Below are 144179 nucleotides of genomic sequence, written 5' to 3' on the forward strand. Positions count from 1 at the left end.
GTCTTTTCTCCAACATATGTTTTTGACATCTTTGTCAAAAATCAGCTGGATGTAGCTGTGTGGTTTAATTTTTCTTCTGTTCCATTAGTTTTCCTATCTGTCTATGGGCCATTACCATGCTGGCACTGTGGCTTCTTAGTATAATTTGAACACAGGATTCCTGATGTCTCCAGCACTGATCTTTTTGCTTAGAATTACTTTGGTTATTTGGAGTCTTTTGTGCTTTCACATAAATTCCTGGTTTGATTTTCCTATTTTTGAGAAGAGACACATTGGTATTTTTATGGAGATTGTATGATCTATTGACAGATTTTGGTAGTTTGGCTCTTTCCCCAATATTAATTCTGCAAACCCATGAACATTGGAGCTCTTTCTACTAATGTCTTCTTCAATTTCCTTCTTTGATGGATCATTAGTTTACATTATAGAGGTCTTTCACATCTTTAATTTATTCCTAGGTGTATTATTTTTTGAGGCTATTGTGAATGGGATAGTTTTCCTGCTTTCTTCTTTGCCAGTTTGTTTTTGGTATGTAGAAAACTACTTATTTATGTGTGTTGATTTTGAACCTAGCTACTTTTCCAAATGTTTTTATCAGAGATAAGAGTTTTTATGGTCTTTTAAGTAATCATGTCGTATGAAAACATGAGTAGTTTGACTTCTTCCTTTCCTATTTGTGTCTCTTTTATTTCTATCTCTAGTCTTATTGCTTTGGTTACGAATTCTAGCAATGTATTGAATAAGAGTGGACAGCTTTGTTTTGTTTCTGATTTAGAGAAAATGGTTTCAGATTTTCTCTATTTAGTATAATGTTGGTTATAGATTTATGATATATGGCTTTCATATTTTGTGCTATGTTCCTTCTACTCTTAGTTACTTCATGGATTTTATCATGAAGGAATATCAAACTCTGTCCAAGACTTTTTCTGTACCTATTGAGATGGTCAGGTGGTTTTTGTCTTTGCTTCTGTATATATGCTGCATTACACTTATTGATTTATATATATTGAACCATAGTTGTGTCCCTGGAATGAAAAAACTTGATCATGGTATGTGATCTTTAAAATGTCTAACTGTTGAATTTGGTTTGCTAATACTTTGATGAGAATTTCTGTAACTATATCCATCAAGGAATTTCTTTCATTATTTTCATTTTTTATGTTCTTATCTGGTTTTGGTATCACAATAATACTGACTTTATAGAATGAGTTTGATAGAGCTCCTTCTTTTTCTATTTTATGAGTAATTTGAGAAATCTTGGTATTGGTTCTTCATGAAAGGTAGGGAAGAATTTTAACAGTGAATCCATCTGATTCTGTGCTCCTCTTTATTAGAAGACTCTTCATTACTGTTTAAGTCTCATTGCTCATTAGAGATCTGTTTCTGTGGTTGATATCTGCTTGGGGTCTATTAAGTATGTAATATGAGTCTGAAAACTTAGACATTTCTTCTACATTTTCTTGTTCATTAGAATAAAAGTTTTCAAAGTATTCTTAATGATTCTCTGAATTTCATTGGTGATTGTTGTGATATACTCCTTTTTATTCCTTATATTATAAATTTGAATCTTGGTTTTTTTGACTAGTATGTCTAAGGATTTTTCAATCTTGTGTATTATTTCAAATAACAAAATTTTGTTTATTATTTCTTTGAATTATATTTTAATATCCATTTCATTAATTCCTGTCCTTAGTTTTATTATTTCTTTCTGCCCAGTAAGCCAGGAATTGGATTGTTCTTGTTTTTCTAAGTGTTTGAGGTACATTACTAGGTGATATATTTGAGGGTTTTCTGTTTTCTTAATGTATCTGCTCATTGCTATAAAGTTTCCTCCTTTCACTGTCTTTACTGAATTTCATAGATTCTGGTATCTCAGTTTTCTTTTAGTGTCAGAATAGTACATTTTCTCTATCCTTTTATTTTGAGTCTATTTATATTTGTATTTTTCTAATATGGTTGCATCTTCTTTTTCTTTTTTAATCCACTCTGACAATTACTTTTAATTTGTGTATTTAAATGATTCACATTTAAATGATTATTGATATAGTTGGATTGATATCTATCACATTTGTAATTCTTGTTACTTGTTGGCCTTATGTGTTTGTTGAATTTTTAATTTCTATATTTATTTTGGTCTTCTGCTCTTTTTTGTACACTCTCTGGCTGTAATTTAAAAGTTAATTTGCTTTCTCTATTTACATATTACTCATATTCCCCCTTTTTAAAGAAATTTTAGCTTAGTTGTTACTTTAGTCTGAAACATCCATTTGTAATTATCTATAACCAGTTACAAACAACAATGTACCACATCACAGATCATGCATATCATTCACTGCATGTATGTCAAATTCTTCCCTACCATTCTTTATAACCACATTATCATTTGTTTCACCTACCCATAAGCTACAGTCATCCCATACATTATCATTATCTTGTACAATGTGTTGTTTAACACTCTTTCCACATATCTTAGTTTCAGAATTTCTCTTCAAAGAATTTCTTTTAACACTTTTTGCAATGAAAATTCTATTAGTGACCAACTCTCTCAAGTTTCAAATGCCTAAGAAAGTCTTTGTTCACAACTTCTGAATAATACTTCTAAAAGATACAGAATAATATTTTGGTTTTGCTTTTATTTAAAACTTTAAATATTTCACTCTACCCTCTTACTTGCATGGTTTTGAAAAGGTGCAGTATAGTTGCTACCTTTGTTCCCTACACATAAGCCATTTATTTCTTATCTCTCCCCCTCTCCTGGCCTTTATCAAAAATTTCCTCTTTGACTTTGGTTTCTAATTTGAGTATAACATGCAGATTTGTTGGTATTCATTATGCTTGATATTCTCTGATCTTTCCAGATTGTGGTTTTATGTTTGTAATTAATTTTGGTAACATTCTCAGATATTACTATTTCAAATATTTCCCTTTTCCTTACTTCTCATATTCTGATTACATGTTATAGCTTTTGTGATTTTCCCACAGTTCTTAGATATTATGATCTGGTTTTTAAAATTCTTTCCTGTCTTTGATTTTCAGTTTGTAATTAAAGTTTCTAATGACTTATCTTCAAGCTCACTGACTCTTTCTTTGGGCTAAAAACTGGGTTTTTTTGTGGTGCTGGGGCTTGTTCTCAACCACTGGGTTTTAATAAAAAATATCTCCATAGTCAAGGGTTCAATGGTAAGAAAAAAGCAAGTTAAGTGTTACAACATTCATATTAGATTATCTCAAGTTGTCTTCAAATTTGAAGTCTTTCTTGTCTAATTGGAAGCTTGTTCTTTTCATTTCCTTTCTCCTCAAAAAGAATCCATTCTTCAACTTGCCCCCTTTTTGTTGCTTAAACATCTCTTTATAGATATCATTCTGCTTGACAGAGAACTAGGTAATCTGCAGTAGAACATTTCCAAAATTCTGCAGAACAAGACAGTGAAGATTACAACCGTAATCATGCTGGAGGAGGAGAGGGAGTCACTGTTACTCAGAAACAGGGACAAACCACTTCCCTGGGAGGTAAATCTCAGTGGAAAGCACTTCAAATCTGTACTTTGAGCAGATTAAAAATAATCAAAACACTTATGTCTGTGCTAAACATATATATGATTATTCTTACCACTCCCTAAATAATATGGTATATCGACTATTTGAATGGAATTTATATTGTATTAAGCACCATAAGTAATCTGAAATTGAAGTACATGGGAGGACGCACATGGGCTATATGAAATACTACAGCTCTTTATGTAAGTGAATGAACACTCACAGATTTTAGTAGTAAAGGTGGTCCAGGAGCCAATTCCACATGGATCCTGAGGAATGACTGTATACACTACTGTTCTAAGTCACATTATTAATTTTTCATCACAAAACAGTTTATATACATATTAAAAGAAAAAATTCCCTGGATTTATAATCTGTGACCTACTTACTGCAACTAGGACCCATGTCCTAAAATTTTTATCACTATCACCTTGGGGAACAAGCCTTAAACACATAAGTTTTGGGGATATTCAAAATCAAAAGCATAACAACGAATAAAGAAATTGTGGTACATATACACAATGGAATACTATTTAGACATAAAAAATAAAATCCTGTAATTTTCGACAATATGTTAAGTGGAAGAATTCAGACACAAAAAGATAAGTGCCACACGATCTTGCTTATACATGGAATCTGTAAAAAAGCTTATTTAATAGAAGAAAGAATAAGTAGTGGTTACCAGAGCTTGGGAGGGGTAGAAAAATGTTGATCAACATTAGGGTTACAACTAATATGGGTAAGAAGTTGTGGTTTGCCACTGCACAGTAGGGTGACTGTAGAGAACACTCAATAGAGCCTCAGAAAAATGTGAGACATAAGCACACATGCCAACACATGATATATATAAAGACCTGGAGTGCTACACACTAGATAAAGTAGGGGAATAGACATTGGTGTAGTGAGGTAAAAGGAACCAAAAGTAGTTCAGGAAAAGGGAACTTGTGGTTATATGTATAGCATGCTACATTATTAAATTAGTAGCTAATTTTTTTCTTAAATAAAAATCCAAGTCCTGAGTGTTATATTTGTCAATATTGCCAAATATGTAAACAATTTAAGTCTAATCTTTCATAAATATTTCCAAAATATACACAAGAAATAACTCCCTACTTATTCTGTGATACTAGATTTATCCTGATATTAAATCCAAAGATATCACAAGAAACAGAAATAGAGTTCAATATCTAGTAGATGCTCAATATCTAATAAACATACACATTTGTATACCTCTAAAGCATGCATACAAATAGTGAGCATGCACATGAAAAATCTTCCACATCATTAGTCATTATGGAAATGACTTCACATCTGTAAGGACAAATGATGAAAATATTTTTGAAAGACAATTATGAGTGTTGATTAGGACTTAGAAAATTGAAACCTTCATTCATTGCTGTTATAAAATTGTGTAGCCACATAGCAAAATAGTCTACTTATTCCCCAAATGTTACACATTACCGAGTAATTCTAATCCTGCATATATATAAAAGAAAGAGAATTGAAATCATGTTCATTCCACCATTATTCATAATAGGAAAATGAAGGAATATCCTAAATGTACATCAGGTGATGTCTGGGTTAACAAAAGTGACACTTCTATGCAGTGAAATATTAACCAGCAATGAAAAGGAAGGAATTAATGGAAAATGCTCAAGATGAATGACCCTTGAAAACACTATGCCATGTGAAAGAATCTTGTCACCAAAAACCAGATGTATTTATGGTACCATTTGTATGAAAAGTTCAAAATTGACAAACTTATAGAGACACAAAGTAAGCTGTCTCCCAGGTGTTTGTAGAGGTGGTTTTACTATTGGGGAGAGTTGATTTTATTGCTTTATAACTGTGCAGTTGAGTTGGTGGAACATCATTAATAACCAAGGTGAAAAGGGCTGGAGGCATGCCATAAGTGGTAAAGTACCTGCCTACTAAGTTGTAGGCCCTGAGTTCAAGTCACAGTACAGCTAAACAAGCAAACAAACAAAAATTAAGAATTCTTGAAGAGTTATACAAACAACTCTCCACTTGTTTTAGCGATCACTTGTACATTTCTTTTGTATTTAACAATTTTATTAGCATACATTGGTTAAACTGTGGGATTACATTGTGATATATCCATATATGCTTGCCAAGTATCTTGATTAGTTCTGCCATCACCATTATTCACTCTCATCCCCTTTCCCCCTACTTAAAACAGTTTTAACAGTTTTCAGTTCTATCTTCATGCAAGTGTATAATGTACATTGAGCATATTCTCCCTCCCCATCCCACTAGTACACTCCCCTCAACGGGATCTATTTTACATTACCATCTTTCACTTTTATGAGTATATTCATTGTTCAAAAGAGCTTTGCAATGGTATTTCACCTGCTAATACATTGTACTGTAATCAGACTATACCCTTTATCATTCATGCTTACCCTTCCTCCATCCCTTATCATTCACCAGCTTTTGGTTCTTTTTGTCATCTGCTACTGAGGTGTAATTTATTTCACTGTAATTCATTCTCTTTTTCTCTTCCTCCTCCTCCTTGTCCCCTCAGACAGATGCATGGTTGAAAACATGATTTTATATATATATATAATATTTATATATAATATAAAATATTATATATAATATCATTATTATATAATATATAATATGTATATATTATACATATATATAGTATCATTATTATATAATATATAATATGTATATATTATACATATATATATGTATATAATCATGTTTGTATTTGTGTTCATTTACTTTTTGGATCTATCTTCCACATATGAGAGAAAGCATGCAATCTTTGTCTTTCTGAGCCTTCACTTAACATAATAACTTCCAGTTCCCTCCATTCTCCTGTAAATGACATAATTTCATGCATTATGGATTGATTAATACTCCATTGTGTATGTATACACCACATTTTCTTAATCCATTACTCAGTTTTCCATAGCTAGGTTATTGTGAACACATCTACAATAAACATGGATGTGGAAGTTTCTCTGTTGTATCCTGACTCACATTCTCTTCCATATAAGCCAGGGATACATATTACTGGGTTGTATGGTAGTTCTACTTTTAGTTTTTAAGGAACATTCATACTCCTGTTCATAGAGGTAGTAATAACTTACAGTCACATCAACAGTGTATAAATGTTCCTATTTTGGTGCATCTTTACTAACATTTGTTGTTGTCTGTGCTCTTAATGGAGCACCATTCTGACTGCAGATAGGTGAAAACTTAATGTAGTTTTGATAGCATTTCCTTTATGGCCAGGCATGATGAGCATTTCTTCATGTGTTTATTGGCTATTTGCATTACTTCCTTTGACAACTGTTTTTTTATTTCCTTTGCCCATTGCTTCATTGGTTTGTTAATTCTATAGGAGTTTAGTTTTTTAAACTCCCTATAAATTCTAGTTATTAATCCCTTGTTAGATGTACAGCTGGCAAACATTTTCTCTCATTGTATAGGCTGTCTCTTCAGACCAGTGATTATTTTCTCTGCTTTCCAGAAGGATTTTAGTTTGATGCAGTCCCATTTGCCAATCTTTTCTTTTAATTTTTGAGCTATTGCTGTTCTCACTGCCTAATACTGTACATTCCAGTGTTTTCCCATTGTTTTTTGTGGTAGTTTCAAATTTTTAGGTTTTGCATTAAAGTCATTGATCCACTTTGAATTGATAGTAGTACATGGTGAGAGACATGTCTTTAGTTTCAGTGTTGTACATGTGGTATCCACTCTTCTCAGCACCATTTGTTGAAGAGACTGTCATTTCTTTAAAAAGAAAATTTTGTCAAAAACTTTAACAAAAATCAAATTACTGCATCTGTGTGGATTTATGTCTGGGTCTTCTATTCTTTTCCATAAGTCTTCAGGTTCATTTTTGTTCTGATATAAACTCTAAATGAAATGAAGGCATGGAAATATATATTTCAGGCCCTAAAAGAAAACAACTGTTAAGCTAGACTAGTCTATCCAGCAATACTATCCTTCCTAATTGAAGAAGTTTTAAAATTTTTCCACAATATACAGAAACTAAGTGAATTCATGACCACTGAACCAGCATGACAGAGAATACTTAAAGGAATACTATCCACAGATGAAGACATTAGATTCAGTGAGGAAGATACAAGAAAGAATAAACCCTATAAATGAGATAGATTCACAAACAAGGAATAGGGAAAAAATAAACATCAGGAAAAACAAAATATATAGCTATTACATATGTTTCAGTATGAACACTGAATGTTCATGGTCTCAATTCCCTAATCCAAACACAAGTTGGACTAAAAAAGCAACATCTCACAACTTGATGCCTACAAGGAACACATCACACCAATAAGGATAAATATTGGCTTGGAGTGAGAGTTTAAAAAGGTCTTCCAAGCAAATGAATCCCCAAAGCAAAAAAGTGTAGGTATAATCATATCTGTTTAAGCAGATTTTAGACTAAGAATAATCAGAATAGACAATGAAGATCACTATATATTAATAAAGGGAACAATCCATCAAGAGTAAATAATGATTCTTAACATACATGTGCCAAATATCATTGCATTCTACTTCATTTAAAAAAAGGCTACTGGCAAGCTGAGAAGGCAAAAAATCACATGTTTTCCCTCATATGTGGATTATAGACTCAAAACAAATGCAGCAAAATTATTGGACATGGATCACACACTAAGGGGAGGACATGTACTGGAGAAATAGGGAAAGGAAAGGAAACCTAAAACTTGAATGTGATTGGTGCTCCCTGTTGAGGAGCAAATAAAATAATCTCAAACTGGCAGAGGCCACATTGGGAAGGGGACTAGGAAGTAGTAAGTAGGTGTGGTAGAAATGAACCAGTGTGGGTTGCAATACACAAGTGCATGGGAAGAAACACTAGGAATCTCTCTGTATAGCTATCTTTATCTCAAGCTAGCAAAAATGCTATGTCTTCCTTCTTGTCTCTTATGTTTTCTCTTCAACATGCTCAGACAAGAAGAGGGCAGAACTGGTTCTGCCCTTTGTGAGGGGGAGGTGGCACAAACAATGTATACACATGTAAGTAAATGTAAAAATGATACAATAGAAGGAGAAAAGAAAAAAATCTAAAAAAATTTAAAAAGTAATACTGATGTTATGTAAAAACTGCATTTCTAAATAAACTTGGATTTATAAAAAAAAAAAAAAAACAGGCTACTGGATTTGAAAGTCTCCAACAGAATAAATAATGGAAGACTCAACTCTCATCAATAAGTCACTCAGACAGAAAACAACAAAGGAACATCAATTAAATGCTACCATTGATGAAACAGACTTAATAGATACCTGCAGAGTATTTCATCTAACAGCAACACATTCTTCCCAGCAGTCTATGGAAGATGTGGCATGATGAATATATTCCTGTTTTTTGTTTGCTCTTCCCCCTTGTGTATGTGTGTGTGTGTGTATGCATGTATGTTTGTTTATGTTGATGTGCACTTTTTTTTTGAGTTCTGAACTCAGGGTTTCATGCTTACTAGGCAGGCAGTCTACAGGTTGAACCATATCTACAGCCCTTTTTGCTCTGGTTATTTTGAAGACAAAGTCTCACATTTTGCCCAGGCTAGCCTCAAACATGAGCCTCTTATTTTAGGGTTTCCAACATTGCTGGGATAAGAGGCATGCATGACCTAGGCTGGTATGAAACCCAAATCCTCCCAAGTAACTAGGATTACACTAGTTAGACATGGGCACCTGGCTTCCTTATTTTTATTTTTTGCAAAATATGTTAGATAACAACCTCTACTTTTATATTAGCAGCTTCTTTAACATCTAGTTTCTAGATATTAAATTAGGAATCATTTAACCATTATATACATAATATGCACAGTGTAATTAAGTTCAATGAAATGCACATAACAGATTATGCCATGATTGGTAAAAGTACAATCCTTCATTTACATAGTGAGCAGTAATTTGCATAATGGACTGTACCATGTTTGGTGCAAACACAATCCTTAATTTGCATAGTGGGCTATACCATGATAAGTACAAATATGAGGATATTGCTGTGATTGGTGCAGATGACTTTGTGCCATCTCCCCTGTGCCCATAAAAGTAGGCTGCTCTACTTACTTTATGAGCAGTTGTGAAACACTCTCCTGTCCTCCTGATGATAAAATAAGATCAACAAAGACTTTTTCTGGAAGGTCTTATACACCTTTGCTAAGCTGGCAACACTAAGAAAAAAAAAATGTACCAGCATGGAGAAGGCTGCCCTGAAAGAAATGTTCCAGTATGGCTGGCAACCTGAGTGGCTGGGAGTAAAACTGACATGCGGTTGGGACAGCAGATGGCAGCAGAGAATCTCCATGGACAACAGAGAAGATGAAACTGACAGTGGCTGGTAGGCAAAACTGGTGGAGGACCTCCTTCCACTGTAGGAGCTATAACAGCTAGATCCTGGAACCCAGCATTGCTGCTTTTACTGTCAGGGGTATTGGCTCAACAAACCATGTCACAGACCTATTTGTCAAAGGGTGACTATCACTGCCTACTATCAACACTGCTGCCTGCCAATACCTGCAAGAGCCTGATATTACTGTATAGCTTCTCCTCACTTACCTATGGACCTCTATCTGGTTAGAGCAAAAGAATCCCAACCAACTGGTTTGTCATAGGATTTGATGTTTCATAGGAGAACTTGACTGTTGTTCACATAGCACTGGTAAATAAAATTACACATGTAGCAATAATTATATCCCAAGTATCTTCTAAATATGACCATTTTGTGCTTAAACTATTTCTTCCTCATTTCCTTCTCTCTGCTTTCAAGTCAGTGGAAAATACGGGCAAGTGTAATGTTTAGAGATAGTTGATTAAATTCAAATTCATATCCAGATGTCATTTATACAGGACAAACTCTTCTGTGAATTTCAACATAAAGTATATAAAACTTGCTAGTTTTACTAAATACTTTATCATATACTGGCAATTTATTGCAGAGATAAGATATTTTTACATTTTGGACTTATTTGTCTCATGTGTGTGTGTGTGTGTGTGTGTGTGTGTAAAACAAAATGCACAAAACACACAGAAAATGGCATCTGAAAATGTCAAAGTATGGAAACAATAGTATACTCTCTTTCTCAATTGGTTCCTTCCTACCTCCTCTAAGCTACTGAGCAAGCATAGACAGCACCATACAGTTCACAAAGTATTTCATATGAATTTTGGCAAAGAGATATTTACAAATGATATTTTACAATTTTAACATACATCAGGCACTTAGCATTGTGTCCTATACATGCAGAAATGAAGAATAACATGCATATACAAAGCAATGGTTACAACTGGAAACATGTCACCATATGAAGTCTGGTACTGGATGTCTTCCTCTTCCTTCTCATGAAATTCTGTTCCAAGTCCTCTAACCAATTGAACACATGTAGGCAAATGTCACTGTTTTTGTTACTTCCAAAGGTAGTATAACAACTCTATGCCAAATCTCTTTCAGAAGACATTTCTATGCTTTTTAAAACAAATGGGAATTCAGAAACATGTGACTTTCTACCTCTACTTGATCACACATTAGCAAGCTCCTTGCATCTACAGTGTCCAGATGTAGCAAAAGTTTTCTTGAAAAAGGTTGGGGTCGGGGTAGTTGAATGCAGCTTTTCATACTGTATATACAGTCTTACAATAGCCAGCAAGACTTCTGTGAGCATTTCCTATTGGCAAATGTGGCCCATTGGGCTAATATTTCTCTCTGGTGGGACCCCTCTATGACTTCCTAAGTTGCTCCAGCACCGTTTTAGGGACTCAGCACACTTTCCAGGGCCCTGAAGGCCTTTGTTGGTTCTTATGAGGTGAGGCCTGTGTCCATTTGGGAGACAGCAACATCCACAGGCCCAAGATCTGGTTTTTCCATGGACTGGAGCTTTCCAGCCAGGGCAGCCTCCTCCCGCCTCCCAGATTTTAAGGTCTCCATGGCATTCTTCTCATCCCACCATGCCTTAGGGAGTCATCTTTAGGAAGTCACCTATGCTAGCAGGACTGGGCCAGGGGATCTGGCAACCCACAAGGTCTTGAATCAGGGAGGATAGGCTGACTCCTGCAAGTCCTCAAGGAAGGTGAGGCTTCACCAGCCACTGTGAGATCTCAGGTCTGCGGGCAATATACATGGCCTGTTCTGCATGGCTGTGGAGCCAAGGTAAGAGGTCCCAGGGGAGCAGGTCATACTTCTCACTGTGCCTTGCGATGCAGGATTTCCCCATTTTCTCAGGTTCAAAATATCGCATGCCTCTGCTTCTCTAGGACAGCTCAATTTCCCCCATAGTAGTCTGATTGCATTTTGCATCATCTCCATTGTGACTTATACCTTAGAGAACAGTGACAGCGCTACTTTCCAGGGGCCATGGTACCAATCATCAAGGCGTTTCTTAATTCTGAGTGAAAATTAGTGACCCCAAAACCCTGGTAGGAAGTTCTGGGTGGAGGATGGCTGAGAAGTTATCAAAATATAGATCCTTCCACCACTGCTGTCATCTAAGGCCTCTAGACTGCTTCTTCTTAGAAAAAAAAATGTTGTCCTCTTCAAACTGTTCCATTGAAGACAGAAACTCCCAGAACTCTGCCATTGGAGACCCCACAGGGAGATGTGCCAGGGGAAACCTTCCCTCCACCCCCACCCCCTGCCCCCACAGAACTCACTGTCTGTTTTTGGTGGTGCTTTCATTGCCTAAACTCAACTAGAATTCAGAAAGCAAAGGAGCCCCAGAAAGATATTTTGTCAAATGCAGAGTGTGGCAGAAAAACACTGAAAATGCCAACAAGGGTGGGTATGGAAAAAACAGCAAAAAAAATCTTTTACCTTATAAGGACTGTGAGAAGAAAAGAAATACATTATTCTCAAAATCATTTGGAAGGAAAATCCTTTCTAATTTCAATTTGCCTTGAAGATGCTTCTTTCTTTCTCCCTTCCTTCCTCCCTTCCTTCCTCCCTTCCTTCCTTCCTTTCTTCCTTCTTCCCTTCTTTCTTCCTCTCTCTCTCTCTCTTTCTCTCTTTCTCTCTCTCTTTCATTTCATACACCCTATTGGATGTTGAGAAAATTAACAAGAGGACTATAACATTATATAAGATCTGAGAGAGGAAAAATAATTTTATTTCAAATAAAATACAATTTAGGCAAATCTCTTTAGACTAAGTGAAAGCATGTTTGGATACTTGCCAGAGAAGAAAAAAAATCTGCTGAGCATCGATTTTTCAAACTCAGGTGCCATTTGAGTGAAATTTAAAAATATGGTGTTAACAGACAATTAGGAATCAACAGCAACAGCATTCATTCAAACAATATTTTAGAGATTTCTTGTCCAAAACTTGTCCTTAAAAAGCAAATGTATTTTTTAGACTAACTAAAAGGTAGCACTTCTTCTACATTGTACTCATGATATTCATTATAAGTCATAAAAGAGAAAACAGTTTCTATGTACCAAATGCATCAGACTTAATGAAGCACCATTTGTTTTATCTTAAATTATACATGATTTTAAGTTGATTTATATAGAAAGGTTCATTGAAGTGTATAATAGGCTCACAATAAACAACACATAGTTATATTGAGAAATTTCATGATTACTTCTGCATATCATTTAAACCATCACTTAAATCAGGTTGATAAATATGAGCACCATGCCCCAAAACTTTCTCTTACCCCTTTTTAATATTCCACCTCCTCAACTCTTGGCCCCTTCCAGTTCCCAGGTAAGTACTGACTTAGTTTCTATCACTATAGATTGATTTGTATATTCTAAGGTTATGAATATGGAATACTACAGCATTGCTTTTTTTTGGGAAGGGGAAATGGGTCTGGATTTTTTTCACTCGCAGTAACTAAAGATTAATCCATGTTGCTGAGTGTAACAACAATTTATTCCTTTTTATTGCTGAGTAGCACTCTGTTGGATGCATAATTCAGTTTGTCCATTTACCTGTTAATGGGTGTTTGCAGTGTGTTAAATGTCCAATTATGGCTCATACAAAGCCACTAAGAACTTCTAGATACAAATCTTTGTGTGGACATATGTTTTTATGATTTTTGGATGAATACCTGGAGTGGAATGGCCAGATCATGTGTGACTGCTTAATGTTTTAAAGAAATTGAAAATTATTTTCAAAAGTACTGCTACATTGTATAGCCCCATAAGCCATTTGTAAAAGATAGTCCTCAATATCTTCACTAAGATATGTTTTGGCAAACAATTAACATTAGCTACTCTAGTGGGTTCACATAGCTGTCTTATTTTGCTTTTCATTTGAATTTTCCTAATGATTAAGGATGATAAGCATATTCACATGTGTTTGATTATCATCACTTTTTCTGCTGTACTGGTATTCATAAATTCATATATTTTGTATATTTTAATGGGATGTCTATTTTTATTGAATTTTTAGAGTCCATATATATTTGCATATTTTTATTCAAATGTTTGCTCAGATATATCAGTTGAAATATTTTCTTTTACTCCATGATTTCCTTTAATTTCTTAGCTGTGTCTTCAAAAGAGTAGAAGTTCTTAAATTTAGTGGTCTATCTTTAATGAAATGATTTATCATTTCATTCTATAGATTATTCTTCAGTGTCATTTCTAAAACAGTCTTTGCCAAACCCAGTTCACATATACTTTCCTCTGAAATTTCTTACATGTCTTATAGTTACCAGTTTTGCAGTTTGCTCTATGATAATTTTCCTGACATTCAGTAATCAAGATGAAGTTATGGAAAAACTATTTTCCTGTCCTCTCCTATGGTTTATTATACTTCTGGACATGAACATAAGTACTTTGTATTTCAGTCTTTGATTTAGAGATGCTTACCTTCATACAGTACAAGATTGAAATTGACTTTTTTTTATATATATAATCAAGCAGAGCATATGCAAACACATGCAGCTCTCTTAGGTTATTGTGAATACACTTGAACTATTCAGGCACAGAACTCACAAAACATATTCAGCTAACCATGTGCTACTGTTCTCTACAAAATAGATGCCTGAAAAAGACATTATGAAAGAAAAATTATCACAAGAAGGGTTCTAATTGCACCAAACTTGGTAATGCCTTAGTTTAGTTGAAAACTTTTAATTTATTTAGTGATTTTGATATTAAATGGATATAAATGGTTGCATTTCAAAAACATATACAATTTAATAACATCCTTCTCTGAAATTTTTATGTAATACAGTAGATAAATATTCTATGGAGAGATAAAATATAAAATAACTACCTATTACACTGAAGTGGCAAACATTAAATATAAAAGTAGGTTTAAAAAAAAAAAACAAAACTGCAGGATATTTAGTGAATTAATGAGAACAAGTCAAAGAAAATCACCTAACAGGAAAAGAAAGAGATGGAATAGAGTAACATAAATGTAAATGCAAACCTAAAACTCTTCTTGAGTACAATTTTCAACTATTTACCAATTCTACCAAATGTTACATGACTTATATAATTCCTCTGGTTATTGAGACTAAAGTTTGTTCTTCAGATTTTTGTTTTGTCTTTCTGTATTTTCTAAAGTGGAATAATTTTATTAAGTCATAAAATTAATGAACTTTTATCATCACATAATTTAAAACTAATTGTTATTCTTTGATCATGGGCTATATTTCAGGAGGTAGGAAAAAATAAATGCCATGTTATGCTTTTATTCCCCTTTCTACTCTCAAACATAACTTTTATTCCTGGATCTCTAGTTGTTTTACCTACTACCATTTTAAAAACCTACAGCATCATGTATCCTAATTACCAGAGAATGCTGCTGGGGTCATTTTCAATCTTAGTGCTCATCAGGACATTAAGACTTAAGAAACTGTGATCAAACTGACACATGATATTGCTAGTTTAGAAAAGAAAGTAGGCCATTGTTCACTTGTTTTTAAGTCTTTGGAGTATTTGGGGGCAAGCCCTGTTTGGAAAACATGTTCATCCAGAAATTTTAGGCACTTTTGTTAAATATATATCCCAATTGTGACTACCTAAAACAGTCAAGTTACAAAGAAAATGGATGAATTTTGGCTCACAGCTTCTAAGGTTTCATTTTGTGGCCTGTTGTGAGGCAGCACATCATGGTGGAGAACATGGTAGAGTAAAACTGCTCACCTCACAACCAGGAAGTGAGCACAGGGAAGAGAAGACCCAGAGCCTCCTTTGAAGCCAGAACTCCAAATGATGTGAGGCCTCCTATTAGTACTCCACACCCAAAATTTCACCACCTCCCAATAGTGCTACCCCGAGGACCAAGTCATTATCAAATATATCTGCTGTGAATATTGGAGACTCAAAGACTTGTAGCACTGTAGTCTCTCACCTGTCTACATAGTGTGTTTTGAAATACATTTCCCACACTGAACTGATGGCTATGGTACCAAAGTCAGAGAACTAGGGTGAAGCAAACTTAGCCATGGTGTTTAGAAAACCTAGTTCCATGACACTCAAAGCATGGTTGTCACCATGGTATCTGTTAACAATGAAGAGTCTCAGACCTCCAACCAGGTGGACTGAGTCAGAGCCTGCACTGCAGCATGTCTTCTATGCATGGTAAGGATGCAGGAGCCCTGCTCCATACTCATTTGGAGAATTCTCATGTGAAAAGTAATGGAAGGAGAATTTTGCTTCAGAGCTTTTCTTAGATTTATTACTTGAGGTAGAACCTATTTTTCTGTGAAACTTTTATAAGTCAGAAGCTCTTCATTACCTTCAAGAACCACTGGGCAATGGTAGGTCACAACCTTGGAACAAAAGCAAGACACCAGGACTCCAGGCCTATTCATGGTCTCTTGAGAGCTGGGTGATTATAGGTATGTACCACTACATCTGGACATTTTGAGTTTTTGATATGAGAGTTTAACTTCCCTGTCACCTTAAACATGCCCAGTCATTTTCTCTAAAACAATTTATTCAATATATCATGAAGATTAGAGGAAATACCTCCCTTACAAGATGAATTTCTAAAATGCCTTGGTCTATTGTCAAGTGTTTGGTGGTGTTACACTGTTTGCAGGCCTTCCCACACTACAGTTGTTGAGTTTACAGGCTAGCATCAAATTCCTTCTGTTCACTCCCCTCACTCTCATTGTTAACAGGATGAACTTCAGATTATTCCATTTTGATTCTCTCTCACACCCTCAAACATTCTACTAGAGTTTTGAGATTGTATTCTATTTTTATAAGTTAATTTGGGAAAAATGTGACTTCTTTACAATAGCATGTATTTGTATTTTAGAATAAGCCATATTTTTCCACTTATGAAAATTTCCTTTATGATTCACTACAGAGTTTTAAGCTTTTCTTCTTTTTTGGAGCTCTACATTTTTGTGGTACTGGAGTTTGAACTAAGAGACTTGCACTTGCTAGACAGGCACTCTACCATGTCAGCCATATATCAATCCTTTTTGCTTGGGTCTTGTATTTATGCCTGGGCCATCCTGGACAACAATCCTCCTATTTACAGTTCTCTTCTAGCTGAGATTACAGCTGTGTGCCACCACACCCAGGCTTATTGATTGAGATGGGGTCTTGCTATCTTTTTCCCAGCCTTGAATCACAATCCTCCCAATCTCTGCCTCCCAAGTAACTAGGATTACAGGCATGTGTCATAGCACAGATCAGGAAATCTACATTTTTTATTAAGTATTTTCAAGATTCTTCTATGTTTTCTTTTTGGCAATATTGGGGTTTGAATTCCAGGTCTTTGGTTTGCTAGAGATGCCACCTATTTAATTTTAGTTTAACTTAATTTATTTTTTGTGGTACAGGGCTTTGAAATCAGGGCCTTTCACTTGCTATGGAGGCCTTCTACTATCCTATCCACTCACCCAGACAAGATTCTCTTTTATATTGCCTTCCATTATCTTTTCTTGTCAGTTACTAATTTTATATAGAAAAACTGCTGTATTCATTCTGTATGTTTCCAACTTACTAAAAATATTCTGTTGTTTCAAACATTTTTGTTGCTATTTCTAATTTGTTGACTAAAATAATAATTTATTGATTAAAAACACTTTTAATTTTATTAAACATTTTCATTCCTATTTGGGTTGAAATCACTAGTAAAAGTTATATCATTTGTTCGCAATTTCAACTTAGTCTAAAAAAGTTCAAGAAAAGTTGCAAAAGTCACAATGGTTAAAACTTGTATGTGTGTGTGTGGTGTGCTGAGGTTAAGTTTTACAATATCTGATTTGGTGCAGAAAGAATAATACACTACAAGTGACTTTAATAGAAAATCTGAGTATAGTCAAAAATTCTCTTGATTTCTGCTTGACAAATGCAATCCATATTCAAAGAGACCTCAGTGCATTTGAGCATCTTAGCACATACAGTGTCCTCTCTCTCTTTCTTTGATATCAACCCATCTGTTATCAATGCATGGCAATAAAGTTCACTTACACCACTATCATCAGAAGAAATGGTTTATGATCCCTCCCTTGAATCTGGGCAGTCCAGGAGGTACAGTAGTGAGACTTTGGCCATGTGTGTCACATAAGTAAGGAGAACTGCAGGTAACTCTGTTCCTTCCTTACAAGTGAGAGCAAACTAAGGAAAATCTAGTGGAGTCAGTCAGCGCCTGGAAACCTGAGACATAAATATAGACTACTGTTTGGAGGTGATATGTTTCCCAGCAATCAGAAGCATTAATGGAAATGGGAAGGTCCTGAGTTTCTGGTCTCTGGTGTGATAGAGCTCAGGCTGCCAGTGGCTCCTGGTGAAAAAGCAGGAGCAGCAATCACAGCCCTTCCAGCTCAAGATAGCAGAGGTCATAGGTCAGAATGGAAAACTAGCTACATTGACAGAGAAATATTAGCAGCAAGGGACCTACATAAGACAAAACACTTGCATAAGTATAAGCTGCACCAAGGAGCTCAATCATACCAGCCTACTTTGCAGGCAAAGTTTTTGGCAAGCACTTTACTAAAGAATATACATGAATGGAGAATAAGCACGTAAAAAAGATGCCAAAATTCTTAGTTATCAGGGAAATGGACATTAACATCATACTGAGATGTTTTTACACACAGTAAAATAGCTAAAATAAAAAATACTGGCAATACTAAGTGGAGTTGAAAGTATGGCACACTTGAAATTCTCACATACTTGTGGTGAATGTAGAAGTGTTTGGTAGTTTCTAAAATGTTAAATATTCTCTTACCACTAACCAAGTCATTCCAATCAGAAGTTTGACCCAAAAGGACATGAAAAGTAAAGTTCACATATAATCCCATGTTCACATTTTCTTAGCTCTTTTATCCAAAAGAATACCAGACTGGAAAGAACTGTCATGAATGAGTAACAGATATAGTAATTTCACAAAGTGTAATACTGCTTAGCAATAAAATGAAGCAAATTACTGATTAATTCAAGAACAAAAATAATATGAAAATAACTAGTAGAAAGTTTCCATATTCATATGTGTATATAATGCACAATTCTAGTTACATAATTCTTAGAGATGGGAAATACCTACAACGGCACTTATCAAACATCACTCCCTTCAGGATGGAGGAGGAAACAATGGTCAAAGGACCACAAGTAAATTTGTGAAGAAGTAAGTGGATGTCTTAATTATGGAGGCTAAATGGTTTCATGTATGTGTAAAAACTCATCAGAGTGTACACTTTACATGACTGATGCTTGCTGCAAAAGAATCACATCCTAACAGAATTAATTATAAAACTAAAAATAGCTGACAATTTGTGCATGGGTGTATATCAGAATTGCTATGGTCTTTATTAGCTGTATGCCTTTCTTGCTCTCTCTTTTACCAGAAGTTTTACTTTGGTTCTCCCACCATTAAATTTGGTTTCTGGGGGAAGATGACTTTTGTAGTTCTCAGATTCAAAGAACTGGAACATGAGAAACTTTATGTAAGGAATCAATTCCAAGGACCCTTTTGTGCATCTTAATTTGATTTTGATGAGAAGATCCTTATCCTAGTTTCAGCTTAAGTTACCTATAGCCACATGAGAGATAGCAAGCAAGATCTTTCTTCAGAACTTGGAAAACATTCATACTGAGTCTTCTTGTTCTAAGCCTTTCCCATTCCCCAGCCATGCTGGCTTCCATCTTTCAAGGAAAATTTCACAGGTGGACATGTTTTTTCTCCCTGTAATGTTCCTTCTTTCCCCTTTGGCCTTCATGACTTCTTCCTATCTCCTTATTCTCAGCAGCCTTACTCAAGAAGACTTTTCTGATCCTGCTGCTTATTTATGTTCACAAAAACTTGTGTTTTTTCCTTTGTGCAACCACAACAGTTATATTATGCTTATCATGATTAAGCATATATTTATAATCTCCAAAAGATGCAATTATGACTTTTTCTTCACCAATAGTGTGCCTGCTTTCTATATCATTGTCCAAAACATTGTAGATAGTAACCAAATATTTATGGGAAATGTTCACTTTTTAGGAAATGTGGAAATGCATATTTTTCATGATTGTCATTTTACACAGTAAGAAATTAAGAAGTAGGAGAAAAAGGGGGTTTTACACTCAATTAAAGGAAACAAATAGCTTATGCTATTAAAAACTAGAATAAACTAAATGGAAGTTTACTTCTACTAGTTGTGTATGTTAGTATATTTAACCAGTACTCATTATATATAATCAATATGCGAATGTGAGAGGGTAACAAAATATGGTATTTTGCTTTGATTATTACCTGCTGATATCTCTGTGAAGTGTTTCAGATTCTCAACAATGCAGAGGATGACCTGCAGTGCATTTATTCTGCACTTCATGCCTGAGGCTGAATATACTGACATGTCTTTATTTCTTAAGCACTATTAGCAAGTTATTAGAGCTTGCAAACACAGCTGTAGACCATAAGGTCGATTGTGTAAAATCAAAATAAAACTTTAAATGTGTACACACAAGACCATTATCAGCTCAGAGAAAGCGGTGTTGCAATAGGAAGTAAGCTCCTGAGCTCATGGATTTTAATCCCTGCTTTTTGCATTTAAGGGTTTTAGTAGTTTCCTCATGGAACATAATGTCTGCAATGGAGATATGGATGAAGGAGGAAAGAGAAGTGATTTGATGTAGAGGATTTCAGTTCAGTTAAATCAGTGTTTAGTATTTCATTTCAATCAAAACTATTAAAAGGAGATTTCAAAGTGTGGTACTAGGGAATTGATAACAGTCTTTCAAGGATTCCATAATTCTGTAGATAAGAACAATACTCTTTGGAATTCACAAAGGATAAAACTTTTCACCTGGTTTTAGATTCAAGGCAAGAGATTTTGATCCCCTAGTTCTGTGTGTGTGTGTGTGTGTTATTGTGGTTACATATGATGATTTAATTAAAATACACTAATTACTGCTAATTTTAGAAGAGTGTTAATTTGTTTCACAATTATAATTGAGATGCACATTTTCAAAATATTTGTAATTAGCCAATATTGACTATACAAGCATGTATCACTTAATAACAAGAAATATGGAATTAGGACATGTCATCATTACACAAACATTTCATAATTGTGCATCCCTAAATAGTACACCCCATTACTCTGCAACACTCCATGGTAAGGCCCAATGCTACTAGATTACAAACTTGTACACATCAACGTTGCTTTACTAGATACTGAAGGTGACTATAACACAGGGTAAGGATTTGTGTTTTATGAAAAACAAGCAAAGTTTCAAAAGGTGTGTTATTCTCCAAAGAGTACTTCCCACTTCACTGGCATAGCAAATCAGGAAGATACCTTGGAATAGGAGCTGTGTCATCCATGCCATATTTTTGCTCAAGCAGCATATTGGCCATGGATGCTTACTAATATTTTGGGAGGCCCTAGGGTTCTCACTGTGCCAGATCACAAAGGATTTCAATTTGTAGCCTGCAGCACTTCTTGTAACAACACTATTCTGTTTTCCTTCAGTCTTGAATCTTGGCCTTCAATGGATTCTTTAATCACTTAAACCCATTCACATCTAGCAGTAAGTTCAGTGTCTTAGACCAGTCTTTAATTTAGGTAATCAGAAGTTTCTCTGCATTTGACATAGGTCTTTCTCCAATTTTTCTAGTCTAATAAGATCCTTAAACAGCTCCTTTCATTATTTTTTCTTCAAGATCAGTGATAGTAGAAAGGGACATGCCTGACTGCTGAGAAATAACCATCACTAATTTTCTACATTATAATCTTTCATCAGTATTAATTTTATTTCCAGGTCAATTAATGTAGCCTCTTACTGCCAATATTAGAACTGAATGTTGTGTGCTTAGGGGTCATGATGGAAAAAATTAAATCATGTGCAATACTCAATGACACAAGAGATGTGATAAACATGAGATGTACAGGGCTTCTGCTAGCATAGCACAGCATACTGCTTTCCTATAATCTTTGTTTTCAATAAGTAGAAGGAGTATTTTGAAAGAGAATGATAAAAATCTATAGTGGCAAATATATAAATTGATAACATTCACTTATTATCACTATCAAGTATTGTGTGATGGACTTGATTGTATGTGCTGCACTTTCATATAACTCACAGCACCACAGTTATAATTATACCAGCATCAACACAAACATGTGAGTAAGTGCATTGTGCTTTGACACTTCTAGCTTACAGCATCACTTGATGACAGCTATTTTTTAGCTCAATTATAGTCTTATGAGACTGCCATCATATACACAGCCTATAATTGACCAAAATCTCATTATGTAGTGCATGAGTATAGAGATAATATTGCAACCTTACACTGAATTATAGAAAGCTTATCCAAATATGTTAGTTGAAAATGAAAGAAAAGAACTGAGGAAAATATAATCATGGAAGAATGCAAACTCATATAGTGTATACCATTCAACATAATCTAAATCATTCTGTGATTAGTAATTGTTAGCTTAGACTATATGCCTGATTAAGGCTGAATTATATACCAGGGGACATGTCTTATTTCATGTCAATCTTCCTTCCCAAACTTCTGACTTCTGCTCCCACTAACAGAGACCTCTTATTCCTTCATCAAGGACTGCAATATTAATGTCCTGCCTCACTTTATAAATGTGACCCTAAGTCATGTTTGACAGGTGAGATCTTGATGACACTTTTGTTTTGAATCTCAGGAACAACTCAGAATATTTTTCACTGAATTTGTTTTGTTCATAAAATGCCTCACCTGGCCACAGAAAGACTTTGGACTTATGAACTGAGAAGTTAAAGATCAGATTGGACAATCCAAGGGTTCCTGGCAGGAAAACACAAAAATATCCAGAGTTTGGTGGCCCTGCCCTATCCTGCCACAGCATCTCCACTGAATGAGGTCAATTTGAAAAACAAAATCTCAGTCCCCACTAACAGAGAACTCAATTTAGAGTTCTCTAACTGCTCAATTGCAAAGAAAAACAAGCAGCAGCTTCAAACTGAAAAATCTGGAAATTTAAAAGATTTAAGCCTGGGGAGTTCCTGGTCTCAGAACCACAGTTTCTATATATGCCACAAAAAGGCTGAAGTAGAGAAGGTGGGGTTTAGACTGGAGTAATCTGAAAAGTAGCAAAGACCTAGAGTTTGGTGGCCTTGCTCTTTCTAGCTAATTGCATCTTGCTCACAGAAAAAGCACCACCACCTGCTCAGATCTCTCAGGATTTGAACAGGAAGTCTCACCTTCCTACCTACAGAGGACAACCTGGCTGGTCCAAACCAACTTGAAGGGCAAAGCTCTTCATGAGAATTGTCCTGAAGAGTGTCAACATCCAGTACCAAATATCCTCTCCACTGAGGTCCCTGGCACACCTCAAGTTAGAGGTACAATTCTGCTCTCCTGATGCTATTCCCACAGCACCCAGGGAGAGAACTAACTTGGACAAATGCACTTGTCTCCAGAAAGAAATATAAGTGTTTTTTGTCTATTTTGGTTTTTCATTGTTTGTTTTCTTCTTTTGTTTTGTTTATTTGTTCTCTTTGTTGTGGTTGTTGTTTCTCTTTTCTTTTATTTCTTTATTTGACTACATCTAACTTGTTCTTATGTTTTCCTTTTTTCCTTTCCATTTCTTTGCTTTCTTCCTTCCCTCTTTACCTCCTACCCTCCTTCCTTCCTTCCCTCCATCCTTCATGTATTTCTTTCCCTCCTTCCCTTCCTTCCTCTCTTCCTTCCCTCCCTTCCTCCTTCCCTTCCTTCCTCTCTTTCTTTTTGTCCTCCTCTTCTCTTCCTTCTCCTCCTCTTCTTCTTTCTTCTTTTTCTTCTAACTTGATTTCTAATTATTGAAATCCTTTTTTTTCTTTTTCTCTTTACTCCACCATCCTCCACACCATTTTCTATTCCTGTTGTAAATATATAGAGCTCCCTCATAGTATTACATCTTACTTCTACTTCCACCTTTTTTCAATTATCCCACCCCCCTTTCTTCCCCACACCCAAACCACAAAATAGTCAGTTTCCAATCATTTTAACTTTCAAACAGTGTGAACTTCCCAGATCCTCTCCTTAGAGACCAGAGTTCTGCTCCCATTCAATATTACTAGGGAAACAGATAACAGTTCCCATTATTCCTTATTCATTCAAATACTTACCTTATTGCTAAATTGCTAACCTAGCTACTGCACTTGGTTCTCTGCTTACCCGGGGAATTAGGAAGAGAGTTATATAAACAGATGCACAAATCACAGTATAGAAATTTAAATATGAAAAATCAAGGCACTGCCGCAATTTCAAAATTCCACCATAACCACTTAACATGTGAATTCATAGATAAAAAATTCAACAAAAAGTGTGAAGCTTACAGAATTTCTAGCAAGAGCAATTAGAGAGAAGAAAAAAATAAAAGAAATTCAAATAGGAAGGAAGAAGTCAAATTATCCTTACTTGCAAATGATATGATCTTAAAAGCAAAACATCCTAAAAACACGACCAAAAAACTTTGTACAGTTTACTGTCGATTAGTTCACTAACACTTCCTGTTTATACTTTTGAAACTTTCTTGTTTGATTCCTTGTTTTGTTTTCTCCTACTTGTCTATTTCCCTTTTCTTTAACTTCTTACTTTCCATCTCCTCTCACCCTTCCATTCTAAATATTACCATTGTTATTATTACAAGGTAGAAAATACTTAATTGTACACAGTATAGGGACAGTAACAACACCAAGGACAATGACGGGAAGACAGAAAAAACAGGGAAACCAGTTTCCCCATAGAAAAAAATTACTACAGGAACCAGAGGGGAATGAAGAAAACAGATATTCAGATCCAGACTCCAACAAAAGGAAGATAAACTATGCCAAAGAACCAAATGAAGCCCACAAAAATAATTTAAAAGAAGACGTACTACAGGTACTCAATGAGAATTTTATAGAGATGATACAGGATATGGTCAACCAAAATGTACAGGAGACACTCAAGAAATTCCAAGACAACAAAAATAAAGAATTTGAAAAAGCAAAAGAAGAAATAAAGGAAACCATGGAAGCACTGTATAAAAATCAAAGTGAAACAGGGAACACGATTAATAAACAGATAAATGAACTCAGGACAAAAATAGACAACATTAAAGGGGAAACAACCCAGAATATGGACAACCTCAGAAAAAAGAATGAAACAGACTGCAAAACAAAACGGATGGCCAATCCAGCAGAATAGAACAAAGAGAAGACAGAATCTCAGAACTTGAAGATGAAATGATAATTAAAGGAAAAACTGAAGAACTATTAATTAAACAACTCAAGACCTGTGAAAAGAAAATGAAAGAACTCAGTGACTCCATCAAATGACCAAACTTGAGAATCACAGGCATCGAAGAAGGAGAAGAGGTACAAGCGAAGGGAATGCGTAATATATTCAACAAAATAATAATGGAAAATTTCCCAAATCTAGAGAAAGATATTCCCATCCAGATGCAAGAGGCCTCCAGGACACCAAACAGACCAGATCAAAATAGAACTACCCCATGACATATCATCATTAAAACAACAAGTTCAGAAACTAGGGAAAGAATATTGAAGACTGTAAGAGAGAAAAAACATGTAACATACAAAGGTAAACCCATCAAAATCACAGCAGACTTCTCAACAGAAACATTAAAAGCAAGAAGAGCTTCTGGGCACTGAATGAAAATAACTTCAACCCCAGGATACTCTACCCAGCAAAACTATCATTCAAAATAGATGGAGCTATAATAGTCTTCCATGATAAGCAGAAACTAAAATAATATGTGACCACAAAGCCACCACTACAAAAGATTCTTCAAGGGATTCTGCACACAGAAAGTGAAACCCAACTTAACCATGAAAAGACAGGCAGCACCAAACCACAGGAAAAGAAAAAGCAAGAAAGTAGAGAGTAATCTCAACTTAGGCACACACAAACAAACCTTCAAACTCTAAGACAAATAAATGACAGGAATCACCACATACCTATCAGTACTAACACTTAATGTTAACAGACTTAATTCACCCATCAAAAGGCACCACTTGATGAAAAAGATTAAAAAGGAAGATCCAACAATTTGTTGCTTACAGGAGACCCATCTCACTGACAGAAATAAGCATAGGCTTAGGATGAAAGGCTGGAAGAAGATTTACCAAGCCAATGGCTCCCGAAAACAGTCAGGAGTAGCAATACTTACCTCAGACAAAGTAGACTTCAAACCTACATTGATCAAACAAGATAAAGAAGGACATTGCATACTAATAAAAGAGGAAATAGACCAAAAGGAAATAATAATCACCAACCTGTATGCACCCAATGTCAACGCACCCAATTTCATCAAACATACCCTGAAAGACATAAAAGCATATATTAACTCCAACACAGTAGTTCTGGGAGACTTTAACACCCATTATCATCAATAGATAAGTCATCCAAACAACAAATCAATAAAGAAATCCTAGATCTAAAATATACAATAGATCAAATGGACATACTTGATGTCTACAGAATATTTCATCCAATGTCTACACAATATACATTCTTCTCAGCAGCCCATGGAACCTTCTCCAAAATAGATCATATCCTAGGGCACAAAGCAAGCCTCAGCAAATATAAGAAAATAGAAATTATACCATGCATACTATCTGATCACAATGCAGTAAAAGCAGAACTCAACAACAAAAGCAAGGACAAAACATGTGCAAACATCTAGAAACTAAATAACTCATTACTTAATGAACAATGGATCGTTGATGAAATAAAAGAGGAAATTAAAAAGTTCCTGGAAGTCAATGAAAATGAAAACATAAACTACCAGAACCTATGGGACAAAACAAAGGCAGTCCAGAAAGGAAAGTTTATAGCCATGAGTGCATATATTAAAAAGAATGAAAGATCCCAAATCAATGACCTAGTGATACATCTCAAACTCCTAGAAAAACAAGAACAAGCAAATCCCAAAACAAATAGAAGGAGAAAAATAATGAAAATAATAGTTGAAATCAATGAAATAGAAACCAAAAAAATCATACAAAGAATTAAGACACCTAAAAAACTAGCTAGCATTTGTTGCCCTTAATGCAGAGAAACTAAAGCAGATACCTTAAAGCAACTGAGGCCAATAGGAAAAGGGGAACAGGTACTAGAGAAAAGGTTAGATCAAAAAGAATTAACCTAGAAGGTAACACCCACACACAGGAAATCAATGTGAGTCAATGCCCTGTATAGCTATCCTTATCTCAACCAGCAAAAACCCTTGTTCCTTCCTATTGTTGCTTATACTCTCTCTACAACAAAATTAGAAATAAGGGCAAAATAGTTTCTGCTGGGTATTGATGGGGGGGAGAGGGAGGGGGCGGAGTGGGTGGTAAGGGAGGGGGTGGGGGCAGGGGGGAGAAATGAACCAAGCCTTGTATGCACATATGAATAATAAAAGAAAAATGAAAAAAAAAAGAATTAATGAAACAAAAACTTGGTTCCTTGAAAAAATAAACACGATTGATAGACCCCTGGCAAACCTGACTAAAATGAAGAGAGAAAATCAGTAGAATCAGGAATACAAAAGGGGAAATAATAACAAACACCATGGAAGTCCAGGTAATCATCAGAGACTACTTCAAGAGCCTATGTTCAAATAAACTTGAAAATCATAAAGAAATGGACAGATTTCTAGATACATATGATCATCAAAAACTGAACCAAGAGGAAATTAATCACCTGAATAGATCTATAACACAAAAAGAAATTGAAGCAGCAATCAAGGATCTCCCCAAAAAGAAAAGTCCAGGACCTGATGGATTCCCTGCTGAATTCTATCAGACCTTTAAAGAAGAACTGATACCAACCCTCCTTAAACTGTTCCTCGAAATAGAAAGGCAAGGAAATCTGCCTTACACATTTTATGAAGCCAGTATTACACTAATCCCAAAACCAGGCAAAGACACCTCCAAAAAGGAGAACTATAGGCCAAACTACTTAATGAACATTGATGCAAAAATCCTCAACAAAATAATGGCAAACCGAATTCAACAACACATCAAAAAGATTATTCACCATGACCAAGTAGGCTTCATCCCAGGAATGCAGGGGTGGCTCAACATATGAAAATCAATAAACATAATAAACCAGATTAACAGAAGCAAAGACAAAAACCACTTGATCATCTCAATAGATGCAGAAAAAGCCTTTAATAAGATCCAACACCATTTCATGAAAAAAGTTTGAAGAAAACTAGGAATAGAAGGAAAGTACCTCAACATTATAAAAACTATATATGACAAACCTACAGCCAGCATTATATTTAATGGAGAAAAACTGAAACCATTCCCTCTAAAATCAGGAACCAGACAAGGATGCGTGCTATCTCCACTCCTATTCAACATAGTACTGGAATTCCTAGCCAGAGCAATTATGCAAGAAGAAGGAATAAAAGGAATACAAATAGGTAAAGAAACTGTCAAAATATCCCTATTTGCAGATGACATGATCCTATACCTTAAAGACCCAAAAAACTCTACTCAGAAGCTTCTAGACATCAACAATAGCTACAGCAAGGTAGCAGGATATAAAATCAACATAGAAAAATCATTAGCATTTCTATATACTAACAAGGAGCAAACTGAAAAAGAATGTATGAAAACAATTCCATTAACAATAGCCTCAAACAAAATCAAATACCTAGGTGTAAACCTAACAAAAGATGTGAATGACCTCTACAAGGAAAACTATAAACTTCTGAAGAAAGAGATTGAGGAAGACTATAGAAAGTGAAGAGATATCCCATGCTCATGGATTGGTAGAATCAACATAGTAAAAATGTCTATACTCCCAAAGGTAATTTACATGTTTAATGCAGTTCCCATCAAAATTCCAATGACATTCATTAAAGAGATTGAAAAATCCATCCTGAAATTTATATGGAAACACAGGAAGCCACAAATAGCCTAGGCAATACTCAGTCAAAAGAACAATGCTGGAGGTATCACGATACCTGACTTCAAACTATATTACAAAGCAATAATGATAAAAACAGCATGGTACTGGCACAACATCAGACACGAAGACTACTGTAACAGAATAGAGGACCCAGATATGAAGCCACACAACTATAACCAACTTGTCTTTTACAAAGGAGCTAAAAATATATGATGGAGAAATAGCAGCCTCTTCAACAAAATCTGCTGGGAAAACTGGTTAGCAGTCTGCAAAAAACTGAAACTAGATTCATGTATATCATGCTATACCAATATTAACTCAAAATGGATCAAGGATCTTAATGTGAGACCACTAACTCTAAAGTTGATACAGGAAAGAGTAGGAAATACTCTGGAATTAGTAGGTATAGGTAAGAACTTTCTCAATGAAACCCCAGCAGCACAGCAATTAGGAGATAGCATAGATAAATGGGACTTCATAAAACTAAAAAGCTTCTGTTCATCAAAAGAAATGGTCTCTAAACTGAAGAAAATACCCACAGGGTGGGAGAAAATATTTGCCAGCTACACATCAGACAAAGGACTGATAACCAGAATATATAGGGAACTCAAAAACTAAATTCTCCCAAAACTAATGAACCTATAAAGAAATGGGCAAGTGAACTAAACAGAACTTTCGCAGAAGAAGAAATTCAAATTGCCAAAAAACCATCTCTAGCAATAAAGGAAAGGCAAATTAAAACCACACTATGATTCCACCTCACCCCTGTTAGAATAGCCATCATTAGCAACGCCACCAACAACAGGTGTTGGCAAGGATGCGGGGAAAAAGGAACACTCTTACACTGTTGGTGGGAATGTAAACTAGTACAACCACTCTGGAAAAAAATTTGGAGGCTACTTAAAAAGCTGGACATCGATCTACCATTTGATCCAGCAATACCACTCTTGGGGATATACCCAAAAGACTGTGATACGGGTTACCTCAGTGGCACCTGCACACCCATGTTTACTGAAGCACTATTCACAATAGCCAAGTTATGGAAACAGCCAAGATGCCCCACCACTGATGAATGGATCAAGAAAATGTGGTATCTATACACAATGGAATTTTATGCAGCCATGAAGAAGAACGAAATGTTATCATTCACTGGTAAATGGATGGAATTGGAGAACATCATTCTGAGTGAGGTTAGCCTGGCCCAAAAGACCAAAAATCATATGTTCTCCCTCATATGTGGACATTAGATCAAGGGCAAACATAACAAGCAAATTGGACTATGAGCACATGATAAAAGCGAGAGCACATAATGGAGAAATGACAATAGGTAAGACACCTAAAAAATTAGCTAGCATTTGTTGCCCTCAATGCAGAGAAACTAAAGCAGATACCTTGAAAGCAACTGAGGCCAATAGGAAAAGGAGACCAGGAACTAGAGAAAAGGTTAGATGAAAAAGAATTAACCTAGAAGATAATACACATGCACAGGAAATTACTGTGAGTCAACTCCCTGTATAGCTATTCTTATCTCAACTAGCAAAACCCCTTGTTCCTTCCTATTATTGCTTATATTCTCTCTTCAACAAAATTAGAGATAAGGGCAAAATAGTTTCTGTTGGGTATTGAGGGGGTGGGGGGTAGAGGGAGGGGGTGGAGTGGGTGGTAAGGGAGGGTGTGGGACAGGGGGGAGAAATGACCCAAGCCTTGTATGCACATATGAATAATAAAACATAAAGAAAATAATGATGATGGGCCACAACATTGTGAATGTACTTGATCCACTGAATTGTACACTGTCAAATGCTTAAAAGGATAAATTTTATGTAATATAATTTCACCTTAATAAATAAGAAAACCTTAGACTGTTAAGAAAAATAATTTAAAAAATCTCTTAAATATGTACAGCAAATAGCAGAATACAAACAATACACAAAAATCAGTAGCATTTATATACAAAATAAACAGTCTGAGAAAGAAATCAGTAAAAGTAGAAAATTAAATTTATTTAATTTTAAATTTAAATTAAATTTTAAAAATACCTTGGAATAAATATAATGAAGGAGGTGAAATAGGTACACAATAAAAATTATAAATCACTAAAAGAAGAAATTAATGAAGACATTAAAAGATGGAGCTATTCCTGCTCATGGATTGACAGAATCAATATTCTAGAAATGGCTATATTGTCGAAAACTGTATGTTCAATGCAATTCTTACAAAAATTACAATGATATTCTTCACAAGATAGGAAATCAATACTAAAATTGATAAGGAAGCATGAAAGACCTTGAGTTTATAAAACAATTTTGAGAAAAAAGAGCAACACTGGAGGTGTCATAATACTTGTCTTTAAACTATACTTCAGAGCCATAGCAATAAAATCAGCATGATGCTGGATGAAAAATAGACATCAAGACCAATGGAATAGAGTAGAAGACCCAGACACAAATCCACATAGCTACAGCCATTTGAGTTTTGACAAAGGAACTCAAAATATACATTGCAGAAAAAATAGCCTCTTTGACAAATGCTGTGGGGAAAACTGGATATCCACCTTCAGAAGACTGAAACTAGATTTCAGTCTCTTACCTTAAACTAGTATCAAAACAAACTGGAACAATGATTTTAATATAAGATCTGAACTACAAAATTACTCCAGGAAAAAATAGGGAATAATCTGGATCATATAAGCCTAGGTAACAACTTTATGAATAGAATTTCAGTAACTCAACAACTAACAGAAAGGACTGACAAATGGGACTGCATGAAACTAAAAAGCTTCTGCAGAGCAAAAGAAATAGTCACTAGACTGAAAAGAAAACCTACAGAATGGAAGAAAATCTTTGCCTACTATACATCTGACAGGCATTAATAACTAGAATACACAGGGAGTTAAAAAACTAACCCTACAAAGAACCACCAACACACTGAGTAAATAGGCAAATAAACTGAACAGTTAATTCTCAAATAAGTTCATTAAGAAATGTTCAACATCCTTGGCTATAAAGGAAATGTCAATCAAAATGGCATTGAGATTTCACCCCTCTAGAATCAGGAGACTATCATCAATAAAACAGACAGCAACAAATGTTGGCAAGGATGCAGGGAAGAAGGAAATCTTATACACCTATGGTGGAAGTGTAAATTAGTGCAACTGCTATCAAAGCAGTATGGAGCTTCCTCAGAACACTAAAAATAGAACCACAATACAATCTAACACTACCATTTCTGGACATATATCTGAAGGAATGTAAGTCAGGATACAATAGAACCATTTTCACACCTATGTTTACTGCAGCACTACTCACAATAACCAAGGTTTAGAAGTAGCCCATATGTCCTACAACTGATGAATGGCTTCTGAAAATATGATTTACATACCTAATGAAGTATTATTCAGCCATAAAGAAGGAAGAAATTGTGTTGTTTGCAGATTAATGGCTGAAACTGGAGAACATCATGTTAAGTGAAGTAAGCCAGACTCACAAGGCCAAAGGTCACAGGTTTTCCCTCACATACATGTATGTATATATGTATATATACATATGTGTGTATATATATGTACACAGATAATCTTATATTCATACATATACATATATATGTAGGCATATATACATATATATGTGGAAAGAAAAATTGATCGTATTAGTTGGTCTGTCTGAGGAGACTAAGAAATGTAAAAGAGGTCTTTATCAGGGGGGAAATCTGTGAGAGCAGTGAGGGCATAAGGAATGGGGAGGAAGCGTGAATATGGTGGATGAATTTTGTATTCATGTATTAAAATAGAATAATGGGACCTGTGGAATTTGTTCTAAGAAGGAGGAGGGAGGATGAGGGAGAACAATGGAAGGGGCGACCCTAAGATATATTGTAAGCACATATGTAAACATTACAATGCATCTCCCTGTTAAACTATCATATACTAAAATTGTTTTTAAAAAGAGCAGCACAGTTCCTGTGCTCTTGTGGTTTTGAGACACATTTCCTTGTACATAACACATATGTTCTTCTATCGAAGAATTTTAAGCACATATATGATTTAATCATGATTGTAATTTAGAAGGATTTTCTAGCAGCATGGGGAAAGGAAATGAAAGGAACCTACCTGGGTTAAGGACCAGTTTCAACATGGCTGTTCAAGTTTCTTGTTGAGAAATGCTGAGGTAATGGCAGCAATGATGCTCCAGCAAAGGGGGTGCATGGGATGCATATCTGTGATTGTAATAACAAGATTTGCTTAAACTAGATCCCTGTTTACTATCCTATAACAGTATTAACTCAAAATGGATCAAGGATCTTAATATCAGACCCAAAACTCTGAAGTTACTACAGGAAGGAGCAGGAAACATTCTGGAACTGATAGGTATAGGGAAGGACTTCAACAGAACCCCAGCAGACCAGCAACTATGAGAAAGTATACACAAATGGGACTTCATAAAACTAAAAAGCTTCTGTTCATCAAAAGAAATGGTCTTTAAACTGAAGAGACCACCCACAGAGTGGGAGAAAATATTTGCCAGCTACACATCAGACAAAGGACTGATAACCAGAATATATAGGGAACTCAAAAAACTAAATTCTCCCAAAATTAATGAATCAATAAAGAAATGGGCAAGCAAACTTAACAGAACTTTCTCAAAAGAAGAAATTCAAATGGTCAAAAAACACATGAAAAAATGCTCACCATCTCTGGCCATGAAAGAATTGCAAATCAAAACCACACTAAGATTCCACCTCAGCCCTGTTAGAATAGCCATCATCAAAAACACCACCAACAGGTGTTGGGGAAGATGTGGGGGAAAAAGGAACCCTTATACACTGCTGGTGGGAATGTAAGAGAGTATAACCACTTTGGAAAACAATATAGATGTTTCTTAAAAATCTAAACATAGATCTGCAATATGATCCAGCAATACCACTCTTGGGGATATATCCAAAGAAATTCAACACAGGTTACTGCAAAGGCACTTGCACACCCATGTTTATTGCAGCACTATTCTCAATAGCCAAGTTATGGAAACAGACAAGATGTCCAACTATTGAGTAATGGATTAAGAAAATGTGGTATTTATACACAATGGAATACAACTCAGCCATGAAGAAGAATGAAATCCTATCATTTACAGGTGAATGGATAGAACTGGAGAACATCATCCTGAATGAGGTTAGCCAGGCTCCGAAGGCCAAAAGTTGTTTGTTCTCCCTGATATGCAGACTTTAGATCAAGGGCAAACACAACAGGGGGATTAGACTTTGATCACATGATGAGGTGAGAGCACACAAGGGAGGTATGGGGATAGGCAAAAAGCTCCCCCAAAAAACAAGATAGCATTTGATGTCCTCAATGCAAAGGAACTAATGCAGACACTTTAAAGTAACAGAGGCCAATAGGAGAAGGAGACCAGGAACTATAGAAAAAGTTTGAGAAGAATTAATTTAGAATGTAACACATATGTACAGGAAAGCAATGTGAGTAAACTCCCTGTAGAGCTATCCTTATCTCAACCAGCAAAAACCCTTGGTCCTTCCTATTATTGCTTATACTATCTCTTCAACAAAATTAGAGATAAGGGCAAAATAGTTTCTGCCTGGTAGCAAGGGGGTATGGGAGGAGAGGGAGTGGGTGGGGGGAAAGGGAGGGGGCAGGGGGAAGTGAAGAGAAATGACCCAAACATTGTATGCACATATGAATAAAAGAAATTAAAAAAAAGATTTAGTTGAAGTGGAATTTTGCAGTTAATGTAAATTTATTATGAACTATCAGCAGCCAATCAGTCAATTTTGGAACTAGTGGTGGAGGGTTGCATCTAGGTAACAAAATATAGTTAATTACTTAATTCAGCAAATATAGAGTTTTAAATATGTGTAAGGCACTAAACAAGTTTCTAGGGATATAGAAAAAAATCCCACTTTTCTTATAGAGGGAGCAAAAGACAAATGAAGGCAATGCCAGTTGGTAAGCATCATAGTGAAAAAGAAGGAGAAGCAAATGCTATAGGAAAGGCTGTGATTTGGAAGAACTTAGATTTTATGTAAGGTACAGAGGAAAAGCCTCTTTGATAAGATTACATTTGACCAACCACTGAAAAAACGAGGAGAATCTATACGGGTATGTGAGGACGATGGAGAAGAGGAGAGTAAGTGTCCCAGTGAGGCCAGACAGATCTAGTTCAGGCTGTATGAGTGCAAAATAAGGACAGTGGGGGCAAGGTAGTTCAGAAAGACAGCAGGACCCAAGTCAATTTTTGGAAAGACTGTGGGTTTTCCTGAATGAGCAACTTAGTTTGGGTGGAACTTTGATCACACTGTGACCTGCCATTTCATAGGTATCACTGTCCACTGGGTATCAAAGTTAAGGCAACACCCAGAGGGAAAAGGTGGTCTCCCTAGGAACCAAAGATGGCAGAGAAGGTTCAGACTGTGAATGTCATCCAGAGGGCCCAGGGAAGAATCACAGGAATCCTTATAGTTTTTGTCTTTTCTTGCAGGCTGAGGAGCATGGAGTTGCAATTCACTGAACTTAGGATGTGATGGGAGACTCAAGGAACACTTAAGTGGGTTTGCTTAGGAAGCAACAGGGAGAGATCTAGCAGGAATTTGCTTATTGGAAGGGATAATCAGTATAGGTGGAAGGATTAGTGTGGCCCAAGTTGGCCATTCTTCCTTTAAAAATAGTAAACTTGAGGAGAAAAACATAGGGTCACAAATAAAATTGTAGTGTGTCTGGATCATAGAGAAAATTAAACCAATGACATTTGTCATCCTATTGGATGTTTTTAAACAAGTCAGATAAGAAAGAAGTACATGAACCCAAAACCTCCATACAGAAACAAACTCTCTGGAAATGGAGCCCATGCCAGCATTTTATCTACTACACATAAAAGTTTAGCCAATACTTACTCAGTATGAAGAAGAGTCAATAGATTCTGACAATCTTTCTTGGGCTGTCTGTAACAGTTGTAGTGCAGTCTATTCTGTTTCTCTCATATGATAATCAGAGTCATTTCAGAAAGTATAGGTTGTCAGGAAGAGATGTAATGAAGAATGAGAGCAGCTTTTTATAATCATCAGAATGACTGGACAAGCAAGCTTTACTCTGTCTTCTTAGAAGACTAAATCTCAGAGAGCTTGGCACACTGTTGAAACATGGAAAAGAGAATATCAGAATTACTAAATGAAAACCCACTGCCCAGTCTCTGATCTCAGAAGCTGTCATAGCTAACAACACTCACAAAACTGTTGGTGACAGAAACTGACACTCTCAATTTGCTACTCAGGAAACTGGAGACAAGGCCACAGGACAACACTATAGTGTAAATTTCTGATCAAGTAAAAATATTGAAAAAAGTTATAATATAATGTTTGTCTTAATTCCCTTTATAAATGTCAAAATAAAGTATAACTTTTATCCAAAATCTCAGCTTCAAGGAAATGTTAGAAAGGTAAATTTTAGTTGTTAGACTACATTTGAAACAGAGGATGTTTAGAAGGGACAAATGCCAGTCAAGCAAAGTCACACATGTAATATATTCAAAAGCTTCTGTCTACCCACCCTGAAATCCTAGGAAGTGGTTGATGTCAGGGAAGATGGTAGAAAACAAAGCAGTAGAGATCCATCGTTCCATCTAGATAATAATTACACTAGCAGAAATATCCCAAAGTACTTATTTTAGACTTCTGGAGTACTTATGACTTCTGAAATAGTGAGATGAAGAGCTGGTTTATAATTTGTGTTAATTTGGGTCGATTTCAGTGACTACACTTTATCTGCACCCCATTTCCATTGCAGACAGTTGTGCCCATGGTTTTGATTCACGTTGCTGGAGCCAGGGTCCTCAGTGTTGGAGCTCTGTACTGTGACTGTTGATTGTGGCCTCTCCTCACTGAGATGCAGCATGTGGGCAGAGGAACTGGTTTTAAGTGTTTCATCTCAGGGGCTAAGGAGCTTTGAGGGGATTTAAGTGAATACTGCTGTTTCTTTCTTTCTTTTTATCCCTTGTTTTCCTCTTTAGGTGTCAGCATATTAAAAAATTAGGACATTCAAAAGAATCAGTAAGTGATAGAATTTTTAAAGACACCTCAGGACCAAGCAAAATATGTAGTCAGACAGGAAGAAAATCTTAAGCTTCTACCAAAAGCTGGCCTTCAGAAGTGAAGAGAGATCTTTCACAATTAAAAGAACCCAAAAAACAAAATAACTTGAGCAAGGGGAAAATCCAGCCCCTAAGTTACCCCACTACAAGTATAAAATGTGTAGCTAAAAAAATAAAGTTTGGAAGACTTAGGGACAAGTAGGGAAAAACAGACTATTTAAGGAACAACATAGATTGACAGGGATTATCCATAATGAAACTCTAATATATGAAGTTTTAAAACAGTTTTCTGAGGGATTTACAAAATGTTCCAGAAAAAAGTAAAATGAGAGCAAAGAATTATAAAGAAATTTAATTTTTAAGGAATCAAAAAGAAATGTGGAGCTGAAAAATACAATTACTGACATAAAAAAATTAACCAGAGTAGTACAAAAGCAGATTTGAACAGGAAATAGAAAAAAAAATTACATGAACTTGAAGAGAGAACAATTAGAATTGAGTTTCTAAAGAAGATCATTAAAAACATTGAACAAAGAATAAGGAAAATGTAGTACACTGTCAATTGGACAAACATAAATACCCTTTGTTTTAGTAAAAGTAACAGTAAAGTTTATTGGAAGAGGAATATGCTTCAAAAGACTAAACCCAGGTTGTCTAGAGTGAGAACAAAGAGGGTCAGGGGGAGAAAACAGAGAGAAGCATTTCTTGTTCCCCACACAGGAAATTAGAGCAAAGACTCCACAAGTTCATACATTCATCGGAAAAAGAGAGAAAAAGGGGCAGAAATAATATTTTTAAAATTGTTTTTTAAAAACTTTCTAAATTTGATGAAAGACATGAATTTAAAAATCTAAGAATCTAAATTATCTTTAATTGTCTAAAAGAGGTCCGTATCAAGATGACGAAACTGTTAAAAATCTGAGAAAAGCATAGAAACTTGAAATTAGAGAAGATACAGCTTGTAACATAGAAATGATCCTCAGTAAGATTTAGCACATTTCACTTCAGAAATTTTGAATTCAGAAGTAACTGGTTAATATTCAAGTGCTAAAAAAACCCTTAACCAAAATTCTATTTATAGCAAATTTGTCCTTCAAATGTGCAGAAGAAATTAGGACATTCCTCTATACAGAAAATGATGGAGTTTGTTACCAATATGCCTTCCTCACAGGAAATATCAAAGTAAGTTTAAGTGAATGGTCACAAGATAGAATCTGAGATGTAGGACAAAATAAAGGTCGTGGTAAGTGTAAATACATGAGCAAATTAAAATCTACTATTATTGTTATTTTGTTTTATGACTCTACTATTTACTTATAAACTGCTTAAAAGACAAACTCATAAAAATAGCTATTAATGTAGATTACACAGCACACGATGAATAACTAGATGTGTCTCAGAGCTGAAGAGCAACACAGATTCCACATGTTAATGAATCAAGTTGGTATAAATTCAAATTAGATTCTTATAAGTTTGGGATGTTAACATAATCCCAATCGTGACCACAAAGAAAGAGCTTATAGAATATATAAAAATGAAATGACAAGGAAATTAATATATTTCAGTAGAAAAGATTTAACTGAACAAAACTGAAGACAGTAATGGTGACATTAAGGGACAAAGCATGTAGAAACAAATAGCAAACCAACATCAGTAAATCCCTTCCTATCAGTAATAACTTCAGACAGAAATGATTTATACTCTCCACTAAAGGAGGAGATTGGTGGGATGGATAAGTAAAATGTGTGACTATATTCTGTCTAAAAGAGCTCATGTTAGAACTAAAGGCATACATAAGCTAAATGTGAAAGGATGGGCAAAGATATCCCAGGCAAGAATTTTTCAAGCAGAACTGAAGTAGCTATTCTAAATACAAAAAAGCTTACAAGAAAAAAATTAAGACAAAGTGTCTTAGTTTAAAAAGCTCAACACAGTAAAAGAGAAGTAATTATGAACATTCAAAGAGCTAATAACAGACCTTGAAAATATATGAAGCAAACATTTACAGAATTGAGGGGAGATATGCAGAGCCCTATAATCAGAGTTGAAAGCTATGGCACCACAGATTGAATGGATGGAACAGCCAGATGCACAAGAAGTAATGAATTGAAGCCAAGTCCACAGCAATAAAATAAATCAGATAGCTAGCACAGCCTTAGCAGAATACACATTCTTCTTAAGTATGTGTAGGACATTCTCCATGATAGGCCACTTGTTAGGGCATGAAACAAGTTTCAATAGAAACATATCATACAAGATATTTTGTTCTCTGGTCACAAAAGGATTAAGATAGGAATCAATAACAAGAGGAAAAGTGGAAAATTTACAGATATGTGGAAATTAAATCACACACTCCAAAACAACCAAGGAGTTAAAGAAGAAATTACAATAAAATTTAGAAAATACTTACAGACAAATGAAAATATACCCATAATATGCACAAACTTGTAGTTTTACTGTTAAGATATATATAGATATAAATGTTTATATGAAAAAAAGAATGATTGCAAATTAATTATTAACTTCTATTAACTTCACACATGAAGGAAATAGAAAATGGAATAAACTAAACACAACTAACAGGAAGAAAGGAAATAACACAGACTAGAGGAAAAATAAGGTAGAAAAGCAGTAGAGAAATAAATACAAGAATGAAAAGTTTTTTTTAAAAGATCAACAAAAAACTATCTAGTTTTACAAAGAACAGACAGAGAAAAGGCATTTCTCTAAAATGAGAAATTAAAATAGTGATTTTCTGTAAACTTCATGGAGATGTAAAAGAGATTTTAAAAGAAATACTGTTAACAGTTATATGCCAAAAAATTAGATAATTTAGAAATTATTAAAAATCTCTAAAATACACAAATTATTTATAATGAATCAAAAAGAAATAGAAAACCCAATGCAATTATAACAGATATATAAATAAATTTAATAATCACAAATTTCATAATAAATAATCCTGAATCATATGGTTTAAGCAATGAATTCTAGTAAATATTTAAAAATCAATGCTAATTCATCTCAAACCTTTCCAAAAAAATTGAAGAAGGGAAATACTTCCTATAAAAACCTCACTTTTACCCTAACTGCATTCTATGAGATCAATATAATGCTGATTCCAAAACTAAATACATCACAAGAAAAGAGAATTAAAGACCAATATTCATTGTAACTAGAGATGTAAAAATTCTTAACACAATAGTAGAAACTGAATTCAACATGAGATTAAAAATATAAATCACATAACTAATTGTGTTTGCAGGATCGTTCTCATAAGATTATCAATCAATAATGATAATGTGATTGTTGTTAAGCTAATGTGATGATAAATTAACATAGCAAAATGTGGAAAATCAAAGGATCATCTCAATTGGTATATAAAAGGCATTTGACAAAACACCCTTTCATGATAAAAGCACTCACCAACGTAGGAATAGAAGAGAATATCCTCCACATGATAAAGGGCATTTATGAAAAACTCACAGCTTATGTCATATTCAGTCATTGAAGGACTGTTAGATTTACCCCTAAGATCAGGAACATGACAAAGATATCTGCTTTCAAAATTCTAACATTCTTGTAGAATTTCTAGCCAAAGCTATTAAATAGAAAAAAGAAATCAAAGTCATCAGAATTCAGGGCTTCAGAGTGACTCATGTGGTAGAGTGCCTGCCCAGCAAACAGGAGGGTCTGAGTTCAGAAAGGTAAAAAAAAAAGCATCAGAATTGGAAAGAATAAGTAATGCCATCTCTTTTGGCAGATGATATGGTTCTATATGAAGAAAATGACAATGAATCCATAAGAAAGCTACTAGAGTTAACACAAAACTTTATCAAAGTTACAGGATATAAAATCCACTCCCTAAACTCCTTTGTATTTCTGTCTACCAGCAATGAATAATACAAAAAGGATATTAAGAGAGCAATTCCTAGTAAAAAAGATACCTAAGTCAGAAACAGGAAGTAACATTATCTCTTTTTGCAGATGACATAGTCCTATACATAAACAAACCCAAAGAGCTCCCAAAAACTGTTAGAATGAATAACTGAATTTATTACTGCTGCAGGATACAAAACTAGCATACAAAAACCAGTATTTTTGTCATTTGTTAACTGACACATATATAGCATTTAATACCCAAATAACAACCTAGCTAAAATGGAAATTGAGATAACAGGGACACTTGCAATAATATCAAAAGGGGAAAAATTATTTAGGAATAAATTCTTCTAGGAATATGAAAGCTGTATGTATTGAAAAATAAAAATATTTTTTATTTATAAGGAATAAAAATGGGAAATATCCCATATTTTGGACCAGAAGAATTAATATTAAAATGTCATATCTTTAACCTTATAGAGATTCAGTGCAATCCAGGAGCATTATTCTCAGGAATAGGAAAAAATAATCCTAAAATGGGAGGTCAATGTAAAGAGAATGAAAGGAAACTTTGTCTTTGCAATTTATAATTTCTGAAGCATTGTCCAAATTCCCTTTGTGTTTAGTTTGCCTCTCTGTAAAGTAAGACAGTGATGGTATACTTCAGAGATTGTTTGTGTGCAATGCACTTCGCACTGTACCTGACTTACAGAAGTCAACACTTAAATGGATGGTGGTGTTGTTACTACGGAAATTGCTATAAATATATGATATTTCTTAGATAGTTCTGGAATTCTAAGATAGTAAAATACATTATTGTCACAAAGAGAAAACTTTAGCGAAGGATTAAGCAAAAACAAGTCACCTAAAAATATCATCAAAAGGACAGAACTGACATTATATATTTTTTTCCTAAATAAAAATTTCATGTACATAAGTACAGGTAAATGTTACAGGTAAGGAGTTTAAAATAATTTTTAGGTCTGTTCCAGGGGCTCATGCCTAATCCTAGCTACTTGGGAGGCTGAGATCAGGAGGCTCGTGGTTCCTGGACAGACCAGGCCAATAATTTCAGGAAAGTCCTTCTCTAAAATAACCAAAGCAAAATGGGCTGGAACTTTGACTCAAGCAGTAGAGTGACTGTGTTGCCACCACAAAGCTCTGAGTTCAAAACCTAGTTCCACAAAAAAATTTAAGAAGATTAGAAATACATGTTTGAAAAACCATTCAGGTATATTTAAAGACAAATCAGCAATTCTGGTAATAGTCAAAAATAGAGTTCTCCTACCAAGTTAAGCACAGAAAAACTTCCAAATAGTCATGATTTCTTTGAACAATCCTGGTAGGTATTGTGAATATAAATTGACTAGCTTTTAGCTAATTCAGTAGCATGAAAATATTAAGAATGTTTATGCCCCTGGAAGTTCCTACACAAATGTTTCAGAGTAGTTTCTTCTCCCTCCACCTTGACAACCAATTTCTTATAGGAGACACTGGACTGACTTCTGCAGTACAAATGAAATGAAGAAGAATGGTCTATTCTCTGGAATTGAATTATATACAGATGTATTTGGTATGACACATGTAAAAAGAGAAAAATTCAGTCTCATCCCACGTAGCTCACAAAAAGAATTTTGTGACTTATAAAAACCAACGCATCCTTAATTATTTTAGAATAGCCTATACCTTTTCAGGAAGGTATCTGCCATTTCAAAACTTGGTGCTTTTAGCTGCCATCAGAAGTAGGTGACAGGAGCAGAGTCAGGCACTGACCCCCTGCTGTGAGTCCCAGAAGTTATTGTTGGTGAGCACTGAAAAACTTAACTCCAGGAGCCTAGGGTTCTTCTCTCTAGTAGTCTAATAACAATTCATGCCTCAAAAAGTTGTTGTGAACATTTAACAACCTAATGCATGGAAAGTACATAGATTAGCACATGACACATTGTAAGTGCTATGTAATTGTTCAATGAAATCAGTGAAGGAAATACAGATAGATTTTTTTGAACAAAGACTATCATTTTCAAAATATATTCAATGCAGCTATAAGTTGAATGACTTATTAAATAACTCATTGACTCAATCACTATTAAGTGAGTATCAATAATATTAACAATTAGTCATTTTAATCATAAGTATATTTGTGGTCACATTTAAAAAGTAGGATGCATGGAATTTATCTGCAATGAATTTATAACCCAAGGATGACTGTATCACCATGAAAGTGTCACCATTAAAACTGTAAAGTTGCACATGATTGATCTATCAGTGATGATTTGTAAAAATAATTCTATACTTGTCCTTTAGTCAAAGAGGTAAAGAATTTGTATTCCTTTGAGCCCCATACTTTTATTTAAATACAAATGTGCTCTTCATAATATATTTTAGTACTTTACCTACATATTGTATTCTTTTCCTATAGGAATTTTTCCTGCTAATATGGAAAAGAGACCATATGTATATGTATAAAAACATGTCAATACATCATATGTACACATATATCATTTATAATATACATATGCATATGTTACATGACTAAATATGGCTACATAATATGCGATTTACATGTGATATATAGACATGTATTTTCATTTGCCAGTATGAAAAGTCTATACTGTGGAAGGTACTTTCTACCTGAGGAATATTTGTCATACCTGGCTTAAACTCCAGTGAAAGCCCACTACATGTGCACGTGTCTGGTGACTGCCATGTGTAAAGAATTATTAAATATCTCTGCTCACTGAGTAATTACAGGGGTCACACCTTTAACAGGATTTTCAATTGTGTAAAAGAGGTTTCTGTTCACACATTTAGGGACGTGTATATGTAAATGCAGCCCTTTTTCCGATACTTCAGTACACAGCTGTTGTTGAAACAAAACAAAGGCCACAGAACATGTAGGATTCTGAGGGGACTCTAGACTTTGTTATCAGCATAGACAGTTGTATCCCCTATACACACAAGTGGCATAAATATACAAGCAGAATTTAAATCACACACACGTGTGAACATGCAAACCCCCCCACCCCAGGAAATGACAAATGATCCCAACAGTCAGCAAAGCAGAGACTTAAAACAATAACTAATAGTTACTGAGCAGCTATGAGTCAGACACTGAGCCAAGTGAACTACTGGGTGTATATCAGTCACTAACACAACCATATTAACAATTTTTCCATTGTGCATAAAGACATTATGAATGTGAAGGCTAAAAATCTCTTCAGAGTGCATTGGTAAGCAAGCAGAGCAGTGATGAACTTTGGTTCTGTGGAAACCACGGCCTGCTCTGAAAGACTGTGAACTCCTCACCATAAAAGGGACTAAAAATCCACAGAAGGTGTGTGCTGTCACCACAGTCTTTAATTTGTATGTGCTTTTTGAAGCTTCACCTATATTTGGAATGTCTTAAACATCAGTTATAAGCCAAGTTTTCTCATATCTATTCTAACATATAGCACATTTTTTAGTCTGTATAATGCTCACAGATATATATCAAATTACTTAGTGCAGGTATGTTAGGATGAAATCTACAAGACTCAGACCTAAAAGACCTTGAGAAATAGGAAGGAAGTACAAGCCTAAATAAGAGACAATTGTATTTACGACAGACACAACACATCAAAACTTCTTTTTACTAAATATAACATTTTTTCAAGGAATAAATCAATAGGAAATGCTCTAAAATACATATTTTGAGAAGACATTTGAGTGTCCAATGTTTAGCCAAGCCTGAAAGAATTATTCTTTTTCATTCACAGTTTTATGAGACTTCACCTCCCTCAGGTAATTATGGGAAGAAATGAAAATAGTATTTTCTCATTTATTCCACTTGGAATTCTCTTTGATTGGCATTGCAAATTCAAATTTCCATCTTTTCTATCTGAATCTTCACTTTTGACAGTGCACTTTGTTAAGTTTTACTTCAATATCTGCCTTACAGAAGATGTCGCTTGTGGTTTGTGAGACACTCACAATTTTTCAGGTGAGAGAAATCTGTGAAAACCCCATGACTATGACCAAATCATCAGGATGTGATTAGGGAGGGGAGGTGCAAGATGACTTGTTAGCAAGTGCCACACTGACAGCAGACATGTGGTTGACAGTTTGCAGTCTCTCTGCTGACCCACTTATTTATGGAAAGGAAACCAAAATATAACTACTGCTCATTTAACAATATCTCTTGTGCCAAATCCTACTTGTTATTCTGACTTGTTGATTCCACTGCATCCCTTTAATTCCTGTGAAAACCTGTTTGCTAGTAAAAGGGAACCATGTAGATCAAAGCACGTATGCACTGATTTGGAAAACAATCTCATCATATTCTGTCATGTGATCTGTAGAAACATAATCCCTCTGGGCTCCCTTTTCTATCTATTCTAACTTCCTTTCAATGATCTTTTCTTTTCTTGTCAGTAGTGGCCACTAAGGATGATTATCATGGTAGGAAACACCACGACTGCTGTATCTCAAGCCAGTTTACAAATCGTACATTAATTCTTCACTCCGCTGATATCTGTTGTGTGCTGGCTGAGTGCCTGCTATGTCTGGGGCATTATTATAGTCATTGTGGATGCAGAAAAGAAACAAGAAATATCCCATAATTTATGGCAATGAATCAAGTGGGGATATTATATTAACAAACAAAAACTCATAAATACAATAAATAAGAGAAAACAAATATCTAATCTTTGGCCATACTGTGTAAGAAATGAAGTGATATGGTAGTTGGGAGACAGGCAGCTATTTCAGACTGTTCACAGAAAATTTCCAGGAATGTTCCTATTTAAGTTGGGACTAAAATATAAATGGTTGGGAGAGACAATTTCAAGCCAAGGGGACATCTAGTGCAGTATCAACTAGGTATCTCAGGACTGATGTTAACCTGTCTCTTCAGTCTCCTTCTCTGTAAGAGACTTAATGCCTGGGATTGTTGTGAGGAGAAAATTAATTGATGTATATAACACAGTAGAAGGATAATTAATATTAACCACTGCTATCTTACAGTAATTATAATCATGGCTTCTCTCTTTGGGTTCAAGTGTTCTTCCACCAAGCTACAACACCAGGATGAATAGATAAGTGATATGGATTCACAAACACGGTTTATCTCCATAGCCTATAATTATAAGAGTTATAGGAACTCTGTGCCACAATATATTTTCATTATTATGAAAATTATGACTCAAAGCAGAAATAGCCTACTTAATTGCTGCATGTTTCTATCTCCTTATAGCCTTATCATTTACCACTATACAGACCTTTTCCCAACCTCTCTTTTCATTATTTTTCACCTAATTTCAGTCTACTAGATATTTGCATTTTCTCATTCCTTTGCATTTAGTATATCAATGGTATAGATGCCACAAAAGGTGGCAATTTATCATTCACCAAAATTCACTGATTAATAAATTTTCTTCTTTTCACAGAGAATGTTTCCAACTTTGGAAAAAATCATGTGTTTATACTACAAAACATCTAAGAAAATACTACTGTTTACTTGTGACCACGAAACATCTCCTTCTCTAATGCAATGGACTTCCCTTTCCCTTCAGAATTATGCTTTGCTTCCTATTTTCATGTGTATCATTCCAGTTTTATTACTCTCAATTTCCCACTTTCTTCTTTCCTTATCAATGCTTTACCACCAAGTCCTATTTAGACAGTATTTCTTCTCTGGTGGTGCTTATCTGAAGATAAATTGTTACTCAGGTTTCTGTCACTATAGTAAACACATGTGATAATCAACCTATAAAGAGAGAAGGTTAATTTTAGCTCATGATTTTACAGATTTTGCATATAATAAGCTGATTCTGTTGCTATGGGTGAGCTGACCTTATGGCATGGAAATGAAAACAGAGAACGAAGGGGATGGGGTCCCAGTTATAATTGCAAATATCTTGCTGACAATGACCTAAATACTTCCCACTAGCCCAACCACCTGAAGGTTCTCTCCCTTCCCAGAAACGCTATGCTGAGCACCAAGCCATAACCAGGGGCCTTCCACAGACAGTTACATATAAACTAGAGCAAAAATAGATAAGTTCAATAGTTATAGAGGGTGGCTCTTATTAAGAATTTAACTAGTTCATACACCTAAGTAGAAACTCAATTTGAGGTAATCATTTAGTTTAAAGATGAAAAATATTATCAATATGATTATATGAAAATGTCACAATGAGACTCGTTAGTTTGTACAATTAATATATTCTAATAAAAAAGAAAACTGTAACCAATGATTAAAGTAAAGATGATAATAATTCTTAGCAGCAATTTAATATAAATTTAATATAAATTAAATTATAAAAGCACATTTTAAGAGAACAGGCATGAGAACATGATGCAAACAGAGTAGTCATCACATAAACCCAGCCCTGCACACACAGCCATGTCAGGATGGAGAGGAGAGCAGGAGACCACTACTGGCCAGAGCAGGCAGGACAACCATATTGAGTGCTGACATCATCTGCTAGGATCAGCAGGGCTGCTGAGACAGAGGTGTCTTGCCCTGAGACAGGACATGGAGAGGCAATTGGACTCTGTGGGTTCATCACCAGGTTTGGTGCAACAGAATTTTTAGAAATTTGAGAGAAAACTAAACAGTTTGGAAGCACAAACAGGGGAGCAAAAACAAGAGTCTTAGTTGAAAGCTATGAAGAGCAGCAATGGCAAGAGGTGTAGACCAGCCTTGACCCCATGCAGTCCTGACTGGACTAGGATGACCGTGTACTCCTCTGCCAGACTCACTCAGGAAAGGACAAGCTCTCATGAAAAAGTGAAAATTTTAATGTCTGTATACAATGCTCAGCATGCAATGAGAATTTATAAATTATATGAAAAGTTTGGGGGACATGAATTAAAATAAAGGAAAAACAACAGAAATCAACTCAAATCTGATACAACCATAAGTGTAAGCTCTCAATGATTTCAAAGTACTGAGTACACTTTGAAATAGAGGAGAATCTGTAGACAATATGTGAAAAGATGAAGATTTTTTCAGTTAATTAGAATTTATTTTAAATGAAATTTTAAAATATGCAAAATGTAGTAATATATGAAGTTTCAAAACCACTGAAGAACTTTCAAAACAGATTGGATATCATGAAGCAGATTTTTAGAGTGGAAAGATAGGTTATTATAAATGACAAACTGAAGAACTGAGAGAAAACTCCCAATAAGTAAAAGAGCATTTGAGACAAATTAGAATGTATGTAAAATGTCTAACGCATGTTTAATGTGAATCCCAGAAGGAAAGGAGAGGGGGGTTATTGGGATTTAAATATTTATCTTTATTAATTTTTCCCTTAATACTCATGCAAGGCATTTGGAGCAGAGGCCTGGTTATTATTTACTTTCAAATGAGTGCATGCCCTCCCTTACAGCAGTCCTTACCCAGGGTAAATGCAGTCCTAAGCAGATGTGGAAACCCCCCACAGGACAACAGCATGACTGGATACTGGCTTCTGCACTAAAGTGAGGAGAGTGGGAGCAACACAATGATATCCCTAAAGCTATAAATAAACTTCCCAACCTGGAAATTTACATCCTATAAAAAATCATTCAGAAGTCAATGTGAGAAAACTTTTAGACCAAAAAACTTGAGCAAATTAATGGCCAAAAAAAATCTTGAAGTTAAAGAAAATTCAAACAGAGTATTTTACATATTTAGAACATAACTCCAGAATAAAGTAATGAATTTACTGAATTAATAATGACAAATAGAATTGTTAAATATGGACAAATATAAATGAAAATTATTCTAATACTGACTTAGAAATCAATGATAGCAAAGTTTATGAGACTGAGGATTATATGAAATTAACTTTTCTCCTTTTAATTCTCTTAATTGTCAATAATAGTATGTGTTTATAGTATACAGTATGATGTTTGAAAATATGCATACATATGAAATAACTGAATAGAGCTGAAGTAAAATATGGATTACTTCACAGATTTAACATCTTTTTGTATGGTAGAAACATTTAAAATCTAGATTCTCAGAAATTTTCAAGTATACAACATATTGCTATGAACTATAGTCACCATGTTGAAATAGAAACAGTCTGTTAAAATTATGCTAAAGTTTTATAACTGTAACTAACATCTCCCCAATCGCCCTCTTCACCACACTATTCTACTCCCTGCCTCTATGAATTCAACATTTTTTGCACTGTACATGTAAGTGAGATGATGTGCTAGTTGCCTTTTTGTGCCTGGGTTAACAGAAAGACCTTCAGGTTCACCTGTGTTGTCAGAAATGACCAGATATCCTTCTTTTGGAAGGCTAATAGTATTCTATTTTTATATGCACATTTGCTTTATCCACAGCTCTGTTGTTGAAGACCTAGATTGTCTCTGTATCTTGGCTATTGTGAATAATGTCGCAGTGACCATAGGAGTGCAGTTGTCTCTCAGACATACTCAGACTGTTCCCTTTGCTTGTGTACCCTGAGACTGAATTTTTTGAGGAACCTTCATACTGCAACCATTTTCCATAATAGTTTTATTGATTTATGCAAGGGTTTGCTTTGCTCCACATCTTCCTCATCACTTGTCTTCTCTGATATGTTTAATAATAGCCATTTCAATAGCTATGAGGTGATTGATGATGACTTATTTTGGTAATAATTTGCATTTTCATGATGAAGAAAAATGTGAAGCTTTTTTTTTTCTAAATCTGTTCTCCATTTCTATTTCTTCATTTGAGAATTCCTGTATTCAGGTCTTTTAGTTCTTTTTTGTGGTACTAGGGCTTAACTCAGGGCCTTCACCTTGAGCCATTCCTCTAGCCCAATTTTTTGTAATTTTTTTTCAAAATAGGGTCTCATGAACTATTTGCCTGGGCTGTCTTCAAACTGCAATCCACCTGATCCCTGCCACCTGAATAGCTGGAATTACAGGCACAAGCCACTGGCACCCAGGTCTTTTACTTCTTTTTTAAATGGGACTATTTTTTGGCTTGCTCTTGTGTTGTTCCTCATATATTTTAGATAATACCTTCTATTTGATGTATGATTTACAAATATTTTCTCCCCTTGTGGAGTTACCTGTTCAAAGATAGTTTTCTGTGCCATGCCAAAGCTTCTTGGTTTAAATCCATTTGTCATTTTTTTTCTTTTTCTTTCTATGCTTTTGGTGTCAAAATGATTACAAATCATTCCTAATGGCAGAGTTTTTCCACTAGGTTTGCTTCTAATTGCTTCAGAGTTTTTGTTATTCCATTTAAGCCCTTAATTCATTTCTAGTTGATTTTTTATAAGGTATAAGGAAAACTTTGTAAAATTTAAAATCATGTTATCAATTAAATAAAATTTAGAAGGAAATTAATGATTTTAGCATGTTATAAAGTACTGGAATTATTTCAGAAGTAGTTACATAAATTTTCTTATACATTAATAAGTTAAGATATTGTGCTATGGTCTTACTTCCTGTAGCAACTAAAATAAATTAGTTAAAGAAAATGTGGCAAGTTAATACAAAGAGAAAATTAAGTAAAATATCTGATTTATCCAAAATCTGACATGATCAGAGTGGAAAAGAAATATAAATGATGGGTAACATAGGAAACAGTCAGGTGGCAAACTTTAACTATTTGTACACATGTATTTATACTAAATGTAAATGCTACAAATTATTCAATTAAAGACAAATATTATCAGAATGGATATAGCTGTTAGTGGTAGACAGCAATACATTTGCTGTTTCTTCCAATACTGGCCTGATCTTCAGTCTTTCACCCCTGCATATGTCTGCCTCAAAGCATCTTTTGGGACAACATTTTATGTTACCTATGTGCTCCCAGGAATGATCTTCAACATATGGCTCCAAAGGCTTAGTGAATGAGTAGTGCAAACCCTTCACCTTTTGAACAGTAGAAATTTTATCCAATGCATGTGTTCTTTGAGGTGTTCTAATTAAACTGGAGTTACCAACAGCAATAACTCTTAGTTCAGCCCCTGAGTTTCTCATTCCTTGGGAGTGATGGATGGATCATCTCTGAAATGAAACATGTATATCAAATCTTGCCTCAGGGTCTTGTCAAGACATTCAAGTATGCCATAGCATAAAATCATGAACTCTAAATCTTATTCTGTGAATCATGTGAAATAAACTTTAAGTAAATGGAAAAAATTAAATAATGGAAAATACAACAAAAATATATTGAATAAAGTTTGTGTAACCATGCTCATATAATAAAAAGTGTACTTTAAGGTCAGAAGGCATTGTACAGATAAACTGGGACCTTCCTCAATCATAAAGTTTTCAATTCACTGAAAAATTCTGTGTAATTCTAAATCTGTGTAACACAACTTCAGAAAGACAGATATGTTAATTCTAAATTTGCATAGTATAATTTCAAAATAAATGAGACACAAATTTGGAGAGTTCACAGTACCAGGGATATTTCCATAATCAGTGTTTGAGATTTTAATCTGTCTCAAAATAATTGAGAAAATTAATGGACAGGAAATTGGTCTTTACTAATGAAGAAAATCTAACGCAATTAGAAAATTAAGTGATGCATTAAGAGATTATGTGAACTAGCTATGAGCAAAGAGTTAAGAGACTTCATCTCATTTATATGTATAGAATACAGAATTTAACAATTACAAAATTTATGGTCATTTGAAGTACACATTAATTTTTTTTAAATGACCATATGCTGAATCACACAGAGAGCCTCAATAATTTCAAGGGATTTATTTCATTAAAATATATCCTCTGTGGCAGAATTAAGCTAGAAATTAATAAAAGAAAATATTGAAATCCTAATCTTGTTAAATATTAAACACTGTGTTTCCAAATAATTTATAAATCACAATAATTTATGAAACAAAATAGAAATTAGAAATATTTTCAACCACACATAATAATCACATAGCATACCAAATCTTATCTCATACAATGAAATAATACTTTACTGATAAATTTATACTTTAAATGTACATACCAGGAGAAAAGACTGAAAATAGATCATATAAGCCTCCAAATTAAAAAGTTAGAAAAAACAAATATAAATGTAACACAAAATAAGAAAGGTTAACAATAAAAATAAGAACAGAAGTTTGCAAAATAGAAAACCAGTATGCTCCAGGGAAAAACATCACAGAAGCCAAAGACAAATTCTTTGGAATAATAACATTAATAGGGCTGATAAAAATGAGATAGGAAGCTATTTAGCAATGTAAGAACTGAGAAAGCAGGTATCACTACAGACTTATGGAGAGTGAAAGAGGTAACAAGATCATATCATGAGAAACTCATGTCAATAGCTGATAAGTGAGATTCAATGACATAACCATAATTTACCAAAACTGACAGAAAGGCAAAATGTGAAATCTGAGTACTCCTATTAAAACCATCCTGAAAACCTTCACAGAGAAAAGAAGGCCTGAGTGTCTTGACCAGTGAATTCTTTTCAAAATTACAGAAATTGCATTCATCTTTCACAATCTCCATCCAGTAATAGTAACAAGGAAGCATATCTGAAAACTCCTTTTGCGGTCAGCATATCCTTGGAAAGGATAGAAAAGGAAAATTTACAAATAAATATCTCTTATGGTTCATATCTCCAAAACCAATTATTAAATTCTAGGTAATGATAAAGAGATAACATTTAAAATGACACTGTATAGTGACAAAGGAAGTTTATTTTTCTAAAGCAAGGGAAGCTTAAAGTAATAAAATCAATCAATAATAGCTCATCACATCAACAAAGCACGGGAAAAATGTCACATTTATCATTCATAATATACAATTCAATGCCCAATCCTAAGATAAAATATTAAAATCTAGGAATACAAAGTAACATATTTAAATTCATAAAGCCTATAAAAACATGGGTTTGGACTCTATGTTTTTACACTGAGATATAACTATAAAATTTCTTCATTACAAAGAAATATTTTTCAGATTCACCTCTCACTTTTTTGCCTTGGGGTTTATGCATACGTTGTGATGCACTTTATTCTAATTTTTTTTCATTTTTTATTTGCCTATCCTACTTGGATGGAATGGATACATTGTGACATTTACATATGTGCTTACAATATATCTTAATAAGATTCACCCTCTGACCCCCTGTCCACCATTTGTAGAACAATTTCAGCAAATTTTATTGTTTTACTTTCATACGTGATACAAATACATCAGCCATATTTGCCCTTCTTCACCCTCTCTGTTTACCTTCCCCCTCCCACTGATATACATGCCCTCATAAGACCAGTTTTACCTTCCTGATCTTCATTTCCTTAAGGAGGTTTTTCCATGGTATTTCATAGATTTATATTTAGTGCTTAAATCAGATTTACCCCCCTCTATTACTTTCTTTTCCTCTATTGTTCTGTTCCCTATTATATAATAGTGTACAATGCATTTTACTATACTACCTTCATACACAGATGCATTTGTTTCAATATTATTCACTCTCTGTCATTCTTATCCTCTCTTGCCTTTCTGCAATTCCCCCAAGACAGACCCAGACCCCCTAATACAATCATGTTCTCTAGATACAGATTTATATGCATATAGATATATATAGAGAGAGATGTATATATGTATTATCTAATATTATACAAGTATTTATGTAAAGGTCTAGCTTCCACATATAAGGAAAAACTTGTGAGTTTGACCTTCTATGCCTGGCTTACTTCACTTAACATGCTGACCTCCAGTTTCATCCATTCACCTACAAAAGCAAAACTTTAATTATTATATATGACTGAATAATATTCCATTGTGTATATATATGACAATTTTTAATCCATTCTTCAGTTGTGGGGCATGTGGGCTGTTCCCAAAGCCTGGCTATTGCAATAGTGGTGCAATAAACATTGATGTGTAAGTGACTATATTATATCCTGGCTTATGTTCCTTCAGGTGTATGATCAGGTGCAGTATCACTGGATTATATGGTAGGTCTATTTTTAATTTCTTGAGAAACCTCTATGCTGCTTTCTATAAGGACTGCAATAATTACATTTCCATTAACATTATAAGGGTTTGTTCTCCCCCACATCCTTTCCAGCATTTACTGCTGACTGTGTTGTTGATAATAGCCATTGTGACTGAAGAGAGTAAAATCTCAATGACATTTTGTTTTCATTTCCTTTATGGACAAGGATTTTGAACATTTCTTCATGAATTTATGTGCCATTTGTTTTGTTTTTTGAAAATTGTTCAGTTCATTTGCCTATTTATTCAATGGGTTGTTGATTCTACGTAGGGTTAGTTTTTTGAGGTCCCTGTGTATTCTGGTTGTCAATCTCTTGTCAGATATCTAGCTGGCAAAGATTTTTCTCCCACTCCATTCTCTTATATCTTGTGACTGTTTCCTCTACTGCATAGAAGCTTTTCAGTTAGATGCAGTCCCATTTATCAATATTTTTCTTAATTGATAAGCTATCAGAATTCCATTCATAAAGCTATTACCTATGCCTATGTGTTCCAATGTTTTTCCTGTTCTTTTCCTATAGTAGTTTCAGTTTCAGGTCTCACATTAAGATCCTTCATCAACTTTGAATTGACACTACTGCAAGTTGAGAGACCAAGATCTAGTTTTAGTCTTCTACATGTGGATATCCAGTTTTCTGAGCACTGTTTGTTGAAGAGGCTGTCTTTTCTCCAACACATGCTTTTTAGGTTCCTTTTTTTGAAAAAATCAAGTGGCTGTAGCTGCATAGGTCTGTATCTGGCACTTCTGTTCTATTGAATTGGTCCTTAAGTCTGTTTTTGTGCCAGTATCAGGCTGTTTTTATCACTATGGAAGTGTACTTCAAAATCAGGTACTGTGATATCTCCAACATTGCACTTTTTTATTCAAGATTAATTTGGCTATTCAGGGTTTTGTGCTTCCATAAGAATTTTAGGATTGATTTTCATATCTCTTTGAAGAATGTCATTGAAAGTTTGATGGGGATTGCATTGAGCACACAAGTTGTTTTGGTAGTAGGCATTTTCACAATATTGATTCTGCCAATCCATGAGCATAAGATGTCCTTCCATCTTCTAATGTCTTCTTTGATTTCTTTCTTCAGTGAAGTATAGTTTTCGTTGTATAGATTATTCACATTCTTCAATCAGTTTATTCCTGTGTATTTGAACTTTTTATGCTATTTTACATGGTCCTGTTTTCCTGATATATTTCATGACTGCTCATTTTTTTGTGTATAGAAATGCTACTGGTTTTGTATATTGATTTTGTATCCTGCTACTTTGCTGATTGTGTTTATAAGATCTAAGACTTTTTTGTGGAATTTTAGGGTCCTTCAGGTATGATATCTGCAAATAAGGATATTTTGATGACTTTCTATTTGAATCCCTTTAATTTTTTTTCTCTTGTATTGTTGCTTTGGCTAGGAATTCCAACACTGTATTGAATACTAGTGGTGAGAATGGAAACCTTTATCTCATTCCTGATTATAGAAGAAATGGCTTCAGTTTTTCCTCATTTAATATGATCTTGGTCATAGGTATGTCATATATAGCCTTCATAATATTGAGGAATATGCCTTCTATTCTTAGTTTCTTCAAGGCTTTTATCATGAAAGAATGTGCAATTTCATACAGGCTATTTCTGCATCTATTGAAATGATGATGTGGATTTTGTCCTTGATTCTCTTTATGTGTTGTATTATGTTCAGTGATTTACATATGTTTCACCATCCTTGCATCCCTGGAATGAAACCTACTTCATCATGGTATATAATCCTTTTAATGTGTTATTGGATTATGTTAGCAAATAATTTATTGAGGATTTTTGCTTCTATTTTCATCTGGGATATTAATATATTACTTTCTTTTCTTTTTTCTGTTATCTTATTTGTTTTGTTTTTTGATGTGTCACTTTGTGGTTTGGTTGTTAGGGTAATACTGGCTTTGTAGAATGAGTTTGGTATCATTCCTTCCTTCTTTTTCTGACTTTTCTTTTTTGGTGCTTGGATTGAACCAAGGGTCTCCTACATGCTAGGCAAGTGCTCAACCACTGAGCTACATTCCAACCCTATTCCTTTCATTTGTATTTTGTGGAACAATTTGAGGAGCATTGGTATTAGTTCTTCTTTAAAGGTCTGCTAGACTTCAACAGTGAATCCATCAGGACCTTGGCTTTTCTCATTTGTAAGTTTCTTTATAACTGTCTTACTCTTTTCACTTGCTGTACTTCTGTGTAAATTTTTAATATCCTCAATTTTAATGGTTCAATTTTGGTGGGTTGTATGTGTACAGAAATGTATTTATTTATTCTTTATTTCCCAATTTTCTGGTGTTTTCCCACATGATCTTCTGAATTTAATTGAGGTCTGTTACAATATCTCTCTTTTAATCTCTGCTTTCATTACTTTGGGACTTCTCCTTTCTTCTTTTAGTTAATTTTCCTAAAGGTTTATTAATCTTGTTTTTATTTTTTTCAAAGAACCAACTTGTGTTTCATTGATTCACTGTATTGCTTGATCTCCAATTCATTGATTTCTGCTTTGATTTTGATAATTTATTTCCTTATACTACTCTTGGGATTAGTTTGTTCTTGTTTTTCTAAGAGTTAGAGGTGCAACATCAGATTGTTTATTTGACATCTAGTTTTCTAGTGTGACTGTTTATGGCTATAAACTTCCCTCTTAAGACTATCATTACTGTATTCCAATTTTCATTGTAATCTAGTAATTTCTTAATTTCTTCAATCATCTTTTCATCTCTCAAAAGTGTATTGTTCAGTCTCCATGAGTTTGAATAATTTATGTGGTTTTCCTTAGCATTGATTTCTAATTACATTCCACTAAGGTTTGTTAGGATTCAGATAATTATTTTAATTACTTTTTGCATTTGTTGAGATTTCCTTTATGACCCAGGGTGTGATCTACTTTGGAGAAAGTACCACATGCTGCTGAGAAAAATGTGTAATTTGTTGCAGTAGGATGGAATACACTATAAATATCTCTTAAGTTCATTTTGTTCATTATATTGTATGTTCTAGGATATCTTGATTTAATTGTTGCCTGAAGGTTTGGTTTATTGATGAGAGTGGGGTGTTGAGATCTCCCACTATTATTGTATCTGGACCTATCTGTTCCTTCATGCTCAGAAGTGTCTTGCTACGAACTTGAAAGCACTGATGTTCAGTGCATATACATTTAGAGTTATATCTTCTTGCTTGTTTGATTCCTTTATTAAATGTATTGTTGAACTTTATCTTTTTAACTGCTTTTTGCATAAAACCTACTTTGTCTGATATGAGAATAGACACTCCTGCTTGCTATGAATCTGCATATGCCTGGTATGACTTTTCTTAACCTTTCATATTTAGTTTATGTGTATGTTTGTTTTTGATATATGTTTTTTGTAGACACCAATTTGTTGGATCTTCTTTTGATGCAGTCAAACAATGTGCCTTTTGATTGAGGAGTTAATTCCATTTACATTTAGGAATGTGTTTGAGAGGTATTTACTGATTCTGTGTTTCTCTTGGTTTTGTCCACATTAAGTCTTGTGTTGTTTGTTCATCTTAAGGTTTTGCTGGTTTATTGAGTTGATCATGATTGACACTTTCCTAACTCTCTTGGGTTCATCAAGTTACCTTTTGAGTTTTACTGTTTCCTGACCTCTCATATTTGTGATTGTTTTTCTTCCTCTACTGTGTGAGATATTCTTTTGAGAATTCTTTGTAATGCAGGATTGGTAGACATGAACCAATTTACTACTCCTTAACACCTTGACTTGGAAGGTACATATTTCACCATCAAGATTAAAGGATGGCTTTGCTGAATATATGAATTTGTGATTGTCAGTTATTCTCTCAGAGTTTGAATTTTATTTCTCCATGCTTCTACGGCTTTTATACTGTGTGCTGAAAGCTTTGATTTGGTACATATGTACTTACCTTTGTATGTACGTTTGCATTTTTCTCCTTCAGTTTTTGGTATCTTTTTTGTTCTCTAGTTTTGGCATTTTCATTATAATATAATGTGTGGTTCATCTTCTATGTTCATGTCTATTTGAGGTTCAAAATGCTTCCTGTACATGAGTAGCTATATCATTACATGGAGTTGGTAATTTTTTCTGTTATGAATTCTTTGAATTTTTTTCCCATGCCTTTTAATTTCTCTTCCTGCAACTTCTTCCACACTATGAATACTTATATTTGGTTATTTTCTCACATTCCAGAGTTGTGTATGTTGTAATCACATGTATTCATTTTTTTCCTTGTGATTGTGCACTAATTCCGGAACCTTGTCCTCCATTCTGATATTCTTTCTTCTGTTTCATCTTGTCTGCTGATAATACTATCCACTGTGGTTTTTATTTGATTAATAAAGTTTTCATTTTGAACATTTCTATTTGCTATTTTTCCTTATTTATATTTTCTTGATGATTTTCTCTTCCATGTTGCTCACTTTCTTGTCTGTGTCTTGAAGTGATTATTAATTTCATTCACCTGCTTATTTGAATCCACTTAGAGGTCACTGATCAATTTTAACAACAGATTTCTGAATTGTCTTTCATAGATTTTGGATTATTTATTATCTTTGGATTCAGTTGTTGAATTATTGTGGTGGGTTTTTGAAAGGAGACATTGCTTTGGTTGTTCATATTTAAATTTCCACAGATTGGTTTCTGCATATGTTGGTTTAAGTTTCTTTTACTTCCTTGCATAATCAGAGAACCTTCATCACAAGGTTAAAAATTGAGCAATAAATCAAATGTTTGAATGAGTAAGAAACAATTGGAACCCTTATTTGTATCCGCACTAAGTTTGTATGGGAGAAAAACTCTATTTTCTAGGGAGATGATCTGAGAACTTAACACTAATAGAAAGGTTGAAGGATTAGAATTAATATATTGGATGGGAGTGAGGAATGGTGAGAAGTGGGATGATAGAGAGATGGGAGGTTGGTGTAGGAGATAATAGTATGAAAGTGCTATATATGTATAATTGTTTGGGAGAAAAGGAGAAAAAAATCAGAAATAATGAAGAAATATTTTGGCAATTAGAAACCAAATTTTAAGGAAAGAAAGGAAGAAAGAAAGAAAGAAAGAAAGACAGAAGAAAGAAAGAAAGAAAAAAGAAACATCCAAAGGAAAACAAATTGGATGAAGAAAAAAGAAAGAAGAAAAATAAAGCTTTTATTTATCACTAGAAAGTGGTGTTGATTTTCTCTGAGTTTTTCCAAGTTAGTTCCGCTTTTCCTGTTTGTTATGGAATCAGCTTCAAGAGGATGGAGTTGCACTTCTAACTTGGAGTGAGGGCAGAGGCTTCAAGGGATGGGCAGCTCAGACTGTGTAGTAGACACATTCCAGGTCTATTCTCTTATCAATGCACTTTGCTAATTGAGTTGCTTTGGATTTTCATGGCCTCTGTAGATAGGAAGGGTAAGATTTCTTGCTGAAATACTGAAGTTCAGAGTTATCTGTAAAGGTGGAGCCACTTCTATGAGTAGGGCACAGGAAACTGGAAGGGGCAGGGCTGCCAATCTTTAAGCCTTTTGCTGCTTTCCTGCTTGCCCCATCAAAAACCTCTCCCTCTGCCCATCTGCCTCTAATGGCAGTCTCCCATGCAGACTGGTTTTGAGACCTGGAACTCCCTGAGTTGCACCTGTTTAAATCCCTAAATTTGCCTGACCACAGTTTGTAGGAGTGCAGCTGCTCTAATTTGAGTTCTCAGTTCCTTTAGTGGGAAATTGTGATCATTGGCAATATTAATGTTAAAAAATAGATTACTTTCTTCACAAAATCATTGTCAAAGTATATAGAACAAAAATAAGTGTTTTATTTGATGGTTTTCACTAATTTTTCCTGAAAAGCTTAAAAATGCTTGGTATTCCACATAGTTGTTTTCCAGAATAAAATGTTATATGACTGCAGACTTAAATTGTTGATATTTAATAGTCAACTTATTTTTCATTCTAATAAGTGTTATTCTCGCACTTTAAACATGTCATTTATTATAATGATAATAATTAGTATAGAAATATCCAGATTTTTGTAAGCACACAGATCTCAATCTAGTACTTTCTAGTACTGTTAGCATTCATAGTCCTACTTCATTACCAGCATGAATGCACACACCAATATCTACTTCATAGCATAGATATGATTACTATGTTTTTAAATGACTAGACTAGAATGATGTTTTCCCTGTAATGGAGGTACCATGATTCACATTAAGGAAAAAAAGAGAGGGTCATGCCCATACATAAAGACAAAAATGAGTAGGCACTATTGTGGAATCTGAGAAAGCAGGTATGAAATTGACCTGGACAGTAGTGAGAGTTAAACAGTATCTCCTGTGGGACTGTGCACAGTAAGAATTTTGGCTTACTATAGGTAAGATGATGGTCCTCAAAGTGCAGGACATCATGTGTGGGACTAGTCATATATGTGTCTTAACATCTCCACTGGGCCTATTATAAATAAGGAGTAGGTACCAACATCTTAAATAAAGTAATGGCAGTGCTGGAGACCTGTAGGTACCCAGAACACATGTTCTAAATATCTGTCCCCTCTCAATGCTTACATATAGTTAAACTGAGCAAAGCTGGTTCATTCAATTCGTCCAGAAGAGTGGAGTGCATTGCATGTGTCTATGCACTCATATGTGGTCACTGGACAATAGGACAAGGAAAGTCTACCTCAGAGGGTTGTAAGCAAAAAGGAAATATGATTAACTTTTTGTCATTCTGAATTCACTTTGCATTTGAGGACCATATGTGAGGGAGGTACAGGGGGGTGGGTAGACTCGTAGTTCTGACCTCACACTTAGCAAAAGTGGAAAAATCAGCATTTCCTAGCCTCCACTTTTCCGTACATAAAATAAAAACTGATGGAACCTCTTACAAAACTAATAAAAGTGTTAGAAATAATATATTTTAAAACTTGCACATAGCATTGAATATGGTGTAAGTTTATAGATTACAGGTGTTCTCAGTAGAAGCAGTAGTGTTAATAACTAATTCTTTTTAACCCATGCTGAAACTGATGTTGTGATTGCTTGTTAGCAATTTTAACCTTTCTTTCCTAAAGAAGATTCTTATCCATCACCAATATAAATTCTACAGCTGGCTCTTATTTAGAAATCTAAATCTTCTTATATTTAAATTTTAAAGTTTCAAACAATTGAGAAATATGTCACATGTCCTTTCTACATGCCCCAACCCTAGGTTTGAGTCAGTAAAACTACATTCTCTAGGATCACAATATAATCACTTGCGTAATTTTTAGCCAAGTCCTTTCAGCCTTACCTCCTGTGACTGAAAGAAACTACTGCTGGTTAATAATTCAGCCCCAACTAATGTATTCTATTCATAATCTAGAGGGGGACTAATAAAACAAATACTAGTTTGAGGCAAAGAGTTGAGGTATCCCTCCTTTCCACAAGCATTGATATAGCCACAGTTGTCCTCCTGAAGGATCTTATTTTGAGAGAAAGAGATAAAATTCAAAGGGAAGAACATCAATTATGCTTTATACGAGGGGAATATTTGTACTACAAAAAAGTTCTCAGTAGTATTTTATATCAAGGCATCTCCAGAATTAAACAGGATCAGCTACTTTCTTCAGCATTGTGTCTATGTCTTTGAAAATCCCCAACATGACCAAATATTTTAAAGCTGATACATATTACTTTACTAACTGATGTTAGTAGACACTTTGGAAATTTAATTAATTGACTCTTCCATTTTTATGGGTCAGGTGTCTGTGTGCTGGAATCCAGGTAAAGACAGAGAAACAATGACTACAGGGATAATGATGAGTAGCAATGACACAGATATCCATGCCACTGGAATCACTGATAACATTAAAACATTTAATTTTCTTATTATTTTATACTTTACACCTCTTAGTATCCTTCAAGTGCAGTGTTCACCTTCAGACTAGAAGAACCTTATTCTGATTAGAAGAATATCATTGTATTGCAAAGAATACTATCTTGCAAAGAAAATAAAGGATCTTCAGTTTGGAGATTTCCTCTGGAAAATGTTTAGTATAGCTTGCCAGTCTTTACACCATTAACTTTTGCCTTTCCAGTACATAAGAATGTAATGCTTATAAAACCTTATCTGTCTCTGGTGGGCAAATAATAGCCCTTTTCCTGGGACTTCAAAGTTATAACGAAGAGATTCCAAATTCACTTTCATATGACATCTTGAATTAGAGATGTAACAACGATAGCCATGGCATAGCTAACTCCTGCCTTGGGAACACAATATGTGGCCGTGGCTGACTCAGCATTCTACTTCAAGCCCTGTGCTAAAATCTCTCTGCAGAAACTGAGATACCCAATAATTTTATGATTTTGACTTTCCTAGTTCAAACTGGCTTTTCTTATTTGCATTGATAAGAGTTCTATCAAGGGACTAAATTTAATTCTGTTGAAAGAATGGCCTAGGACTTAAAATTGAACAAAACTTCAAAACAAGTTATTTGATGTTAATGAGTTTGTCTACAAGTATCTAAATGTATCTAAACATGGTAACATATTATAAAAAAGCAGAAGCATGAAAAAATATGGGTGCATTTGGAACAGGGATTACTGTGATAGGCATATGATGTAGATTGGGGACAGAATGAGAGAAGGGAAAATGAAGGAAGGAGAGAAGGAAGGAGGACTTTTCCTTTTAAAACCATACATTGTATATTACCAACATTCACATTAGCTCCTTCTTGTTTTCCCCAATATTTATATTAAAAACCTATCTATAACTTATACCTTGGCAAATTGATTATAATTAAGAACTATTTAGGAAATGCAATTTGGGAGATTGATTTTAAAACCATAGTTCTATCATTATCTTTCACAGAAATAATAAAGTGTCCACTTAATTCTAAAACAAGGTTGTTGTAACTTTTCTCTTTAATTAGGCTAACTTATAGATGGCAAACTGCAGCTCCAAACACAAACATGACCTGTCCAAGACCTTGCATAGGGAAATTTTAGAGCATGGATACAAACTCAAGGAGATAATCCCAGTCAGGAAACATAAGAAGGGCTTCACAGAGGAGCTGGGGATTGATTAAAATCTTATTGAGGAAGACTTACAGGAGTTGAGAGGAGGAGGCAGGTGTCTGCAAAGTACTGGGTGGGGGTCAGACTCTGCATCCTCAGCAGTCTTTGTCATTTTCGAGCTGTGTGACTTGGAAAGGACCAGAAAATCTGTCTGAGTCTGGATTCTGCTTCTTAAAAGTGGAGTCACTTCTTTCTATGTATGTCACACACCACTTAAAGTCTAAATGATATAATGGAAAATAATACAATGGCCAAAGTTCGAAAGTAAGAAAACCAAAAAGAATGTGTTGGACAACACAATCTATTGACTTGTAGTTGAACATAAACTGGGGCCAGTGTCTTGTGGGAAAACCAGGGTCAAGTGATCCATGTGAGAAGTTCTTTAGCAGCGGCTGAGAACTCTCAGGAGTCTTTTATCCCTTCCCCATTCTGTAAAAGGCTCTCATTTCAGAGCTGAATAGGGTGGGCTTTCTCCAATTAAAGTATTCTCCCCTTATCCATGGTTTTACTTTCCTTTACTTCAGCTATCTAGGATCAACCACGGTCTGGAAATATTAAGTAGGAAACTCCAGAAATAAGAAATTGGTAAGTTTGGAATCATGAACCATTATGAATTGTTGCTTATTTCACACTTTCATGCTCAGGATGTGAATGTTTGCTCTGTCCAGCACATCCACACTGCATACTCTACCCTCCATTGAGCACTTAGCAGCCATCTCAGTTACCAGATCACAGTGCCTGTGTTTAAGTAATGTTTATTTACTTAATAATGGCCCCAAAGAGCAAGAATAGTGATCCTGCCAATTGTATTGCAGTATTTTGTAGTACTAGTTCTATATTATTAGTTATTATTAGTAATCATTTACCATGGCTAGGGTATAAATTAAACTGTTTCATAGATATATATGTTGCTAAAAAGTCTATACAGGGTTTCATACCATCTGCAGCATTCTACATCCATGGGAGGTTTTGGAATATTTTTCCCATGAACAATGACACACTCTTGTGCTTTTGACATCTCCTCACTTAGATTACAAGGACTAGATCCTACCTTCACACATTTAGTATCCTCCAGATCAGTGAATAAGTTAATAAGATTTCACACAATGCTGGAGGCATAGAAGTATTAATAAGTATCATATTTAGATTAGTAGGATTCACGTTTGTCTTGTAGAATTGTAATAATGGTACCATCACAGGCTCTATGTGTTTATTAAGAAAAATGGGCTAAGTATTCTAGGAAGATTAATGGAACAAGAAGTCTTATTTGGGTCAGGAAATAAACATTTCCTAAATAGTTTCTTAGCAATTTACATAAATTCACATGGAGCTCTCAGCTCTAATTGACTGCTGCCAGGCCATGTGTGCTCAGGGAAGATGTAGGTCAGTGTGTTTAGCTTATGTTGAGAATTTCTAGCCATACTCCATTTCAAACAATGCAAAACAAGAAACTCATGCTATTCAGTAGGTCCCTTTAGCTTAATTGTAATTTTGCAGAAATAAGTTTAAGATTTCCTCTACTCTATGTCTCCTCCAGTACATGGATATTTATAGAAGGTATAAGGGATGACTGTAAGAGAACTTCTCATGGAGGAATCAAACTTTTCCTTTGTTTATCAGGCATGAATGCAGATAGGTGTCCAGGAAGGGTTGGGATTCAATGTGCTCTTCCTCTGTAGTAGCCTTGTGGTGAAGCTTCTTCTTGGGTTTATAGAAAAACAACTTCCTACAGCCCATCAACAGCCCATCCCAAATATCTACAATACTCAGGGTGAATCCCACATCCCCCACACAGGGACAGGCTTGCCAGACCCAATATGTAAGGAGCTGGTCATCCAAACTCACCAACCTGCACTCCATAAACTCCTTCTACAGCCAGTTCTAAAATATGATTCATCTAAACTGGCAGATTCCATAGTGTGCAATGAACTGTGTATGGTTTCTCAACAGGGAAGTGCATCACTGTCCATACATTACAGCTTGCTAAAAATGTTCGGTCAGGTATTACTTTCTGTCTCATCCTATTAGCGACTTTTTGAAACACCAAGGAGAGTCTATCAAATGTCCTGCATTCTATAAAAGTGTGCATGAACATGGCCTCATCTTTAGTCATAGGCTTTGTATTAATTGCTGAGAATTCTTCTCTGCTGTCTACAGATCTTTCAGAAATACATTAACAATCACAGTCTCCATCATATTTTTTTGGTACTGTGTAGTGTTGTAACTCTCCGGTTACTAGTGCACCCAAGTAGTTATGAACACATGTGGATATATATGTATGCACTGAGAAAAAGCATTTTGGGTATAGCTTTCTTGTATTTTCTTTATGTGTTGTGTGCATTTGTGTCTGTGTGTGTGTTTGTGGTGCAGCCATTCCCTGATTACAAATATGAAGCACAGCCAGAAGCATGCAGCCAGGGATCAGGATAGATCATGACTATAGGGACTGATACTGACTCAGTGCATCTGCCTGTGCTTCATGTAAAGGAGGCCACAGACTAACAACTGTCACTCCAAGTGTGGAAAAACACTTATGGTTCATTTTTGAATACTGGGCCAATCTTTCTGGACATTTCCCACACCCAGGATACATATATTGGAGTGCCTTGCTTTAGAATACTCAGTATGAAGCATGTAACTTAGTGGTGGACACTCTGGGCTTTAGGTGCAGCCTTCTTGGATTCAAATGCTGGTCCTTTAACTTCCAAGTGAGGCAGCCTAGCCAAGTGGCTTTAACTCTCTGTGACCCAGTTTCTTCTATGCCTGAAGAATTTCTTTCTGCCCCTCTACTGATCCTCTCCTACTCACATTCTCACTCTTCTTACCCTAGGCATGTACTGAGGTTATGCCCACGGGGTGAGAAGATCAAATTACATAATGCTATAAGAGAGTTGCTGCATGCCCAGCTGTGGGCTATTATAATCAAAACCTTCCTTTTAGAGTTCCCTTCTTTTACTGAGCTCTAATCTCCATTTTTAAAATTGCCATCAATTACACAAAATTTGCTTGTAAGTGCACTATGTTCTTCAAGGTCATTCTAGTATTTCTAAGTTAATTGTGTCTTGAGCTGTTTGTTGACAACAATTTTATTTCAATTTCTTTTCCTATTGACAGCTCTTCAAGAAGCTGTTATTTTTGATCCAAATTTAAGGTATACTCCCAAGCTGTTTTATATTGGCATTTATTCTAAATGCCAATATAATTTAAATATAATTATTTCAATTTCTTTTCCTATTGACAGCTCTTCAAGAAGCTGTTGTCTCTGATCCAAATTTAAGATATACTCCCAAGCTGTTTTATATTGGCATTTATTCTAAATGGTGTTCATACTCATTCAGTGCCCATAAAGTCATTAAATGGATGGTAACAATTCTGGCATGGTGCATCTTCTCCTACTGAAGCTTAAAAATATTTAAAGGAGCAGAACAAGAAAAATTAAAACAATTCTGAGTGGGACTGTCCACACCCAATTGCTGTGTGTCCACTGCCCTATGTTGAGCTCTTGGAGGAGCTTTAAAGCCTGGGTGAGAAAAAGCTGCCATGATTAGTGCTCACAGTTTACTGTGTAAGTGCTAAATGCCAAGGCAACACCCAGTCATTGTATATTGACATGTATGTGTGTATTTATTAGTGTTATAAGTGGTTCTGAACTTGGGGAAAGTTATTTCTAAAACAAAATGTGATGACTTTTTCAATAGGATAAAATGAATGAAAGGAAACATAGGACTTGAACTTATACAATATTGACATCACTCTAGACTAAGAAAGCCCTGTATTTGTATATTTCATGTGAAATCTTTTCCTAAGAAGTAATGCTATACTGTCCATATGAATCTTTTGTTTTAATATTTTTAACTATTAGTGATCAAGAAGCAAGATTGGACCTTAGAATCTGAGGCAACACCAGGAAAATAAAACCTAAAACACCCAGCATTACCAAGTCTTTTCTGTTTTTAAGTGCTTTCTGTCAAGGGTGAGAAAACTTGGAAGTTTAAATTATTTTCTAATTACCATGTCTGATTTCTTTCATTTTTCAAGCACTTTGAAAACTTATTAATAAAAAATCTTAAAATACCCTCATAAAAATGAGTAAATATATCAAAAGTTAATAAAGTTTTTATGCTGTCACTACAAAAAAATAAATTCTTTGTTGTGATAGCATTGAAAACCTCAGTTCTAGTTATTTGGAAATATTCATTATATTTCAGTCACATTACCATGCATTAGAAAATCTCTTATTTAATATAATCTTGGACTCATTCACCAATCTCTCCCCATCCTTTATCTTCCCATCCACACTTATCTTCTTTTTCTTAAGAAATCTGCCTTTCCACATTTTGCTTTAAAAGCATTGACATATGCTGTACATACTTCTATCACATCTATAACAACCAAACACACTATTTATATACCTTATCTATCTTAACCCAAATTGCCTTATAAATAATGGGTAATAAATAGCCATCACATAGCTGAATTAGTCTATTTCTCTCTCTCTCATGATGTAAAAGCTACAATCCTTTTATTATTTCATAGTATATATGTGAAATAAATATAAATGACAAATTGACAATTTACAAATTAAGCTACCTAATTGTATGCAATCTAATTGTAACATTATATGCTTCAGAGAAATTATTAACACAAGCTTTGACCTCAAAATTTTAACAAATTACCCATAAAGTGAAGCAATTGCAATTTAAGCTCATTCTACATATGGAAGGAGGTTGTCATCACAGCATAAGGACTTGCCTAGTCAGTTAGTCAAGGTGCAGAATGTGATGTCTGTCTTTATAGAACAGAAGCCAGAACAGCAGCTCAGGAAGAATGATGGAAGTGATGGAGCGTGATGATGGAGCGTGATGATGAAGCATAATGATGAAGCATAATGGAGGTTATGATAGAATGTAATAATGGTGTGTGATGAAGTGGATGATGAGGGTGATGAGGGCATCCTTTCTCATTGAACCTCAGTGCCTCTGAGTACCATGGATGCTTCCTGCACAGATAATGACCTACCAGACCTGAGAACCACCACATTATTGCTATGGCAGTGCTCGGTCTCACTGAGCTTGGCACACCATTCAGGTAGTTGATATAATTTGCTTTAACATTTACATATTGTCATCCAAGTAATCCAAATTTCATTTTTGGCTCATTCTCTCTTCATATACTCATTAATTGTAAAAACAATAATGACTGAAGTTTATAAGAAGAACTTGATATGGCAGGAGTAAATTGTAGAAACATCATTTGACTGTTTTAAAGTTTGACTGTCAACCTGTAAGCAGCAGGGCTACAGAATCTGAACAAAAGACTCATCAAGAGTGGAAAAATATGGAAAGTAACAATGCATAAAAACATAATATGTATGCTATAGATTGAATGAAGCCAATTAAATGTCTTGATTCTGGCAAATATGGCTAGGATCTGAATATAAAATGAATACTAGTTAAGAAGCCAGTGCTGCAATGAAGAGCAGGAATTCAGGAAGCAACCCTGGACTTCACTGCTTGGATATATAAATATATCCAGTGAAGATTTTGCCTGTAGAAAGATCTTTTCACACTCTTTTTTTATACATGTTTACTGTTCACTGTACTGAGAAACTAGAAGGAACTACCTGTCTTGATCCTCATAAAAAGTCCTTTATTCCAAAACATAGGTTTGTTTCCATATGACTATTTTTTAAAAAACATTCTGCCTTACATAACAAATATTTGTGGGGCCAGCCGCAGTGAGTCAGCCTGTAATCTCAGATAACTGGGAGGTGGAGATCAGGTTGATCATGGCTTGAGGGCATTGGGGCAAAAATTAGTGATACTCCATCAAGATCCAGACATCTCACTGCTGCAGTTCGTGTTATTCATGTATATTCCAAGTAGTCATCTCCTGATTCTTTTCAGTCATCCTATAACAATTGCTCCTATCTACTGCACTTGTAACATTTGTACTTTGTTTCTCTTTCTCTACTTGCTCCCACCTTTTTTCTCTCTCATTTGAATTGAGCATTTTAAGTGATCATTTTTAATTTTACTGTTTGCATATCCTTTTTACTTCCTCCTTTGTAAACATATTTAGCTACATTTTGCATTGATTGCAGATATTTTGCATATATTTGCAAGTCAATATTTTGTATTAATCTAGATACAAATACTTTCAACTGTGTATGCATATATATGTATTCTAATATATATATTCTAATATATATATATATGTACATATATTTATAATGTAGCTTGCAATCTAAAACTGGGTTATCCATTTGTTTTTCTTCTAATGGTTCCAGCTTGGGCCATTGGGAGCTGTTTCAGTTGCCTCCAATGCTTCCTGACATACCAACATAAGTATGTGTGCATGTTTTGTACTTGGTTATTTTGGCCACCACCAAATACTACAGCTTCATCTTGTATTTTTCCTGCCTCTATCTTGGATCAGCCATTTCCCCACACATCCTGGGCTCCTTAACTGTTGAACTGCCTCATAGCCCAGCACCTGAGTGCTAGGTGTACCAGTGCTGCTGCTGGGGCATTGCTGTAGGAGCCCTCCACTGACAAACAAGGAAACATCTCTGTGTGTGTTCAACATACCTGTAAATATAACTATAAAGATGGTATCTGTGCACTGATCTATAATTTGCACATGTAGTTAAACATGAGTTATTCAATTGCATTGTTGAGAATCAGTGATCCCTTGGCAGTGGTTGAGTGTGATGGCATCTGAAGGGGGACAGGGTCAGGTGTTATTTGGCTACAGATGGTGACAGGGGGCAAGTTAAGCAATGAGCACAAAAGTGAAAAGAATAAGTGAGATACCAAGGGCTTAAGAAAGATTGATGACATATTTGTGATGAGAATGTCAAAGGAAGATCATCAGTGTAATTTGATAGGAGCTTGGATGTAGAAGGTGAGAGGTAGAAAGGACTCGTACATAACTGTCTTGCTTCTCCTTGGGTTGGTGAATAAACACAGAACACTGAAGGAAACTACTTTTTGTTCGTATGTCTTTCTTCATAGTTAACATGAATTTCTGATAGTATAGGACTATTAGAGATGCTTCCTATCCGTCTTCCAATTTGACATTCAGACAAGGAATCAGTAGTACGTGATAAATTTAAGGTAGTGTAATGATTCTTGATTTGCAACCCTTCCTGGATTTTGGGTCTCTGTGGAACAGAGACAACTAAGCCCTGGCAGCACATCTATGGACCCTCTTTCCTCAGAAACTTGAGATATAATGATGGTCCAAGTTGGGGTCATTGATGAAGAAACCTTAGGTTGAGTCTCATGCTTAAGTTACCCAAAGCTCATGGAGACTTTTCTTACATAATCCTGTTAATGACAAATGTATCACAACTGTGGAAAATCTAAATGTATTATACAAGAGGTCTCATAATTTAATGTTCCATTATGCAGTCATTGCCAAATTTAAGTGAAGAAAACATTTCTTTGAATTACTTCATATTCAGAATCCTGTAGGTCCCAGCACTTGCAATTAAAAATTTAAGGTAACAATCAAATCAATTTTAGCCTCACAATTATTTTAATAACCTCTTTTTCTTATAATTAGGTTCCATACTCAGAGGTTGCTTAGCTTTCATTGCTTATTTCATTTTAGTCACTAAGTCTGCCTAATCACTGTCTTGATCATCGTGTCACTTCAAAGTCTACTGTACAAAAACATCAAGTTGTAGCTTTAAAACTGTTAATATGCAATTTTGAAAATGGGCTTTATAGCTATGTAACACTTATAATGCCGTATTGATATTGTTTCAAAATATACTCTATATTAAGAAAATAAAATGCAAAATAGAAATTGTCTAAATATTGATAACTTGAATTTACAATACAACAGTTGGTTTCTTTTGTTTTTTCCTCAGGTACTGGTGCTTGAATTCAGGGCCTATACCCACTCAACCAGCCCTTTTTTGTAAAGGTTTTTTTTTTTCCCCCTTGGGCCACCTAGCCCAAGAGTGCCACTGCTGTCAAAGCAGCAAGCTTATGGTGGCCTCATGTCTGCTGAAGCCCCAGGAGGCCCCCACCCCCTGGAAAAGCCTGCCTATTTCCCAGAGGAAGAGGACTGATATATAGACCTGTCCTGCACACAGAGGCCCAGAATTGAGAAACCTGGGTGGGGCCTGTTCTTTTGCTGTTGGGACATTGAAAGCTCCAGGCATCAATCCACAGAATGGAGACTGTGGCAACAGGGTCCAGTGGGGAGTGACTGTCACTGGCATGTATCTTAGGCTGAGGTTGCCAGCATCAACTCACCTTCCCTTGTTGGTGGGAGGAAGGGGTGAGGCTAATAAACTCCAACCATGTTATATCCAATGCCAATGAGGGCTTTGGGGAAACCTCCCTAGAACCTTCATGCTTCATTTGACATTGTCTCCAAACATCTAGTTTTAAAAAGTGGCCTAGATGGGAAACTTGTTCTCAATTTAAAGATTTGTAACATGTCCCTTGTAAGGGTATGAAACAATTAGGCATGGGGACACAATAGTGGACTTAACTAAGACAGCTTCTGTGGGGGACATTCAAAAACAAGGCATCATTTGTTTCCTCATAATCCAATCTTGGGATGTGTTGCTTGGAACTATCCCAAGTGTTGAGGTATGATGACAGACAAAAATGTTGGTTTGAAGAACAGCTGCAGACCTGATGCTTGTAACTCCCTTCCACCCATTTCTAGGTCAATGCGATTGTATTCATTTGCTACCTTGGAGAAGTGCACCCTGGGTCCCACTTTCTCCAGGATTCCACCTGCACTATCAATATATTTTCTTAATATAAATACTCTGGTTTTGTGTTTTATATATTTTTATCAAAGGCCCTCATTCCTGCACTGTGTTCTCATGAACATGAGCAACTCCAGGGACATGTCAGGGACATCTCTATGTCTGAATAACAGGAATAAGTCATGTAACACATGGAGAGCAACCATTTGGAGTGTTTAACTCCCTGAACTACCTCACTTTTGCCATAGTGTCCTCTTAAAATCCCTTCTACCTGGAAAATGCCCCATGATTTGATTCTTATTGAAGATTGTAAATTTATATAAACAGGAAATGGTAGTACAAAGAAGAAGAGTAATAGTTGTATAGTCCTAGGAGAAAGGAATTATTTTCCCTACCAAATCCATTCTTTAACAGATTAGCTTAAAGCTTCCATTCATAACAAGGATTCATGTGTATTCTTTTTAAATGTAAGTTACTAAGGCAGTTTTAAGACTGGTACCCTTGTGGCCCACCCTTTGTCCAGTGATGGATATACAAAGCAAGAACTCAAATCCTTAACCTTTCAAAATTCTTGGCTTCCAGGGAGACCTATAAGTGAAGGGCTCTTTATGGTGCCTGAAGTCAGTGCTCTGCCCTGCAGAGATTGTGTTTAATACTGTCTGGAAGTTTTAAGTGAAAAAGAAGTTGGGTTTACATGCCATGGGAGCACCACAAACTTGCCTCCCTGTGCTGAAATGGAACAAATGCAATGGACATATTGGTGTATCTTTTCCTGGTTTCTTGTCTCCTGCAGATGCTACCCTGTCTAGTTAGTGCATTAGCCTTAGATTTCTTGAAGTTTCTGAGTCTCTGAGTTGGTGACTGCTAGGAGGCCCAGCTTTTGTAAATATGAGTAGATCTTTCTCTATATTCTTCTGTGGTTTTTTATTTGCAAACTTCTTTTCTATGTTGAGAGAAGAATAGTAAAGCATCTTTGACAGAAGGCTTTGCACCAGACAACAAGATTTGTGACACAAGTTTGGGGACCTTCTTCTTAAAGTGGGGTTCTACAGCTGTCTTTTTTCTTCTGTGTTCCCTTTTCCATATTTCCCATTTTGGACCATATTTCCTGTCTCAAAACCACTTGTATCCTTCTCGCTTCTCCTTCAAAATACAACCTACACACTCATACACATTTAATTCTTGGGGCGTCTCCACAATCTTAAATGACTCACACAAAAATTGTTGAAGAAGCAAGGAATCCTTCCCCTTTCCCCAACCCACTGAGTCAAGATAATTTTTTGGTGAGATTCTTGGAAAAGAAGATTCTGAGTTTGGGTGGATCAAGCCTACTACATCTAGAATCCAAACATTAAGAGAGATGCATTCTTTCTGCCTTCCAGGTAGAAAGTGGGTTCAGGAAATCAGGAAAGGGAATATGGATGTATTCTCAAGGATATCAGAAATTTTTATGCAGGTACAAAAAACTTATGTCAAAGTGGCCACAATATTGTTTAATAGGAAATAACAAGTGGAACCCCATGTTTATTGCTTAAAAATCAAAATTTTGTGAGAAAGGTTGACGTTATGGAGAGGAAGGAATGGTGGAATAGTATGAACTTGCCTTATCTGATCCCTTCTTTTTCCTGAGCTGCACTCTTCAAGGAAGAAAGTTATATTTTCACATAGAGCTCACCAACTTTGTTATTCACCATCCTCCTTTAAATCACTTTGTGTATGTGGGGGAGGGGAACCCAGCAATGTATATTTACATAAAAGAAGCAAATTAAACTTTATGACTAAGAAATACATAAAACTTTCAATATGACCTGACTTACTTTCTGTGAATGAAGAATAATAGCTGTGACAATATAATTTATGTTTTGAAGATTAACATTTAATTCTTCAAGATGAATATTAACACTACTAATATGTTACATTTTCTGTTGGTTACTCTGTGTCAGAAAATTCTAGCATAGAATTGATATATGACTTATAATTTTTGAATCCATCAATAAATGATATAAAACACCTTTAATTCAACAGACATTCACATGATGACACAGAGTTGTAATCCTAGTAGTCAGGAGGTGGAGGCAGGAGGATGATAAATTTGAGACCACACTGAACTATTTAGTGAGACCCTGTCTAAATAACACAAGAAAGGAAGGAAGGAAGGAAGGAAAGAAGGAAGTAAGAAAATAAGGAAAGGAAGAAAGGAAGGAAGAAGGAAATAAAGAAAATTCAGAATATCCAGAACTAGACATACAAGGCCTTAAGATTAATACTCTTACTGTAGCTAAGTGGATGTGTTTTCAAAGTACTTAAATAGTTGCTCATATAAACTATCCTCTTTGTATCCCAATACTTAACTAATTTCAGATTTGGTATCATCATTTAATGTAAAACTTAAGGACATATCATTTGGGTTAAACTATTTCCTGTGCATTTGGAAGTGAGGGAGGCAGGAGCTATAGCTCTCACATATAACACAGGTTATTAAGGGAATGACCCTGCAGAAGCTCATGCCAGGCTTGCCTTAGGTAAGTGCATAGCTCTTCCTGTGAGACAAGATCGAATGCAGATCAAGTTACTTGATGATATTGCTAATAAAATAAGAACTAGTACAGGCAATAAAATATTCTTAATAATACTTGTGGCTTATGGTTTAAATATAAATAAAAGTAGCAAAAATTTATTTCTGGAAGCGTATCATATATAGCGTATTGTGAAAATACTACTACTAAAATTTTGAACAAAGAACCAAGTTTTAATAAGGGCTTACGGGTTTTAAATGTTTATGCTAAAATGAATGTAATACAACTATAAAAATGAAAAATGGAAAAAATTTAGAATAAGTACAAAATTTGAAATCCCAGCATCCAGAGCTCACCAGTGATATAGATATCATAATTATATTTTTCTCTCAAATTGAGAAAAACTTGATTGAATTATTAATACAATGGATTTTTACAACTGTTCAGACTTGTAGAAAAAATTATAAGACAATACAGAATTCCCCTGTACGCTATATCCAGTTGTCTCTATTAACATCTTGTTACACATTTACTACAATAAATGAATCAATGGTGGTGCATTTTTATTAGCTAAAATCCATAGTTTATACTGAATACTTAGTTTTTACCCAGTGTCCTTTTCCTGTTTCAAAATTCCATCCAGGATACATTATAATTTATTGTCATGTCTTTTTAGAGTGCTCTTGCCTGCAGCAGTTTCTCAGAATTTTCTTGTTCTTGATTACCTTGACAGTTTTGAAGAATTCTCTTCAGATATCCTGTCAGATTCTCAATTATTAGAATTTGTCCAAAATTTTTTCTCATAAAAAGACTAAGGTTCTGGGAATTGGAAGGAAGACCTCAGAAATAAGAATTCTTTCTATCACATGTTCTCAAGGGTACACAAGGTCAGCATGGTATATAATTGTTGATGTTGACCTTGATGACATGGCTAAGGTCATGCTTGTCAGATTTACTCATATTAAAATTACTTCATTTCCACTTACATACTGTGCATTTTTTAAAAAGTCCCTATGAAGAGTCCATCCCTGTGGAGAGTGCAGAATTCCCCCACCCTGAGGACAGAATACAACCTATCTATGCAAATTATTTAGAATTCCTCTCTATGATAGAATTGTTTCTTCTCCCTTATTTATTTTGATTGTTTATTTATGTATTTACATGCATAAGGGTTCTTGGATTTATTTATATTTTAAAGTATAATGCAATACTGTTTTATTGATTTTTGTTAATCAACTTTCTTATTTTGACTATCAGGAATTTTTCCAGGGCCCCTGTGTTTTTCACCATGTCATCATGGATGCTTGTGAGTGGACTTGATCACTTCCTTTGTTTCTAGCACTACAAGATGGTCTATGCCTATCTCAGCCTCCTTCAGACCTACAATCACCAGGTCCTTTTTACTGAAGAATGATATCAGTACTAGTTGTGATCTTTTTGATGAAGTATCAGATTCATTTTTGTAATCATCTTTTCAAAAAAATTATATAACAAGAATTCTCTTTTTAGTTTTTATTTTCAAGTACAATTTTGAAATGATTTTAAAATTTAGTAGTCTGTTTTGCATTGTGTTGGAAAAATAATTAAACATAAGATTAAATTTACTCACATGCACTTGCAATATTCCCTGTTCTTAATAATATAGCACCTATATTTTTTTCTCAAAGAAATGGGAATATTGAAATCAGAATAAATTTTGAAGATTTTTTTCATAGTTTTAGTAGCCAAAACAAGAACAACTAAGCCTTACTATTAGTACTCTAAATCTGTCATCTACAGGGACAGGTGTGGCTTCCTATGATATGATCCAAAAGGTGGAATATTGCCTGAACTGTGATGATTTCATTGGGTCCTTTGTATATATTTCATTGGGATCAACTACCATCAGAAAACCCACATTATATGGGTAATTTGGTCATTCTGCCAGACATCAAAATATCACCCAATATGGAATCTCTTTGTCTTCCTCAAAAATTCAAACCTGATCTCTAGTCATGTTGGAGGATAGTTGTTGTTTAAAAACAAACAAAATCCCCAAAACACAGATATTAGAAGGAAACTGTCTTTTGGTAAATGATGACACTACTATTGTTCCAAACGGGGGACCAAATTAAAATTTTGAGTTGACAACTTTTGCTGCTTCTGCAAAGTCAGAAGAGAAAAATACACAAATAAATTCCAAAGGTAACTGGTATATAATCAGAATTTAAAAGAAAACTTTTGTCAAGATATGTGCACATTACCTGTATTCTGAAATACAATTGGCTCTACTTTATGTCCTTGAAGACACAGAATATCTTGCTAGATGCCCAACAGAGCATTATAAATGGTAGTTGAAAACACATAGGCCAGGAACACAGGCATATGCCTATAATCCCAGATACTGGGAAATCAGAGATTCAATCAAAGTCTTGCAGTTTAAGAGTAGCATGGACAAAAAGTTTTCAAGACCCCATTTCAACTATAGAAACCTTGTTGTGGTGGCACACAACTACAATTCCAGCTTTGTGAGAGGGATAGATATGAGGATCAGAATCCAGGCCAACCCTGGGCAAATAGCACAAGAATCTATCTGAAAAATAACCTAAAGCAAGAACGGTTTGGAGGTATAAATCAAGTGGTAGACAAGTATGAGATCCTTAGTTCAAATTACCAGTACTAGAAGAAAGGAAAACAGAAACACAGTCTTAAGAGGAAACAAAAAACCTGAGTGTTCTTAACTACCTTCTCTTAAGATCCTCTATTGGCTAATTGAAGAATTCTACTTCAGATAAAAAATCTTGATGAATTCAAATGATTGGTTTACTTTATGAAAGAGCACGAGGATAAGAAAAAATATAAATATATGCAAATTTTAAAACTATGTTTGTTTTTTCCAATTAAGAAGGAATTATGAGGTACACTCACCCTACAATCTAAAACTACTAAATAAAAGAAAGTATATAATAAAATATTGAATAACAGTCAAATAAGGTAGTGATCCTTAAAAAAAGAGAAACCTGAGAATTCAGTACTATAATTTTCCCAGTTTACAGTTTGCTAGTGTTTGCACACCTTGGACAAAGGGAGACCCCAGTCAGGGGCAGTCAGTTTCCATGAATGAGTTCAGAGCCTAGATTTCCCAACATACCAGGAGTACATAGGGCAGAGAACCAAAGAGTTCAGAGCCACACAGCAAGCTGGGCATCCTCACAGAATGCCCCTCACTTTCCTGGAACACTGGTGAGCACATTCATGTGAGGAAAGTATCCAAGCCTGAGGAGATTTGTAGCAAAAGGATGGAGAGAAGTGTGCATGGAGCTTACACAGACTGGGAGATCCCTGTACATATCCTGTGGAGAAGAAAGCTGTGATTCAGCACACGGAATAGTGTACCAAGAGGAGTTTTGTCTTCTTACTAAGGAAATAGACAACAAATGATACTCTGACCTTGCTTAATTAATGCTTAAATAAAAGCTCAGAAAAGGAGTTGATATCCAAAAGTTTTGATTATCAAAAACAAAACTTAAGGCAGTAATCTATAATCCTAGCTCCTCATGAGGAAGAGATCAGGAAGATCAAGTTTTGCTTCCAGCTTGGGCAAATAGTTCTGGAGACCCAATCTGGAAAATAACAAATAAGTCATTTGTATTTTTTCCTCTTCTGGCCAGCATTTTGATATTATACTATTTGTTTTTAATTTTTTTGGTGCTGGCTGATGAGACCCCGGGCCTTACGCATGCTAGGCAAGTGCTGTTCCACTGAGCAGCACCCCTGTTCCCTTCTTGTAGTTCATTCTTGTAGTTGTGATAATTGTTCCCTTAGCCTGGGCACCGTCTGTGGAGTGGAGGCTCAGGCATTTGTTCTTCTCCCTGGTTACCTACAGTCTTTGTCCCACCCCTGTGTGCCTCAGACAACTATGACAGCTTCTATGACTTTGAGCTAACTAATAATGGACTTGTTTATTTTTCTGTTAACATATAATGACACTTCCAGAGGTATGCACACTTGTAACAATAGTCAGCACATCGATCACATGCATTTGTCTCTGATCTAAGCACTTTCAATATTAAGTTATTTAATTATCTCACTGATTTTATGAAGCAGAAATTATTATCCCCACTTAAAACTAGAGAATCTGAGGTCCAGAGTGGCTATATAATTTGCCAAGATCCCACACATAGTTGAATGGCTGAGCTGGCTGCACACCCAATCTGCCTCCAGAGCCTGTAGCCTTACAAAGGGCTAATGTAGTAATGCACATATATAGCAGCTGCCTTCCAAGGGCGTATCAATACTACCATCAACTAGTATTTATTAAAGCTCTACAAAAGTTTCTGTATAGGACACATTTTTCCGTACATAACCTACCTCAGTGTCCCTTTTGACCCATTCTGCTAGCTTTTATTTTTCCTAATATATTTAATAAATGTATTTGTGGTTTAAAAAAAATAAGAAAAAAAATGACTAAGTTGAGATTCAAACTCAGGATTCAGATCCAGTTGCCATGCATCTCACTGTGATCCTTACTTCAATTCTGTACTTCCATTTCATTGAAGGACTGGAGAGGTTAGTATATTGTCTACTTTCACAGATTTTGTTGGAAGAAAAACACACGTGAAAAACTGTTCTGTGGAACTTCAAAATTCATGTATTTACTCATTTAAATTCCCCTTTTTGTTTTTACTTGCTTTTGTGTCAGTATCCTAATTACTTTTAAGTATTGTCATTAAAAATAAACACACTTTAAGCCTGAAGGAGCTAGTGTAAAACACGAGCAAGGAGTTTATCACTTGCTCTACATTCAAAGCAGAATTTAACTAATAACAAAATGCTCAAAATAGATGAATTTGTTAATTCATTTTGACTTTTATAGATGGGGAAATTTATAACTAGTGAGGTTATTTGGTGATTATTTTGCTATTTTGTGACTAGAGAAGTCACTACAACAAATATATTAAATAAATTCCAAAGAGAACATGGAACCACAAATGGCTGGGTGATGCCAATGCTGGTTTTAGATGAGTAGATTATAAAAGTGTAGTGAGGATTCATTGCTCTTATGTTCTGATGCTTCCCTCACCCTTTAGAAAATATAGACTCTCCTCATCTTTCTTGCTGGGCTCCTACTGTCAGCAATAGATGCCAGGTTGGTGTACATAAAGCTTGAGGGAGAATGTCCATTAAGGAGGCCACCGGATTTGTGACTGAGTTCTCATTTCTAAAGGGTGGAAATTTCTCCAAGTCTGCTATAGATTTAGTATGTTCCCAACAGAGGCAGCCAGAGATGGTCCTCTTTCCAGCCTGGATATAGCACCTGGGTGAGGCAACACTGGGAAAACACTGGTATCACTAATAAGAACATTGATTCACCAGTGTGTGCTTCCCTCTACATAGACTTTTTCTTATTACAATGCTTACATTATAATGGTTTATAAATGTTTGTGTATAATTTGTATCCATCTTGTAATCAGGAGAAAGACATCTTTTATTTTCTTTATATGGAAATGTTTTTCCAGTGATCCTTCTGGAACTTTCAATACTTTATTTTAACTATTTTTTTAATCAGATAAAAAATGTTCATAAGAAGTGGTGAGAGGTGATAAGGAATGCACTCCTTCCTTTATACAGCAGCTTGAATTTTCTAAAGATTTGAGTAATATTGTCCCCATTCTACAGGCTCTTCTCAGCCGTGACTTTGTTCCACTCCATGCCATTGAGTTGGGGCAGACTTCTTTCTACTTCAAACCACAGAGCCTGGAAAAAGTGATCTGCATGTCACAAAAGTCCGTGCAGCTTCCACTGGTTCTTTAGTTATGTACCCTGGGGTGTGTCAGCCACTGCACAGGACATCCTATTGCCCTGCTGGATAATCTACATGGAGGTGCTGGCTGACAGTTATGGTTGTTCCCATCTAACCAGATGAGTGACTGAGTTCTCTTCTGCAGTCAGGATCAGCCTTGCTGTCAACTGAGCTCCACGCAGGGTATCAGCATCCCAGAGGAACAAAAGCAGAGCCAGCTGTGTGAAAACCACAGAAAAGGACTGCTGTGTTACACCAGTGAGTTTCTGTTAATTTATTGTAAACAGTAAGCACTGGAACACTTTGTTCATCACATTAGCAAAGTGTTCAAAAAATGATGCTGCTTAACCTCTAGTGGGGTGAGCCTTTCAGTTAATTCCTAAGTTGCCTCAGAACTCTCCTAAGTGTGTTTAACTTGCTCTTACAGAAGCTGGTATGGTTACACACTGCTCCTGCTCTACCCCTGAAATCAGAGACAAGGCTTACAGCACCTCTCTTGCCCAGCAGACTGGGCTGCTGCTCTCCCACTTTTTCCTTTAAAGGAACCCTGCAACATTTTCCTGAAGGCTTAAAGTAACTCTGCCCAGCCCCTACCAATATGAGTTCATTATACAGTCACTAGATTCCTGGTCACTTCTCTTTACCTGACTCTTCATTTCTGACTACAGAATTAATCTTCCAATTTGCTGTGTCATTCTTTCTCAGGATCTGCAACTAAAAATTCCTTCACTTTCTTCCCTACTGCAGATAAGTATTAAATTGGCATCCTCAATCTGAAAAACCAGGGTTACCCCAAGCTGTGTTTCCCCCAGGACTTTGGGGTGGGACACAAGGTCCTAGTGACAAAGCAATGGTTAGGCAGGAATAATATTGACACAGATCAGGCAAGACCCTAAAAACCCATTCTCACAGACCTGTATGAGAATTTATTATGTGATTTTAAATGGTGGTTTATTGGAAAGTGATTTAGCTCTAAGGGATGTAACTCTACAAGTTTGACTGCAAAAATCTTCTGTAATATTTCACAAGAAATTTTTTTTTCTTTGATGGTACTGGTGTTTGAATCATGGCCTCCCACTTGCTGCTAGGCAGGCACTTTACCATTTGAGCCATGCTTTCAGCCCCAGGCTATTTATATTTTAAATTTCTTTTTTTTTTTGATGTTACTTTTTTTTGTTTAATTCATTTATGCACATGTGAATACATTGTTTGGGCCATTTCTCCTCCTTGCCTCCTGACCTCTGCATCTCCCCTCCAGCCCCCCTCGCTTCCAGGCAGAACCTGTTCTGCCCTTATCTTTAATTTTGTTGAAGAGAAAACATAAGCAATAATGAGAAAGAGAAAACCTTTTTGCTAGTTTAGATAAGGATAGCTATACAGAGAGATCCCTAGCATTGCTTCCATGTATCAATGTGTTACCTCTCAACTTGATTCATCTCTAACTGACCTTTTCTCTAGTTCCTGATCCCCTTCTCATATTGACCTCTGTCACTTTAAGGATTCTGTATCAGTTCCTTTGCAGTGAGGACATCAAATACTATCATATTTTGGGTTTCTTAACTATTCCCATACCTCCCATATGTGCTCTCCCCTTATCATGTGACCCAAGTCAAACCACATTGCTATATTTGCTCTAGATTTAAAGTCTGCATATGAGGGACAACATAAGATTTTTGGTCTTCTGAGCATTGATAACCTTGCTCAGAATGATGGTCTCCAGTTTCATCCATTTTCTTGAGAATGATAAGATTTCATTCTTCTTCATTGGGGTAGAATTCCAATGTGTCTAAATACCACATTTTCTTAATCCATTCATCAGTAGTGGGGCATCTTGGCTGTTTCCATAACTTGGCTATTGTGAATAGTGCTGTAATAAACGTGGGTGAACAGGTGCCTCTGAAGTAACCTGTGTTGCCTTCCTTTGGATATATCCCTAGGAATGGGATTGCTGGATCTTATGGAAGATCTATGTTTAGATTTTTAAGAAGTCTCCAAAATTTTCCAGAGAGGTTGTACTAGTTTGCATTCCCACCAGCAGTGTACAAGGGTTCTTTTTCCCCACATCATCCCCAACACCTAGTGGTGGTGGTGTTTTTGATGATGGCTATTCTAACAGGGGTGAAATCATAGTGCAGTTTCAATTTGCACTTCCTTAATGTCTAGAGATTGTGAACATTTTTTCATGGGTTTTTTTGGCCATTTGAATTTTTCCTTTGAGAAAAATCTGTTTAGCTTAGTTTCTCATTTCTTTATTGGTTTATTGATTTGGGGAGTGTTTAGTTTTTTAAGTTTCCTATATATTCGGATTATCAGTTCTTTGATGTATAGCTGGCAAATATTTTCTCCCACTCTGTGGGTGGTCTTTTCAGTTTAGAGACCATTTCTTTTTTTGTGCAGAAGCTTTTTAATTTTATGAAGTCCCATTTGTCCTTTCTTTCTCTTAGTTGCTGGGCAGCTGGGCTTCTATTAAGGAAGTAATTGCCTATACCTATTCCTTCCAGGGTATTCCCTGCTCTTTTCTGTACCAACTTCAGAGTTTCAGGTCTGATATTAAGATCCTTGATCCATTTTGAGTTGATACTAGAGCAGGGTGATTAACATGGATCTAGTTTTGTTTTTTTGCAGATGGATGATCACTTTTCCCAATAACATTTGTTGAAGAGGCTGTCTTTTCTCCATTATATATTTTTGGCAACTTTGTCAAAAATAAGGTAGGCATGGTTGTATGGTTTCATATCTGGGTCCTTTATTCTGTTCCACTGGTATTCATGTCTGTTTTTGTGACAGTACGATGCTGTTTTTATTGCTATTGCTTTGGATTACAGTTTGAAATCAGGTATTGTGATACCTATAACATTGCTCTTTTTGCCGAGTATTGCCTTAGCTATTCGAGGTCTCTTGTGTTTCCAAATGAACTTTAGGGTAGATTTTTCAATCTCTGTGATGAATGTCATTGGGATTTTGATGAGAATTGCATTAAACCTGTACATTGCTTTTGGTAGTATAGCCATTTTTGCTATGTTGATTCTGCCAATCCATGAGCATGAGAGATCTCTCTACCTTCTTTAGTCTTCCTCAATCTCTTTCTTTAGGGGTTTGTAGTTCTCCTTGTACAGGTCATTCACATCCTTTGTTAAGTTTACTCCTAGGTATTTGATTTTTTTTTTGAGGCTATTGTAAATAAAATTGTTTCTATAAATTCTTTCTCAGTTTGTTATTGGTGTATAGAAAAGCTAATGATTTTTGTAAGTTAATTTTGTATCCTGCCACTTTGCTATAGCTATTTATGATGTCTAGGAGTTTTTGGGTAGAGTTGTTTGTGTCATTATGATATAGGATCATATCATCTACAAATAGGAATATTTTGATATTTTCTTAACCTATTTGTGTTCCTTTTATTTCTTCTTCTTCCCTAATTGCTCTGGCTACAAATTCATGTACTATGTTGAATAAGAGTGGGGATAATGGGCACCCTTGTCTCATTCCTGATTTTAGGGGAAATGGTTTGTTTTTCAATGTTAAATATGATGTTGTCTATAGGTTTGTCAAATATAGCCTTTACAATGTTGAAGTACATTCCTTCTATTCCTAGTTTTCTTAGAGCTTTTATCATGAAGTGGTGTTGGATCATGTTGAAGGCTTTTTCTGCAACTATTGAGATCATGAAGTGGTTTTTGTCTTTGCTTCTGTTAATGTACTGTATGACATTAATAGATTAAAATGTGTTGATCCACCCCTGCATCCCTGGAATGAAGCAAACTTGGTTGTGGTGAATGATCTTTCTGATATATTGTTGGATTCGGTTTGCCATTATTTTATTGCGGATTTTTGCATTCATGTTCATTAAGAAGATTGGCCTATAGTTCTCCTTTTTGGAGGTATCTTTGTCTGGTTTTGGTATGAGTGTAATACTGGTTTCAAAAAATAAGGTAGGCAGTGTTCCTTCCCCTTCTATTTCATTGAACAGTTTAAGGAGGGTTGGTATTAGTTCTTCTTTAAATGTCTGATAGAGTGGATTCCAACATGGTGGCTAGAGGAAGGAAGCAGAATGCGTGCCTCCTAAAGTAAAATCTTGGAGAGACACTTGAGATACACCTTACAGGAAAAGCCACCAAGAAGAGGCAAAACTTTGACTCCTCCTCACCTCCAGGCTGTGCAGAGCATCTCCACCTCATGTTAAATGGAGAAATAAGGAGGGCTCCTGCACCACCACCAAATGACAGCACTCAGGCAGCTTGGGAAGACGCAGACCACAAAGTGAGCTAGTGACACATGGTACTCCCACAGACAACCCTGGGCCAGATCAGCATAGCCCCCTGGAAACACTGACCCCACCCAGGGAAAAAAAGAAAAAAACTGAATAATAAGCAATAACAACAAAAAAGACAAGTAGCAAAAGACCCATTTCCCACGTGAGCTATAAATAAAAAAGCTGGCCAGAGAAGGCAGGAGCGGCAGCACAAACCTAGCAATCAGGAGTGGAAAAGCTTGTAAAAGTGGCAGTGGGAAGAAAACTCCACAGGAGAGGGGGAAAGACCCACTTCCCATGTGAACTGTAAATAAACATGCAGGCCTGAGAAAGCTGGTGCAGTGTCACCTCCTCCAGTGTGCTTGGAAAGGGGGAAGATTGTAGCAGTGGTGGTTTCACCCAGGAGAACTCTAAGTAAACAAAGCCTGAGGGGCTGGGGGAGTGTTAAGCTCACTCCTGAGATCTGCATAAATAAAGTCTCCAGGAACAGCAGGCTGACAGCAGTGTCAGATACGCCAAAGCCTCAGATAGCCATTCACAGAACTGTCTCCAGACTTTTTTTTTCTTTCTTCCTTTGATGAGACAACAACCAAACTACAACTGCATGCTGAAAAACTTACTGAAACTGTATTGCATTTGAACTTGAGACACATTGTGGTGTTTTTTTGTTTTGTGTTGTTTTGTTTTTTGGGGGACATTTTTCCCCTTTGATGTGACAATGACATAACTATTTCTGAAACACCATCTCCAGGATTGGAGGCTGAGGGACAAATACCAAAATTATTGATACTGAAACTTTGTTGCATTTCAACTTGGAGATTTTTTTTATTATTATTATATTTTGTTTTTTATTTATTTTTTTCATTTATTTATTTATTTTTTCTATCCGCTCTCTAATGCCTGTTCAGCTTACTGTTGATTAGTACACTCTCTCTCACTGTTTATTTCTTTGAAAATTTTTTTGGTTGCCTCTTTGTTTAGTTTTTTCTACTTGTTTGTTTGTTTTTTTCCTTTTTTTAACTTCTTTGCTTCCCATCTCCTCTCACCCTTCCATTCTAAATATCACCATTGTTATTATTACAAGCTAGAAAATACTTAATTGCACACAGTACAGGGACAATAACAACACAAAAGGCAATGATGGGAAGACAGAAAAAACAGGGAAACCAGTTTCCCCACAGCAAAAATTAGTACAGGAACAAGAGGGAAATGAAGAAGACAGATACTCAGTTCCAGATTCCAACAAAAGGAAGATAAACTATGCCAAAGAACCCAATGAAGCCCACAAGGCCAATCTAAAAGAAGAAAAACTACAGGTAATCAATGAGAATTTTATAGAGATGATACAGGATAGGGTCAACCAAACTGTATAAGAGACACTCAAGAAAGTCTAAGACAACAAAAATAGAGAATTTGAAAAAACAAGAAGAAATAAAAGAAACCATAGAAGCATTGTATGAACACCAAAGTGAAACAAAGAACACGATTAATAAAAAGATAAATGAACTCAGAACCAAAATAGAAAACTTTAAAGAGGAAATGACTCAGGATATGGAAAACCTCACCAAAACCAACAAAACAGACTTGCCAAAGAAAATGGAAGGCCAATCCAGCAGAATAGAACAAACTGAAGATAGAATCTCAGAATTTGAAGATGAAATGGTAATTAACAGAAAATCCAAGAACTATTAGTTAAACAACTCAAGACCTGTGAAAAGAAAATGCAAGAACTCACTGACTCCATTAAAAGATCAAACCTGAGAATCATGGGCATTGAAGAAGAGGTGCAAGTAAAGGGAATGTGTAGTATATTCAACAAAATAGCAACAGAAAATTTCCCAAATCTAGAGAAATCTATTCCCATAGAGATGAAAGAGGCCTCCAGAACACCAAACAGACCAGACTAAAATAGATCTAACCCACGGCATATTATCATTGAAACAACAAATGCAGAGACCTGAGAAAGAATACTGAAGCTGTAAGAGAGAAAAAACAAATAACATACAAAGGTAAACCCATAAAAATCACAGCAGACTTCTCAACAGAAACATTAAAAGCAAGAAGAGCTTGGAGTGAGATCTTCTGGGCACTGAATGAAAATAACTTCAACCCCAGTATTCTCTACCCAGCAAAACTATCATTCAAAATAGATGGAGCAATAAAAGCCGTCCATGATAAGCAGAAACTAAACCATTATGTGACCACAACACCACCACTACAAAAGATTCTTCAAGGGATTCTGCACACAGAAAGTGAAACCCAACATAACCATGAAAGGACAGTCAGCCCCAAACTACAGGAAAAGAAAAGGCAAGAAATTAGACTAACCTCAACTGAGGTACACACAATCAAACCTTCAAGCAACTAAGATAACTAAATGACGGGAATCACCACATACTTATCAATACTAACATTTAATGTTAATGGATTTAATTCCCCCATCAAAAAGCACCATTTGATGAAATGGATTAAAAAGGAAGATCCAACAATTTGTTGCTTACAGGAGACACATCTCACTGACAGAATTAAGCATAGGCTTAGCATGGAAGGCTGGAAGAAGATTTACCAAGCCAGTGGCCCCTGAGAACAAGCAGGAGTAGCAATACTTATCTCTGACAAAGTAGACTTCAAACCTACCTTGATAAAATGAGATAAAGGACATTCCATACTAATAAAAGGGGAAATAGGCAAAAAGGAAATAATAATTATCAACCTATATGCACCTAATGTCAATGCACCTAATTTCATCAAACATACCCTGAAGGACTTAAAAGCATATATTATGTCCAACACAGTGGTTGTGGGAGACTTTAACACCCCATTATCATCAATAGATAAGTCATCCAAACAAAAAATCAATAAAGAAATCCTAGATCTAAAATATACAATAGATCAAATGGACCTACTTGATGTCTACAGAACAATTCATCCAACTTCTACACAATATACATTCTTCTCAGCAGCCCATGGAACCTTCTCCAAAATAGATCATACCCTAGGACACAAAGCAAGCCTCATCAAACATAAGAAAATAGAAATTATACCATGCATTCTATCTGATCATAATGCAATAAAACTAGAACTCAACAACAAAAGTAAAGACAAAAAAACATGCACAGAGCTGGAAAGTGAATAACTCATTGCTTAATGAACAATGAATAATTGATGAAATAAAAGAGGAAATTAAGAAGTTCCTGAAAGTCAATGAAAATGAAAACACAATCTATCAGAAACTATGGGACACAGCAAAGGCAGTCCTGAGAGGAAAGTTTATAGCCATGAGTGCATATATTAAAAAGACTGGATCAATGACCTGATGATACATTTCAAACTCCTAGAAAAAAAAGAACAAGCAAATCCCAAAACAAATAGAAGGAGAGAAATAATAAAAATAAGAGCTGAAATCAATGAAACAGAAACCAAAAAAACCATACAAAGCATTAATGAAACAAAAAGTTGGTTCTTTGAAAAATATACAAGATCGACAGAACCCTGACAAACTTGACTAAAATGAAGACAGAAAAAACCCAAATTAGTAGAATCAGGAATGCAAAAAGGGAGATAACAACAAATACTATTGAAGTCCAGGAAATCATTAGAGACTACTTAGAGAACCTATATTCAAATAAATTTGAAAATCTTTAAGAATGGACAGATTGCTAGGTACATATGATTATCCAAAACTGAACCAAGAGGATATTAATAAACTGAATAGATCTATAACAATAAATGAAATTGAAGCAGCAATCAAGAGTATCCCCCAAAAGAAAAGTCCATCACCTGATTGGTTTTCTGCTGAATTCTATCAGACTTTAAACAAGAACTGACACCAACCCTCCTAAACCTGTTCCACGAAATAGAAAGGGAAGGAAAACTGCCTAACACATTTTATGAAGCCAGTATTACACTTATCCCCAAATCAGGCAAAGATACCTCCAAAAAGGAGAACTATAGGCCCATCTCCTTAATGAACATTGATACAAAAATCCTCAATAAAATAATGGCAAATTGAATTCAACAACATATCAAAAAGATCATTCACAATGACCAAGTAGGCTTCATCCCAGGAATGCAGGGGTGGCTCAATATATGAAAATCAATAAATGTAATAAACCACAATTACAGAACAAAGACAAAAACCACTTGATCATGTCAATAGATGCAGAAAAAGCCTTTGATAAGATCCAACACCATTTCATGACAAAAGTTTGAAGAAAACTAGGAATAGAAGGAAAGTACCTCAACACTATAAAAACTATATATGACAAACCTACAGCCAGCATTATACTTAACGGAGAAAAACTGAAACCATTCCCTCTGAAACCAGGAACTAGACAAGGATGCCCACTATCTCCACTCCTATTCAACATAATACTGGAATTCCTAGCCAGAGCAATTAGGCAAAAAGGAATAAAAGGAATACAAATACATAAAGAAAATGTCAAAATATCCCTATTTGCAGATAACATGATCCTATACCTTAAGGTCCCAAAAAAGTGTACTCAAAAGCTCCTAGACACCATCAATAGCTTTAGCAAAGTTGCAGAAGATAAAATCAACATAGAAAAATCATTAGCATTTCTATACACTAATAATGAACAAACTGAGAAAGAATATATGAAAACAATTCCATTTACAATACCCTCAAAAAAAATCAAATACCTAGGTGTAAACCTAACAAGGGATGTGAACGACCTCTACAAGGAAAACTATAAACTTCTGAAGGAAGAGATTGAGGAAGACTATAGAAAGTGGAGAGATCTCCCATGCTCATGGATTGAACAAATCAACATAGTAAAAATATCTATACTCCCAAAAGTAATCTACATGTTTAATGCAATTCCTATCAAAATCCCAATGGCATTCATTATAGAGATTAAAAAATCTACCATTAAATTTATATGGAAACATAAGAGGCCACAAATAGCAAAAACAATACTCAGTCAAAAGAAGAATGCTGGAGGTATCATGATACCCGACTTCAAACTATATAACAAAGCAATTACAATAAAAATGCATGGTACTGACACAAAAACACACATGAAGATCAGTGGAACAGAATAGAGGACTCAGATATGAAGCCACACAACTATAACCAACTTGTCATTGACAAAGGCACTAAAAATATATGATGGAGAAAAGACAGCCTCTTCAACAAAAACTGCTGGGAAAACTGGTTAGCAGTCTGCAAAAAAACTGAAACTAGATCCATGTATATCATCCTATACCAATATTAACCCAAAATGGAAAAGGATCTTAATTTCAGACCCCAAACTCTAAAGTTGGTACATGAAAGAGTGGGAAATACTCTGGAATTAATAGGTAAGGGTAAGAACTTTTTCAATGGAACCCCAGAAGCACAGAAAATAAGAGATAGCATAAATAAGTGGGACTTCATAAAACTAAAAAGCTTCTGCTCATCAAAAGAAATGGCCTCTGAACTTAAGATAACACCCACAGGGTGGGAGAAAATACTTGCCAGCTACACATCAGACATAGGACTGATAACCAGCATATATAGGGAACTGAAAAAACTAAATTCTTCCAAAATTGATGAACCAATAAAGAAATGGGCAAGTGAACTAAACAGAACTTTCTCAAAAGAAGAAATTCAAATGGCCAAAAAACATATGAAAGAATGCTCACCATCTCTAGCAATAAAGGAAATGCAAATTAAAACCACACTAAGATTCCACCTCACCCCTGTTGGAAAAGCGATCATTAGCAACACCACCAACAACAGGTGTTGGCGAGGATGCAGGGAAAAATGAACCCTCTTACACTGTTAATGGGAATGTAAACTAGTACAACAACTCTGGAAAAATATTTGGAGGCTACTTAAAATGTTAAACATTGACCTACCATATGATCTAGCAATACCACTCTCAGGGATATACCCAAAATACTGTGACACAGTATGCACCTGCATACCCATGTTTATGGCAGCACCATTCACAATAGCCAAGTTACCAAAACAGCCAAGAAGCCTCACTACTGACAAATGGATCAAGAAAATGTGGTATTTATACAGAATGGAATTTTATGCATCCATGAAGAAGAATGAAATGTTATCATTCGCTGGTAAATGAATGGAATTGGAGAACATCATTCTGAGTGAGGTTAGCCTGGCCCAGAAGACCGAAAATCATATGTTCTCCCTCATATGCAGATATTAGATCAAGGACAAACACAACAAGGGGATTGGACTTTGATCACATGATAAAGCGAGAGCACACAAGGGAGGTATGAGGATAGGTAAGACACCTAAAAAACTAGATAGCATTTGTTGCCTTCAACACAGAGAAACTAAGGCAGATACCTTAAAAGCAACTGAGGCCAATAGGAGAAGGGGACCAGGAACTAGAGAAAAGGTTAGATCAAGAAGAATTAACCTAGAAGGTAACACATATGCACAGGACATCAATGTGAGTCAACTCCCTGTATAGCTGCCCTTATCTCAACTAGCAAAAACCCTTGGTTCTTCTTATTTTTGTTTATACTCTCTCTTCAACAAAATTAGAGATAAGGGCAAAATAATTTCTGCAAGAGGGTGGGGGGGAGAGGTAGGGGATGGGAGGTAAGGGAGAAGGTGGGGGAAGGGGGAGAAATGACCCAAACATTGTATGCACATGTGAATAAAATAGATAAATAAGTAAATAAAATAAAAGCCTGATAGAATTTAGAAGGGAATCCATCAGATCCTGGGATTTAAATCAAATTTCATGACAGAAGAAAAATACCAAATTTTTCTTTGTTGTTTCATAGTAACTGCTTTAATCAATGTCCCTTCTTTTCTACTTAATTTTAAAGAAATAATATGCAAATTTATCAGTTGTTTGATAAATATGTTTTTATTAAAGTGTAGGGATAATAGTTTCTTTCCTTTCTCTCTCTCTTTCTCTCCCCCCCTTTTCTCTTTGTTTCTTTGATGTACTGGGAATTGAACCCAGGGCCTCCTGCATGCTAGACAAACACTGTACCACTTGAGCTATACACACAATCATTTTTTTTTTAATTTGTGTTTGATACACAGTCTCATTAACTTTGCCATTCGGGTTTTGAGCTTGAGCTTCTACCTCCTTTGGAGGTGGCATTGCAAGCATGAGGCATGAACCAACATGCGCAGTTTATAGTTTATGATATCTCAATTTTCTTTGGAAAATTTATTATTATTTATTATTATTTTGGAAAATACAGTGAGATCACATGGCAATCTAAAATCATCAAAATCACAACAATGCAATCAAACTACCAGCAGAATGTGACTGTGTCTAGACATGCTTCCTAGCAGAAAGAGGATAAGTGTGCATGTGAGCAGCTCATGACCTCATATGTAATGTGTATAAAACCATATGATGTGAAATGAAACCTTCATCACCGTACTTCTCATGGACTTGTAAGGTCACAGGACCTTGTGCAAACATCATTCGTGCTACATACCTGAATATCACCACCCAGGAACAAGTCCAACAGGCAGCAGCTCACTCATGTATTTTTAATGGCTTTTACTTCAGTAATCCAGTAATTAAGGGTTCAGAGTATAGCATGGGAAAGAAAAGAGTATGTGATTAGAAGCCATCTCAAATAGTTTGGTAAGAAAATTAAGAGTTATATAGGGTCTGTGCAATACAAGGTCATGGGCCACACCCCTAAGACCATGAAGCAATCCATTACTCAGTGGATACACTTGGCTAGCTGCACCTGCTACAACTGATTACCCAATTATTACAATGTGGGTGCAAACAGGAGGCAATTCACCTCTCCAATGAAGATATCATCAGTGGTGGTATCCACATTTCCCATGGGGCAGATGACTCTCTCACTCCAAACAGTGGTGTCCCACAGCCTGTGAAGACAGGAGCCAAACTGGCCTGAAAGAAAATTAAGTGAAGGGTGAAAAATCTAGCTCTAGCCCTTCCTTGGAACAGGCCAGAGGCAGAATTTGCCTGAGTGCAGCAATTCATTTATCTATGATCCTGTTTTCCACTCTTCTCATGCTTTTCCTTAAGAGAACTCAAATACACAAATGACATCCAAATACACATTTCATCCTCTTCTCCTTAGGTAACTGGCATAGACACCATTAAAGGAGGATTTTATTCTCAGCTGGAGACTGGAATAGCATTCTTCTGCTGAACAAGTATGTCACAAACACATCACCTTCCACTTGAAGAATCCAAATATCCCTGGGTTCTTATCTTGTCCTACCAGATAGAAGCTGTTTCCTTGATCTTGATGCCCAGGACCAAGTCTTTGTCATTCTGCATCTTAGCTCCTTTTTTAGATTGCTTTTCTTTCTTTTTAATTATTCATTTATTCACATTTGCATATGGGCATACATAGTTTGGGGCATTTCTCCCTCTTGCCCCCTGCCTCCACCCTCTCACCCACCCCCTCACTTCCAGGCAGAATCTGTTCTGCACTTCTCTCCAGTTCCATTGAAGAGTAGAAATAAGCAATAATAAGAAAGACATAGCATTTTTGCTAGTTGAGATAAGGACAGCTATACAGAGAAATTCCTAGCATTGCTTTCATGTACAAATGTGTTACAATCCTGGTTGATTCATCTCTAACTGGTCTTTACACTGGTTCCTGAACCCCTCTCATGTTGACCTCTGTCACTCTAAGGTTTCTGTATCAATTCCTCTGGAGTGGGGACATCAAATGCTTTCATGTTTTGGGTTTTCTTTCTAACCCCATACCTTCTGTATATGTTCTCCCCTTGTCATGTAACCCAAGTCCTACAACATTGCTGTGTTTGTCCTAGATCTAAAGACAGAACATGAGGGAGAACATATGATTTTTGGTTTTCTGAGTCTGGCTAACCTCAGTCAGAATGATATTATCCAGTTCCATCCATTTACTTGCAAATGATAAGATTAGATTTCTTTTCTGTCATGCTTTCCCTGGGTTTCTATGGTAATCCTCTATTGCTGTATGACAAATGACCACATATGCAGTGGCTTGAAACTATAAAAATTATCTCATGGTTTCTATGCATCAGGGATATGGACACAACTTACTTGATCATTTACTTACTGTCTGGCAAGACTCCAATCAAAGTTTCCACAAGAAAAGTAGTCTTATCTGAAGGTTAAAAAATAATATTTTCACAACCTCATTCAGATTCTTGGCAGAACTAATTTCTTTGTTATGGGAGAATTTCTGTCAGAGGCTGAAGGCTGACCTCCTCTACTAGAGACTGCCCTCCAATTTCAATGGGGCCTGCCACTCCTGAAGACCATACTTCACTGTTAGGACCACTTTTCACTCCCAGGACCACCCTCTTTTCCTACCACCACCCTCTAATCCTAGAGACTCTCCTCTACTCCTGGATGTTGTCCACTCCTAGAGGCAGAACCCCACTCATTGAGGCCCATCCTCCAATTCTAGAGGCTGCCATCCATTTCTAAAGATTGCACTATACTCAGAGTTGTCTTCCAATCCTAGAGGCAATGCTCTGCTCCTAGATCCTCCCATCCATCTTAAAGGGTATTCTCCATTTCCAAGACTATCTTCTACTTCTAAAGGCTGCCCTCCATTCCTAGAGATGAACCTCTGCTCCTAGAAACTGTCCTCCACAACCAGACACCACCCACCACTACTGCTGGCCCTCCTCTCCCCTCCTAGAGACTGCATTCCCTTTCTTGTCATATGGCCTATCACAGCACAATTCCTTTGTCCAGCCACCCATTAAAGTCTCCAATGAGATTGTGTTAACAAAATTCAATCTTATATTATACATCATGATCACAAGTGGTATCACATCACTTTTGCCATGTTATATTGGTGAAATATGGGCACACAGGAGTAGATCATGCATATATGTGAATATGGGAGGTATGGGTTATTGGGTGCTACTTCATGTTCTGTGCACAATACACCCAAGATGAGACCATAGGCCCTATCTATGACACAAACATTTGGGAAGGAAGAGAAGGAAAATACTAAAAGTGGGTAGTCCTGAAAAATATAACAATAAAATAAAAATCCTATGAATCCAACAAATGTCTCTCAAAACCAAGTAAACTGAGTAATCTTCAAAATGCTAGGGGAAGTAATCTAAAATAAAGTTAACAAATGTATGAGTTATGGCTAAATTAAGGGGACCAATAACAAAATCCATAATTATTTCTCTTGACTTGCAGACATATTTCAAAGTATATTATCACTTATTTTTGCAACTTTCATGGTAATTGATTTACTTTATTGTATATTACATGATGCTTTCATGAAAAGAAGAAAATTAATTATCCCACCAATCTCAACATTATATATATTTTTTAATTTTTAAAACTCTATTTTTTAGAACAATCATAGGTGTAAGAAAAATTGACATTCATTAAATTGACATTCATTAAATGACATTCATTAAAGAGATTGAAAAATCTACTGTTAAATTTATATGAAAACAAAAGAGTCCACGAATAGCCAAGACAATTCTCAGTCAAAAGAACAACGCTGGAGGTATCATGATACCTGACTTCAAACTATATTACAAAGCAATAACGATAAAAACAGCATGGTACTGGCACAAAAACAGACATGAAGACCAGTGGAACAGAATAGAGGACCCAGATATGAAGCCACACAACCATAACCAACTTGTCTTTGACAAAGGCGCTAAAAATATACGATGGAGAAAAAGCAGCCTCTTCAACAAAAACTGCTGGGAAAACTGGTTAGCAGTCTGCAAAAAACTGAAACTAGATTCATGTATATCACCCTATACCAGTATTACCTCAAAATTGATCAAGAATCTTAATATCAGACCACAAACTCTAAAGTTGATACAGGAAAGAGTAGGAAATACCCTGGAGTTAGTAGATATAGGTAAGAACTTTCTCAATGGAACCCCAGCAGCAGAACAACTAAGAGACAGCATAGATAAATTGGACTTCATAAAACTAAAGAGCTTCTGTTCATGAAAAGAAATGGTCTCTAAACTGAAGAGAACACCCACAGAGTGGGAGAAAATATTTGCCAGCTACACATCAGACAAAGGGCTGATAACCAGAATATATAGGGAACTCAAAAAACTAAATTCTCCCAAAACTAATGAACCAATAAAGAAATGGGCAAGTGAGCTAAACAGAACTTTCTCAAAAGAAGAAATTCAAATGGCCAAAAACCACCTCTAGCAATAAAGGAAAGGCAAATTAAAACCACACTAAGATTCTACCTCACCCCTGTTAGAATAGCCATCATTAGCAACACCACAAACAACAGGTGTTGGCAAGGATGTGGGGAAAAAGGAACCCTCTTACACTGTTGGTGGGAATGTAAACTAGTACAACCACTCTGGAAAAAAATTTGGAGCCCACTTAAAAAGCTAAACATTGATCTCCCATTTGATACAGCAATACCACTCCTCAGGATATACCCAAAAGACTGTGACACAGGTTACTCCAGAGGCACCTGTACACCCATGTTTATTGTAGCACTATTCATAATAACCAAGTTATGGAAACAGCCGAGATGCACCACTACTGACGAATGGATCAAGAATATGTGGTATCTATACACAATGGAATTTTATGCAGCCATGAAGAAGAACGAAATATTATCATTTGCTGGTAAATGGATGGAATTGGAGAACATCATTCTGAGCTAGGTGAGCCAGGCCCAAAAGACCAAAAATTGTATGTTCTCCCTCATATGCAGATATTAGATCAAGGGCAAACACAATAAGGGGATTGAACTTTGATCACAAGATAAAAGTGAGTGCACAGAAGGGAGATATGAGGATAGATAAAACATCCAAAAATTTAGCTAGCATTTGCTGCCCTCAATGCAGTGAAACTAAAGCAGATACCTTAAAAGTAACTGAGGCCAATAGGAGAAGGGGACCAGGAAGTAAAGGAAATGTTAGATTTAAAAAAGAAAAAAGAAAAATTGATGGAAAGATACAGAGAGTTCTCATTCTCATATATCTCTTAACCCCACACATGCATAGCCTTCTCCATAATCGACATCCCTTTCCAGAGTGGTATACTTGCACAGTAAACTAACCTACATTGAAGTATCACAACAAGGAGAGTTCAGTTTCCATTAAGTCTCACACTTCAGATTGCATGTTCTATGCATTAGACAAAATATAACACAAAATGATGTTGTTTAAGAGACTGTGGTTAAAGTATTAGCCTACAGGCTCTGGGTTCAATTCTCAGCTCCACAAATAAATAAATGAATAAATAAATAAATAACAACAATGCATGAAACCATGTATTGACTTTTATATTATGAAAAATCATGATATAGGCTTAATGCCAAAAAATGTGTTGACCCTTTTTTGCTTGTTTTGGCTTTGAAAGAAAAAAATCATAGTGTCAGGAACTTGCAAAAAAGTATTGCATGAAAGAAAGATGTGTCTTTGAAATAAAAATAAATGACCGAGAAGGAGGCAAAGGTCTGTAATGCAAGCAAAATGTTAAGTGCTGTGTTTAAATTTCTCAAATTAGCACCATCATTTGAAGAACTTTATTGGAATTTCACAGGAACATTGCAAGAAAATCTCCTTGGGGATGGTTCTAGAACAAGAATTACATTCTTATTTCATTATAAGAATTGGTTTTAATTGAATATGACTGTTAGGGGCTCTAAGTAAACTAAGCATGCTCAATCTTCTGTGAAATATAACAGGGTTTAAGAAGTATCTTCATAGATTTTTATGGCCTTTTCTCAAAATGTTGATAAGCTTTGTAATTTTGAATATATCTTCTCCTACTGCTAATTAGAGAAAAGATAGGGAAAAGGAGTCTTTAGAAACAAGACTATAGAAACTTTTGTTAGAATTTGAATGAGAAATTTCAGGATTAGAATACAGCTAGCTTTCTAAAATAGTTTTATCTGTAAACCACCTCCAGAATCAGAAGCATTTGCAGTGGAAATAATAATAATAATAATTAAGATGGTAACATTTGAAAAATTCTATTTGTCATCAAATTACAGGAGACAAATATGATTAAAAGAGAAATGAAAGTAAAAATCCAATTGAATTTTGCAATGACCATATCCCTGAAAAAACAGAGAAAGGTTTTTTAAAAATATTAGCATCAAACATAAATAAAACATGGATGTTTTTCTTTTGTCCCATGTCAAAAGTATAGAAACTTGAATAATGATGTCACATTATATGTCAGAGACTGTTTAAATGTTCACATGAATACGTATTTTTTGAAGCACACATTGACCTCTATGATCCAGTCATGTCTGACAGACTGTGAGTTTATTATATGCATCAAAGTCATACCTCCCTTTTCTGTGGCCTTGGTAGAAACAGCTGCATCTTCTTGGAAGGTTCTTATTCAAGATGGCCAGGCCTCCAGAAGGAAGAGATCAGGTCCCCATATCAGGGCTTAAAGAAGCCTGTTTTCAGTCAGCAAAATTCACTTTGGAAGGAGTGAGAAATAAACTTTTCTTATAAATGAGTATAAATAGGTATTACAACAACTATTAGAAATGAAGTTGGTGATACCCAGGTGTAGTGGTTCACACCAGTAACCCCAGCCCTTAGAGGGTAAGGCTGGAGGATGAAGAATTTAAGACCAACCAGGGTACATAAGATTCTGTCTCAAAAAGCAAAACAACAAGAAATAGAGTCATATGTATTAAATTGATTTGAACTAAAAAACATTAATGTCAAAAGTTAAAGGATAAATAAAATATTGATGATTTCAGAATTAAGTATAGAATAAGAGAAGTATTTTAAACTCTCTGAGAGCAACTATAATAATTCATTACCCGAATTTACTGTTAATTTATTAATGATGCTAGCTAACATGGAAATGTAGGACAAAGGAAAAGGACAGAAGAATTAGGAGATTACATTACAATTCCTAAATCTCTGGACCAGTATCCAATCTTTTGTAAATTACTTGAAATTTCCACTATGCAGTTTTGTCTTCTGTGAGATGGGAATAATAAAGCTTTTGAATATAATCCTTAGGAGAATGGAATGCAATAGTCATATCTAGTATATTGCATTGTACCACAAGCAGTTATCACATGAGCTGTAGTTCCCTGTATCTTAAATAACTAAAGAAAAATGAGAGGAAATAAATGGCCCAAACAATGTATACACATATGAATAAATGAATAAAGAAAAAATTTGTTTTTTAAATAGTTTAATCAATTATGTTTTCATGTAAATAATATTTATAAGATTCCTCAAGATTCTTTGTAAAGCTACCTACATCCACTGACTTTACTATCAAATGTTAGCCCAGAAATTCTCTCTGAATTTTATTTTAAAACTACTTTTATAATATTATATGTACCTTATATTTTATAATTTGAACCATACTCTTACTAGTTATTGTTTTACATTAATGAATACTCATGCCAATTTCTGCAGATAACTTCAATTTTACTGTTTTTATTATGATCATTTAATTTTCAAATAGTGACAAAAATAACAATGAATGTTCATTAAATGGTCATGATAACTTAATGTATTGGTTATTCAACTAAGAAGTACACATTTATTACCCTGGAAATTCTCACAAGAACTCCAGAAGGTAAGAATCATTATTATTCTAATTTGATAGGTGAATAAACTAAGGCTTATGTAGGCAAAGAAATTACCCTCATATCACCTGATTACTAAGTGGTAGAGTTGTCTGAAATCATGCTAATTCACATATTTCTTAGTAAGTTCATGAATGTAATTTAACTAAAACTCATGGACTAATACATCCATAGATAGATGTGTATTTGATTTAAACATTGATTAATGACACAATTATTTTGAAATTCCTGAGGCTATAGTTTAGGCATGGCAAGCAGAGGGAAGAATACCCTCAAAGGGCCTAAGACACGAATAGGTTCCAGGGTGCAAAGGTAGCTTAGAAGAGGTGTGTGTCCTCAGTGCACAATGGTGGCTGTATTTGAGATGAAATTTGAATGGTGGATGCATACAGAACCTCAGTTAGGCTGTGTTGATGAGTTTGGCTCTCCTTTCAGATGTAGTGGAGTCTTCTTGTCTGTGTTTGAGGTAGGGTGACAATGAGAAATATTTAAAAAAAAAAAAAAGAAACAAATTTTGTTTTGATGAAAATTTTCTGCTTTTGGAGGCAAATCTTGAGTTTCTCCAGGCCAGTAATGGCAATGTTCTTTCATTTTTCTAGTGATTCACCTAAGAGGGGCCTCCTGGATTGATCCAGTGGAGAAGCTGAGTGAGAGAAGCAAAAAATGAGAGGGGCTGGAGAGTGAGGGCCAGACTAACAAAGAATTGATACAGGCAATAAGGAGACAAAGAGGAAGAAACCAAGAGCAGAAATTTGAAAATGGCTCAACCATGAGAGGAAGGATTAATGTCAGACACAGCCTTTATTCTCATGCTAAGGAAATAGAAACAAACTAGTACAGCCTAATTTATAGAGAGCTTCTGCTGAAAAATTCAAAGAGGACACCCTTCCATTGTATTAAGGAGTGTGTACTGGGCACTCACAGAGAGCAAGTGTGGTAGACAGAGTATTGGAAATGTGAGAGGAAAGGGCAGGTTTGTCTCAGAGGAAGAAAGAAACATTTAATGGAAACATTTCCACAGTGGAAATGAAACCAGAGTTTTGGACCCAAGGCTAGAACTCTTTAGATTCCAGGTCCTGCCACCCGCCACTAAATATCAAATAAAGAGGCATGGTGAAGGCAGAGATAGGAGGTTTATTGTACAGCTTGAGACACACCATGGGAAGAGGCAGAGTAAGCACTCTGCTCATCTTCCACCATCTTCTGGGTACAGATATGAGCTACAAGTTTAAATAGACAAAAGAACTGGGGGCAGGAACAAAGGTATGCATAGGTAAACAGTCCCAGTCACAGGTATGGTCTGGTTGACAATTATCTCAATCCAAGTGTTCCCAGAGCGGTTTCAGAGAAGGTGTTATTGCTGACATCACTAGAGGGGAGCAATCTGGTTCCCATGAGATGATTACTGATGTACCACAGTGCAGTCTCATCATTATAGGTAAATGTCCTCATTTAGAGGAGTGGTCTGCCTTACACATTCCACTATCCCTTATGGAAAGTTTTAGTCTCTTGTCATAAAGATGTTATCAGTTTTGTCCTTTCTGGAATCCAAGGTGATTATAAAGTGACTGTAAAGAGAATGGCTTAGAGCAAAGATAGATACGAAATGGAGGCAGGGATGCTAAGCTTCTCCTATTTTAATTAATTATTGGGCCCAAGTAAGTAGTCAATGCTTTTCAGCAAAATCACCTCTTATAGAAATTTAAAAATTAACACATATGAAAAAGTGCTGAGGACACTGGCAAAAATGGTCAAATTAGCAAGTTCAGAAATGTGAAGTAAGCCCAAAGCTTAAAATGAGGTGAGAAGCATTTATTTAAGAAAAACACTAAACCTTGGTGATAATACGAAGATCTGTAGCCTCTTTATTTGCCCTGTCCTCATTCACTGGCTCACTGGCACACTTGAATAAACACATTAGACTTGAGTTACAGTAGCTATGAAAAACAGCCAAGAAACTGTAGTGTACAAGGGATACAAGGTATCCAAAAGGCCATACCCCCAAAAATCTTAGGACCTGTCTTCATTTGACTTTAGTGCTCAGTTTCTATAAAGAGTCTTATCCCCAGAGCATTTGTCAAAAATAAATAGTGTCACAGCTGCTTGAGTTGGTAATGCCAGACAACTACCAAAAGACTGACCACAAACTTTGAAAGCAAGTAGAAATGATTGTCCACAGGGAGTAAATAAACTTGATATATTCATGGAGTCTCAAGTAACATATGCATAAGCATGTCTGTGCTCACACTCAGAAATGACCCAGAAAGAACCTTAACTCTCACCTCTGATTCACCATCAGTCCCTGTGTAAGCAGAAAGTAAAAGCTAAGACCAAATTAAAACTGCCTGCTGGAGTACTAAAAATGTACTCAAGACACAGAAAAGACCACTTTGCAAGAGTTGGGACACACAGATTTAGGGAATTGAAGGATGTTCATCCATAGTCATTAAGTAATTTATAGACTAATTTAGAAAAATTAACCATACCTGAAGCATACACAACATCCAAAATTATTCCAGGAGTATAAACAAAACCAAACAGCATCAAGGACAGTAACAAAAGATAAGTATAAATTAGCAATAAATTCTATGGTGGGGAACTGGCCCCTAGTGTTGCTTCATTGTATCATTTAAAATATTCAACTTCAACACAACAAAAATACAGCCTATACAAAGAAGCAAGAAAGTATGGACTGCACACAGTACAGTAACAACTGCCCAATAGAAATTTTCCTGAAACAGCTCAGGCATTGAATTAATTAAATAAATGCTTTGAATTAGTTACTGTTCAAAGGTTCCACAAAGAATGAGAGTACATGTCTACAGAGTTAGAAAAAAATGAGAATTTGATCTCATCAAAAAGAAATTTTTGATATAGGAAAATGAAATGATTTTTTAAGAAGAACCTAAGATAAATCCTAGGATTGAAAACTACAAAGACTCAAAACTTCAGGAGACAATTCCACTAGAAAAAGTAGAATAATCAAGAAATTTAAATATAGACAGATTTAAATCATCCTGTATGAAAAACAGATAGGAAAAAAAAAGAAGAAAATAAACAGAACCATGGAGACACATGGAACACCACAAAGCTTCACAATATAAGCATAATAAGCATTCCAGAAGAAGAAGAGAGAGAAAGATGCAGAAGAATTGTTATGAATTCCCAAATTTGAGGTTAAATATGAACCCATGAACCCAAAATTTTAATTAACTCTATGTATCAGGAAGCTAAGAGGTCCACACCCCTTATTTCATAGTCAACAATGATGAGAGAAGTAATTTACCATGTGCAGGGCATTATCATTAACATTAATTGTAGATTTTTTCTGAAACCATGAAGGAATTAAAGTGAAGAACTGAAAAAAAGTCAACCAATGAAAGATAATGTCAACAATTATAATGTCAAGTCAATATCAAGAAAAACAATGTTTCAAAGAGAGAATGATAAAATGGGACACATCTATATAAACAAACACAAACTTTTCCATGAGAGTGAAGGGCAGACTGCTGGATGGATTCTGTCCTCCAGGAGAGTCCCCCCACCATGGCTTAGGTATGGTAGATCTCTTAGGCTGACTTTCTCTCTCTCTCTCTCTCTCTCTCTAAGGAGACTTTCTCCCTTGGGTACTGGGGGAAAAAGCTCTGGGCACTCTACAATTATTAAGGTAGGCAACTCGAGAAATCAGCAGCCAGCCAGGAGCTTATACCAGATTGCCAATGCTACATGTGCAGAGCTAAAATCTCAGTGCACTGAGGCTTTTTTTCCCGTCAACTCTGGGCTTCCTCCTTACTTAAACTCTCTCCCTTTCAAATATGACCCACTTAGGAATAAATTTCACTCAGGGTCCTTTCCCTTTTTTGATATTCAGGCCAGATAATTTCTCCTATGCCAATGGTTTTTTTTACAGGGGTCCCATGGGAGCCTACTAAGTATTTTTCTTGGCTTTGTTTACTCAGACAAAAATTTGGATGTTTAATGTTTCTCTCTCAGACAGCTATACACCAGTTGGCATTCATCAATAGAGGGCTTAGAGACTACATACCAAAGAAAGGACATATTTGACTTCACCACCCTTAAAGGTGACTATTGTATTATAACCAGCTTGTGCTATATGAATATCTCTAAGGGCCCCACTTTTATGGGCCTCAATGTGCTTAGGGCTAGTGCTTGTAATGTGAGCCTTTTCTCTAAGCTAAGTCCCAAATCTCTCTGGTAAAAACTCTTATCACCTACTTACTACTTCCCTTCACAATGTATCTTAATAAAACACATAACTGGGTTAAAAAAAACTATAAATTTACCTTCCCCCCTCCCGTGCCTCCATCTTTTACCAGTAGCTTTGATATCTCCCATTACCTGTTTCCAGGAGACACCTCTCAGGCCCAGTCTAACACCCAAAGTGTTTTATGCCTTAAGGAGGGTATCTCTTTGTAGGGAGGTCATGGAAGAGGGACCAGGTACGGGGGCTGCCATGTTCACACCCAAACCATACTCGAGGAAATTGGGCAATTGCACAACTAATACCTAATCCTGAACATATCTCTTTTTTGGAACAGTACTACAATACAACACACTGAATTTTCCCAATGAACAGGAACAGCTTCCCATACAGATAAAAGAGAGATTACTCTAATAGTGTTAGGGATAACAGCATTAACTGAAGCCCCAGCCTGAATCAGCTATGGAGTGGTTGCCAATCATGTAATTGCAAAAAACCTAACCAAAGTAATAGAGGGTACCTCAGACCAGGTAGGCCTTTCCATTAAGGACATGCAAAGGTCTTTATTGTCCCTTGCCTTCATGATCATGGACACCTCACAGACCCAGATTTTCTTTTGGCTAAGCAAAGATGGGTATGTGCCAGTGCCAATACTTCCTGTTACACATATATGTTGTACAGGAATGTTCAGATTACATTCTCCAACAGGCTAAGTGGCTTCAGGAGCAATCTCGTGAAACTCAGGTTTCTACATAGGTTGGGACCAAATAAAATACTGGCTCCCCTCCAGGACTTGGGTCTTATCCTTTCTGGGGCCTATAATTGCTGTTATTCTCTTACTTGTGTTTGGGTCTTGCATTTTAAACTTACTTGTCAAATTTAGTTCCTCTTGCCTAGACTCCATCAAACTGCAGATGCTCCCAATGGAGATAAAAATGACTTACTATCACAGTCCCCTTAATAACGCCTCTCATTGTCAGCCCTGATGCTCTGGCCTCTTGATTGCACCATCAGCAGGAAGCAGTCACTGAACAGACTTCCTAGTCCCTCTTCCTAACAGCATTTAGGGCAATCTTTGAGAGGGGGGACTTGAAGGGCAGACTGCAGAAAGTCCCAAAAAGTGATAATTGGCCAAGTAGACACTTCTCCTTCCCAGCAAACATCTGTTTGTACCAGAGAGACACCTCTACCCTTGGGCAACTAAAAAAAGACTATACAAATCCAATTTCCAATATGACCCATAGGACTGCCAGTTTCCAAGTCCCACTGCATGACTCCATGTAGCCTTTTTCTTCTCTTCTCTACAAAGAAAATCTTTCTGACCTCTGCAGGTCGAGTCTGCCTCTGCTTGCAAACTCAGAGCAGACCAAGAACGCCAACACCCAAAAATTCCTGCATGTCATCTGTGTATCATAAAGATTAACCAACCAAACAAAAAACAATAAAGCCAAACATTGTAAAGACAGTCCTTCATGCTGAAATGAGAAGACACTAGACAGCAATTCAAACCTTCATGAAGAGTTAAAGACCACCAGAAAATATAAATGCATAGGTAAAACTTTGAAAAATGTGTGTGTTTTGTTTACAATTCAATATTTATTCTGACTAAAAAATAAGCTTCACAAAGCCATAAATTGAAAACTTTTGACAGTTTTATAGTATACAAGTTAATCTGTATGAAAATATTCACATAAAAGTAAGGTAGGGAAAAGTGAATACTGGATCAGTATTTATTTTTATGAAAATTTCAAATTTGTTTAGCACTAATCTAAATTCATTATCTTTACCTTATACTATTAACTGTAATTCCATATAGCCACTAAGAAAATAACTAAGAAATACAGAACAGTAATAAAATTTTGTTTGAAATATCAATTTAACAGCAAAAAATATTAATATAATGATAAACTCAGAAAATAAAGTCTTAAAATATACAGAAACAAATATCATTAAAACTTATTTGATAATTAAATGTAAATGAATTTAAACACTTAAATCAAAAAGTAGGGATTGTCAAAATGATTAAAGTCCAGTTCAATTGTATGTTGGATACATAAGATGCTGGATAGACACTGGATATTCACTAAAGCTTCAATATGTCCAAAGTAAATAGAAGAAAATATATGCACACAAACAATAACAAAATGAGAACTGTGGTCGGTCTACCGATGTCAGAGAAAAATAGACATTCAGACAAAAATTCCTGAACACACAAAAGATATTTTATATCAGAAAGACAGAACAATTATAAACGTTATGGACCTAAAACCAGATTTCCCAAAATTCATGAAGTGTAAACATAATTAACTAAGCAACAAGAGTTGGGAACGTCAATACTCCAATTTCAACAATGGAGAGAACAAATAGGCAGGAGATCAAAGGAGAGAAGAGAGAGGACTTAAGCCATCCTGTAACTAGGTAGAACCATGAGAGCATTTGGATGTCCTTGTCCAACAACTGAGCATTACATCTGCAAAAACTTGTAGGAAAACAAACAAAGTAAATCCAAAGCAGCAGAAAAAATACAGTAAATAGTAGAGATGCAAATAAGTGAAAGAGATTAAATCAATGAAAACTAAAGGTTAATTCTTAGACTAGAAACAGAAATGACAAACCTTTATCTCAAATGAATAAGAAATAAAGAGAAAAAGTCTAAGTTGTGTCAAAAATTAGACAGTTGTCACCTTTTCAGAAATGAAAGTTCTTTTAGGAGAATACCATAAACATACACATGCCAACAAATTAAATAGAAAGAACTTCCTAAGAAGTCACCAATTCCCAAAATTAACTCAGGCAATGTGAAAATTCTGAATGGCACTAGAAAATAGAACTAAGAGAGTAACTTAAGAGATTGAATTATTAATGGAGAAATTTCCCACAGGAAAAAGCTGCAGGCTGAGATAGTGTCCATGGTAAATCGTATGAGACATTTAATAAATTAGTCTCAATTCTTCTGTTCCCAGAAACAGAGGTGGAGGGAATACTTCTCAGTCCATCCCAGTAATACTCAGATACCAAAATCAAACACAAACATCCCAGGGAAAGAAGTGACAAACTCACTGTATTACTAATAAAAGAAATTACTAACAGATTTATTCCTGCAACATATAAAGAATATTATTCACAATGATCAAGTGGCTTTATTCCAGGAATACAGGGTCAATTAATACATGAAGGTCACTAAATATGATACGCCACCTGAACAGACTGAAAAGTAAAATCCTCACAGACATATTAATTGATGCAGAAAAATCCTATGACAAACCTTCATTCTTTCATGATAACAAACACTGCAGGAACAGAAAAACTAGAAAACAAGGAAATTTCCTCAACTAGATAACTGAAAACCCTGGCTATTTAAGGGTTTTCAGCTTTCTCAGTATTTATTACGCTTGCTAACCTGTTCTTCCCATTATCGAACTCATTGTCAAAAAAGAAAAAATAAAATGTTAGTACCCATCTACTACACTCCAGCCCCTGACAACACTGGCCCTGTCAGCAGCAGCCACTGACATCCCATTCACAGCCCTGGGCATCTTGATCTTCTCATCCTCTTGTTGTCCCTCCATTTCACATCAGCAGCCCATTCTCAGGGTCACATCCAGAATAGACAGAAAGGGCATATATAACAAAATGATAATTCCAAACCTTCCACCAACCAGTCCTCACCTCCTGTCTTTGACATTTCTGGTACACTGACCCCACCTCTTTCTATTATTCATGGAATCTTTTTTGTCTTCCATTCTCTCACCATAACACAGATGTCATGGGTTATTATTACACTGAATTGCATGAAATTAGCCTCAGAAGTCTTTGGTTATATCTTGCTATTATTCTAAACAATATGTTTAGAATCACCTAAATATGTTTATTATTTAGAATGATGAGAATAAAAGTTGTGGATGATCCCACCAGGGATGTTTAGGAAGATTATGAAGTGGGTACTATTTCAAAGGTCAAGCAGGTCAATGTGAGAACATTGCATCCCTTCAGATCCTGAGATGCATGGGTAGCAGAAGGAAAGATTAAAAGGGCCTTGAAATAAGATCAGTTTTCTCACACAACAGTAAAATGAGGCAATGCTCTGAGGAGGTGGGAGGAAGGGAGTGAATTTGGAGAGTATAGAGAATAGTTGCCAAACAATGAAGCAAGGTGTGTATAAAAGAGAAGTGTGCAGTGGGGATGACCAGAGAGTTGAGAGTGCTGCTGGATGATGAGAGTGAGTATGCAGCTAATTCTGGATGGTCAATAAGATATGCACCTGAAGCAACCATTCAGAAAATATCTTAAGAGGAAAGTGGTACTTGGGTAAAAGAAGATGAAGTTTGAAAAATATTGATTTAATTTAAGTTGAAGTAGGTCACTGGTGATGGGAAAAAACTTTTGAAAATTACTGTTGAGAAGTGGAATTGTTCCCAAAATATTAAAGTAATGGTTATGATCTAAATCCCAAGTAGACTTTAATTTTCTGAAATTGTTGTTCATCCTGCCTCATGGACAACTGATAATTAGTGGGGTTACCATTCCCAGAATCCTCACCTTTTGTCCAATGGCAGTGTGGTAAGGAATATCCTCAAGAACAGGAGAGATATGCTCCTTAAAGCATGTTTTCTTTATTGTGACAATGCCTGACTTTCACAAGTTCCCTTATTGGCATTAATTCATTTTAATTATTCTGGTTTAATCATGCTTTATTTAGTCTACATCTAAGCATAGTTATGTTTGGTGACTGTGTGGCATGAAATCATAAACCCATTTTAAGGTTCTGTGTTCTATAGGTATATGCTACCATGTCACTTTGTGACAGAGACAATTCAAGTTTTCTTCTTGTCTTCATTTTTAACAAACTGAAAATGAAGGGTTTATCTTGGTTAGTTTCTATTGTAATTTCATATGTTTCTGACATTGTGTGTGTGTAGATGATTGTGAAAATACAAGCTACAGAAAGCAGAAACTATAACATTTTCCCTATTGGCAAAAATTTTCCTATATTTTCATTCATACTAAATGCAGGCAAAAAAAGAAAAACAAAGGACGCATGAGAAGTCAATTTTAAATACCTGACACAGAAATGTTTAGTCTTCTTTGTATAATAATAATTGTAAAGGAATGAAACATTACTAATAGTTTCATGTTTATATTGTCATAGTAAGATTGCTGTGTCTATAATCTGGTTGGAAAACTTGAACTGTTTTAAAACATGAGTTTATAATTTCTATAGTTATTTATTTGATATGTGCTGATATTTTTTTTCTTTCCTAACCATTTACATTTCAGTGTTTCTAGGGAAAGTGTTTTGTGATCAATTTCAAAAATTATTATCCTGACTTTTAAGATCCCCTCTGAGAGAACACAACGGCAGAGACAGGGCAAAGTTGTGATTTCCTGTGGATTTACAAATCATGTTATCATTTATCTAATAGACAAAATATTCATTTTTGTTAGAAAAGAAACATTTTCAGAAGTAGAAGTGAACAGGTCTTCAATGTATAGGTCTTTAACATTGTAATCCTGAGTTCAGAAAAGTTCTAAAAGAAACTGTTTTAGATTATAAGAACATGGTCTCCCATTTGCCTTCTCGCTCTGTGTACATATTTACTTATCCCAGTTCCTGCAGTTTGACCCTTGAATCACCATCCTTGCATCTCTGCAGTGCTCAGGGCTATGCACTAGAAACAATTGAACAATGAGTGCATGGAAAGTGCCCAAGGCACGCAGATTCATAGTAACCTACAACTGCAGGGTCAACAAAGCTCCAATTTGCTACTTGAACCTCATCTGGGGTGATGACACTGCAGTTTGGAATTCTTTTGTCCTCAGAATCTCTGACAAGCAGTCTTTGGCAGGAAGTCTGCATTGTCCAACTGGCAGTCACCACTCTTTAGATGACAGGTGGCAGCAGTGGTTTCCTTGTTCTCCCAAGGACAAGGCTTGCTGGCTCTTCACCATCAGCAGTTCGAAGGAGTTATGTGGAAAATTATCAGCAACTCTCATTGTTTTGGTTTTTACTTCTCTTCAGCACTTCTTTTTGTCTTTACTCCAAGAAATAAAAAGAGAAACAGAAATCAAAAGAGGACTCTGAGAACTCAGGGACATCTCAGCAATGGAACCAAGGTGAGAAATTGTCTTTTGAATTATTGTAAATATATATATATATATATACATATACTTATAGAATTGTTAATACACTTACAAAACTGTCCACATATATACACATTGTACACACATATGCATATATTATTGTTTATACAATTTCTGTTTCACAGGCGGTCCTCAAGAATAAAGATCATAGTCAAAACAGTTACTTTTTTCCAGTCTCTCTTAAAGTTTCTGGAATGCCTAATCTGGTGGCCTTCTAGCAATTTAACATTCATGTTTTACTTGTATGGAGCATGCAGCCTCCAATAATCTCTCTGCCTCTTGGTCTTTAGTGAGACAAATTTAGGGCTATGCAAGATGAATTAAAGTCCTTCGCCAAGGCATCTTCTGGGTCCTGAAGAAAATTCTGGAAGCCATCACTTTGTCCCATAGCACTAGAAAAACACTGGTTCTTTTTTCTCAAAGTAGAAGGTAGTTTAGGGAGGATATATTTTTAGTGAACTCTGAATGCCCTGTGATCTCTGTGTGACATTGCTGTTTCTTGGCATGAGGAGGAATACAACACTGTTGGTGTTTTGGCTGTATCCTGAAGATCAAAGTATGAAAATCTAAAGTGTAGTAATTGAGACTTAGCTGTCTAATGTTCTTCCATAGGCATTGTCTTACTCTGGGTAAGGACAACTGTGCTTACATAAGACAGGAAGATTCAACTGGGAGAAGTAGAAATCAGGAAAGTGCTGGGTTTGGTTGTGGTTCCACAGGTAGCACTGCCTAGCAAGTGCAAGGCCCTGAGTTCAAACTCCAGTACTGAAAAAATATCAGGAAAGTGTTTTTATCACAATGGATGGGCATTAATGAGTTTAAAACTTGAAGGAGTTCAGCACAATGTCCAGTTTCCCTGGAAATGCTGCATCCAGGGGTTGTGCAGGTACCCATATGCTTAAAAAAATTCATTATTCAATTAATTGCTAAGTGAGTATGTGTGTGCTTGATCATGTGTGTAAGCACTTTCAAATCTGTGAGTTAGAATATGAATTAAATTCTATGTAGATTATTTATCTCCTAAACATTATTGTATGATATGCTGCTATAATGGAAACCATTTGTTAAAAGTCTATTCAATATTAGAAACAGAAACAAATGAATTACCATTAATATGAATTACTTAAAGATTAGTTATTTAATAAAACTTTATGTAGATGTAAATAAATCTAAGATTTTTCATCATTTTACCATAAGATATTTTCATTTATGAGATCTATAGAAATCATTAACAAGTCATTAATGAATCAGCATATTATTTTACAGTTATGTTTTACCACACAGCAGAAATAATCTTTGTCAACATTGAAAGAATTTTTTAAACAGCTATAAAGTTTCATTTTGAAACTTGACTATATATTAATAAATTAGAGTAAATATATTTAAATATTTTAGGTTGTGGCAAAATGTACATAACAAAATTTATAAGCTGAATTGTTTCTAAGTGTATTTCATGACTAAAAGCATGGCTGAAGTAGTAGAGCACTTACTGAGGAAGCACAGTGTCCTGAGTTCAAACCCAAATACCACAAAAAAAACAAAAAAAATAATGTTAAATGATAATTTCATTAGTGTTAAGTATATTCATATTGTTGCATACCCATTCTTCTAAACCTTTCATCTTGAAAACTAAAGCTCTGCACCCACAAAGCAACAATTCCCCTTTCCTTCCTTCCCTAGCTAGAGTCAACTACAATTGTGCTTTTCTATCTCTAAATGTAATTACTGTGTGATTCCACTGTGTAAGATAACTCCAGTATCTTTTTTCCATATGGATTATTTCATGTAGAATAATGCCCTTAAGGTCCATCCATATTTTAGCATATGCCAGAATTTCAGAATTGTTTAAAGCTGAAATGTATTCCATTGTATTTATATATCACATCATGTTTATCTGCTCATCCACAGATGGACGCTTTGGATGACTCCACCTTTCAACTGTTGTGAATAATACTTCAGTGATTGTGGATATACAGATGTAATTAATGACCCTGCTTTTAGTGATTTGGGGCATATTCCCTTGAGTGAAAAAACTGAGCCATACAGTAAATCAATTTATCACTTTTGAAGAACGACCATACTGCTTTCAATAAAATCTGTAGCATTTTACATTCCTACCAGTCAGGTATAAGTAAGTGTTGGAACCCATATTCTTGCTAAAATTCCTTATATGATTTTTAAGTACCCATCCTAATGGGACTGAGGAGTATCTTAATGTGGTGTTGATTTACATTTCCCAAGATCAATATGCAGAATACTTTTCATGTATTGATCATTGCTTTTCTTTTAAGGAGAACTGTTCATTCAAATCCTTTACTAATTTCGGAATTGGGTTGTTTGATTTTTTTGTCATCAGATTGTTGGAGCTCTTTTTTATGCTCTAGATGTTAACAACTCAGATATATGACTTAGAAATATTTACTTTTGTTATGTAGGCTTCCTTATCTATGTGGATTGTATCATTTATGTAATCAAATTTACCACTTCGTTGTTGGTGCTGGTGCTTTGGGAATTGCATCCAAGAAACCATTGTCAAGTCCAATGTCATGAAACTTTTACCTGATATTTTTCTTCCAACAGTTTGGTAATTTTAGGAGTTATGACAAACCCACAGCTAACATCATACTTGATGAGATACTGAAATCTAATATTCTAGGATCAGGAAGAACACAAGGATGCACATTTTGCCACTTCCACTTAATATAGTACTACGCACAAAAATTAGGCAAGAAAAATAAATAAAAGTTATCCAACTTGAAAAGGGAGATGTTTGCTATTGACAAGACATGATCCTATATGTAGAAAATATTTAAAAATCTACCTTTGTCACTATAGACAGATTCATAACAGATTGATTCAATGCTTTTGATAATATGTATGTGAAATATTCTGAAAATGTCATGAGAATAAACAGTGACTGTCACAAACCACTAGTAAACATCACCTGGGACAAAATAAAATGACCTTATTATTATAATTATTGATCTAGAAAAAATATAGCATTTGTTTTTTCCTGGCCCTTAAAACAAATCTATAAAGTTTAATTCTACTACTTATGATAAGTGAGGCTCATATTAGGATCCCACAAAGCCTTCCTGATTTAATTTACAGAAGCTAGGACTTTAATCTACTCTGTATCAGAAAATCTGGCTTAAATTTCCAAAACCTGTTTAAATAATTTCTCTTGGTTTTTATTTTTCCTTCAAGTGTTAGAGGGTAAAAATTGAAGATGGTTAAAAGAAGTTAAAATGAATTAAAAGGAATTAAAGGGGAAAAAAAACAATCATTTAATGATCAATTAGCCCTGACCTTTAAGAACTTCATTGAACTGCTCTTGAAATCGATATCATGATATGAAAACCATGGAAAGCCTTTATTATTTTCATCAGTTATGAATTTATATATGTATAGCCAATTTGGAGTTAATACTATATAAATAGAATCTTCCATTTAAACATTATGGAACCATTGGGATAGAGCAATTTGATATAGTTCATTAAATTTTAAAGACATGTTTATTCTTGGCATAATGGTACATGCCTATTATCCCAGCCATTAGGAGACTGAGACAGGAAGATATATAGTTCAAGGCCAGCCTACTCTACATAGTGAAACCCTGCCTTAAAGAATTTAACAATTTTTGTTCCATTAGTACATTTTGTGGAGATTATAACTCTAGAATATTTGTCACTGTGATTGTCAGTGAAATAGACTTCTGAATAAGAAAAATGATACATTGTTTCCCATTTTAGTAATTTTAAAGACCTACTGTTATTTACATGTTATTTAATATTACATGCATATCAGTTAGGGTTTCATTGTCTAGCTTGGAAAAATGGTCACCATATGCATAAATATGTCTACTTAATCAATTAAGTATTTAGATTTTACAAATTTCTGAGATGAAAATAAAGTAGAGGTCATATATGAGCTTGTTGCCTTGTGTTCCTTCATCATTGCAAAGCAAGTGTGGAGATAATGCAAATATTTCTCAAACTTATTTGGAGTCAGAAAGCTTCTGGAAGTAAAGACTTTTGTCATGAAGGTGAAACTTATTTGTACTATCTGCATATTAATGCATCTTGTGGCCTTTAAATTTCTCTTCTTGTTAGTTGCAGTCTGCCAGACACAAAATATAGAATCTTTAGGGCTCCTTCAGGAACAATTGAGGTCAAAAAGCAGGACAATTAAGTTAAGCAGGACATCTGGAAACATGAAGAATGTGATAGGTGATTAGAATTCTCGGTCAAAAGACGAAAGATTGCTAATGGTTCCCACACAGACTTTTTTGGTGACATAAAGTTAAAATAGCAAACAGAATGAAAATTATTTCCTTCCTTGGCTTTTTCAGAGAGCATTTTTGTTTTTACTTCATTTTGGTCTTACATTTTCATAACCTCCACAAAATTTTTAGCTCTTTGACAATAAGGTCTTTATCTTTTTGTTTTTGCTATTGTTAGGTGCCAGTGTTGACATGTTGCAGGCCTGGGTTGAGGGTCCTTGCCTTCACAGGCCAGAGAACTGGCTCGTGATGCAGCTGAATGATGAGCCAAAGCCCGTATATAAAGTATGATTTATTATAGAGAAAGGAAAGTCTACAGCTAGAGAAGTGCAGTGGAGCCTGGAAGCTGGTAACTTTGCTCAAGTGAAGCCTGGGGTTTTTATGGACGTTTTAACTGGGTTGGGGAGGGGTTCTCATTGGGCATATATTTCAAGGGCTTTCTTAGATGAACTGGTTTGGTTAGCACCTTTACTGGGGGAAGGGAAAAATTTTGGAAAACTTTTCACTCATCAGCACTGTGGCAGATCTATGAAACTCTGTATCTATCCTTTAGAATGCAGGAATGTAGGCCTCCATCTCCTCAGAATGTAGGAATGATATGGCTCTCCAGGGGGATGAGATACTCACTCATCTGTCTTAGGTCTCCAGACCCAAAACTATAACCCACATACCTGAAATAAAATGGATACTCAAACACTATTTATTGAATGAACTAGCTGATGTTTTGCTATACACAACAAGAACTGGCCAATCAGAAATAAGCAATTTATAAAAATGCATACAGCTGATTTCAAAATATTCCTTTAAGTATTATAGGATACTAATTTGGGTGTATATTTCAAACCTATGTAGTATAAATGACTAATATGACCCCTGAGATACAGGAACTGCCCTGCATAACTAATGGAATAATATCTCAGATGTTAGAAGAAAATTAAGAGTATGAGAGTTTGACATTTCTCAGAGAGAATGAAGAAGAAATCTAAGCATTAATATAATCAGATTAAAGCTAAATTGCCTACACACAGATTGCCATCTATATCCAGGGTTTTCTTATTCACTGTTTCCCATGTTATTTGATTTGGAAAATATGGTTTCAATATTAGTGATGGTGGTAATAAACATGATGATGATAAACAAATTAATTTGCTCTTTCTTTGGGAATATCAGTAATTTTAACCGAATACATTCAGTTATCAGGTCAGAAATTTATCCTATATTTGTACAATATAATTGTATTTCTTTTAGAGTTAAAATGTTCTACTCAAAATGCAAAATTCTTTCTAAGTTTTCAGTGGAGGCCTGTTCAAATAGTAGTTCCATATATGTATCTGTATATAACCCTAACAGCAAATATTAACACAGTCCATATTACTACTTTTTGTATAATTCTGCAAAAGAATGATAAAATAACTTGAGTCTTTTTCTTTAATCAGATCAGTGAAAAGCACCAAATAAACAAGCACCAAATACAGATGCCATGGGAACTGCAATGCATTTTGCCATGATGCACCTCATGTTAAATTCATTAGCAGGCCTCTAGTTTTAATTCTCTCATCTGTAAAATGATTAAATGTTTCTGGTTCTCACTATGATGGAATGAACTTTTCTCCCACTGTAAACAACCAGTACAGTGGATAAAACACATGACAAACCTGTTTGTGGACATCAGATGAAGTACAATACAGGGTGGTGATGTGGGGAACAGGGCAGAAAAGTGAGCAGCGCAAGTATGCAATTGCTACTCTGGCTGGCGAATTCTGCACAAGGAGAAGGCACAAGGAGGGTCACAGCCAAGACCTAGGAGGTCTGAGTCAGGAGGAGTGTTACAGGAAGTGTCAGAGAAGAGGAGGGCCATGGGATTTAATTACAGAGCCAGAGGGAGAAAGGGACCAAGCTAGAAAGAAGTCTAGAAACCTACACAAGAGATTCCCAAATTAACACAATGTACTGTCCCCATTAGAAGATGAACAAGGTGGGGCCATGTCACCAGAAGCCCATGTGAGCCATGAGGCCTGGGAGAAGTTTGCATTCTGATAGGTGAGGTCAGGAATCCTTGACAGCCTTAAGGAATGGCTCTGTACCTTAAGTAGTGGCCACACTTTCCCTTCCAAAGCCATCTGAACCACAGGCTCTGGTAATCTTGACTCACTCTAACATCACACTCACTCTAACATCCTGCTCTGTGGTCAAATTTTCCCTGATCTTTGCTAAAGCAATGCTGTTTCCCTACTGATGTTTTAGTAGGAAAATAACTTGTATATTAGCCTTTTTCAATAAATCTAACTCTCACCTTGTTTGCTAGCAAATTACTGAGTATTATATTTCTTCCTTAATGAATTTACATTGATCTATAATAAGTTGTATACTGGTATTTCAAACATAAGTTTTAATAACTTGGGAGTCTATTTTTAGAAGTGTCTTCATCAAAACACTTTCTCTCCATTATATTTCACAATGGACATGAATTTTAATATGATACATGAGTTTTGGCTTAGTATTAAAAATTCCTAGCATAATGGCCACACACAATGCCATCCCTTGTCACATCACCTGTGAAACAATATAATTATGGAAATGTCATGTTCTCTTATCCATAATATCTCCCAAAATAGGGCTAAATACCTAGATTTCTGCCATGATATGGTTATGCTTCATCTCAAGTATTAGCATATTTATTAGTTATTATGTAAACACAGTTTGTTATATGTAAATATGCTACACATTTTTCTAAATTTAGTTACACAAAGACTATAGTTCCCCATTTCAAAATATAAGAGTAGAAACTAATTGCTTGCAATTTCTAATTTTCTTCCATTTACAAAGAGCACAAAATATTAGTGTACAGTTTAATGATTCATCAGGGAATAAATCAGCATCAAGTCCAAGTCATTTACTGCCATCACTCAGAAAGTTACCTTCCTAGTCACTGCTCCCTTTCTCTTTCCCTGAAAGCTCCTACTAGTGCAGTTGGTAAAGCCTGCTTTCTTAAGACAAGACTGTAATATAAATGCCAGCTCACAAGCAATTTGTATTAGTTTATTAATGACCATCATATAAAGTTTTGGTCTACTTTTTCCTTGAGGTGCTGGAGATTGAACTCAGCACATGTCAGCACAAGGCAAGTATGCTACCACTGAACTGCATCCCCGGCCTTGGTCTACTGGCTTTGACATATATCACATACTCCTTTGTTTCTGGCTTCTATCCATTGAGGTTATGTTGTTTGAGATTCATAAGATTGTGTGTGTAGCTAGAACCCACTCATTTTCATTTTTTCATTGTATTCAGCTATGTGATTTTTACTGCAATGAACTGAAATTTTGAAGTGAATAGGTATTTTATTTGTTTTCAAAAATGCTGATGGGAACATAATAATCCATGTTGGATGGATTTTTTTCTGGCTTATATTACCAGGAGAGGAGTTATTAGGTCACTAGCTATATACTACTCAATTTTAGAAGAAAATTCTACATAGGCTGTGCTGTTTTCTACTCTCAAGTAGGGTATGACTACATATTCATTACATAGGGTAATGAATAACCTTTTCTATTCTTGTTATTTGATTGTTCATTTGCACCATGATAATTCATGAAGGTTTCACATTCTCTTAATTACCAAGAAATTTGAGAAATGTTTATGTTCTTATTATTTATTCATTAATTTTACCCTTGTGTTGGTGCTGTTTGTGCTTAAATTAGGGAGGAGCTATTGAACCTGAGACTCATGCAGCTTTCTTATGAAATTTCTTCTAGAAACTTTCTAGTTTGCATTTCAAATCAGACCTTTAGTCCATCAGTACTTAATTCTTTCAATGCTATGAGGCTGAGATCCTTTGATTTTCATAAACATATCCTATAGTAGCACTTTGTTTAAATAAAGGAAATCCCACACTGCTCTGTATGCTTAATTCTGTCACAAGATAAGAGTTCAAGTACGTGTCTGCTTCGGGATTTCCTGTTCTGCCTCATTGTTCTACATTTTTAAATCCTCACACCAATCCTATGTTGGTTAGAATTCTACATTTTGTAATGATATCTTGGTATACAGAAAGCAACCTCTCCACTTGTTCCTACTGCTGATAGCATTGAGGTAGACAGGATAATAGTCTCTGCTGAGTATTTTAGTCCTAATTCTCAGAACGTGTAAATGTGTAATTTGACATCACACAATAGGATTTTCTGGATGTGATCAAATTAATAGTCTAAACAAAGAGAGACCATGGCTGATTATCAAAATTGGTCCAGTATAACCACAAAGAGACTTTGAAGAAGGAGCATGGGTAAATAGGCTGAAGAACTTGTGATGATGGATGGAGGTGTTGGAGAAATGGAGGTCCAAGGGTTCTGGTCAGACCTCTGGACTAGAGAAGGCAAAGAAATGTTGGCCATCCATCTTAAGATGGATTGCAATTCTACTGACATCATGATGTCAGGACTTCTTTCTTCCAGAACTGTAGGTTGATAAATTAATATTGCTTTAATCCATTGCATGTGGTATTTTATTTCTGCATCAATAGGAAACTAATACATATCATAGCTTTTCTTAGGCCATTTTTATAGCCATACAAACTTGAAATTATATTATCAAGTTCTAAAAAATGTTTTGGAAGACTATTGAAGAAAAATTACATTGACTATGTGGACTCAGTTGGGAAGGATTATCATATACAATCCATTAACGTGATATAACAATTTAAAATTTTTTAAATTTCTCACTAGTTTTGGAGAGTTCTTTCCTTTTATCTAGATTATTAAGTTTTTGCTTTGTTCTTTTTCTCTCTTCTAGAAATCCCAATGCATATATTTACATGTAATTTTCTTCTATAGAATGGCATGTACACATAAATTAAAGAGAATTAAACTGGAAGTATTTCATGCCAAAATTCTTTTCAGCTAGGCATGGTGGCTCACACTTCTAATTGCAGTTCTCTGGAAACAGAGTCAGAAAGATTACAAGTTCAAGACCCACTTGGGCTGCCTCACAAGACACTGTCGTCTCCAAAATCTAAGCAATGGAAATGTAGCTTATTTCTTCAGCAGAATATTTATTTCTTCAATCCTTTTTTGAGACAAGGTCTCACTATGTAGCCCAGCTTTGCCTGCAATCCTACTCCCTTAGCCTCTGGAGTGCTGCAATTACAGGCTTGTGTCATCACACCCAATTTAATATTTTAAATTTTATTAAAAGTTGTTATCTATTCAACATCATTTTCCGGAATAATAAGAGACAATGAGTGCTACACTTTAACTTAAATATTAAACACATTGTGCTAGAGTGTAAATGATATCCTAAAATGTAGTTAAGGATGAATAAAAAAGAATAGTACCAAAACATCTGTAAGAATGACAGAGGCATGAATGATTGCCAAATCAATAAATCTCTTTTGGTTTTATGTGGTTTTTTTTTTTGGTAGTGTTAGAATTGAACTCAGGTCCTCACACTTGTGGGGCTGGCATGCTACCACTGAGCCACTCCACCAGGCCTTGGCTTTTATGTGGTACTAGGAATCGAATCCAGGGCCACCTACATGCTAGGCAAACACTCTACCACTTGAGTCATATATCCCAGCCCTTTTGAATTCTGTATTTTTTTTCTGAAACAGAGTTGCTTTATTTTTCCAGGCTGACCTTGAACTCATGAACCTCATGTCTGTATTTTGTTTTTGAAACAGGGTTGCTTTACTTCTCCAGGCTGATCTTGAACTCATGAACCTCATGTCTTGGCCTCCTAAGTAGCTAGGATTATGGGCATGCTCCATTATGCTTGGCAATAAATATCTCTTGAATGGGAACCTTTGTCAAGTTGTGAAGACCTCACACAACATTCTGACAGTGATACTGTGAGAAATTAATGGCAACTTATGGGAGTAGGTGGGTACACAAGCTAAAGTTTTAGAACTCACTAGACAGCATTTGCTAAAGCTATATATCAAGCTAAGGTGTAAGATTACAGTGGACTGAACAGTAAATGGAAGCCAGGATTTTTAAAACGTAAATATTATTGATTCAAATATATTACAATTTAAATATTTTGTTGTTTTCTATAACAATAAAAAAGTTCTTTGTTAATAGATAACATAAACTCTAAAAATCAATTGAATGAGGTAATATACTCACTACTTAGTTTTTATATTAAATTAAGGAAACAATTCAGGTAATTCTTAATAAGGAAATGAAAGTAATACTTTCTTTTGGTGTGTCTTTTTGCCACCACAAAAAGAAATATTTTTTGGAGTTGAGTTTTCACTTGAAGTATACTACCTTCAAATAGTTGTATTATGAATAACTTTGGAAATTTGAAGTATATTTAATAAGACTAGTTTAGTCTAGGGGGTTTCAGATGCAGTTGACAGCAATGGTATTGGAAACTAAATATACAAAGTAATATGTAGATGGTGAATATGGTCTTGTCTTTGCTCTATGGAAAGCATACTGACACATTTTATTAATTAGTATTAGAATTGGCCCCTATAAATCATGTTGCTCCACCTATCAGAATTACCAAACCATTCAAATTACCTTCAGGCTGAGTGTAGCAGTGCATGGAATCTATAACCTATTTTAAAGAGTTACTCTTTGACCTGCTTGAAGAAGACTTAAGTTAGAGCAAGTCATGCTTTTGTTTTGGTGGTGGTTGTTTTTTCTACATTTCGCTCCTGCTTTAGAATGTCGGGGGGGAAGGGGACAGAGTGGAGGAGAGGGGGCAGGGTGGAGAAATGGCCCAAACAATGTGCACACATGTGAATAAATGAATAAAATATTTTTTTTCCTTTCCAGAGAATGAATGAGGCATCTGTGGTTGAAGCTGTGGGATGGCTTATGTTCAGCAAGGATGAGACAAGCAGTTGAAGATGTCACTGAGGAGTAAGGCATTTTTCTGAAGCTGTGAGACCAAGTGTGAGACAATCTGACAGGAAGCCTTGAGATATCCTTTCTTATGACAAGATCAGCTCATGTTCTATTCTGATATTTAAGAGAGGTGAACCACTCATCCAGCACATGTGGCACACCATTTGTCCTTCTCTGAAGGAAACAGGTTCTTCAGCAGAACAAACAAAACCCCATGCAGAGATGACAAGTCAAGGCCAAGAGCATTGGGGTGTAAATTCCCTCCTTCCAGACTTTCCTGAATAAACATGACTGAAAAATGTTTGGAAAGTACTTTCTTATTATTTTTTCTATTGATATTTTAGATGCTTGAGCCATGCTTGGTACACTTGTGTCTATGGTGTCTTTTGACTTTCTTATCACATGATTAGAATATGGTTCAATGAATAGTCAATGCTATTCTCAGCTCCTTCATTTTTTGATTACTGAAGAAAAATGATATAGGGTTGTAAAGAGTACAGTTTTACACAATTTAAACAGATATAACAAAATTTTATTATGTCTAATATCAGAGGTCTCTTTCTATGACCAATCAAAACTTTGTATCACAAGGCACACATTTCAGAATACAAACTTAATTCAAAACCAGAATCAAAGAATGTATGTACTAGACATGAAAACTGAATAACTATTAGACAAGTGTCTCTGATACATTAGATGTGTCATCTCCCTTGATATCCATGAGGGATGGATTGCTGACCCCTCCATGAATACTAAAAGTACTCAAATCCATAGTGTAGTAATTACATATAACTTACACAATGCTCCAATACTTTAAAATCATCTATAGGTTATTTATAATAATACCTAATATGATGCAAATGCTATGTAAATAGTTATATTGTATATTTTAGGGAATAATAACAAGGAAAAAATATGTCTGCAAACGGTCAGTGCAGATAACATGTTTTCCAAATAACATCAGTGTGCTGAATTCAAATAACATCAGTGTTCAGAACCCGTAGATGTCAAAAATCAACTTGTGTGTGTCAGTGAGTGAGTGAGTGAGTGTGTGTGTGTGTGTGTGTGTGTGTGTGAGAGAGAGAGAGAGAGAGAGAGAGAGAGAGAGAGAGAGAGAGAGAGAGAGAGAGAGAGAGACTTAGACTGAAAACCTAGTAACATGTTTGAAGAGTGGATTCTTGGCTCAATTCAAATTTTCATGCATGTGATGTGATACAATTGAAGGACAAAGACATGGAATACATTACTTACCTGCAGGCAAACAGTACAATATCACATATGACTGCTCAGAGAAGGGAAATAACTGTATTTTCTCTACATGAGAATATGCCTAAAGCCCTCCAGGCAAATCTAAAATGGCTAGAAACTGTAGCTGCCTCCTGATCCTGGGGAACTTTTAGGACATTTTCAGAAACTCTGACTTGTATCTTGAAAGAGCATTTTTATACTTCAGACCCTAGAATCTATCTAGGCTTTATTCTGCTGCCCAAGGAGGCTAGCAACTTCTGAATGTGCTATGTCCCAATCATCCACCCTGCAGTCACAGGGCAGAGCTATCTAAGTCAGTTCCTGACAAAAAAAAATTATTGTAATGTTGACAATAGTCAATCATGCCACCCACAAGCATTAGAAAAGGGAAAGAGGGACCTGTGGGAAGAACACTTTGGCAGCATGTATCATGTGTTCTTGCTGGCCATCCAACATCACTTTGAAAGATTAATGAATTCCCTACTTTCTTTTCACCAAGCTCCACTTTAGAACATATCTCAAAGGTTTCATGTATAAGAGTCAATAGAATGTGTATAGAACAAAAAGTGGGTTATTTATGGAACTATGAAATAAGTGTTCTTGGGTCTGCCTTCTTTCACATAGTATCATGCTTCATTTCCTAATATGGCTTAGATGTAGTTTATGCACAAAAGTTCAAATGCTGAAGGCTTGTTCCCCAACATGGCAGCATGAAGAGATGGTAGAATCTTTCAGAGGTAGAATACTGGAAGGTAGAAGATAATTTGGGCTGTTTCCCTCAGACAGGGTTAATGCTTGTCTTGGAAAGGGAGTTCCCATGAGAAAAAAAAATGTTGTTATAAAAGCTCTTTCCCCTCTCTGGTGTTCAGGAGACCTGTCATCATGCAATCTCTCTCTCCTATTTATTTGTACTCCTACCATGATACCATCTGTCATGTTGTTACTCAATCAAAAGTGGGCTAAACAAATGTGACTATCTGATCTTGAAATTTCAACCTCAAGCCTGTGGGCTAAAGAAACTTCTTTTCTTTAAAAGTTTCAGCTTTAGATATTTTCTTATAACAGAAAATATAGTAATATAGTCTACAAAATAATGGGTATTTTCCATTGAATAGCAAAGTAGACCAAATAAGAAACACAAATTTCAAGGATTTCTACTCTTAGTTTGCATTTGTGTTGTTTGCATTGTCCTTGATAAATAGTGCAGCAATAATTTTTACATATTTTTGGTATACTTACTAAGATTTTTTTAATGTTTCCATTGAATGGTATTATTTTTCCTAAGTTACTATCTCACAAAAAAGTATTTTTGATGCTATTTTATCCAGTGTATGGATTAATAAAAAATTAATTATGAAGCAGGCATTGCAAGTAGACAAGCAGGAGACTTAAAATCCAAGAAGCACAGTTAGCTGGGATTAGAATTTGGGAAATGGGGTGGGGCTAGATGACGTCTTCATATATCAGCACCCATCTTGGCCACCCAGATTCATTGTCTATTGATTAGAGTTTCTAGACTTTGACTTGATGACATGTATTCCCCACCTCAGAAAGTCTAACACTACACATGCTGACTGCCATCGTGAAGTCTTCACTCCCATTCCCTGTGTGGGGAACAGGAAATATTTCTATTCCCCTGCCCCAATTTCTCCATACTTTATTCTGTTACACTAAAATAAATCCTTGCTAAAACTTCTACCTTGTAAGACTCCTTGGGAGACACCTTGAAATGCTTTTCATGTTTGTGGATCTCATGGACCTGTAATATTGTGTGGAAAATGGGTAGTTGAGGGAACCCCTCACCCCTTCCCCAGTAACAGGACATTGTTTTATGCTCTGATTATTGAATTCCAGAGTTCTCATGTTAGCCTCTGGTGGACTGCCTCCTGCTACTGTGCCTAATTTTACAACTGGAAACATTTAATTCTCTACTACCCAATATAAAAAATCACTAAAAACAACCTGCTATCTATAGTATACCTTCAATTACCCAAGTAGGTGAATTGCTATGCTTGGGCAATTTATATCAATCAACACAATATTTGGGGTATAGGTGAACAAGATTAATACCAAACTTCTTAAATATCACTACAATTTAGGATTTTGTGTTAAAAATATTTTGTCACTTTTAAAGCCTACCTATCAGCTATGTATTAGCTATGTATCAATCTATATACAGATAAAAATAAATCATTTAGGTATAAAAAGAATGTATGCAAGAGAAAACATTATCATTAATAGGCAAATGACTTTGTTATTTGAATAAAAGGTGGACTAAGTATAATAATGAAAGTTCACAAACTGAATAATAAAGGGGTATATATTACAGGCTGTTGATAAATCAGAGAAAATTGGAAACTTCTGTCTGCTTTCCAGAGTTATATAGCTTGGGAGGAAATAACAGGATACAGATTACTTACTTGGAAAGTGGGACATTTTTCAGAATTGGATAAGAGGCAATGTATATTAGAGCTTTTGGAGGTGATAAATAATAATAATAATAAAGATTTGGAAACTGCCATAAGTAAACAGAGAAGAACTCATTAGACTAATCACAATTGCTGTTATATTGGAAATCATTAAATAAGTTATCATTTGTGGCAGGGTGAGGTGTAACCATAATTTTAATATCTGCTAATCCATTAACCCACTCATGCTGCTAAACTAAGTTGAGCATAGGGCACAAACAACAGAAGGAGAAAAAGTAGAGAAGTAGGAGGAGGTGTGTACCTGTCACCCATTAGCTGACTGATTCTAATTGCTTCTCCTCCATCAAGACAGGTACATAAAGAGATTTATTTAAATGCAATTATCTCACTTACTAATGCAGTTGTCTCACCTTAAGAGACAAGAGCAAGGCTATAATTACTCAACTACTTTTAGTAATTAAAACAGATTTATTAAATCATTACCTGGGTCATATATTTTAATGTATACAAAATAACCTGTGATTCATAGCATTTTTAAAACAAATGTGAACACCTAATAATGTTATAAGAATGTTCTATTCCTTTTATTCCAAAGAAGCATTTAGTTATTGCAACCCACAGGCTGACTAACAATTCCGACTGACAGCTATCAAGCTGAGATAATCATGAGAAGTACTATGAGAAATCTCCTACAGCATGTGTAGTCCTCCTTTCTGACCACCAAGCACTGAGCACAGACCACAAGCCTCTTGGGAGCTTCTTCACACAGGGCACTGCACAAGCACAGTTGTGTTTTCACTGTATTTTTAGGATAGCACTGTGGAACTTCACGGACTGAAACTATTTTCCCCTTTCCACATCGTCTCTGTCTGGATATCTTAGCATTTCCCATTATATTTCCCAGACTTTTAGGAAGATCCAGTGGAACAGTTAGAATCTCTTCAGTGGATTTTCGCTTTGTCTTCTGCTTTCTGCCTTATCAATGTCCATTTATTACTAATGATCCCACCCCCATTTGAAAAATGATTGTTTTTTTCACAGCAGAAAAAAGGTAATAAAACCAACTCACATACACCACCTAGTGATAATGTAAGCATGTGAGAGCATAGTAGCAAATTTTCAATACTGAAATGTCACACACTCTCAATATACTTTCTTTGTTATAGGAGAATATCCTGGTGTAATTTTAGCAGCTTGTAACATTCCAAGCATCATTCAAGTCACATCATAAAGGCAACTGACCTTGTGTCCTTAGAGTATAAAAAGATACATTATATATTGCACATTTTTTAAATGGCTGTGTGGTAGCAAAAGTATGTGAGCTCCATTGGATAATAATGACCATGTTATATTTCTGGAGTATTGGTTGTATTTTATTTAACATGTCACAAAATTATTGTACTTACTGTTCTGTTTTAAATATGAGGTCATTATGGCACAGAGAAGTTAAGTGACTTCTGGAAGCTTACTAGTCTTGACTGTTGCAGAGAAAATATTTTAATACAATTAAAATATTCTGATTCTTTCAGAGCCTTGCTTGTAACTACCAAGAAATAGTTGCTATAGTCATCTGGAATAGTAGATGTGGACTTACTGTTCATATGAAGAGTGTTAAATTGGAAACTTTATGCTTAAAATGTTAAGAGGTAGCCTTGTTACTTTCAACAGAAGTTACTTGTACAGAAATGGAGGGTTAGATTTATCAGTCTACCATTGAAGTTATCAAGGGTAATCAATTCCTTCATCCTGTTGAGAAACATAAACACAAACAGAACTGATGACCACATTTGTGGGAGAGATTTGAGATCCATAATTTTGTCTGCCCTTCATGTATTCTGGGCCCCATAACTTCTGTGTGAGACAAGGAATTTGCCCCACACCTTGGTCAAATTTGGAAATCTTCTGAATGCCTTGGCAGCTGAAAGTTCATTTTTTCCTTGAGATGAGTAGCCATGATTGGAAAGCCTAATTTGTTTTATTTTTATTTGGGTATATCCATTCTGGAGTGAATTTTATTCCTTCTAATGACAAGCTATTTGAAAATAAATGAAGCTCTAGTTAAGATGAAGGAAATTGCTCAAAAGTGCTTATTTTACTTTTCATATCTAATTCATCCATCAACTGTGAGCAGACTAGTTTTTCAATAAGATCATTTGTATTGTAGAATTTTGCAGCTGAAGGTCACTTTAATAATCTCATTTAGGAACTGCTTCTTGCTTATCATGTAACCATAGCACTAGAAAGCAATTGTTTTCAACATGTGATAATTCATCTGCTGACTTGGGTAGCTGAAGTTCTTTGCTCCTCATCAATACTTTTCTTGTGTGGTTTTTCCATTCTTTCCAAGTGTTGGTTCATCATTATCTGTACCAAATTTGCATATTGGTCCTGTTTTTTGGGAGGGGGTGCTACTGTAGTTTGAATTCAGGACCTCACACTAGTTAGGCAGTGTTCTACCACTTAAACCATACCGTCAGCACTTTCTCTCCACTTATTTTGGAGATAGAATTTTGCTTTTTGCCCAGGTAGACCTGGATTATAATCCTTCTATTTTAGGCTTCCTGTTGACATTTTTCTGATGTTTTGCTAATGATAGGTTATGGTGTGGGAGAAGAATGCCATAAAGTGACATTTTTATCATTTTTTTGATAATTTTTGTCCTTGAAACATGATTTCTAACTTAAGATGTTCTAAAATTCCTGTGGTCATTTAATGCTTTAAACAGAGCTATCTTAACCTACTGGGCAGTCAAAGTGTTTCTAGTTTAGATGAATATTACTTAAAATATTTTAGATGCTCATTTTACTTTCCTTTAGCTATAAACTTTATTACTTTAAGAATATTTACAAAGTTCTCTTTCCCAAGATTTTAAATGGCTTATGCCTGTTTATTATGATTGCTCATAATGATCACTGCCTTTTTTCCAGTGGCTTAAAACTTTTTGTCCTAGGGGAGACAGGGCAGAAAGGTCCTGGTGTGGCTTCATGGCTCCTCTGTAGTAGTGCCTGGCATCTTTAACAAGGTCTGCAGTCCCCACCGACCTTCCTGGTCTCCCCAGTTGCCAGTAATCTTTCTTGTGAGAAGTTTTGCTGAGTTAGAGAAAAGCATGGCAGTGCTGGAAGATCCACCATCCCTCAGAGGATCTCTACTCATATACTGGTCCACACTTGGCCTTGACAAATTAATTAAGCAATTTAGTGGATATGTTTCTGCTTGCTTAGTGCTCCTACTTTCCTTCCAAGCTCTGAATCAATAAATCTATGTGTGATTTTACTTTATCCTAACAGTGCTTGTTTTTCCTCAATTTTAGGTTAAATGGTTACTGTGTGTCTTAAAAATCACTGATGGGTTCTGTGCTATTACTTTGTTGTGTTTTCAACTTTTCTTGTGGGTGAAGAGTTTAACATGCAGTCCTGATTTGCCACAAATTTACATACATTGGATTTTATTCTATTTCACTCTATTTATACTTATTTAAGTAGCATTAATGACTTCTCTTTTGTTGCTAAATCTGAGGAATTTATCTGAATTATCTTGACTTTAGCATTATATTTTTTCTTTTCTTTTTACTACTGTATATTAATTATACAAAGGGGTTTTATTGTGCTATTTTCAAATATGTACACAATGTACTTTGATAAAATTCACCCCCTCAATTACTTTTTCTTCCTCCTCCCATTTTAAAATAATTTTAGCAGGTTTCATTATTACATTTTCATACATGTGTATGGAGTATTTTGATCTTATTCACCTTCTTCCCTTTCATTGGTTCCACTGGTTTCCATACCCAAACAGTCACCAGTTTTGTACTCTTAATTCATTTTTGTTTTTGGTCTAGAGTCCACATGTGAAAATAAATTATATTTGTCTTTCTCATTCTGATTTAATTCACTTAACATGATTGATTTTTCTGCAGCTGAAGAATGCTCCATTGTGTATAGATATTCCATTTTCTTTATAAATTCATTGGGTGATGAACACCTGCATTAATTGCATATTTTGGGCATGGTGAATAGTGTTGTGCTGATAAAAACATGGATGTGCAGATGCCCCCATGGTATGCTGACTTACATTCCTTTTGAATGGTATAGCAGGATCATTTGATAGTTCTATTGGTATTTTGAGAAAACTCCATACTGATTTCCATATTGGCTGAACTATTTTACATTACACTGCAATGTCTAAGCATTCCTTTTCTCTGCATTGTCTACATTTCATGTTCTTTTTTTAATGGATGATTGTCATTTTCTCATGGTTTATATATATATATATTTTTTTGTGTGTGCAAAAATATATAAATATATATATTGCAAATATATATGTATTGCATATATATTTATATGTAAATATGTAACTATTTACATATAAATGAATATATATTGCAAAAAATTTACACTTCTGGGGAAGGTGTAGTGCAGTTTTTCTATAAATATATAAGTAAATACATGCTATGCTTACACATGTTACGTTAGACTACCCTTTTTTTAGATATTCAGAGCACCAATATTAAAATTATGTAGATATTTTTCAATATTTTAAAATAATATTCCTGGTATATTTTGTCATGGTAACCTATAATAATGGTTTTTATTACTTTACAGCTTTGTATACTACATTTATGGCTACATTATAATTTATTAAGCCATTACTCTATTGATAGACATGTGAATTGTATCTGATATTGCATTTTAATAAGTGGTAGAATCTTATCTTGCATACATTTATTTATTTATCTTTTTGCAGTTTATAGGAATCTGTATTCCTAGAATCGACAATTCTGTGTCAAGGGGTGAAAGCACCTATGGTTTTATAAGATGCATCAAATTTTCATTCATTGCTATTAAGTAAACTGATTTTCATTCTTACTAGTAATATATGATCTAAACATACATTTTGAAAAGCCTATTTATATTTCAAAAGTGATAATGAAAAGGCAAACAACAGTAAATTGTATTCAGAATAACAGGGAAATACCTTTATAGAAAATCTCTTTTTTGACTTGAGAAGTAGCCATTACTTTGTAAAATAAATTAGGTTTGATCCATTGTTTTTAAATTACATAAATGAATACAGAATGTTAATTCATTCTGAAGTATTTGCTTAGAGGTCAGTCATTTCTACTTAAATGTTGATTCATAAATAAAACCCTTTACAACCTGTTATATCTACTAATGTTATAAAGACTATTTAAATATTAAAATAGTCATAGATAGCAGATTCTTCACAATGAATCAGTTTAAGAAATATTGCATCAAAATGTTCCTTGACTATTGCATTGTATCATAGTAATTAGATTTTTCCATCCAAAGAATTATTCTCTAGTCTCTGTTTATATGCTTCCTTATAAGGAAGCAGTGTTTCCAGCCTTCTCTGACAGTAACTGTCAGCTGTGATTGGATACTAATAACCAGGAAAGTGACAGATTGTTTAATGCAGTGAAAGACTACCACAGTGAGGAGTTTTACAGAAATTTCATGTCAACATCTTATCTCTGCACCTGATAATTGATATATGTCCATGAGAGGGCAGAGTGAGAGTGCCACTCAGGGACCTATAACATAAATACCTTAGACTGCATTGTTTATAAACAATAGAAATTAATTTCATACAGTTATGGAGGATAGGAAGACCAAGCATAGGGCATCAGCATATTCAAATTCAGGTGACAGCTTCAATCCTTATAGATGACTTCCTTCTCACTGCAATCTCACATGGCAGAAGATGTGAAGAATCTCTCTACAGTTTCTTTCATAAGTACACTAATTTCATTCATGAAAATTCTACCCTTTTGACCTACCTAATCGATTCACAGAATCCCTATCTCCTAATGCTGTCTTCTTGAGGATTAGGATTTCTGCATATGGTTGGGGGAGGACATAAACATTCAATCTATTACAAGGGAGACTTATAATTTTTTAGAATAAAATCATGCACATTTGAGTAGGCATATGTGCAGCTATGCCCTATGATTTGTCAAGATCCAGTATTAATGATCAAATGATTTGTTGAAACATTCTATTTAAGTGAGTTATTAATGAACAAATACATCAGATTCTTAAGCATGTATCATCCTTTTTGTTGTCTAGTCCTAAGTGAGACAATACTCCATGAAATTTTGTTCATCATTAACTCCAGTCGAACAAATAAAGTAGGATGATCACTACTTTTTTACTTTTTATGTGAAAATAAAAAATTAAAAGTAAGAGAAATGTCAGAGGAAGCACTGACATTTTTAAGTACTGATTGAAAATGTTAATCTGATGAAATATTTAAAGGTTAGGGTCAGGGTTAGGTGGTTTTATATCATTGGCCGTGGATTTGTGAGTGCACAGGCACTCTTAGATGAACTTGTCTGTTTGTTCCTTATGAAACCTGTATCTCCTCCTTAGGGTGCAGAATTGCATATTTATGAGCTCCTCAGGGTGCAGGGCCCATAGTGCTCTCCATGGGGGAAGGGATATTCACTCATCTGTCCTTTAAGTTTCCATACCCAACAAGAGGGAGGTGCCAGGTGTAAGGAGGCTGAGAACCTGCTGGGCAGTGCAGAATAAGAGCCCTGCTGGGTTGAGCCTGGTGATTTTGATAGGTAGCAGTTAAGATATATGATATGTGAGGTGGCCACAAGAGGAAGACAGGATGAAGTCACTGCAATTCAACTCCAATCATATCTATTTAACATTAGGTAGTCAGAGTCCAAAGACTATAACAGGATGCTTCAAAGATAGCCACTACACTAATGCTCAATTCACTCTTTACCCAAGCATAATCCACATCTGAAACATCAATTATGTCTGGTGCTGGGAGGTTTTCACAAATAAATTTATCAAAACAAAAACCCAGACCAAAGAGCTAGATAGAGCATATATTTCAAACAAATTCTCTGTCATTTAGAGCAAGAATTTGTAGAGTAGATTACTCATGTTTTTCTTAACAGGACAATGACCCGAAGTCAGTAAATCACCCCAGTGGCCAAAGGGAACCAAAGCTAAGTGTATCTCAATAAATATTACAACCTTAAAATCTGACCCCCATTGTCTCACTCTGGAGACAATCCACTTTCAGTGTGTTAAATATGTATCCTTTCCTAATAAACTACTTTTACTTTTACTGAATCATTGCATCTTGCTTGAATTCTAATCTGGGAGAACTTGACACTGGACTGGATTTTGTTCCCTGATTTCATGGTCTGGTGCAGTCAATGATTGAAGGTACCACAAAACAAGCAGTTAAGAATTAAAGCAAGACCAGGAGTTAAGAGTAAAACAAGAACAAAGTCTATTGAAATGATTGGAAAGCACCCTGATGGGTGGGATTTAGTGAAAGAATCAAGCCAAAGATGGATGAATTTCATGAGATTAAGTAGGGATATAAATTTAGGCATCCCCACCCCCTCTACTGAAGCTGTAGCTATAATTGGCTGTTTGATTAACTTCTTGCAAAATCGGACCACCCAGCTGCCCCCCCATCCCTATCATGACAGGAGATTCCAAGAGGGTCTCTTTACTTCATCCTGTCCTTGAAACAGATCACCTACATTTTAGGTGAGACCTGTTTGTTTATCTTGGTAAAGTTTTCTATGGTACTTTCCATTAGGGGTCTATTGTCATCACTTTGGATCTCTGCCCTGAGGAAGGTTTTGTCTTGTTCTCCTTATTTAGGAAAAGAAACTGTGCCTCAGCACCTTTGTGCAAAGCTGTTTTCTCAGTCTCCCTAAATGTTTTGCTTTTAAGTATGCCTTCCTATCTCATTTAAAACAAAGTTACTCTGCCATCATCCCTTCACATCCCCAGGTTATTCTGCCATTTTTTCCTAGGGACATGTCTGCCATTTCACGTCCCCTCTCATTTGTCCCCATATAAAATGAGATAATTTTCAAGGTCATTTTTCTGGTAACACTTCCTTGCCAGCAGCCCAGGTAAGGGACTGTTGGAGGTGCGGTCTATAGGAGAAGGGGAAGAGAACAAGTCAATAGTGCCTAGCATTGCACAGATCCTGGCCAGCCCAGGCCATCCATAATGCATCCATCCACTCACACATATGTGCTCAATTGCAGGCCCGACACTGAACTTTGTGTTAAGGTGTCAGCAATGAAGGCAACAGGCAAAATGCCCTCATCTCCTGGCTTCTACCTTCTAGTTGGAGAAACAAATCTTAAAAACAGCTCACATATAAGTAGACATCGGAATTGAATTCGAGCCCTTTGAGTAAGATCAGGTATGGAATTACAGTAATGCTAAGTCCTACAGAGAAAAATAGAATCAGGGGGCTGGAGAAGCATAGGAATACTGATATATGTGGAGTGAGCAAGGAAGTCTTTCTGAGGAGATTTACTAGGCCTAAGGAAATGAGGTAGTGAGCTTGAGAATGTTGGGAAAAAGTTGTCCAGGAAAGGAGAGAAAAACATGAGGCTCAGCTCAACAGCAGAGGCAGGTTTATTTTGTGATAAACTTGAGGAATTCTCTAGTCACAGGGACCAGAATGCTGAAGCTTATGGTTTTGGGATTTTTAAAAGGCTATATGTGCTATTTTCAGGAGTTGTCTTTGGGGCAAGTGTGAAGGAATTCATTGTTAACACGTGCTTGTTGTGGGTGGGGGGGTTGACTCAGTTCAGGACTGTTGACTGTGTCATTTAAGAGAAATGGGAAATTACTGTGGGAAGTTACTGTGGTATATTACTGCAGGGAAACAGAAGGAAATGTAAGGTGATGTCAGAAATAGAGTAGGGTGGGCCAGTGGTGATCCTTGAGATGGCTCCCCAGTTTAAGATGTACTCTTGCTCCAACAAAAGATTATTTATAGGAAACATGCTTCAGGCTCAGCAAGCAGCAAGTGCAAAGGTCCTAGAACAGCAAAAGGTCCTGGAGCAGGAGTCAATTGGGATTGTTACCAACTTACAAGAAGAGCAGAGGCTGCAGTAGATTAAGCCAATGAGAGAGGGGGAGGAGGGCAGAGTTGGGAGATAAGCAGCATCACATCCCACAGGGCTTTCTGGGTCATGGGAGGGATTCTTGTATACTCACAGTGAGGGTAAGCTGTGCAGGGCTGAGCAGAAGGGTGTGATGTGAATGAGGTTTCAACAGGTGAGTGAGGCAAGAAGCAGGAGAAAGGACACCCACTAGGTCTGTTGAAATCTTCCAGCAAGAGATAATGGTGGTAGGAGTGTGGATATATTCAGAAGGTGGGGCTGACAAATTTGCTGACAGAATGATTTCAGGTTGTGTTCCAGTGATCTGCTGCACCTGGGTCCTTACAAAGAGAATTTATGTACTACAGCTTTTTCCTGTCTCAGTCAACAAACATGCTACAGGTGATAGGAAGTGGTTTGTTCTACAGTGGAAAATGCAGGGGAGAAGTGAGGTTTTTTATAAAATGTTGGAGTCTTACACTTGCCTCTTGAAAAAGCAGAGGTTTCTCCCCATAAGATTCTCTGTCCAGAGTGCAAGCCCTCAGAGAGCTCAAAGCACAGAAATTTTGGCTCATGCGTGTTGCTTGGACACATGGAAAAACAGCCAGATAGCAACCTGCCATTTTGATACCAGAAATGAAAAGTGACCTGTCCAGCACAAGAAGTCATTGGCCAGCCAGAGTTGCGACCCCTCCTCCACTCCAGGCTAAGGGCATTCTGCCATCCACTGAACCCAAGAGAGTCCAGAGACAAGAAAACAGCTGTCTTTGGAATTTTGCTACAAGTCTAATTTGAGGGTCTGTAGAGACACCCTGTTCCTTGCTGATCTTGGAACTTGGGGGTCCTGGTCTGGCACTGGAGCAACATGGATGGAGCCACTTCTGACTGAGGAATCACAGTGATCCTCACTGAGAGGTTGTTTGGGCACAGACTGCTGGATCTCCCAGGGTACACATCCAGCAGTGTGATCTCATGGTCAGAACCTGCATTTCTAACCAATGATGATTCTGCCAAGCCTTGAGAACTACTGGTCTAGAGAAAGCACTCCCAGACATTTACAGGCTCATGCAGGGGAGTTGGAGGGAGGGGAGAAACTCCATGCTCTTTTGCACATGGTTATCCAACTAGATATTATTATGAGACTTTAAACACCGTAGGGGTTATTTCATACTAACGTTTAAAGTATAAAAGAAAGTAAGCAGTTCTTATATTGTTTGAATGGCCTGTGAGGGCTTGTCAGACTGGTAGGTCATGAACCCCCATAGAAGAGAAGAAAAAGCCAAGCAGAATTTTCCCCAGAATTGCACAAATTCCTTGATTTAGTTTCCCAATTTACATTGCCAGAGGAAGGGGAAGGGACCGAGTGGTTCCCCAACTTTCCACTTTTTATTCAAATCACAGACTTGAAATCCACAATAAAAAATGAGTATCCCCTCAAGAGATAAATATTTAGCAAGTTAGCATAAAGTAGGGAGAAATAGGATAGGGAGTAATATCCATTCCCTGTTTCCAGGCAGAAAACTGGGAGTGAGGAAGACTCCAAATGGTGGGTTTTTTCTCTGGTATTTATCTGGAGGGAGGGGATCATGATGAGTCCCTCTCTAGATAGCTGGTCACTTCACCTAACAAGCCTTCTTCATTAGAGATAAATGGTTCCCATGTCCAGGTGGGTTTATTACCAGAAGTATGACTAAGATGGTTCTTATTTTTATTTAAAAACCTAGATATATGGCCTAGGCTTAGCCAAAACACAGGAACAATAAGTATAGGCATGACTTTTCTTTAATTTTCTACCTATTCAAAGAGTTTGCAACTTAACATCTACAAGAATGCAGGGTGATGGAGAACATACTGCTCTAACTTTTCAGTTTTTGCTTTCTAGTTCTGTTCCAATTCCTGATAATGACCATTTTAATTGTCTATCTATCTATTTATCTATCTATCATCTGTCATGTATCCTGCCTCACCTCAAGGAAATGGCCTGGAAGTAGTAATCAGGTGTATAGGGGGGGCCCACTTAGGCCTGAAAACTTCCCCAGGGCCATGATTCCCAGGCCCCTCAGGTGCTCATTCTTGGCACTGATGGCTCCTTCTAGAGCTGAACCTGTTCACATATTGGATTCTCATTTTGATCTTTGCTTTTTTATACTTTTAAGTTTATGCTATAACACCTTATGAATGTTTCTATGACATATACTGTATCTTGAAACTAAGTGGTTTAAATGATAGGGGCATGTAGTTATGTGGGATAATGTTTATAGTCTGTTACTAGTTCAAAATGGTCATTTTATATGAAATCTCAGAAACATTGGCCAAGTGCTTTTGATCAACCACACTTGGAGTTACCCAAGTACACTTTTTTCTTTGTTCTGACTTATCTACTCATATCTCTTATGGGATGATTATTTAGAGTTTGTGTGCAAAGTGTCTGAGGAGGGAGATGGGTGGTATGTACCAGTTTGATTGCTCACTTCAATTATGCTCTTTTTAAAAATTTACTTCTAAATCCTTCTTTAGCTCTGAAGTTTCATAAGTGTTCCAATGTATATTTTTCTTGAGTAGAAAATGTAGTCCACTGCCATAAGCCATGCTGACCTAAAGTTTTTATGGTTAAACTTAATTGTCTTCCTTTTTAGAGTTTTCTGAAGATGGTGGTATAGGATTGTCAGGTGATGTTGAGGCAGACAGGGTTTATGCATTATAGAACAGATTAATTGAGGGGAATATTGAGCACTGCTAAGTCCTGTGACTTTTAAGCTATTGCTAGTAGTCCTCTGTGTAAGGAACTGCTGAACAAAGACCACACCAGGTGTAGAAAGGGAAGATTTATTGAAATACAGATTGCTGGGCTGCCTCCATCAGGATCAGAGTGCAGCAAGTTGGCTGGAATGGGTAGTGGGCTTTATAGGAGGGGCCAAGGCATGAGGGAGGGAGTGAGTTCCTGGTCTGTGATTATCTGTGATCACCAGATGGAGTGGGTCGACATGCCCAGCTAGTTGAGAAACTTGAAGTTCCCAAGATTTTGCAAGCACAGAAACAAGCAGGGAAGTTTAGCAAATGGTCATAAATCAGGGGGTCTTGTTTCAGTGTTAGCCTCATGACTCTCTGCCTGCCCCAAGAATGCCAGGGAGCTAACACTCTGAGAAATAATTATCTTAATAAAATTATTTGTGTTTATAGCTAAGCATAGCGGGGTATCTAATCCGACTTTGGGTCTTAGCTTTCCTGTTTTCAGATAGGATAAAAACACTTTCATAATTTATTTTTGCTTTGCCTGTAGCTTTTTACAGCTTAAAATTTAATATTATTAATGTATTTTTTAAACACAATTTAGACTGAGGTATATTAATTTGAGTTAATTTTATTACCATGGTAGCTGGCAAAAAATTCATCAACCCTAATAACAGTATAACTAATTAAACTATTCTTAATTTCTATCACTGCTATTTCTGGTGGAGGAACCAAAGGACATTTTAGCTACATATTCTGAGTTTGTCACCTGCTCCTTGTGATCATGATGACCAAGAGGTCATATTCACTGGGGTAAGTGTATTTGTAAGTGTAATTTTATTAAGAATAAATAAAAGAACGAGGATTCAACCTGTTAAGTTTCTGTAGTCAGTTAACTCATGCAGGCATTTTCAGTGCCTTACTATATGATACACTTGTGAACTTGGGCTAGAATTTGCTTCTAGTTGAGGTACTAAATTGTGAGGATTTTCACATCTAGAGGGAAACTTTATTGAAAAAAAAGGATTTTAAGTACTATGCTAGTATTGTGAGTTAATTTGTAATCTTACAGAGAGATTTCTCATTCAGTATAAAATAAAAATAAAAAGAAAGACTTAAAATTGCTTTGAGTTTTTGGCTAGAACTTGCTTCTTGTTGAAATCAGAACTGAAGTAGATACTGACTGTTACTCTATTGTCTTAATGCTTCCTGTTTTAGGGGTTTGACAAGAGAAAACATAAAATTCTGTGTCAGTGTTAGTGTGGAAGTTATGTGCTAGGAGGGGATTGTTATTAAATAATATTGCATTGCATGGTTATATATAGATAATGATCCCTTCATCTTCTAGATGTGTTACTGAGTTAGCTGACCCTTATCTGAGAGAGCAGAAACCAGGGCAGTATCTTAAATTTAGAAGCGTAGAATCTTTGTCAGGAATTCGAAGCCATTACTTTTACATCTAATATATTACTGTACATTAAGATCTCGCACAATGAAGATGGTAAATGTGGTGATGGTAAGAGACATGCTCACAGCTCTCCAGAGGATTCTGTGGCAGATGGAAGGACTGGAGTGTGTGAAAGCAGGAGGGATCAGGAAACAGGAGCTGCTCTAGTTAGGCAGGGAATGCTCAGAAGTTCCCTTGGCTGTAGCTTTGGTAGGAGGACAGAGACAAACCAGGAAAGATTTTAGAAGGTCTTTCCTTTGAAGCTGGCTCTACTGTTCCCTGAGGAGGGTGGGAATCCTTTGAGGAGGGGATCCGGAGTTCTTAGAGGCCTGATGGATTTTGTTGTCATGGGAACCTGGCTATCATGTAGAGATTAGTTAGGAGGGATGGGCCCTTCAGACTGGGAGGTGAAAGTTAATTTTAATGAAATGTTAATTTCAGGGTTGTAACTTGTGCACCCCTTTGTTATCAAAATAAAGTGCAAGAGGAGTGTTTGCCTAAGAAAGTGCTTTAACTGCATTACATGTCTGAATTTCTTGTTAAAATTTCTAAAGTTGAGTACAGTGAAAGTTGCTTGTTTTGTTTTCTTGAGGCAGAGTCCCACTGCTCAGCCCAGATATCCTGGAATTTGCAATCCTCCTGCCTCCTGAATGCTGGGATTATAGATGTGTAGCATCATGCCTCTTTTAAAACTAAATAATCTGGAAATTAATACTGGACATCCCCTACAGGTTCCTAGTATTTGTGCAAAAATTTTTCTTCAAAGGCAGGCAATATTTAAACTGGGATTTTATGGCTAGAGAAATGTTTGAATGTGAATATATGAAGTTTTTAGGGGGAATGTTTCAAGGTGTTTGAAGAAAGTGATGGAGATCCAGTCTGGTGACTCAGAATCTCTGATTGCTCTGAGACAGCAATAGACAATGAAAGCCTCTAGTCCATTACTCTTGGAAGCATGCACTTGTTCCTGGCCTCCTGGATGCAGGGTGCAGAGCACATCCAGTCTCCAATTTCTCTCATGCTGAAGCAGTCTCTGCAATCATGTTATACCTAAAAAAAAGGGGGATAAAAGTCTGTTCCTTAAATGTTATGTAAGCATACTCATACTAACAATTTTCAAACTAAAAAATTGAAGGTAAAATACAGATTCAAGTCAAAAGTGTATTCAGTTTAAATAATAATTCTTTTGGTGCTGAGCATTGGTGGCTCAGACCTGTAATCCTAACTACTCAGGAGGCAGAGATAAGGAGCATGGCAGTTCGATGCCAGCCCAGACAAATAGTTTGAGAGCTCCTAGCTCAAAAAACAAATCACAAAAAAGGACCGGTGGAGTGGGTCAAGGTGTAGACTCTGAGTTCAAGCCCCAGTACTAGTACTATAAAGAAATAATAATTCTTTTGGTTAAAGTAAATGTCTTGTAAGTGAAAAATTAGGTACACATAGAAGTGTGCACAGTCAGTCATACTGGTATACTACCAGAAGACTTCTTTGTGGTCTCTCCTAGTCATCACTCCCTGGGGCAAAGGGGATCTCTATCCTGACTTCTAAAAGCACAGTTTAGTTTTGCCTGGTTTTGAACTTTACATCAAAGGAATCACGCAGTGACACACACGTGCTTGTCTGGCTTCTTTTGCCCATTCTGCTGTGTTTTTTACCTCACCTTCTGCTACAGTTTTGTTATTTATTTCTCTTACTTCCTTTTTTAAAATTAACATTTGAGGTATAACTTACACACAATAAAACTGACTGATTTTACAAGGGGGGGTTTCTGTTATATGCTTCTGGATGTTTGTCATCAAGGTCTAGGACCTTTCTATCACCATGAAGTGTCCTGTGCCTTTTGCAGTTTATCCTTTTTCTGTTCCCAGGAGCTAGTTTGCTTACTTACAGCTTTGCTTTTTCTAGAATTTCACCAAATGGAATCATACCATGTGTAGCATTTGTGTTGAGTTCTTTCAATTGACTTGAAATGCGCTTTGGCCATATCGTGTGTGATTTGTTCATTTTCATTGCTGTGTTACCTGTTGTAGGAATGTACGCCTGACCCATTCTGTTGATGGACAGCAAGGCTGTCTGAATTTCCATGTTGTGTGAGCCGTGCTCCCTTGAGCACTCTTATGTGTCTTTGGTGAACATATGTGTGTGTTTCTTCCAGTTACATACAGAGAAGTGAAACTGCTGGGTGTGGTTTTTGTAGATGCTGCCTAAAGCCTAAAGGTTTCTTTTGTTTTGTTTTTGTGTGTGTGTGTTATGCTCCCTGTGTTTTTTGTTTGATTGTTTGTTTTTGTGATACTTGTGATTGAACTCAGAGATTTGCACTTGGTGGGCAGGTACTGTACAATCTGAGTCACACCTGCAGTTTTTTTTGTTTTTTTTTTTTTTTTTTGTGAAATAGGGTGTGTTTTTCACCTGAACTGCCTGGACCATGATATTCCTATTTATGACTTTCACAGGAGCTGGGATGGCAGGCATGATTCCCCACACCCAGCTTTTTCTGTTGTTTATTCATCACACAAACTTTTTGCCCAGGCTGGCCTGGAACCATGATCCTTCTTAATTCAGCCTCCTGTGTAGCTGGAATGACAGGCATGGGCCACAGCACCCAGATATTACTTGAGATGAGGTCTTGTTAACTTATTTGCCTGGGCTGACTTCTAACCACAATCTTTCTAATTTCAGACTCCTGAGTTGCTAGGATTACAGGGGTTAACCATCAGTTCCTAGCTTTTATTTTGTTTTAGGAGAGAGTCTCATTAGCTTTGCACTGGCTGGCATGGAACAGCTAGTTCTCTTGCTTCCACCTTCCAAGTAGCTGAGATTGCAGACCTGCACCATCACACCTGGCTTGCCTACAATTTTTTAAAGATTGTGCCAAGTTATATACCATCCCAGCACTGTGTGAAAGTCTAGGCTTTTCTTTCATCTTCACCAGCACTTGAGGTTGCCTTTTTATTTTTGGCTATTCTTTGGGTTATTGGCTGGAATATAACAATAAGAACAAAGTAGTAATAAATTACCATCTGTTTTGTAGGAGCTTCTCACCAGCAAACTTTAATATGATGAGTTTATCTTACTGACTCTTCCTCCGGGTTTTCTGTAATAAAATTATTTGTAACTCTGTATTATACTGCCATTTTTGTAATCAGTTATAAAAGTCCATAGTCTTAGAATTATCCGGAATACCAAATTTCCATTATATAAATGTGATAATTGAGTTTTGGTAGTGGGTAATTGGGAGGAGAAGAGAGAGAGAGAAGTAAAGGTGAACTAAGTTGGATGCTTGTGTTCTTTTTGGATTTTTGAGACAAGGTCTCTCTACATGGTTCAGGATGAACTTAAACTCTCAATCTTCCTGCCTCAGCCTCCTGAGTGCTGAGATTGTAAGGCTGAATCATCATGCCAGGTCTGGATGTCTGTTTTTACACTGTTTTAGCCTTAAAGCCATTGAGAAACTAATCTATTTTGTTACTTAAAATACTGTTTTTAATCTTGAGGCAGTGATACATCTAATAGGAAAAAAGTTTTTTTGGTTGTTTGCTTTTGCTTTTGAAAGGTGGGGATGGAGGAGTCAAAAGAATATCTTCAGAAGTCCACAAACTGTCTTTGAGATAGTTGGAAATTTATGTGCTATCCAGTCAACCAGATATTACAAGAAACTGAGGTTGTAATGAAGAGTATGAAGGCACACTGTGTAGTGCTGGTCCCCTTGCAGTGGGACAGGAGCAGGGATGTTGGTATCTCAGCTAAGCTATCAGACACAAGTGACATCTGTTTACACACACTAGGATATCAACAGGCTTTTCCTCTTTTTAAGTTTTTTCTTACAACTTATAAATTATAGGGGTTTTGTGTTGATGATAGGGACTTTGTCTACTGTGGTCCCACACTTTTTTAATCTGTTTTCTCTCTTATAGAAGCTCCTTTAAAATAATTGACAGAAACAACAGTCTGGTGAAGAGATTTACAAAAAGGATGTGTGTCTACCAAAAAGAACTGGTGGCAACCCAGAGGTCACTGGAGATCCATATTGATTCTGAGATTTAGGAAGAGGCATTTGTTAGAACTACAAATGGAGGGTCTCCTTATAGTGGTGCTCGACATGAGGATTGGGGAAGACATGCTGCCTGGGTAATTGGTTCCAATAAAATGTTTTCCTGTATGTCCAGAGTATCTCTGTTGGGAAGCAAAGCAAGTAATAAGTGATAGAAAGTGTCTTCTCCCTATAGTTTTGATTTATAGGACACATTAACACTTTTAATCAACTCTGAGGAAAGGATTGGCACATATGGTACTGTTCAGTTCTTTATGTGAAAGAAAATAAAAGGAAAAATTACCTCAAGAAACCCATCCTGTCTGGTTCTTTTCATACACAGATGCTGCAGACTATTGTACCAAATAGCTGCCATAAAAGAAATGCCTCAAAAGCTGAGTGTCAGAAACTCATAGTCTAGGTCTGAGCAGATCGTGATTATGTCTGTAGGTAACTGAGGAGTTGGTGTATTGTGGTCCACTGCAAATAAGGGATTTGTTTGAGGACACAAGGAGATAGGGTCCTGAAACATCCCTCAGTGAAAATGGTGTGAAGACTGTAAACGTTAGGACAGATGTGTGGCTTGGAAATTTAACAACATACTGATAAGTGTCTCAGGTCCCTGTCACCAGTACAGGAATAACCAACTGCTGGTCTCTAGCTGGAGCAACCTAGGAGAGAGGTCCCATTTAATGGGTTAGGATATGTATACCTGGCAGTGAAGGGAATCAGGAAGATCCTGACATCAATAGAGTTTCCTGGAAGCAATGTAAAGGAAATAAAAAATAATTGACTTTGGTTTTTATTTTTTGTTATTTTTTTCATAAATTATTTTATTAACTTATGGCACCAAACATTTGTCCAGTGCCTTATAAGAATAAATTACCATATTATAAACCTTGAGTGCTGTTTATTTATTTGTTTATATTTTTCACTTTTATTTTATTTTAATTTTTTGTTCATTTATTCACATGTGCATACATTATTTTGGTGATTTCTCCACCCTGCCCCCCCCCATACTTTACCCCCCACCCAGTTCCAAGCAGATCCTGTTCTGCCCTTATCACTTATTTTGTTGAAGAAGTCATAAGCATAACAAGAAAGACAAAGCAATTTTGCTAGTTGAGTTAAGGATAGCTATAGAGATTCCTACTATTGCTTTTGTGTATCCATGTGTTACCGCCCATGTTGATTCAACTCTAACTGATGTTTACATTGGTTCCTGATCTCCTGATCATGGTAACCTGTTGTTTTAAGGTTCCTGTATTAGTTCCTCTGGAGTGGGGACATCAAATGCTTTCATATTTTGGGATTTTTACTTATTCCTATAGCTCCCATATGTGCTCTCCCCTTGTCTTGTGATCCAAGTCCAACCACATTGCTGCATTTGCCCTAGATCTAAAGTCTGCCTATGAAGGAGAACATATGATTTTTGGTATTCTGAGCCTAGCTGACCTTGCTCAGAATGATGTTCTCTGGTTCCACCCATTTACCTGCAAATGATAAGATTTAATTTTTCTTCATGGCTGAGTTAAATTCCACTGTGTACAAGTACCACATTTTCTTGATCCATTCATCAATAGTGGGGCATCTTGGTTGTTTCCATAACTTGGCTATTGTGAATAGTGCTGTAATAAACATGGGCATGCAGGTGCCTTTGGAGTAACCTGTGTTGCAGTACTTTGGGTATATCCCAAGGAGTGGGATTGCTGGATCATATGGCAGTTCTATGTTTAGATTTTAAGAAGTCTCCAAATTTTTTTCCAGAGTGGTTGCACCAGCTTGCACTCCCACCAGTAGTGGATTAGGGTTCCTTTTTCCCCACATCCTTGCCAACACATGTTGTTGTTGTTGGTTTTGATGATGGCTATTCTAATGGGTAAGGTGGAATCTTATTGTGGTTTTGATTTACATTTCCTATATGGCCAAAGATGGTGAGCATTTTTTCATGTGATTTTTGGCCATTTGAATTTCTTCTTTTGAAAAAGTTCTGTTTAGTTCAGTTGCCCATTTCTTTATTGGCTCATTGATTTTAGGAGAGTTTAGTTTCTTAAGTTCCCTGTATATTCTGGTTATCAGTCCCTACACTCTGGAACAAATAGGTATAGACAAAGACTTCCTCAATGGAACCACAGCAGCCCAGCAACTAAGAGAAAGGATGAATTAATGGGATTTCATAAAATTAAAAAGCTTCTGCACTAGAAAAGAAATGGTCTTTAAACTGAAAGACCACCCACAGAGTGGGAGAAAATATTTGCCAGTTAAAATAACTGACTTTGGCCATCAGGTTTCTCTTACTTTAGTGTTTTGTTTTTTAAACTTTCAACATGAAATTAGGTGTGAAGTTTAGTATACAGTGGTATATTTTCCTTAATTCACACAAGAGTCCTTACTTTAATGAAGATAAATAAAATTGTAGAAATTTGTAGAACATACAACGAACACTCCCCTCTTTTCTCAATTAATAGGAATAGAGAAGGGAATAATAAATTGATTTTCATTGATAAAGTATTGTTCTTAGGATTATTAAAATGAGGATTATGGCATGAATTAGAAGTACCACCCTCTAGCTAAGCCAAAGCAAATTTTCTAACAAATTTACCTCTTTCAAAAGTACCTAGAATGGTCAAATTCCTAGACATGGCATGTTCTGTTGGCCATGAGTTGATTTATTTGTGAACTTATCTGTAGACTCAATTGTGAATATCCATCTGGCCTTCCTCTACTATCCTGTAACAGTTTTGTTTTATAGGTATCTAGATATGATCAGTTTTTCAACATAAAGAGACAGATCATCGTGTGTATGGAAGAATCAGAACACAGTCCAGACACATGCTTTGAAAGAAGTGCGGTATGTGGAGATGAAGGTGCCTGTTGCCTACATCTGGAGAATATTGCAACATCACTAAACTTGTCAAGCAATATCTCATGAAATTTTGGCCTGGGATTTCAATAGTATGAAGCAGTTTGAAAAAGAACTGAAAGGCTTTTCTGTATTCTTAAATAATGAGTCTACATTGGCTTAATTTACATTAGTTAACAGCATGAAGGAGTTATAAGATTTTGATTTTCAAAAAATTAGAATAGGGATAGAATTCATGATCTCAGCCCTAGAGTCTCACACATGATAGGGAACTGCTCTACCATTGAGTTGCATCCCTGGATTGACTTTTTAGAATAAAATTTTCATATATATGTGAATAAGAAATATGAAATATGCACAGACATTTCATGTTTCTGAACTGCATAGCTACCAC

The 144179-nt window shown here is 35.7% G+C and overlaps 1 long non-coding RNA gene across 2 annotated transcripts; it reads right to left on the minus strand.

Moving 5' to 3' along the window:
* Positions 1–32960: 32960 nt before the first annotated feature.
* On the minus strand, positions 32961–97638 carry LOC141421316 (uncharacterized). Of its 2 annotated transcripts, none has more exons than XR_012445914.1 (6): positions 97361–97638; positions 93132–93195; positions 91867–91979; positions 91549–91616; positions 35759–35994; positions 32961–33070 (listed from the first exon to the last, which is right to left on the minus strand). It is a non-coding gene; the product is annotated as an uncharacterized lncRNA (long non-coding RNA). The 2 variants fall into 2 exon arrangements; XR_012445913.1 differs by having other exon boundaries at positions 93148–93195; positions 97361–97637.
* Between the last annotated feature and the right edge of the window lie 46541 nt (positions 97639–144179).

This window comes from Castor canadensis, chromosome 3 (assembly GCF_047511655.1).
Source record: "Castor canadensis chromosome 3, mCasCan1.hap1v2, whole genome shotgun sequence".
NCBI lineage: Eukaryota > Metazoa > Chordata > Mammalia > Rodentia > Castoridae > Castor > Castor canadensis.